Source organism: Chiloscyllium plagiosum, unplaced genomic scaffold (genome assembly GCF_037043375.1).
Source record: "Chiloscyllium plagiosum isolate Xiang-an unplaced genomic scaffold, Cpla_swu_hap1 HiC_scaffold_2, whole genome shotgun sequence".
Classification (NCBI taxonomy): Eukaryota; Metazoa; Chordata; class Chondrichthyes; order Orectolobiformes; family Hemiscylliidae; genus Chiloscyllium; species Chiloscyllium plagiosum.
Window position 1 is genome coordinate 124,225,875 of NW_028270140.1, and position 144,179 is coordinate 124,370,053.

At 40.7% G+C, this 144,179-nt stretch overlaps 1 protein-coding gene across 2 annotated transcripts; it reads right to left on the reverse strand.

Annotated features, from left to right (window-relative positions):
• Window positions 1-13,223: 13,223 nt before the first annotated feature.
• On the reverse strand, window positions 13,224-120,144 carry LOC122558360 (homer protein homolog 1-like). Of its 2 annotated transcripts, none has more exons than XM_043706841.2 (9): window positions 119,658-120,144; window positions 77,225-77,381; window positions 62,620-62,751; window positions 49,953-50,045; window positions 47,817-47,959; window positions 43,686-43,842; window positions 39,474-39,584; window positions 36,497-36,577; window positions 13,224-16,867 (listed from the first exon to the last, which is right to left on the reverse strand). In XM_043706841.2, exons 1-9 carry the CDS (start codon window positions 119,660-119,662, stop codon window positions 16,679-16,681), a joined length of 1,068 nt encoding a protein of 355 aa, XP_043562776.1. In that variant the 5' UTR covers window positions 119,663-120,144; the 3' UTR covers window positions 13,224-16,678. The 2 variants fall into 2 exon arrangements, with proteins under 2 accessions (XP_043562776.1, XP_043562783.2); XM_043706848.2 differs by lacking the exon at window positions 13,224-16,867 and adding an exon at window positions 32,752-33,064.
• Between the last annotated feature and the right edge of the window lie 24,035 nt (window positions 120,145-144,179).

Here is a 144,179-nt window from a genome sequence, read left to right on the forward strand (position 1 = left end):
CTCTCCCTCATAGTGCTGAGAAAGTTGTACAAAGGGCTGCCTCTCTCAGGTTCAACACTGCTCTACAGATGCTCAAACAATTCAGCAGTCTATGCACACTCAAACATGGAGAGTTTAACGGTGATGGAAGGGTCAACGGAGGTGTCTCAGAATTCTTCTCAAGCTGCCGTCCATTACGAGACACTTCACTGCACAATATCTAAATATCATGGTGTTGACTGAAGCCTTAAGAACTAATTAACCTTAGCATCATGTGCAGTTATTGGACCCTCTCACTGCCTGCTGCTTTTTCCCAAATGGTCAATAGATCCTGTAATATGCAGATACTTGAAAGTGAGATCACCCAAAGGTCTCAAGTGTGTAGTCAGATGGGTAAGAAAACATTTATTCAACAACAGAAAAGGTCAAATACTGCAAAAGTAGCCAGGTTCACATGCTCTTTAACTAAAGCAGAGGCTGCTTGCCAGAACACTAAAAGAAGGTGAGACAATTAAAGGAAGTTCAAATCCAGCTCATACAACCTGGGAGCACCTTTCAGTCTCTCCATCATGTTTCTATTCAGTCCTTTTGTATAACTAGTGAACAAGCTCAAGAGCTTTGGTTTTGCAAACCACCATGTTCTTGTTACCATACATTCTTTGCATTTAGAGGCCAGAGTGGGTATGAATTATGAAACACCACCCCCACCCCCCCACCCAACCCCTTGCCCCTCACCTCCACTTTACTCCAACACCCTCACTTCCAGAGCTCCTTGTCCATTCCTAGACCGTATGAGATCTCACCCTTCTATCTTGAATTGCCTTTTTCACTCTAATCATTCCCTCGATGGCCTGGTCCAGTGATGCCTATTCCCAGACTTGGAGGTTTCCACTTTTCCTGGCATACTTTAAACTGCCCACTGGCACCAATAATGCCTGAGCCTCCAGGACTGACTGTAGCCACATTGGCTCACAGCAAGTAATAAAGCTCTGAAGAGCATTTGCACTAAAATGCAATGCATGCCATAGAGGCTGGCAGCCTTCAAGTATGTGCAAAACGAGTGTCTTTTAAGAAATAATGAAAAGAGCCAAAAGATGCATCCTGTGAAGATGTATGAAATAGGTATGTATCCCTGTGCACAGAGCAACCTGGCAGAAGCATGCAAGTTGTAGGCTCTAAGCGAATTCCTGAGGGAATGAAGAGGTGTGTGAGCTAGTCCAAGACCAGGCGTGATGTTGTGATGGAGACAGAGTTGGATGAAAACCTGCAGAAGAAAGCTGTGAGCTTCTGCTGCCTAGCAACCACTCCAACTTTATTGTTGGATATTGGTACCGTCTAGTTTCTTTAAGGAGGAGAGTAGAATTGGAAGCAAACAAAGACAGTAGGTGCTAGAGAAACTCAGCAGGTGTGGAGAGAAAAACAGAGTTCACGTTTCAAGTCAGAAGGTTCTGATGAAGGGTACTGGCCTTGAAATATCCACTCTGTTTTTCTCTTCACCCCTGCTGAGTTTCTCTAGCACCTACTGTCTTTGTTTGCTTCCAATTCTACTCTCCTCCTTCACAGTTAACATTTCAAGTCAGAAGGTTCTGAGGAAGGGTAACTGGACTTGAAATATCCACACTGTTTTTCTCTCCAGCTACCATCAAACCTGCTGAGTTTCTCCAGCACTTTCAGTCTTTGTTTCAGATTGCCAGCATCTATGGTTCTTGGTTTTATTACAGGAATGTGGCACGTTGGACTAATAATGAGATAAAATGCATAGAAGTAAGGCTGCCACCTCTCATTAGTGAGATTCTAAATTTGCCATTCAAACCTTAAGGGGAAAATCAGAAATTATGTTCTCAACATCGAGGTTCTGAATTTTTGGCCATAATTTCTCACATTTCCAGGCCTTGTCCGAGACACTCAAGGGAGCGTAATATTCTGCCCAATAATGTGGGACAGTGTTAACAGTCACATGGTCAAATATGGATTAATTAAGAGGATATAGCTAAGGAAAAACTATATTTATTAACTTTCTGGAAGCTGTTGTAAGTGTAACAGAGAGAGAATAATGAGGGTAATGCGACTGATTTGGTGTACATGATTTCAAAAGACACTTGAGACAATGTCACAAAATAGATGTTTGAGCAAACAGAGTTCTTGGAATAAAAGAGACAGTACCTACAGGGATACAAAACTGGCCAATTGTTAGGAAGGGCATAAGCTTCCTGAAGAAGGGCTTATGCCTGAAATGACGATTCTCCTGTTCCCTGGATGCTGCCTGACCTGCTGCGCTTTTCCAGCAACACATTTTCAGCTCAGCAATTGTTAGGAAGCAAAGTAATGTTTAATAGGTCTTTTTGGGGTGTAGGAAGTTTTATAGTGGAGTTTCCCAAGACTTGGAATTGGGATATTTTGTTTTGTATAAAATGAATACATATCTAAAAGCAAACTGATGATCTAAATGAATTCAGGTCAGTGATCAGCATTTAATTAGTTGGACACATATCCACAAATATTGAGATGTGCAGGTGTAATGGTATTGTATTAATATAGTCTGCCAGTTCAAGAGGCACTTTCAATGTAAAGTCTAAAAATGCAAAAGCAAAAAAAACTGTGGATGCTGGAGATCCAAAATAAAAACTGTAATGCTGAAAATCAAGGTCAGACAGTAATTGTGGAAAGAAGGAGATATTTCAAAATAATGGTCTTTTGTCAGAGTAATTTTATGGCAAATCATTATGAATGAGATTAATGTAGAATTTGTAAATTCAGATTTATGTGAGGATAAATGTCAGCACTTTAAAATAAGAATTAAATAATATCAAGCTACAAAACACTGCTTACTATAGTTAACATGAAGTAATGGTTTTGTAGGAAGGGGCAAGGAAGAATAGGCAAGTACAGCTATTCAAAAGAATATGAAGAATTGAAAAACCTTAAACCAGAATGAGGTCATGACATCAACTTAAATTCTGGAGCATACAATTTTTAAAAATAATTTGGAGGAAACTTCAATTGAAATCCAAGCAGATAAAAACAATTTTTATAAATCATATTGTAAAAACTTACATATAACATATTTTAAGAACATAACAGACACTTCGGTGAATAGCACTGAATGACAACTTCACAAGTTCGACTAATGCCATAAACTTCTTACTGAAAACTATTGCTTATTACCAGCTGCAACTCTAGTCCATAAAAGTACTCAAACCTCAGTAACTGTGGTGAGAACCACTTCATTGGTCTTCATTACTTGGGATATGGGATGCAAAACATGGATCTTACACTGTACAGATGTCCATCTGTGTCCTGATAATTTTTGATGCTCACCCAAACAATGACACAGATCTGAACATCACTGTGCATTGTTGGGGGACAACTATTTGCATTAAAAGTAGTGGGCATAATTTTCCCAGTGTCTGAATGATATGGGCAATGGTGAGAATGTTCAGATATTATGTTGTAGACGATGAGAAAAGAAGATCTGACTTTCCTGTTAGCGCTTCAATGGCAAGATAAGATCTGTAGTAGTAAGCACTGAGGTCATACATACATTTCCATACATTCACATCTCATTATTAAGTATCCTCATCTCTGTTCTATGCAGGTTCCTATCTTCAGGAGGTACTAGTCAGAAACTAGACAGCACCAATTTCTGATTTGCAAATCCATAAAACTGTAAGCCCATAAATAGGAACAGGAGTAGGGCATTCAACCCCTCAAGCCTGCTCTGCCATTCAGTAGGATCATGGCTGATCCGATAATCTTCATTTCCACTTTCCTGCCCTTTCCACATAACTCTTGGTTCCCTTACCGATGAAGAATTTATCTTAGTCTTAAATATACCCAAAGACTCTGACCCAACAGCTCTCGGTGGTGAAGAGCTCCAAAGAATCTCAATCCTCATCTCAGTCTTAAATTGATGTCCCTATATTCTGAGACTATGTCTTCTGGACTTAGACTCTCCCATGAAGGGAAATATCCTCTAAGCAATTACCCTGTCAAGCCCTTTAAGAATCTGATATGTTTCAGTGAGATCACCTCTCAGTGCTGTGCAGCTCACCAGCATCTTCTCCAGGCTTCCATGTTAGCCATCATTCCCCAACAGCTCGGGCCATGCTCCATGGTCATCAATTGCCTCCATTCTTTGTCTCACCTCACAGAACAGTACAACACAGTTTCAGCCCACCATTTATGTGCTGACTATAATGCCATTCTAAACTAATCCCATCTGCCTGCATGTGGTCCAAATCCTTCTATACAGTGGTTGTTTATGTCTATCAAAATGTCTTAATGTTGCTATCATATCTGCTTCTATCACATCCCCTGACTGTGCGTACCACCTTCTGTCTAAAAAAAGCTTGCCTAATACATCTCTTTTAAACTTTCCTCCATCACCTTAGATCTATGCTCCTAGTAATGACATTTCCACTCTGGTAAGCAAACTCTGACTATCCACCCTGTCCATGCATCTCTATTTACATACTTCTTTCAATTGCCCTTCAGCCTCCAACGCTCCAGCAAAAACAATCCAAGTTTCTCCAAACTCTCCTTATAGCTAATACACTCTAACCCAAGCAACATCCTGGTAAACCTCTCTTGCACTCTCTCCGAGGCCTCTACATCCTTCCTATAGCGTGGTGACCAAAACTGCACACGATACTCCAAATGTGGCCCAACTAAAGGCTTATACAGTGACAACATGCCTTGACAACTTCTACACTGAATGCCCTGACTCATGAAGGCAAGCTTGCCAAATGCATCTTTACCACCTTTTCCAACTGTGTTGCCACTTTCAAGGAGCTATGGACTTGCACCCCAAAATCCCTCTGTATATCAATGCTCCTAAAAGTCCTATTTATTGTATACTTTCCATTCATTTTATCTCCCAAAATACATCACTTCATGTATGCACATCATGGCACAACTCATACTAACTTATAATATGGTTCAATACCTCCCTACTGCATTATGGAGCTCACTAATACCTTACACTATAATGCTATTGTTAGATGATCTTGCACACAGTGACATGCACCCATCTAATACATCTGAACAGTGTGCATTTCAGGACACTCTGCTCTCTTCCTTCACATACAATTACTTTGCACTTACTTTGATACTCACCGCATCTCTACCTTGCCATGCTGCTTCATCCAGAACTTAGGCTCACAATATTTTTGTCTTGCTTTGAATTTTAGCATGGACAGAAATCCAGGCAGCTTGTCACGGTCACCCGCATTGGACAGTCAAAGAATTGGAAGTGTTGGTGTACAGCATTTTGCTATAGCAATGTAACACCCACATCATGTACAGCAAACACGGAAGGTGCTTCAAACAAATGGCTATATCACAAAGTCAAAGGGGAATAGTGCTTAGTTGAGTCAAGGGTATCATGTCAGGGCGTCCCTCCACAGTCAGTCAAGAGCATAATCTCAGTCCCCTGGGCTGTCCACAGTCAATCAGTTACTTGGTGCAATCAGGATCCAGGAAACCATGTCAATCCAGTCTGGGAATTGTGCCACAGTCAGTCCTGCAGATCAATCCCAACCAGTCTGCAAAGCACAGTAAGTCAGTTGGAGGGCTGCACAGAAATCAGTCAGGATCTGGGCTGAGTGTCAGCAACCTAAACTGTTTACTCCTTGGCCAGCTGCAGAGATGTGACAATGATGTACTCACCAGAATGTACTCCTAAATCTAATCTAGAAAGTGAATACCCCAAGCTGAAAGTCACTGAGCTAATGGAGATTGCAGGAGAAAGCCTTGCTGTTACATCCTATGAGATATCTGTGGCTTTTTCCTGAGAGGTGGAGGAGATAATATCTGGAGGGGCTGGTCTCTGGTGGACAGAGGCTGTGTGGGTATAGCTGGCAACTGCAAAATCAAGACAGGGAATGAGTTGCACAATAGGAGTAGAAACAGGATCAGGTTAAGAATTTCATATTGGTTGTAATGGGGATCAGGGCAGCACATAACAATAAAGCTTACTTGGTTGTTGGGACATGGAAGCTTTGGAATCCATCTGAACAGTCATAGCTCTCTTTTGTGAAATCAAGAATTTTCCCTTCACAAGGAGTGAGAATTTGGCAACCCCATCACCAGTCTTGGCTCTTTCAGCCCTATTGAGCCATTTTCTTCTGCAATGAGACAAAGGGAGGAATCAAGTGTGATAGAAGAGGCTGAAAGAGGCATTAGTAGTGGTGTAGAAGCAGAAAAGATATTGAGGTGTCATGACTGAATGCAGAGGGGAGGAAGCGTTAATAGTTTTGGAGAATAGAGTGAACGAGAGCCATAGAAGGAAGATGCTGCACCCAATAGTGGGAATGGTATGAAGCTTGGTGGGAGGTGGTTTGCAGTGGCAGTATTAGAGTGTGTAGTAGCAGGAAAAAAAAGATAGTAGGACATACTCTTGGAGAATACAGAAAACCATTAACCTTCTTGCTGTGTGGCTGGGTGTTCCTCCAGACTGATAACACCATATTGACCCATAGTGCTTGGCACTACGGTCTTCTTTGTCAGTGCTAGGAAAGAGGATAATCCTTCAGTCAAGCACCCCTCCAACAGGACCTCCAGGTACCTGTGGGTGAAGCAGAGTGCCAATTGCGAAACTACCCACATTTGAAGTCATGCCCAGCTGCAATTTAAATAGAAATGTTCATGTCATGAACACTGGAAGATGCTAGCATCACCAATCACTTCCACCTCTGCTGATTACAAGACTTGAAGAGGTGCTGGTGTTGGACAGGGGTGGACCAAGTTAAAAATCAGAGTCGAGAGTGTGGTGTTGGAAAAGCACAGCCGGTCAGGCAGCATCTGGGAAGCAGGAGAGTTGACATATCGGGCAAAAACCCTTCATCAGGAATGAGGCTGTCAGCCTAGGGGGTGGTGAGATAAATGAGACGGGTGGTGGAGCAGAGGGGAAGGTAGCTGAGAGTACGTTAGGTAGGTGGAGGTGGGGGTAATAGTGATAGGTCGGAGAGGAGGGTGGAGTGGATAGGTTGGAAGGAAGATGGACAGGTCATGAGGGCAGTGCCGAGTTGGAAGGTTGTTGAGTTGGGGGGTGGGGGGGGGGGCGGTGGCGGTGGAGATGTGGGCGCAGGTTTTGCAATTCCTGCGATGGCAGGGGAAGGTGCTGGGAGGGGGGCATGGGCCCGACGAGGGAGTGTCAGAGGGAACATTCTTTTCAGAAAGTGGATAGGGGTGGGGAGGGAAATATATCTCTGGTGGTGGGGTCTGATTATAGGTGGCGGAAATGGCGGAGGATGGTGCGATGTATATGGAAGTTGGTGGAGTGGAACGTAAGGACCTGGAGGTTCTGGCATGGTTGCGGTTGGAGCGATGGGGTTCGAGGGCGGAGTGGATGAGATGTGCTGGAGGGCATCATCAACCACATGGGAGGGGAAATTCAGTATCTAAAGAAAGAGGCCATCTGGTGTGTTCAGAGGTGGAACTGGTCCTGGTAAATTATTCGCAATTCCCCTGCCTCCGCCGCATCTGCTCCGAGGACTAGTTCCACCACAGAACACACCAGATGGCCTCCTTCTTTAAATACTGCAATGTCCCCTCCAGCATCTCATCCACTTCCCACACCTCCACCCTCGAACTCCACCCCTCCGCCCTCGAACTCCACCCCTCCAATCGCAACAAGGACAGAACCCCCCGATTCTCACCTTCCACCCCACCAACGTCCGTATACATCGAATCATCCTCTGCCATTTCCACCACCTACTAATGGACCCCACCACCAGAGATGTATTTCCCTCCGCACCCTTATCCACTTTCCAAAAAGACCGTTCCCTCTGCGACTCCCTCGTCAGGTCCATGCCTCCCACCAACCCACCCTCCCCAGGAATTGCAAAACATGCGCCCACACCTGCCACCTCACCTCCGTCCAAGGCCTCAAAGAAGCCTTCCACATCCATCAAAGTTTCACCTGCACTTCCATACGTATCCGTTGCTCCCAATGCAGTCTCCTCTACGTTGGGGAGACAGGAGATCTACTCGCAGAGCGCTTCAGAGAACATCTCCAGGACACCCACACCAACCAACCTCATGGCATCGTGCTGAACACTTCAACTCCCCCTCCCACTCCGCAGAGGACATGCAGGTCCTGGGCCTCCTCTATCGCCTCACCCTCACCACCCGACGCTGGAGGAAGAACGCCTCATCTTCCGCCTCGGGACTCTTCAACCCCATGCCATCGTGGATTTCACCAGTTTCCTCATTTCCCCTCCCCCAATTGTATCCCAGATCCAACCTTTCAACTCAGCTCGACCCTCATGACCTGTACTACCTGTCTATCTTCCTTCCTACCTATCCCCTCTGACCTATCACCTCCATCTACCTATCACACTCTCAACTATCTTCCCCCCCTCCCCACCCCCCTCCAATTTACTGCACCACCCTTCGGCTCACAGCCTTATTCCTGAAGGGCTTTTGCCCAAAACGTCAACTCTCTGCTCCTCGGATGCTGCCTGACCTGCTGTGCTTTTCTAGCACCACACTCTCAACTCTAATCTCCAGCATCTGCAGTCCTCACTTTCGCAAAGTTAAAAATCACAACACCAGGTTATAGTCTAACAGGTTTATTTGGAAGTACTCATGGCATTGTGAGGTTTTTAACTTTGACAAGACAACAAGAGAGCAGCGCAGTGAAGGCTGGAAGCATTACTGTAGAAAATTGCATGTGAAAAGTCACCAGAGATCACAGACTGAAACATTCCATGAATCTCTGCAAAATTGACACTTGGCTAAAATATGGGAATATTTATCCTGATGCTTTTAAGTTCAAACAATATCCCATACCATGACACACAACCTTGAGGTAAAAATGGATGTTGGACTAAAGAAAATGCTATGCAGGGGCAGAATAAAACTTGGTTAAAGATTTTAGCGAAGGAGGAAAGACTGAAAAATTTAGAAAAAGAAACTCCAGACTGATAACGGTGGGATTGGGGTGGGAGCCTGAGGTCAGACGTCAAAAGAGTTTGTAGGAGAAATATTCAAGTGACAGATTGGCTGAACTATGGGTGAAAATGGATGAACGTACCAAAGCAGAGCATGTGATGGTGAGAATATGGGACAAGAGATCAGTCTGGGGTTGAACAGATTGCTGAAGAAAGAATCTGAGGCAATGGCCAGAGAGGTGGATACGGTCATTATTAGGCTACAGAGATTATCACAGAGACTAAACATGCAGCTTTATTCTTCCCAATGTTTACCCAGAAGAAGTTATGTCTCATCCAGAACCAGATGTCACATAGAGGCACTAAAGGAGCAGTGCAAGGTGGTGGACCTCAATGTCTGTACTTATATACAAATCAAATCAGATTTTACAGATTAGTTTCCCAAGAAAAGTAGGCTAAATTTTAGCATGAAAGAGCAGGTTTACTTATAAATGATGCATCAATTTCCAAAAGATAAAATTAGGTTTAACCCAACAAAGCCCAATGTTTAAACTTTTAGAAAGTGTGTGTTGGTATTTTAAATTGACATTATAAACCTTGTTATTTTGCAATCACAATCAGTTTGGCTCAGCCAATAGTCATTGAGATTCTGCATGTAGGATAATAAACCATCCTTTTGGTTTTACTGAATTACTCTAGTTTCAAAACAAAAGTCAAATTACTACCAACATAAGCCAATTTCTGTACTGCTTTATAAATTTCAAAAGACAGCATGTATGTCTTTTGGAAAAATATTCACCGTTAGGAGGAATATTCTCATACCTGGGGACAAAAAAAAACAGGAAATCCTAACCAGTAAAATAATATATATTAATTATGGTTAAGGAACATAATGGCAATACCACTTGATGTTATCAAATATCTTAGGTCATGTAGATTGTTTCAATTGGTAAACTGTGTATTTCTTGGTGTTTTGCTCTGACTCTGTTGGTCTAGCTATCAAATTTTTGGAGACAATGTTATTCACTTCACTGGAGCAATTGTATCTTGTACATTGCCAGCACAATAAAAAATATTGCATCATAGTTGAAAAATGATATTAAAAACATCAATTATGTTCTTCATACCATTACATAATATAGACTAATGCTATCATCAAACTCTTGTTATGCTTAGTGATGTTTTAATAAGCTCAATTTAAAAGTCAGATGTACAACCACAGTTTGCATTTATGGTGTACACATAGTCTCTCAAAATTAGCAACTTTGGAACTGGGTCTGTGCTAGATTCGAGATCTTGTCAGTTTTCAGGTTAGGAGGTATGAGCTGGGTTGGGTTGTGTCAAGGCTTGCTTAGACATGCAAATGCAATAATAAGCCACATGTCAACGCAATACCTCAGCAATCCAGCTGTCACTTTGCTAATCTAATAGTAATTAAAATACAGAGCAACTTTAAAAAACTGCCTAGTTTTCAAATGGCTGTATTTTAAACACTGTACCTTTAATGGAATAAAATGTCTCAAGGTGCTTCGTAAGGATATTAAAATACAATATTGAAACACTTAAGGAGTTTATAGGGCAAGTGACCCAAAACATTGGTCGAGGAGGTAGATTTTTATGAAGTATTTTAAATGCATGTTGAGGGATAGAATCCTGGAGCCAGTGTTTAAAGTCTCAGGTGTTCAACTGGGAGCCAATGTAGTCAAGGTGACGTAATTAGGATATGAGCAATGGAATTCTACATGAAATTTAAGTACTTAAATTTTTGAAGGGTGAAATCTACACTTAAAATCGATAAATCTACTCATAAATGTATACTGTGAATTTGTATGATCTCAATAAAATGTGAGAATTTTTTCTAATTGTCCAAAATATCTAAGTAATTCTAAAATGTCGTTAAAATAAATAAAATTTTGAGAATATTATCATTTACAGTGAACTGCATAGACACTGAACACATTACCTTGGTAGTTAAGATTAACTGGTATCATGTTCTAATCCTACACATTATTTTCAAATAATTAATCAGAGGGAATACCTTTAATTTGAGACTCAGTGTTTAATAATTTTACTGAATTTACATAATAACAAGTTTATCATTTTGTTGTAAGCCAAATCTATGTACTTACAGGTCGGGTGTCAGCCTTAGCTCAGTCATAACAGTTCTGAATCAGAAGTTCATATGTTAAGTCCACTCCATAGATTCAATAGTTCAATTGCATTTGAAAAAGGAAGAAATCCATGTCAATCAACAGTATGAGTTCATCTAGCTGATATACAGTTGCATGTGAACAAGCTGTGAGTATGCCATGCTTAGCATTACTTAGAAGGGCATTTCCATTAGTGATTTGTAATGAAGAAAGGTATATAAAACAAAATTATTTGCAATAGAAATTTGGGTTTCACCAGGATTACTCTCCCAAAATGTAAACTCAAACTGTTTTCTCAATTATATTTGTTTTTTGGAAGTACTTTGCTTTATTGCAAGCACTGAGTCGGCAAAGTGTTATTTAGGAACTTACCATAATTGATCTCAAGTAACCGTAGAAGCCAGCTAGTTAGTGCCTTCCCCAAACCAATAAAACCAGATAATTACAATATGTAGTGATCTCTCACTGTCCTATTTGTAGAACATTATCATGTGCAAACTACCTGTAGTGATATTGTCTACATTATCAATCTTATTACCAATAACATTTTATCACACAAAACTGTGTATATAAACTTGTCTCAAGGCAATTACATCTTTGCATTAATGGTGGCACTGCAGCACCTTCACTGTGGAAGGAAGAATGAAAACATAATTGGTTTACTTTGACAAAGGAGAAAGTGAGGTCTGCAGATGCTGGAGATCAGAGCTGAAAATGTGTTGCTGGAAAAGCGCAGCAGGTCAGGCAGCATCCAGGGAACAGGAGAATCGACGTTTCGGGCATAAGCCCTTCTTCAGGAATGAGGAAAGTTTGTCCAGCAGGCTAAGATAAAAGGTAGGGAGGAGGGACTTGGGGTAGGAGCGTCGGAAATGTGATAGGTGGAAAGAAGTCAAGGTGAGGGTGATAGGTCAGACTGGGGTGGGGGCGGAGAGGTCGGGAAGAAGATTGCAGGTTAGGAAGGCGGTGCTGAATTCGATGGATTTGACTGAGACAAGGTGGGGGGAGGGGAAATGAGGAAACTGGTGAAATCCGTTACTTGCGGAGCGTTTCAGAGAACACCTCTGGGACACCCGGACCAACCAACCCAACCACCCTGTGGCTCAACATTTCAATTCCCCCTCCCACTCCACCAAGGATATGCAGGTCTTTGGACTCCTCCATCGCCTGACCACAACAAAACGACGGATGGAGGAAGAGCACCTCATCTTCCGCCAAGGAACCCTCCAACCACAAGGGATGAACTCGGATTTCACCAGTTTCCTCATTTCCCCTCCCCCCACCTTGTCTCAGTCAAATCCATTGAATTCAGCACCGCCTTCCTAACCTGCAATCTTCTTCCTGACCTCTCCGCCTCCACCCCAGTCTGACCTATCACCCTCACCTTGACCTCTTTCCACCTATCACATTTCCGACGCCCCTCCCCCAAGTCCCTCCTCCCTACCTTTTATCTTAGCCTGCTGGACAAACTTTCCTCATTCCTGAAGAAGGGCTTACTTTGACAAAGCCAATTATGTATGCAGAGAAAAGGAAGTCAACTAAAGCACATGCAAATTTCTAATTAACTAATTATTATCGTATACTAATATTTTTTCACAAAGGCTGTGCTGTCAACTTGATGACTGGAGATGAAACTCAAAAGTTTCCAACTCTGAAATAACAACTCATTTGGATCAACATGAAAACTTTGAGCAGTGCTCTCGACATTCTATTTCTCAGGTTGGTAAGTGATTCGAGAAAAATGAATACTCAATTGAAATGGAAGGCCATTTTTGTATTATTAATGTTACTAATTGTAGACAAATAGAGACAAGAGCAGCAGTTCAAGAAAGCAGCTCACCAAAACAATTGGTTATGGACAATAAATGGTGGTTTAGGTGGCAGTGCCCACATCCCATGAATGATTTTTTTGAAAAAATATAAATTATATCAAATTTTACAAGCATTATTAGCATCAGACTCTGATGACTGTGCTTGTTAATTGAAAAAAAAGAATATTCAATTGAAATTGAAGTCTATTTTTGTATTATTAATGTTACTAATTGTAGACAAATAGAGACAAGAGCAGGTTACTTGAAATTTGAGTGTCTTCAGAAATGCTTAACCACACTGAGACTATTGTGTGCTTTGTGGAGACAGATTATTCATTCTTCATTTTAAACTGAAAAAAAAGCATGAATTAATATAAATTAACCAACAGCAATTGAAGTCTGCAATGTTGCAGTTTTTAATACAGTACAAACAGGTTCTTTTGGCACAAGGGCTTACATGGATTCTAAAATCATAAAATCCACCTTAAGACACACCATAAGAATATTACAGTATTGCAATAAATCAATGACTCCATATTTGGAAAGACATTCACATATAAAAAAGAATCACTGACAGTTTTTGTAAAAAGGACACTGGGTTTGTCAATTTTGGCACAGCTGTTGACCAGCCACATATTGAGAAATAATACAGTTACACCATAAATAGTGGCATAACAACAGAATTGCCTTGAGCGTTGACCCACCATACTGTACATGCTCAGATTAGGAGAGCTCTGTATTATACATTATTAGATTTGCACCTACTTATCAATTATAACATTCAAACACACCTGTTCCATGTCATAATGAAGGACCTGAAGCTGATTATGTCAATTGCCAAGTGCTTCAAAACCCTACCAACTTACTCTGGTTCAAAGTTAACACCATACAGAATTATCTAAGCATAACACCATTTAACTCAAAACTTCAACATGCAACTGTTGTCACATTTTGGTAACATGATTAAAAGAATGCTACCAACCTAAGACACAATCAAAGATTATTCATGTGTCTTAAAATACTTTAACTCACTGCCTTTCAAACAAATACGCCCACACTGCATCTCCAGGAAGTTGCGTTGGAAAGTACAAATTGATTTTTGTGGATCTATAAAAGCACAGGCGTGTCTGTAGTTTAAATCCACTGTTTTGATGAGTGTTCTCAAAACACATAAAAAAGAGAAAGGAAATACGTGAGCAATGTAATTTAGATTAGACAGGTTAGCAAAGTCAGATACAACCTTTAATTAAACATCAGTTTGAGATGCCACTGAGCATTCTTCTTCAGGATTCAACATATTGGAAAATAAATTAGACTTTGCAGTGTTAACAATATTTAATTATTTACATCTCAAAATACCAGAGAAACTCCAGTGGCACGATCTTCTGAAAACCAAGTGAAATAGTTCACTTATGCTCATTTATGCTCGTTCTGCAGAATGCCCTAACAAACTATAGAACAAAGTTGCAACTCCTTTTCCCTTTATCAAACCTCTTTGAACTTGCTACACAAAACTATTTAGTTCAGCCTTGCTGCACTAATAAATGTACTGTAATTATTGTAACTATAAACACAGAGTGGCCTCTGTTTCATTAGCATGCAGTATTGGGTCAAGGCTCTGTCATATTTCCTGATCCCAGTGTAACAATAAAGTTTAAAAACATGAAAAACAGATCTGACCCCCAAATTGAGTGAATGAGAGATGACACAAATATCCAAAAAGTCACTAGGGGGCAGATGAATATTTCATTATCCCATTTAAGGACAATCTTATTTTCTGAATAGTTGTAAAAAGCAATCATATTTTTGATAATTAGGGTTCATATTAGTAAACTGGCAACAAACTGGAACCATTCCAATTTACTTTGAGATGAGTGGGTTGTCCAGAAGGAGGACTTCATGAATCTTTTATGTAGGCTTTTTATATTCAAAACATTTTGCTGTTTATCTCACACAATCTTTACACTTCCTTTAGGAGATTCAACTGCAATGAAGTTAGTTTTCACCTCAAGTTAGTGATCATTCAGCAATAATCAAGCTCCAGAAAGTGCCAAATGTTCATTTCTGTCTGAATAAAGCTACTCCTTTACTGAGCTATATTAAATCACTAATGGGACTAAGAGGGGGAGAAAACGATTTTCAGAAATTACATTTTACATTGTTTTACTGCAATGTTAGGAAATCTGTTCTTCAAACATTTCTTAAATAAACATTCATAATTAAGTCATTTTTAAAATATATATATATATATTTTATATATATATATATCTCATCAGCAGGCTCAATCAAGTTCTATTCTAGACTACGATTCTAGCAGCACGTTCACATTTTGAAAGTTTTATTTTCGCTTCTGTTCACCAGCTTAGTTCTGTGGTTCCTCAACTCAATCATTATTTATCACCATCCTGGTTCTCTTTCTGTTACAGATCATTTGCAATGGAGACTTCTCTTAAATGATCCATGCCAGTGTAGTCTTAACTAATCTGTCAATTATTGCAACATTAGTCCATACTTTCAGTCGCTTATAGGTTAAGTATAACTTCTCAGAGAGCTTGATAAACATTTAAAAGTGTAACTCTCCAAGACTACCATATTATTGTAGATTCATAGGTACATTGTAAGCCACTGTTCACATCCCTTATAGCATGTATAGTAAATAGATTTCTCACTTATAATCTGTTCCTGCTGTGTTTTTCAGTCAACTATTTGTTGGAGCCTTCAGAGAATGAAAATTCACAGACCTAACAGCACCAACGCTGAAACAAGAGTTTCATTTTAAAAATGTAAATTATTCTCCAAGGTACAAGAAGCTTCATAAACCTTAACCAAAATGCACTTTTCAAATATGCTGTGAAAAATAACCAATTAATCATTACTTAGGTTTGCTTACAAACCTATAAATTACTTAAGAGCACAATAAAATAATACTCTGAATAAAACACATTTCAATAAATTATACATTTTTAAAATTATAGTAGCATTCTATTATTGCTGTATAGTACACACCTTAAAAACTAACATCTGCCCAATATTTCATTTTTGGATTTTCATAAGTTTACTTTGAGATGTCTGTATGGCGAGTGCAACAGCACTACTTTGGAAACCACAATATATATGTTTTGTAAATAACAAGGTAGCAGTTATATTAAACTGACACTTTTATTTAAAGAGACATCATCCCTTTTTTCGACCTGCACAGAGTATATCTCAGATTCAAACTGTACACCACACAAACATTTCTAATCCTTGTTAAAGAACTATTTAGTGTTCTTAATAAATTGAAAAATCATTCTTATAAAGAATTTCTTTGGAGCCCATAAATAAATACATCTTTCAGTGCATCATTTTTCACTGTTCTAATAATTTTACAGCAAAAATGAATGAAACTTGGTTAAGATGCAAACAGGGTGGGGATGTTACTATTAACAGCCTTTACATAACTGTATAAAGGGATACTGTCTCTTTTATTCAGTAAAATCCATTTGTTTGCAATTAAAAGGCTTCAATTGTCCTATCATTGATCTTTCCAAGTTGCCTACAATACATTTTGACGCAGATTCATGAAATAATGGGAGTTTCAAAACCTAAATTTACAAAATTGTTGACCATAGCAATCAAAGGGGAATTTTATGGGGAAATGTTCATTTGCAGTTAGCTTTTAGACGCTTGCTCCTCCTTAAGTAATGGATATAAAACACTAAATAAAGAGCGCAAAGCAAATCTTTTGCTGATACTGAATGCTAAAGGGAGCCAACAGTATTCCTTCCACTGTGAAGAAAGATAGATTTCAATCTGGCCTTTATATGTACTGTATTTGGATGACAAAGCTGATGCAGAGGTTCTCATTTTAGCTACCTTCGATTAACTTTGCCAAATTATCTCGTAATTCTGTTAGTTCAAAAATTTTCCCATCTAGAATTTCTAGAAGTGTTTTTAAGTTATTGCGGAAGACCCCTTGCTCATTCTGACTCTTCTCCAGACGTTGCTCAAAGTCTGCCAATTGCTCCACCAAGTCTCGATTGCGGGTTTCTACTTCCTATAGAAAGATAAAAATAAAGAATTAATTCATTCATTCCATGGTGTTTACATCCTGACTATTAATAACTAAATGAAAACAGACAACCAAAATTCAGCAAGTTTAAGAATGGGAATAGTGTGACAACAATCATACTTTTCTGTATTCTTTGGTGTCGTCAGTCCAGCATTTGTTGCCCATCCCTAACTGCCCTTAAATGGAGTGGCTTAGTTGACCATTTCAGAGGGCAATTAGGAGTCAACCAAAATGTGCAGAGTCACATGTAGTCCAGACTGTGGAAGGATAGCAGATATCCTCTCCTAAAGGACATCAGTGAACAACACTGATTGTTGAAAAATCTATGTTAGCTTTTGTGGTAACATTACGGTTTTTCTTCATTCTGGATTTACTACTCATTTCTAAAAATTCTACCTGCTGCCATGCAGGGACCAAATCCATGTCACCAAAGCCCTTACCCAGGGCCCAAGGATTACTAGTCCAGTGACATTATCACTATCTTCTCATAGTTTATATTTCTTTGGATGCTCAATCCAAATCAAGTCTACATTACATGCATTTTCTTTCCTAAATAAAGTGAAATGAAGGAAAATTGCTAGGTATCTAATTTAGATGGGCAAGATGTAAAGTCACATATAATTCATTCATAAATGAACTACATATATGTAAACATAGTGTGTTTTTTTTGGCATATCCTGATTAGAATATATTGACATCACCAGCTTCTTATTTCAGTTTTCATAGCCAGATTATACCTGCTGTCTGAAATGTTAACCTTTACATAGTAGAAAGTTTGTGAAGATCTCCTAATCCACCACTGTGGCACTGGAGGTGGAAGTGGGGCTCACAAATGCAACAGACCTACTTCAGTGGATATTAATCCAGACTGTAGAGTCACAGCTGTCTGCAGCAGGGCATGATTCTATCTATAGACTCAAAAGGGGGAAGATATACAACAGTAGCACAAGACTGGCTGGATTAACTATAATCTAAAAGGATTTTCCACATCAACATGAAAATATTCTTACAATTAATACAGTACAAAAACTTTTGTAAAGATAGTTACATGAGGAAAGATTAGACAGGCTAGGCTTGCACCTACTTGAGATTAGAAGAGTAAGTTGTGGCTTTACTGAAACTTATCAGGTGACAGAGTGACTCAGTGGTTAGCATTGCTGCCTCTCAGTGCCACAGACTTGGATTTGATTCCATTGTTGGTTGACTGTCTGTGTGGAGTTTGCGCATTCCACTCACGTTTGTGTGGATTTCTACTGGGTGGTCCAGTTGCTCTCCTACTGTCCAAAGATGTGGAGGTTAGGTGGAGTGGTTGTGCTAAATTGCTCTGTAGCGCCCAGTGATGTGCAGATTAGATGGGTTAGGTAAATGTTGTGTTAGGAGGATAGGGTGGGATGTTCTTTGGAGGGTCAGTGCACACTCAATGGACCAAATGAACTCTCTTCACACTGTAGGTATTCTGTGATTCTATAAAGATCCTGAGGGGTCTTGACATGGTGCATGTCGAATGAATGTCGGAGTTGACTGTGCCAGAGCAACTTGTTCTCCTTGGAATCTGGTGCCTCAATTGGTTGGATAGCAAGTGTGGATCAGATTTGTGCTAATACCATAGGGTCTAATCCCCAATACAACTGGGGTGGTCTTGTGACTTGCCTTCAGGCAGAGAACTCAAGAAGAAGAATTGTTCTACATTCCCGTTGCTCAAAAAGAATTTTTCCCTTTTCTAACAAAACTGAACCAAAAGGCTAGTAGTCTCCTACCTATATTTTTGATTGCTGTTAAAGATTCACCCAATTTTATGTATCTGTTGTTCTTTGCAAACAAATCAAAAATGAATTGCAAATTGTTAACTCTTCTATTCCCAATTAATTGGATTAAAACATATTTCAAGATGCTCAAGAAATGCATGGCAATCAAAAGTAGTTAAAATCAATATGTTGTTTTTCATATCTTACAGCATCCTGTTCACTTGTAAATATTCCAAAGAACATGAATGTTTCTGGCAGGCATACAGTAATAGATAGATCTTGGTGCCAGAAACCAATGGTTAATGCCAGCCCAATTTTTTCCAATTCTTTTTCAAGTAACCTTCATTAACTACAAGCCAAATAGCTATTGCATTACACTTTCACTTGAACTTAATTCCTCTGCCAAGTCACAGAGGCATTTGATGACTTCAGAAAAACACGACAGATGCACATAATTGTATTTTAATTTTTGTATTATAGTTTGCCTACCTTGTTCAAAGTTTCTGCCAGTGAGTCATGCCTACTTTTATTGTTCTATATAGGGCTTAAAGTTTTCATTCTTCACTCTATACCTATGCCCCCTGTAGGAATCTAGTTAGACATATGCACAATGTAGGCCTTCCAACAGCTGTTTTGGCTTTTTCCTTTGCAGTTATTAATATCTATCATCTTTCCTGACTGCTACAGCTAACTATTGCATTGACACTTAGTTAGTCATAATGCCAAGGATATGCTCAATAACCTTTCCATGCTGTACCATGTATTCCGAATTGTAACCTTTTTTCTCCTCTTTATTGATTTAAGATTTCAGTATATTTTTACGCTGTTTTAATTTTCATCTTATTTTTATTCATTTAGGGATATAGATACCACTGGCTAGGCCAGCATTCATTGCCCTTGAGAAAGTGGTGGTTAAGCATCTGCTATTTATTTTAAACGATTTTTCTCGAACTTAGGCTCAGGTATTCTGATGGCCAGAGAGTTGTGGTTAATACATTGGAGTAAAACATTGGGACCACAAAGCAGGATAGCAAAATAATAATACAGGAAATGAAGGTGAGAGAATGGCAAAAAGGTTGAGAGAGAATAGAATTAAGAATACATGAACAGTCAAAACTAGATGCTATAAAAGTAATAAAAGGGTAAAACTAAAGCCTCTGTACCTGGATACACACAGCTTTAATAACAAAGTGAACAAATATCAAGATGCCCTATGATCTGGTACTCATTATGAAACCATAACTGTATGATAGCAAGAATTGGGGCTTCAATAGGTGATAAATGACATTCAACAGGAAAAAAAAGTAGGTAAATGTGGAGGAGTACCATGTTGATTAAGGGTGGTATTGGTGCAATTTAGAGATTACCTTGACTCAGGAGATTAGGATGTAGAATCAGTTTGGGTGGAGTTAAGGAATAATAGTAGAAAGAACTAATGGGAGTGATCTACAGACCAATGTACGCTGAACATTGGTGGTCGTCTGCCAAAGTTCTGTACACTCTGGAGCAGTTCATATAGATTGGCAAATGCAATTCCACGATTTCAAATGGGAAAGAGAAAAAAAAGGGCACTATGGACCAATTAGCTTAACACAAATAGTGGGGAAAATGCTAGAGGGTGTGTAAAAATATTTGATCCAGAACATTTGGAAAACATCAATGGGATTGGACAAAGCCAATACATGATTATGAAAAATCCTGCTTAACAAATTGGAGGATGTAGCAAATAGAATAGACAAGGGAGAACCAGGGGATGAGGTGAATTTGGATTTGGAGAAGGCTTTTGATAAGGGTTCCTCATAAGAGTTTAATGAGGAAAGTTAAAGCTGTTGGGATATGGGTTAATATATTAGCATTATCATAAAGTCATATAGAAACTAGCCTGGGTTATGAGAGGAGTCAAGAAGGCTTCAAGGTGACTTAGACAAGTTGAGATCGTGCGCAAACACAGATGCGGTACAATGTAGCTAAATGTGAAGTTACACTTTTCTAATTTTCACACTATTATTTAGATGGTGATAAAATAGGAAGTGTGGATATGCAAACGGATCTGGGTGCCCTTGTACACCAATGAAAGTAGACAAAGGCGCAGCAAGCAATTAGGAATATAATTAGCATAACGGATGGCCTTCAATGCAAGAGGATTTGAATTCAGAAGTAAGGATGTCTTACTGCAGTTATACAGGCACTTTTGAGACCACACTCTGAATATTCTGTGCAGTTCAGTCCTAGCAGAAGTATAGTGAAGGTTCGCTAGGGCATGGTGGCTCAGTGGTAAACACTGCTGCCTCACAGCGCCATGGACCCTGGTTCGATTCAACTCGGGCGACTATCTGTGCGGAGTTTGCATATTCTCTCTCTGTGTCTGCATGGGTTCACTCCCACAGTCCAAAAGATGTGCAGATTAGATGAATTGACCAGGGATGTGTAGATTAGGTACATTAGGCAGGGGTAAACGTAGATGTAGTAGGGGAATGGATCTGGATGGGTTACTCTGCGGAGGGTCGGTGTGGACTTGTTGGGCTGAAGAGTTTGTTTCCACACTGTAGGGATTCTATGATAAACTAGATTGGATTGACCAGATCTGTATTCACCAGAGTTTAGTGATTATGAGTGGGGGAAATCGGTCTGAAATCTACAACATTCCTTCAAGCCTGGACAAACTAAATGCAGGAAGTTTTTCCTGATTAAGGATAATGGAACCAAAGGTCACAATCTCAGAAGACAAGGCAGACCATACAGGACTGAGATGAGGAAAAAAATTCTTTACTCAAAGGACAGTGAACCTGTAGAATTAACTGCCACAGAAGGCTGTGTGGGCCAATGAATTATATTCAAGGAGGGGATTTTTGAGATTTTAAAGACATCAAAGGAAATGGGGGGGGGGGGGGGGGGGGGGAGGTGAAACAGGAATATGGCATTGAGATGGATGATCAAAGAAGATCATATTGAATGGCAGAGCAGGCCTCAAAGAGCCAAATGGCCTCTTCCAGCACCAACATTCGATGTTACAAGATGGCTGTCTGGAACAAATGGTTATTTATAAGGGAAGGTTGGACATACTGGGCTTTTTCACTCATGTAGTGAGGAGTGAATTGACTGAAGCATAGAAGGTATAGCTCCTTGAAAGTGAAGTCGCAGGTAGATAGGATAGTGTTGAAGGAATTTGGTATGCTTTCCTTTATTGGTCAGAGTATTGATTACAGGAGTTGGGAGGTCATGTTGCAGCTGTACAGGACATTGGTTAGGCCATTGTTGAAAATTCTGGTCTCCTTCCTATCGGAAAGATGTTGTGAAACTTGAAAGAGTTCAGGAAAAGATTTACAAGGATGTTGACAGGGTTGGAGGAATTGAGCTATAGGGTGAGGCTGAACAGGCTGGGGCTGTTTTCCCTGGAGCATTCGGAGGCTGAGGGGTAACCTTTACAGAGGATTACAAAATTATGAGGGGCATGGATAGGGTAAATAGACAAAGTCTTTTCCCTGGGATCGGGGAGTCCAGAACTAGAGGGCATAGGTTTAGGGTGAGAGGGGAAAGATATCAAAGAGACCTAAGGGGCAACTTTTTCATGCAGAGGGTGGTACGTGTATGGAATGAGCTGCTAGAGGAAGTGGTGGAGGCTGGTACAATTGCAACATTTAAGAGGCATTTGGATGGGTATATGAATAGGAAGAGTTTGGAGGGATATGGGCCAGGTGCTGGGTTGGGTTGGGATATCTCGTCGGCATGGACGGGTTGGACCGAAGGGTGTTTCCATACTGTACATCTCTATGACCCTGAACAGTCTTGTAAAGTACATGTGGAAACAATATTTCCTCTTCTGCACGAGCCTGGAAATGGGGTGGGGTTACACTTTAGAGCAGAAATAGGTACATTATTTTTCTGTTCCCAGTTTGAGGGGCTTTGAGACACCTCAAAGCAGTGGAGGCAGGGGTCATGAAGTTATTCTTAAGTTGGAAGGAGATAGATTCTTGTCAGGCATGCCAAAAGATTATTGGGGAGGGATGGGAATGTGAAATTCAAAACACAACAGTGGGTGAAAAGTTATCGGGAGCATCAGTAATGTGGTTTTGATGTTACAATCAGCAATTTTTGTTTTACTTATTCACTTGTGGAATGTGGGAGTCACTGGCTGGCCAGCATTTATTGCCCATCCCCAACTGTCATTAAGGTGGTAGCAAGCTGCCTTTTTGAATCTATTGAATGGCAAAGCAGGCCCAAGCAACTGAATTTCTGACTGCTGATTCTAACTCATGTCGGGTTATATAGTCCCATAATCAATCGTTTTCAGTCTGTTCAGCTGCAAATAAGTCAAACTGGCAGTGATGCAATGGGAGCAGCACCTACTACACACTGAAATGTTACTACTTGTTACAGTAACACTAACAGCTCGGTTTTTGGATCAGAGTGGTGCTGGAAAAGCACAGGTCAGGCAGCATCCGAGGAGCAGGAAAAATCAACGCTTTGGGCAAAAGCCCTTCATCACATCCCTGATGAAGGGCTTTTGCCCGAAATGTCGATTTGCCTACTCCTTGGATGCTGCCTGACCTGCTGTGCTTTTCCAGCACCACTCTGATCTAAACTCTGGTTTCCAGCATCTGCAGTCCTCACTTTTGTCTAACAGCTAGGTCTGACGGCCCTAGCAGATGCTGAGATACTGTACTTCAAAGCGAGGCCTAAACATCCACAAAACATCAGAAAAATCCCAAGTCACTCCACCACAGATTCAAATTAAAGGAGTACTGGAATCATAAAACTTTATTTGAATATGTCCATGAAATGAGAAACAAACTTATTGACATGTTCAATATTAAACTAAATACTTTTAGTATATTTGACACTTTGGCCTATGTTGTGTTTTCAAGTAGCTAATTCAACTTCATTGTCAGTATAATACAGATAAAGAAATGACATGCATAATTTTAAAATCTTTAATGTGGCAGCTGTGGCTCAATTAGTACCACCGTTGACTCTGACCAACAAAAGCAGGCATGCCAAATACCTTCTTCACCATCATGTCTACCTGTGATGCCACTTTCAAGGAACTATGTACCTGAATCCTTAGGTCCATCTTTTTGACAACATTCCCCAGGGTCTTGCCCTCATTTGTCTTAACAAAGTGCAACAGCTCACATTTATCTAAATTAAACTCCATTTGTCACTCCTCAGACCACTGGCCTAGAGGCAGTAAATATATCACTGATTTATTGTTAAGTCAGGAAGTGGAACTTGCAAATAATGAACTTCCATAGGTCCTTTTAGATGGCAGTGGCTGAGAGCTATCTCGATGTTCAGGTGGGACCTTGCAGTATGCAGATTAGTTGCCACATTTCCAAGCAATATTTTATTGGCTAAATTGCACTTGGAGATATCCAGTCATTATATAAAGTGCCCCAGAAATTGATGGATTTCTTTCTTCACCTTAGTATTGAGGGGGGTAGAGGGGTCGAACAAGACTATTGAATGGTTGAGCTTTGTGCAAGTTCATAGATCACTGGAATCACTGATTCAGTTGACCTTTCATATACCTTCACAGAAGGGATTGAGGAAACTGTCTTTTGCCACTCTCTTATCAGGTGTGGAGGAGCCGGTGTTGGACAGGGGTGAACAAAGGTAAAAAAATCACAACACCAGGTTATAGTCCAACAGGTTTATTTAGAAGCACTACGTTTCGGAGCACTACTCTGAGACAGCTACCTGATAAAGGAGCAGTGCTCCGATAGCTAGTGCTTCCAAACAAACCTGTTTGACTATAACCTGCTGTTGTCAGATGGCATATGCTATAGCTTTATGTGCTCCAAACATAGCTTTGATAAATAGAGACGCCTATGAAAAACACAGCAAAAACTACAATGAGAGATATTCTTTATGGAGCATCTTGTAGAAAACTCCAATAGCTGTCAATTTTCCTGATCAATTGCTTCAAAATCCTATAATATGTAGAGAGGACTGGTAGTTACAATTCCTGATGAAGGGCCTTTGTCCAAAACATCGATTCTCCTGCTCCTTGGATGCTGCCTGACCAGCTGTGCTTTTCTAGCACTACACACTCGATTCTGATCTCCAGCATCTGCAGTCCTCACCTTCTCCTGATAATTGCAATTATATTAGTTGCTGCTCAGGAATTAAGCAACTGTGGAAGGATTTTGTGCAGAGGCTCCTCCAACAGCACTTTCCAAACTTGCAACTTCTAATACCTTGAATGGCAAGGTCAATAGATGCACGGGCACAATACCATTTGCACATTATCCTCCAAGCCACACTGACTGACTGAGAACTACACCACCTTTCTGCAGAGTTTCTGGGTCAAAAGCCTGGAATTCCTTTCATCCACATCCCAAAGACTTCAAGTTCAAGAGGGTAGCTCACCACCACCACCTTCTCCAGGATAATTCAGAATGGAAAATAAGTGCTGGACTGGCCCATGACCAAATAATAAAAATTGTGGCATGGGGTGAAACAGCAACTTTTCTGGATAAATGCTAAATTAACATTGCTCAATATTCCTAGATGTCTTGCACAAACTTGAGGATCCTGTTTGTGATCAGCCAGTGACCATAGTACTTTTGAGTCCTGCTCGTTGGTCAGTGCGACTCTGATGCTGATCTGACCATAGCTAATAATGCCTAGATAAGCTACTATTATCACCAATCTTTGCACTCTCATTCTGGCTATGAAGGTCAATAAGAATCATGATAGTTATAGAGTCATACAGATGTACAGCACAGAAACAGACCCTTCAGTCTAACACAACCATGCTGATCAGATATCCCAAATTTGAATAAAACACTAACGATATTCTTGAAAAGTTATGAACTACATAGATGACGATAGACCCTGTATTGGGGGGGGGGGGGGGAAGAGAGAAAGAGAGCACTGGTAAAGAAATTAACAGCTTTGAAGGTTGAAGAGATAACATTAAACTACACAGTCTAGCTAGAGAAGCACAAGCATCTGAGATACCTTTTACCTCTTTGTAGAGGATTAACTTTCAATCTTTATACACTACATTCTGAAAAATAACTCCTTAACCTACAGACCTCCTTAACCTTCAATGTCAGAATCACTGCATTGCAAATCCAAATGACTTCTAATTTAATAGTAGGTTTATCATTATGCAGGACTCTAATGATTGACTGGAAAACCTGTGATTCTCAAACTTAGTTCAGCAATCTTCCCATCCCAACCCCAAATAAACGTGGTCAGGGTGAGTATTTCTGAGATGAAGAGAAATTTCTTCAGCTAGGGTGGTGAGCCTGTGTAATTTTCTACCACAAAGCAAAGACAGCCAAATCATTGTATGCTTTCAAGGTGTCAGATCTAGGTTTTAGGACTAAAGTGATCAAAAGGAATGGAGAGAAAGGGGGAACAGGGTAGAGTTGGATGATCATATTGAATAGCAAAGGTTGCTCAATGGACCAAATGGCCTATGCCTATCCTGATTTTCCACATTAAGAGTGAAAGATAGTGATAGTGAAAAGATAGTATGAAATGGTGACCACAAAAACTTTAACTGAATTTAAACTGTACCAGCTGTCTTTGTGGGATGTAAGCCAAATAATGCAAGAGTATTAGCCTGGACCTCTGAATAAGCAGGCCATTGTCATTATTACTAAACCATCATTTACTACCTCCTTTGAGGTACTAGCTTATAAACCAGTGATACTTCATCTTGCTGAGCTTCATATTTAAAAAAAAATACTGCACTAAATAGTGACTTATCCTCTATTTGAGTAAGCATAATGTTATTCCAGAGTTTAGCCTGGATTTTCTTGAGCTGATCAAGACTGAAAGTGACTTGCATAAAAAGTGACTTACATAATTAACAAAAAACTTTGAAACAGGTTTTATCTTGAGGAACAGGTAATAATCTGGCAGAGTAGTTCATCTGCGCATAACTGAATCCATCTAATTTTCATTCAACTAAAATTGATGGAATGAATACCTAGAGTGAATGGGTGTTCTGGTGTCTGGATAACCTCCAATTAAAGACAAAAATACTTGAATGCAAACCTGACAAAATTAGTTCAAAATCTTTCAAAACATCTGAATTGGCCCTGAAAAGGCACTCGAAGATCTCATCGAAATTTCTTGAGTAAAAGTTGAGACAGAAGCCCCAGAATCCAGCAAGTGTTTTTTTTTAAAACTCAGTCATGAGACATGAGCATTGCTGGCTAATCCAACATTTATTTCTTGTGTGTAATTGCTTGGTAGAAGGTTGTGATATGCTGCCTTCTTGACCCACCAGTATAGATGTTCCATAGGCATAGTTCCAGAATGTTATCTCGTGTCCATGAAGGTATGACAACGCATTTCTTAGAATGGGGTTCAGGTGGCAGGGAATGAGAATGGCGTGGCTGCGGTCCTTAGCCTTCTGGGTATTGGGAGGTTGGAAGACACTGTCAAAAGGAGCTTAGAGAGTATGTATCAGTTATGGGAGGTGTGAATGTTAAGGGGTTAGATGGGTTGCCAACAAAATAAACTGCTTTATCCTGAATACCAGTTTAATGCTGAGAACATTCGTTTGAATCCCACTACGGCGGATAGGGAAACTTGAATTTAAAAAACCTGAACAGAAACAGGAGTCTAATATCTCTGCAACCAAGGTCAATTATTGTTTAAAAACCCACCTGCTTCACTTATGGTCTTTTAAGTAAGGAAATCGGACATGCTCAACTGGTCTAGCCTACAATATAACTAGACCCACAGAATTGTGGCGGACTCTTAGCTCTCCTCTGGGCAATTAGGGATGAGCAATAAACGCTAGCTAAGCCACTGATGCCCAAATCCCACGAACAAAAAAAACCCACTCCTGATATGTCTTATAGAGGGTGGACAGACTGTCAGTCGGATGGAGAGTTACTCCCCATAAACATTCCGCCTCTGACTTGCTGATGTAGTCACAGTAAGTATATGGCTGGTTTCTGTTCAGTTTCTGATTAGCAATCCAAAACTTGTTGATAGAAGGGGATTCAGTGGTGGTAACAGCATCACCTGTCAAAGGGTGATAGTTAGATTCTCTCCTGTTGGAAATGATCATCACTTAGCACTTGCAGCATGAATATTACTTACCACCTATTAGCCTAAACTGGAATGTTGTCCAGGCCTTTTTGTACATGGACCATGGATTTCAATGAGGAACAGTATTAAACCTGGGCTTCAACAAGTAACATCCATGCTTCTGACCTTTTGATTTCAGAAGGCTTGTTGGTGAAGCAGTTGGAGATGCTTTGGCCTACAACACTATCCTAAGGAACACCTGCAGTGATAGCTTGGAGGTGAGATGACTGGACTCTAATAACTACAACCATTCTCTTGTGTTAGGTATAACTCCAAATAGAGGAGCATTTTCCCTCAATTCCCATTGATTAGTGTTTCTAGGACTCCTTGATGCAGAATCAAATAATGCCATAATATACGGACAGTCAATCACAATTTTCCACGAGTTCAGCCCTTTTATCCACATTTGGACCAAAGCTGTGATACTGGCAATAACTGAACTGGTCTGGCAGAACCCAAATGGAGCAGGAGTTGACTATGCTAACAACTGGCAATTGCTAGTTAACAACAACCACTTTAAGAATGGGTGACAGCAGATTGACAAGGTTAGTATTGTAACTGCACTGGAACAGCTCAGCTTTGATGTAGCTAGCTCTGAAGCACAAGTCTTCAGTACTATTACCAGAATGTGGTCAGGGCCCATAGCCTGTGTACTGTCCAATATCTTCACCTGTTCCTTGATATCAGATGGAGGATTGAATTGAATTTGCTGAAGGCTGGTGTGAATGTTGGGAATCTCTGTTGGATGCCAATTCGTCTAGTTAAACATTTGCAAGTGCTACAGTCTTGTCTTTAGTATCAATATGTGAACTTCTCCAGTCATTGAGAATGGGGATATTTGGGAGGACGACTCCTCCACTGAGTCACTTAATTATCCAGTTGGGGATGGTGGTAGATATGGCGGGCCTGTAAAGCATAAATCTTGCCAGTGGTTGTGGGACTGTTGCTTACACTATCGTGCATGCAAATAGTCTCTGCAGTAGTAGCGAGGCACTAGGCTGACATCTCATTTTTAGGAATGCCTGATACTACTCTATTTATCATCAAGCCAGGTGATCAACCTTAATTCAGTGCAGAGTGGTAAATATGTTAGGTTGAGGTTACAGCCCTCAGCAGAGTTGCTCGATGTGTTCAAAATCTATCCCATACAGCATGGTAGTACCTCACCAGTCAGAGGGCATCTTCAACGCAAGGGTCAGATTTTACCTCAAGTGGTCTTTCCCATAACTATATTTCAAGTTAATTCAATGTCAAATATTAGAAAAGGTTCACATTGACATAACTAAAAATATGTAGCATCTTTAAGAGTAACCAGGTCAACTATCAATTTGCAACATGTGATTTAGTCCAATGACATTCTACTAAACACCTCCCTCCCCCACCAACCCTCCCTTTCTCTGCTTTAATGTGCCTCATTTAAATCTCCCTTCCTCTAAAGCAAATTTCTGTATTGGTTGGATCAAGAGGTCTGTAAACAAATTGTTAACTAACATCAATGAAGATCCTCCCAAAAGAGTTACATTGGAAGCTAATTCTCCTTTAAAGGACTCCAGTGTATTCAGTCCAAAAGTCCCTGAAGGTCAATTCAAATCAATCTGATAAATATGTTGATAAAAAAGGTTTAAAAAAAAAAATCAGCAACTGGGCAAAAATCCAATATCATTCAAGCATAAAACTACAAATGAACTGAACAAAATATGGCACTTGTTTAGATGATCAATTTATCTTAGAAAATAAGTGAGGAAATGCGAGAGAACTTAACTTTGGTGGAGATTGGTGCTAGATGAAGAAACACTTCAAAAAAAAAGATAAAAATGTTGTAGCTGTCAGCTCTTATGGAACCTCATTTCCCACTTACATTTTTAAACTCTGCTCAAGTAGAAATTGCAAATTTACAATGAGAAATTATTTCATTGCCACACCTTTAAAACAAAACATGAAGGAAGTGCACTCCACATTTCTGACTGCTGTTTCTGATCAGATCACCTTCGAAAAGGCAGGGCCATACTTCCATTGTGACAGTCTCTCAAAGGACAGGCAAATCATGCCCCCTTTGTACAAGAGTCAGCTGTTGTATTCTGAAATGTCTGTGCCTAGAATCACAGACAGTCACTTTGACAGCTACTGCCAAATGGTAAGAATGTATGGGTATTAACAAGTAGGGTAGTGGAATGGAGTATGAGGCAAGAGGGTGGCAAGGTAGGGTGTTCACTGGGTAGAAGTAGGGTGCTAAGCATTAATAAACCAAGTATGATGCAGAGGTGGGTAGGGGTTAGTATTGCAGTGTTTAGGACAGTGAGGAGGCTCCCAAGCACTGAGGATGTCACCTAGACAGGGGATGAAACGTCTGCAACACAAATTCCCAGCTCGGCCAACAGAACCACAACAGTGAGGAGACCATTGGGCCTAGAGCAGTGTCAGATGCAAAGAAATCTTGCATTAAGTTTCCACTCAGTCTTTAATACTGAAGCACCCCATCATTCTTCTTCATTCATGCCTTTTTTGAATGCAGTGTGTGTGGAGGTAAATTTTAAAATCTACCCATCTAATGTACAAGCCTTGATTTGCTTCACAGCTGCCCAGATATACAGAACAAATTCAACAACTAATCAAATCTTAACATTCTTCTGTCTTAAAAGCAATAAAATGAACACCACACTTGAAAAATACAGCTACTTATTACCATTAAAAGCAGAGATGACACATCAAGAGAAACCCGGTATATACAAAGTTGTGATTAATATTGTTAGAACAAGCATGAATTTAAAATGAATCCCAATTAACTGAAGATTTGAGGTGGAAATCCTTCCTTTTGCTCAATTTGGAATCAAATTGAACCAGCATCATCTAAATCTTCTTCAAATAAGTTTACTGCAGTTGCACAACTTTAACTTTCATTCAAATTAAGTCTCTGGTTTCCTCCCACAGTCCAAAGATATGCAGGTTAGCTGAACTGCTGTGCTAAATTGTCCATAGTACTCAGATGTGAAGGTTAGGTGCATTAGTTAGGGGTAAATAGAGGGTAGGGGGGAAATAGGTCTGGGTGGGTTACTCTTCAGAGGGTCAGTGGACTTGTTGCCCCAAAGGGCCCGTTTCCACTGTTGGGACTCTGATTCAACTTTACTCCATGCTGGAATGTACTTCCTACTCTTCAAATGAAGGCAGCAGCGAGTACTATGAAAAACACCATCGTAACACATTTAAAAGTTCACCGAAGGTGATTTTCAACAAGTTCCAGGCATACGACAAGAAATCACTAAGTTTTGTCTTCTGGAGCACTAACGTTAAATCTGCAATGGATTTAAGCTTTTCTAATAGTAAACATTTGGTCATCATTTCTCTGAAATGCTGCATCGTCCAACATTGAATGGATTTCAAAGGAATATAGATCTGCCATTGTTACAAAGAAAAAGAGATGCTCTGCAAAGGACCTAACCAAACCTAAGTTTTCCAGTGAATTAATGCTGCAGTTATACTGACACCAGTATTGTCAGCACTGTTATGACAGTATAGAGAATTTTCAACTGCTTGTTCTACGGAGGCTGGAAAATTGGACAAAAAAGAGCAATGGTTACCCATTCAATAAAATCTACTCAAGTAAATTTTCAGCAGCACCTCAAAATAGACAGCCAGTGCTCTAGCTTGAAGACTGGCAGGAGCCTCATTAAATATTTGAAAGTAGTTGGAGGACACAGCTACTTCACTTCAGCATCAATTTCTGAAGTGCCCAAGCACAGACCTTCTACAGTCTAATCCATGATCTTTAATAAAAAGACAGATGAAAAGCCAGATAAGAATTGATCAGAGAGTTGAGCCACCTTTGTACAACCAGTAGTCATAATCTTAGATCTTTTCATCCATGTAAAATGTTCAAGGTTGTTCAGTGCCCATGGGAACATCTGACCCAATCATTCAGACCTGAACTTTCAGTTCAATTTCATAGAATGGCCACTAGCTTCACTTTTACCCTCGTCTCCCTTCCTTTTACGTTCCTCCATCTCACCCCCTCCCTTCCCAACTTCTGAAACCATAGAGACAAATCACCTCCATATGCTTTGTGCTCAATGGTAGCTTGCCAACTTCATTAGAGGTCTAACCACAAAAATGATTTTTTTTGTTGCAGCCATTGGACAAGAACACATTCTATGAACCAATGGCCAAGCGGCTACTTCATCTTATCACTGCACAATTGCCTGCCACAGAGCTAGTCTCATTCCTTTTTGCCTTTGAAAACACCATTTCAAATACAGCTCCAGCACCACATCAAGCAATTTCTTTTTTTTTTTTAAAGTGTTTGGCAGGGCAGTCGATCCTCTTTCACGCTATATAAAGAGTAGCTATATAAAACAATTCTGATTGCTCACTGTAATAAGCTCAAGTATTTTGACAAAAATTCAGCTTCACACATGGGTATAACATTCACCAGTGGAAATGGATTTATAGCCAAATATATAGTTTAAAATTGTCTGTGCATATTGGGGATAAACAACATACTAGGCAAAAGTGAGGATTGCAGATGCTGGAGATTAGTGTCGGGAGTGTGGTGCCAGAAATGAAGGGCTTTTCCCGAAACGTTGATTCTCCTGCTCTTCTGATACTGCCTGAACTGCTGTGCTTTTCCAGCACCCCACACTCTATAAACAACATACTAAAGAGTGATTAGGAGGGAGGATCATAATTGATCAAGGTGGGAAGAAATATATAACAGTAAAGTATAATAGACAGGTTTAAGAGCACTGAAGTAGTTGATCAAAACAAAAAGAGTAAAAGAGCATGGTGTCACTAATGCAGGTGTCTACAGATTATGTTGTCCAGGAACAGCATAAATTCCAGTGGCTGCAAACATTAGCAAGAAACTGGATTATCTAAAGGGTTTTTTAAAAATCTATTTTCACTGTCTTCATTACCATAGTCTGGGGTACATTTTCTTGTTCCGTTGACAAGGTATACTGGATCACATGGTACAGGACAGCTAACATTTTCCTATTCTACAATAGGCAAATTACCTTTCCAGAATAAACAGTAAAATTACGGAAAACAAGAGAAAAACTTCAGACCACACTGCAGGTTTGTAAATTTTTTATTGAAACAATGCAGAAAGACAATCTTTTCAGAAATTAGTGAACATCTCATCTGTTGTTTTTCAAGACTTAACTAATTGAAGATCAAATTTCACATTCTAAAGCTCCCACCACTGAAGGAGACTTTTCTTCTGTATAAATTAAATCCAAATCCAAAGATCAGGTTAGTTCCTTGTTTGAGCTTTATGGTCTTCCTAAGAAAACATCTTCAAAGCTTTCTTTCAAAAATCAAGAATGTCATTATTAAAACCATATTTTACTTTTTCTTCAGGTCAGAAGCAGAGGTGAACGCTCAGCTGAAAAAGGTCAGACCAACTATAAACCTTGCAGAAAACTAATTGCCCACTTAAACTTTAAATCCTTCTCATTTCCCAAAAGAACATTTTAGAAAGCAAATTTAATTAAACATTAATTTTGCTCATAACATTTTGGCTGTTCATTGTGGACTAGATTACATACTTTCAACATACATTAAAGTATTTAACATCATAACTTGCAAAACTACTTGAAGGCTTCAACTTCACACTTCTATATCAAAGGCATCTCAAACACATTACACATGAAGTTCAATCTATCTTGGTTCCCAAATCAATTATTTTGGTTTTAATATATTGATTGCCCAGTGTTTAGTTTTAATGGTAACAGCAAAGATAGACATCATTGTTCACGAGCAAGCTTTGCAGAAAACTAGCCATAGTAGTCTACCAAGCAAACCAAAGCCCAGTGGAATGGTAGAATTATTTTGCCTGTATCCAGTAGACAGTTGTACAATTGACCAAATTAATTTTCTCCTTGTTTCAGACAAAGCGTTGACTTTGAATTTGTTCTGTCAGAGGAACACAAGGCTACCTTGTGTAATGTGCTAAACAAATGTGGTCATATTTCATGTAAAATTGAATGTGCTCTTGGTGAGTTGGTCATGTTGCTGGTATTCGACATCCATGTGAGTCTTGCATCAGAAAAGGTACGGTCACAGTTGTGTCACTGGCTTGGCACATGTTCAGCAATAATCACACGACAGTAGAAATTCTGTTCTTGTAACTATTTTTGTACAGCAGTTGCAAGCAAATCCTTTTGGAACTTCACTATGTGGCTGTTGTAGCAACTACGATGGAGCAAGGGCTTTGTGCACCCCATGTTTTTTTTTTTAAAAGCAGGAATATTTTAGTGAAGTTTATTAAACAAGTTCAGAAAAGGATGTACCAATTTCTTGTACACAATACAGTTATTGCTGAATACAATCTGAATTCAGATAATTTGTCACCCGCAACTGTTACCAACTTTGAACTCCAACAGTGCTGAAGTCTGTATTACCAGTTTCCATTCTCCATTTTGAGCACTTCTAATCTTAAGCAACTCAAGGCTGAATAATTAGCAAGAACGCCAGTGCAAGTAAATACAAACCCACTCTAGGTGAAGATACCATTTACTGTAAGCAAAATATCTTGTACAATTCAGAATGGGGAAACCTAAACCAGATACAAGAATTGCTTCAAACAGTAGACACTGTCAAATAAGTCTTAGAATATGGGGCTACAAATTATTGGAACCTACTTTGGTTTTAAATTTGTTAACAGTCTTGCACAAACTTAAATAATTTCACTTGTATAAATTTGCCAGACTTCAAATCAAACTTCAAGTCTGTTTCAACGTTTTCAAATAAATTTGCTATCCTCTCAAAAATATAAGATAGCTAACTTTTGGTGCAAGTGTAGAAGTTATCACAGCTTCCAGGATACATGCTCAATATAGACTTGGACCGATACCTCTTGAAGTTTGAGTTATTCAAGTATTAACAGCTTTAATAAGTTACAACGTAAATTAGATTAAGATTTTAAACTTAGAATAATATTAAAATTTTCATTTTTATGAAACTTACACCAATAGTTAACCATATGGCTCTATTTGTTCTACACTGGATCATTTGGAAAATGTATTTTGTATTTGCTGTGTTAGTCCATTTTGATCCAGGATAGAGTGCAAAGGCAGGAAATGGAACATACATAATTTCAGACAACATAAATCAGAATCTACCTTTAGAATTATTTATTGAAAGAAAAGACTTCAAATTAGCACCATCAGGGTTGGCAATGTATTGAGTGATGAGGGATGTTTGACAATCAAATTAGTGACCCTTCCAATGAAGGTTCTTAAATCTTAGTAGAAAAATCCCAATCATTTATTTTGATTATACTTTATAATTCTTCAAATAGTAGATTGGAGACTAGATGTTGTCCAAAGTGACATAAGAGGCTTGAGTTGACAGCCTTTCCCAAACTGTACAGATGGGTACTGAACAAGACTCACTCGCTTTTACATGACTGCTTTTTTTAAAAAAACTACAGGGATGCAAAGCATAGATGAACAAATGGAAGAACAAAGATCTAGAAAGCTTTTATTTAATTGGAATAAGGATTCTGTCCCATTTTAGAAACAAAAGCACCCTTAAAAAGGTCAAAAGCAAAAGTTGCTATAACCACACTCCCACAAGAGCATTGAAACACATCTTTATGGAGCTACATTTCAAGTAAACTATTGCTCGTTGGCACTGAGCAAAGGGGCAGAGAAAAATGGTTCAATTACAATAAACATCTACAATCTAAAAAAATTGGAGAAACTAATATTGCTCTTAAATAGAATGAAAGCATAAGGTCTCACAGTAAGTAAGAGTCAAGAGAAACTTAAAAGCTCTTGAATTTAAAACAAAATTCCTTAACTTTAAAGAGGGGCCTGAGTGCTCCTGAATTTTCATTGTAACACAGAATGCAAAACAATGTTTTACTGTCTTGAACTTATATGCTGTGCTCTCATTTAATAAAGTCCCATTACTGTCCAGGATGCAAAACACTTGTGAATTTTGGAATAGTTGCCAGAAACTGAAATTTCAAACTGTCAACCTTATTCACAGGAATTTCAAGCTGTATAAAATGCTCTGTCAAAAAAGAAATGACTCATGCTACAGTCACACACCGAGCGCACCTCCTGCAGTGCAGAAAATGTGATTGCCTATGTCCAAGTCTGACCAGAGATAGTACCAACTCATGAACAAGGACAAAATTGTGATAGTGTTCTAAAATAGTTCCATGAATGTTAAGAACACAGGAGGTGTAATACATCTATAATGAATATTCTTGCTCTTTTGGATCCAAAGTATTAAAAAATAGAAAATGGATCAAAAATCTACCAATAGTGGATTATAAAACAGGTGAATATGCCGAGCGTATACTAGTTGCTGATTCTGCCCACTGCCGCTCTTCTACTTCCGTCTGCTCATTCAGACCACTCAAAAAAATGCAGCAACTGGAAGTGCAAGTCTTGCCCCTTAGTTTTTTTTTAAAAATGCGCTAAGCAATGGGTATATAATGCGAGTACCAAAGTTAGTTCACTTTAGGTACCGCATTCAATGAATGGTGGTTTATTGAAGATTGCTGTTTGCCATTTAAATCAGAATAAACTTTCTATCGAAGTATCACCATTGGACATGGCACCAGAGTCTCTTTTGATCCTGAAAGCACCATCTTCTTAGAAGACTATTTTGTCATTAACAGAAGGCACTATTGTCTGTCTAGAAATTTATACTAAGTAATATAAAAATCTACATTCGGGATTGAGCGCACTTCTGACTATACAGTTGGAATATAATAGATGGTAGAAGTCAGGATCTACAGGGATGTAATACATGAGTGACCAAGAAATCTGAACGGTGGGGGATCAACCGAAACACTTACCTGTAATTGCTGTGACAGAGTGTCCCTCTGTGTTTCCAATTCCTTAGCTCCTTCAATATCCTTCTTCAGTCGCTCAATTTCCTAAAAAAAAAATCAACATTAGTGATATTGAAAGCTGTTACTCCAAGTGAACATGCTGCTACTTGCACCATAGTTTATTTTCCTTCCACATTGCTTACAGGAGCAAAAATACTCAAATTTTACTGCCAATGGGATAAATTAAATTGAACCAAAATTGAAGCAGCAAAACAGATTAGAAAATCATACTATCCTTTTGATAAAGTTAAAAATCACAACACCAGGTTATAGTCCAACAGGTTTAATTGGAAGCACACTAGCTTTCGGAGCGACGCTCCTTCATTAGGTGATGAAGGAGCACCTGATGAAGGAGCGTCGCTCTGAAAGCTAGTGTGTTTCCAATTAAACCTGATGGACTATAACCTGGTGTTGTGTGATTTTTAACTTTGTACACCCCAGTCCAACACCGGCATCTCAGAATCATGATCCTTTTGATAGTTTTCGACCATAAATCTGAATACTGCTACAAAATGAAAAATAAGCGAATACCATTTGTAATGATACTATTTTGCATTTCAATGCTGTTTCAATTCCACTCCTTGCCTTGGGTGCAATTTTGGGCTGCGCAATGGCACTGCATTTAGGAAGTGCTGCGATGCCATTCTTCACAGTAAACAGTATACATTTGTGCTTCAGTAGGTCAGTGGATATTTAAGATCTTATGTTCTTCTTCAGAGAAAGAAAGAATTCTTCCAGTGTCATGGTCCACATTTTCTCAGTAATGAACATTGGAATTGGAATCAACAAGGCCCAGCTGTTTGCAAAATGGCTGTGTTCACTTCTATAACAGTGAGCATATTTTAAATAAATGTCTGTAACATGTAGTACTCTAGGACTCAAAGATGCTTAATGGGTTATACAAATTTAGTCATTTGTTACTCCATGCAGCATATGCTTTATAACAATTGTAATTTTACATTTGTAGATCTAAATAGATGTTGCAAGAAATTAAGTTATTAGAACTGGTTTCACACCTAAGAGAAGCAAGTGTCTTGTCCCTCATCCTTATTTTTGAGAATTGGACCATGGAACTCCATTGGATTGGGCCATAGACTTTATTGGATTGCTCCACATTTATGGAAAAATGACTGCAGAGGTTTGCCACAGTCTTCTGCTGTATGGCTAACCAGCAGCCATTCACTAATATGTCTGGTGGCATGGTGGCTCAGTGGTTAGCACTGCTGCCTCTCAGCACCAGGCACCTGGGTTCAATTCCCAGCTCAGGTGACTGGCTGTGTGGAGTTTGCACATTCTCCCCATGTCTGCGTGGATTTCCTCAAAGTGCTCCAGTTTCCTCCCACAATCCAAAGATGTGGAGGTTAGATGAATTGAGCATGCAAAATTGCTCAAAGTGTTCAAGGGATGTGTAGGTTACATGCATTAGTCAGGGGCAAATATAGGGTAGGGGAATGGGTCTGGATGGGTTATTCTTCAGAGGGTCAGTGTGGACTTGTCAGGCTGAAGGGCTTATTTCACACTGTGGGGATTCTAAGATTAATCTGTTTGGACAAAATTTGCTAACAAGCCCTGGAATCGGACTCAAAACTCAGAACTTCTGGCACAGAGCTAAGGGCACTACTATGGTGTCACAAGATCTCTGGGACATGAAAGTAATGACTTTAGTTGTTCACATTTATTCTTAATTTTCTCAAATGAGCACTGAGGGAATCCAATTAGCACACAACCGTTGCATTTGTCAGTATAGAATAAGGTTCTAAAAATCTGAACAGGCTATTTATGGTTATGTGAAGAAATTAAAACTATATCAGAAAATCAGGTATTGACTGACAAGACAAATGTAAGTAAAAGAAAGAATTCCAAAACTATCAGAAAAGGATTATTAATATTACTAGAATTTTTAAAAGACAGGAATGAGACCTGTGACAAGAGAAACAAACACCATTTTGGATAGTATGATTCTGGGTCAGACATTTCCATCAACAGTTTATGGCAATGCTATCTACCGTCCTTCCCCAGTCAAAATCAATGGTGAACACAAATTTGCTAAATACATACTATTTTGATCACCACAGCTGCTTAAGACTTCGACAGAATGGTGTTGGTGAATTGCAGGATTATATTAAGGACTGAGCCCACATTTTTAAGTTATTCAGCAGTTTGCCACTATCAAATATAACAGTAACATACTGGTATCACCATGATTATAAATTTTGGCATGTAAAGACACCTCAGTTTTCTCATTAAACTTTAAGCTTCTTTAGCAAGTAATGTTAATTTGACTGTAGAATTGTAAAATAAAGGACAGAGCATTTTACAGATATGAAAATCCAGATACCTGTGCACAGGTAGCAGGAAAAAAATTAAAAATTTAGCAGAGATATGGGTGGATAAATGTGTTTAGGACTTGTTTTTGTGGCGTATACACACTGACATGGACTTGGTGGGATAAGCAGAAATTATAAATGGAAACAAAGAATGCCTTCAGGTAGGTCACAATCACACGATTGCAGGAGAACAGAAAATTTGCTACTCCAGATCTCACTGATACACATTAAGTGAAAACGTCAAATTTAAAAATACTTGTGCATACAATATTTATTAAATACTTTGAACTGTGTTAAAAGTTGTACTTTGAAGTTCAGTAACATGCAAATATGTAAGCAGATTTGGTTTCTATTTAATCAACATCACTTTTTAAATCCCATGAGATATGATCATGTACTTGTTTTGAACTTTTAGTGCTTGTAAAATACTTCAAATAAATAGTCATGACACTTACTAAACCATTAGTTCATCATGATATATGACTATACACTTAGCTGATCAAGGAATCCGAACTTCTTCTTTTAAATTTAAATGAAATCATAATCTTGAATTTGTGCCTGATGTTGCAATCTGTGTCAATACAGGAAAGGAGGAAGGTGTGTTAGACACTTACCTCCTCTTTGTCCTTCATTTGTGCCTCTAGTTCTTCTATTGTCCTATTCAACTCAGTTTTGTGTGTCTTAAGCACATTTGCCTGACCACTCAGGCATTCAAGTTCAGAAACCTGAAATGTAGAAAATCAAAAATCAGGAAGCATATTTTTGACTGACAGAAATTTGTTATTCCAAACATGTCTTTAAGATATGAAATTCCAGCAGCTTGGAAAAATCACTATTCCCATTCTATTATTCCAAAATTAAATGTTAAAATGCGCAGTGCTGTAGAAATGCTAAATCTTAGGTCATTCAATACTCAAATCATTACCAGTTAGTGAAAATAAAAAAATGAAATAAACATTTACAAATGTGCAAGCTCAACTCAATTTTCTTTATTATGCCTTACACAAGAATATAGATTAAATAAACTAGTTTATTATTTTACTTAACTATTATTCTCATTAGATATCAGTGTGCAACTATAAAAACAAAAAGTGGCTTAGTGATTTCTCATTCATTACTTTAGTAAAAACTTTAAGCACAAGAGGGCAGGCTAACCAAATTGGAAACTAGACCAATTCAAACTTTATTTCTTGATAGTTTGTTTCTTAGTCCAGAAAATATTCACTTCAGACCAAATTCCTCCAAATGACATTAATGATACAATGTAATACTTGTGCTAGCTACACACACTGGAATTAGCTGGTGCAAATTCACAATTCTTGCTCATATTTTGATGATTTGCTTAGCAAAGATGATCAGCCAGCTTAGTTTATGAAGTGATCACTCCACTTTTTAAAAGCTTTAGAAGGAATTAGACACGTTTTGTTCAATATAGATGACAATCAGACCCCTGACACAGGCTTACTACTCATATTACAAATGGTCAAAATATATTAAGGTCCTCATTCTTTCAGAACTTTGGACTTTGATCTGGCCAAAAATTTGGATAATTCTTATTTCCAGTATTATTAAAAGTTGTTCTGATCACATTTATTATAAATAATTGCTATTCTGAAATGAAACATTGCTATAAACTCTTCCTATGAATTAATATTGTAAACAAATATTGACAGGATGTGGGTATTAATAGCCAGGCCAGTTTTCAGTTTGGTTAGTCTGACCATCCCTAATTGCTCAGGACAGTTTAGTGTGGTGCGTCTGGAATTGCAAGTCAGCAAGTCTAAGTTTTAAGGATGGCAGCTTCCTGACCCAGAAAAGATAGTAAACCAGATCGGTTTTTTCCATTAACAACAGTTCCATGGTCATCTTTAACACCCTGGTTCCAGATTTTTGTTGAAATGAAATGGCAGGATTAGAACCTGAGTCCCCAAACCATTATCTGGATCTCTGAATTAACAGTCCTTACTTCCCTGTAGCAACATTATAACATTCCAGTCTACATGCAAGATCAATAATAATTCAGGTATTTCTACATACCTTCTGCTCAATTTTTAATAAGCTTACAGCTTATTTTTGGCTTGGTAAAAAAGAAATTAATTCAGCACAAGTACAAAACATTTTGTCCCCAGCTACACAATGCAGGGGGCAAATATTTCAGTTGGCAAGCAGAGTTATAATGAATACGAGTGCATATTTCACATTTGAGGTCCCAGTGGGCTGACTACCACCTGCACCACCTTGAAGTACAAAATGTAGTCAAATCAGCTTTTTTTTTTTTTAACATGATATGCATATTATTATAATGGTCTAAGAACAATAAAAACATCCTTCAACAAATCCTAGCTCAAGGATTTTCTGACCGAAAACTTGACAATATGGAACAGTGCTACTGTGGAATAGTAATTCTTTATTTATCCTGCAAATCAACTCTTACCTGTCATCTTTCTCATTAATGTTAAATTTTCACTTTTGGCAAGTGTTTACATAGAACTTCCATCAACTACTCCCACTTTCCTGGTTTAGAAAATTTATAATTATGTACTGTATTTTCCAACACATTGTTCTGTGCTCTTCCAAGGACTAGCTTGTCATTAGAGGCCATGTGTTAACAGTAATACAAGATATAACTTGCAACTCAGCCTACTGGAATTGTTCACTATAAACATTACTGGAACAAGACTGGATCTCAGCTGTCCTCCTACTTTTTGCATGAATGCATCTTGCCTCCTCATAACAGTATTGTGGACTGGTAACCTGGCATTACTGGAAGGAAAGCTAACACTATTTGTGTTTGCTCAACCAATGTACAATATGTAGCTGCTGCTTGAATACTAATTTTTTAAAAATCAAATGCACAGGCTTTTATATCTACATCAATATCAACAGAAAGATGTACAGAAGACATGATTTGCATGGCCCTCCCATATAACTGCAACAAATGATCAATTCTGTTTTTTTTAACAAATGTTCACAAGGCTTTAAGAAACAATTTCAAGTGATGTGAAATTGCCCAATAATGTCATCCTAATCTGAAATCTATTTAGCCATGACCAAAATACCAAGGTTTTCTCTAAAAGTAGTTAAGTTCAATGAGGATCTGCATTTGTTCTTTATGCTCTACAAAATATTACTGATTTAGATCCAAAAGATAAAATTTCAAGCAATTGAAGTTTACCATTTTAAAGACAACAGTCAACAGCTGAAATGTGATTACTGACAGATATAGCAACCACAGTTGTGGAAATACCAAAAAGGCACACTTAATTCACTTTATGCTGGTAAGAAACATTGGAGAAAGTGTGGACGAGGAAGAACAAAAAATGGACACCAACTGCCATGGCTGAAAATGCAACTACACTCTAGAGATTCAAGGGAGATGAGCTGCATATAAACCTTGGCAGCCAGACCAATATCCACAGATTTAAGGTAGTCAAAAAAAAAAAAGAGTGAATTGGCTGGTTCAGAACCCCAGCTGCATTCCTTGATTGACATTCACGATATTAAGAGCTCCCTCAGTTGTTGTTATTGGACAACTACGTAAGCTAACACAGAAATTCCTCTGATATGGAAATTCCCTGGCAGAGAGATTATAGATCACCCAGATAAAGTAATTGACCAACATCATCTTCAAAACAAATTACATCCTATGCAAAGGTTACCCAAGACAAAAGATCCTCCAGCAGACAAATGGTCCACAGATCTGAATAAGAGTCAACAACCCTCAAGGGCGAGGCCTAACATTCATAGAACACAGAACATACAAAAGTACTGCACAGAACAGGCCCTTCGGCGGACGATGTTGTGCCGAGACTTAATCCTAATGTAAAATATAGTAACTTAACTTACGCACCCCTCAACTCACTGTTATCCAAGTGCATGTCCAGCAGTCACTTAAACGTCCCAAAGACTTAGCTTCTACCACCTCAGCTGGCAACGCATTCCATGCATTCACAACTCTCTGCATAAAGAACCTACCTCTGATATCTACTCCATACCTTCCTCCTAATATCTTCAAATTCATCCAAATGTGAAAAGTATACATTTAAGCAAAACGTGAATTGTCCAGAATATCTGAGAGAAGTCATACTTTGGGGAGATGGGGTGGTTGTAAACATTGTATACCTTGTAATGCATTATGTATAATGGATTAACTATGGTGGGGGACACATACTAGATGCACCATATAAGAATGGCTTAATGCTCATGTTATAACAGCCCCACCCATTCTCCTGATGTCACAGTCTGTAGGCGATCTACTCTCTTCTTTGAAGGTAGCGATACCAATTCACCAAGATTCTAGCAATTATGCTTGATCAAACGCAGCTCACATGTAATAAATCTTATAAAAACAGTGCCACCTTCGTACAAGAGTGTATCCTTTACCATTATTCACTTGTTAGGTCAAAACAAAGGAGGATTTGATGGCAATGAAGTTATATCAATTTGAGAAATTATTAGTCTTGCTCAGTTATAGATTATGTGCTGAGAGTGTACAGCCAATCTTTAATCATCTTGGAAACCTAAAGTAGATCTCAAACCCTAACTCTATACGCAGCCTGTTGGAATAACACAAATTCACAAGAACACAAGGATAAATTTTCTTAAACGTGGAGACCTAAACGGCAGACAGCAAAACTGATCTCAAAACCACGTACAATTATATAAAAGTTACTGTACTCCAATCTCCTTGCAATGAATGAAATAATCTAGTTACATTTCTTGGTAATGAAATTAAGAATGCAGTGCGTTTAAAATTAGACTCATCATAGCTGTTAATGTAATCATATATACAGTAGACAAATCCTATGCAGTGCACCAATACATACTCGTTTGTGTAGTCGCTCTGCCTCATCCTGGTAAGCTGTAAGCTGCTGCTTCCACTGTTTAACATTGGCTGTAGATTCCAGTAGTGCTGCTGTAAGTTTAGCATTGTTGGTTTTTAACGTTGCCAATTCAGACTCCCAATGCTTTCCAATTGTAGTACTAAATAAAAGCACAATTCATTAAGCATTGCATAGATTTTCAGTTAAAAATATATCAATTTACAAAGATGTTATGACATTAAAAAAGTTCAGCAAAAACACAGATCTAATGTCAGAACATGTTCAGTTTTCTTCCTTCCAATTGCCCAACAACCTCCCACCCTTTCCTGATGCAACTATCCAATGCCAACTAATCAACATTTCTTCCTGGTTGCAATGCTACTGAACAATGCAAGTGGTTTATTTTATTCTTCCCAAAACTTCCTATCTTGAAAACTTTCAACAGACTTTGCAGCCTGTGAAAAGTAATGCTGTGCTGGCATCCTCATATACCTTTTAAACAAGCTTGAATGTTGGCTTCTGGCTGCAGTCATTATACGCAAACAGATCTTCACATTCAGGCCTTACATTCCTTCCCTCCACTTGATCCATCACTGGTAGCTGTGTTTCAGCTGTTTAACCTCATTTTTCTGCAATGCCTCCCTATGCCTTTCATACCTCTGAAGATATGAAATTGCTGTGTTTTAAGGATTAACTCTGCAGGTCATCATTTTGCCCTTACACGTTAGGATTTGAGCTGCATTGAAAGTAAGCTGTTGTAGACATTCTGAAGTGAAAAGTATTTGTGAATCTTCTGCAACTTCCCATATGCTCTACAGCTTATAGAAAGAAATACACAAAGTTTGTAACAATAATGACTAGCTTGCAAATACATCATGTTCATTGGCATTTCAATTAGGTCAGGTCAGAAAGAGTAACTCCTGCAATCTGCCCATCTGTGCCCTGAATTCAATATCGGTTTAAACTAAAATGATGCAAAACTAAAATAGGTCAGTTTAAAAAAGGCTACATGATTACTGAGCACAGATTATATATGACTGGAAGCTGTATATCAAATAAGCTTGAACACATTAAACAGATATCATTTCCAAGTATGAAATTTTCTTAAAAATTAAATATTTTAAATTGCTTTACAATCATCACCTATAGAAGTCAAACACACCCACTGGCTTATGCTTCGATCCTAAACAATTGCCATGGACACTGATAGGCAATCAGTACCTGGAATAGCTGATGTAGGGAACAAAGGAGGAAATGGGGAGTTCATCGCTTTGGAACAAGACAAGCAAGCAGTTAAATTCTGACTTTCAAGATGCAAAAAGTGGCAGTGGGTGGTCTCAAATTGACTCAAACACAGCTCTCCAAATGTCAATAATGGAGGTATTGTAAATCAAATCTACTGCTTTGATGTACAATACTCATCCTACGTTGGAATGCCTTAGCCATTGTTCAAGGAGATATTTTAGTTTACAAAGTTCATTTCAAACATGCTGCAATCCCATTCACAACTGGATAACTGTAGCATCTAAAACAAAATGTCAAGGAGCAAAATAATGTTTAGAAATTAGAATTGAATGATTGTGTAAGCATAGACATCAAAATAGTGATGCTGACAGAAAATAAAGTTAATAATCTATATCTAAGGGAAAAAATGCACTTCAATAGCATCAGAATTTCGTAAGAACGTGGTTTGACTTCCTGTTTGGAGTCCTTTATCAAATTGGCATTGGGTAACAACAGCCTACACTTAAAGTTATGGTTCAGAGTTCTCACAATGGCATTGGCACACATTGTCCATTACTGCTTTGTTAAGCAAAAAACATTCCAAAAAGCTCCATGTGCAGTAAACTAGGAAGTTTGAAATTCTACAAAAGGGATTTTAAGATTAGGAAGAAGCAGCATCAAATGGCTTTCCTCTTTCTTTTTGTTTACAATCATTTACTTGTATAAACATTTTTGAATGGAAACAAAATAGTTATAAGATTACAAGTATGGACTTGCCTTCCTTCTAGTGTTCAAAGTCTTCGAGAGCATTGATAGAGTAAATAGGCCAAATAGTTTTCAATGGTAAAGGTTCAATAACTAGAGGGCATTTAAAGGTAGTAAGCAAAAGTAGTAAAAGCAACAGATGTGTTTTTTCTTCAAGAAAAGACATCCTGACTTGGAATGCTGTCCTTGAGGGGTATATGGAATCAGCATCAAATACAGTTTGCAATAGGGAATTCTACAAGTATTAAAGAGCGTTGAGCTCTGGGAAAATAGCTACGTAGTGGGCCTAATTGGATAGTTGCTTGAAGACCAAATGCCAAATTGCCTCCTTCTGTGGTATATCACAATGCTTCTAAAAATATTCCCAGATGCACGTTTGTTCAGTTTTGCAGTAGCAACTTGTTCTGGATTGATCTGCTTTTCCTGAATGGACAAATGAACTATTGGAGCAAATGCACATTTTTGGCTGAACACTTATTGGTTATTTAAGCCAAACATATTTTCTGTGTGGCAGACATAATATTCACATCCACAGCAAAACGTAAATCCAACAGAACATGCTCAGAGAGAGAATGTTGAAACTAAGTTCTTCCTGGCTATTCAAAACAGATTAGTCTAATAAGATGCTTTATTTTCTCAAAATGGCAAAAAGTACCAGTTTTGCCACAGTTCACTAAGTCCTCAAACAAGCTTTTGTGGAAAATTAATCAAAGTTTACTCGAGGCAGTATGGAACAATTTTCAAAAAGATGAGCTACTTAACAGCCATAAAACTAAGTTTTAAATACACTATTGCTAAACTTGCAGAATTCAGGAAGCTTCTAGTGCCATTACAGAGTTTGATACAAGATTGAAAGTAATACTATATTGAGACAGTTCACATGTCAAAGATACGTATTCCTATTCCAGGAGTCTAAGCAACAAAGACCGATTGATTATTGGCTCTACCTGGCACTTGACTCATCTAGCGCTTGCTTCTCAAGCTTTATAAAATAAAGTTCAAAACTTTTGGTCAATCCAAGACTCAACACTTTCCATTTTTGAAAAGCTTCAAAATCTTTCATACTCCAGAACAGGGAAAATATAAATTCCAGCATATGGGCAGCACAATGGTTAGCACTACTGCCTCATGATGCCAGGGTCTTAGGTTTGATTCCACCCTTGGATGACTGTGTAGTTTGCAACTTCTGTCTGCGTGGGCTTCTTCCGGGTACTCCATTTCATCCCACAGTCTAAAGACATGCAGGTTAAGTGGACTGGCCATGCACAGTTACAGGGATAGGTAGTGGGGTAAGACTCTGGGTGGGATACTGTTCAGAGAGGTGGTATGGACTCTGCGTCAAATAGCCTGCTTTCACATTGTAGGGATTCCATGAAAAAGGCAGCTCAACTATACAAGTGCACAATTTTGCAAGTAGATTCAATTCTTGAGCTTTCCTCTTACTCATCCTATGTCTAAATACATTATCCTACCAGTTAAGATTTCCGACATTACACTAACTATAACATCTCGCATTCCTTAAATGTCCCTTTTCGCTTTATTTTTACTTGACTTTATTTTGATTAGACTTGAAAAGCACAAACTCAGCAAATTGATTTTTATTTTTATTTATTCAATTAAAAAACCATGCCTTAAACCTAGATTTAAGGCCTTGAATTATTGCCCTTGCTCTTCATTTTAAATGGAGAAACTAAAACATTGCCCTGGAACCCCAATAGAAAAGTTTTAAAATGTAGAAAACAAAAAAAGCTTAGTAAGCAGATTTTATTTATTGCTCTTAGATTAGATTACTTACAGTGTGGAAACAGGCCCTTCGGCCCAACAAGTCCACACCGACCCACCGAAGCGTAACCCACCCATTCCCGTACATTTACCCCTTTACCTAACACTACGGGCAATTTAGCATGGCCAACTCCCCTAACCTGCACATCTTTGGACTGTGGGAGGAAACCAGAGCACCCGGAGGAAACCCACGCAGACACAGGGAGAACGTGCAAACTCCACACAGTCAGTCGGCTGAGTCGGGAATTGAACCCGGGTCTCTGGCACTGTGAGGCAGCAGTGCTAACCACTGCCACCGTGCCGCCCAGAGTAGAATAGCAATTACCATGGGACAAACAAGATTTTCACATTTCATGTGCTTACCTGTGAGTGAAAGGCAGAGAACTCTGGTTAATTTCAGCTCGTGCATCAGAGTCTTGCGTTACATCCTGAATAGATCTTTCATCATCCGTCCCATTGATACTCTCAGGTGTCAAAGGTGATTGCAAGTCGCCTCCTGCAGATTCCTGTGAAGCAAGTACCTCAAATCAAAATCAAATCATTCTGAAGGAGTCATTGTTTGGCTAGAAATAAAACACCAGATGCAAAGCTTCCAAATTAATCCCAGTAAAGTCAGTAAATGAAATTATTGCTCCCATGTTGGGTCAGTCTTGCACCTTTGGAATGATTATACAGCCACCAGTTATCCTTGGTAGACAGGCAGGAGGCTGGAAGAACACAGCAAGACAGGCAGCATCAAGTGGTGGAGAAGTCAACTCTGAAGAAGGTCCTGAAGAAGGGTTTCCCCCAAAATGTTGACTTCACCTCCTGATGCTGCCTGGCTTGCTGTGTTCTTCCAGGCTCCTGCCTGTCTACTTTGGATTCCAGTATCTGCAGTTTTTTTGGTCTCTAACTAGCTACCCTTGACCAGCCTTTCCCTCAGCATCTCAAAAAAAAAATCAAGTTTTACTCTGAGAACTACTGAGTCTGACATAAGTTTGAAAGGTCAATATTTCTAGCCACAAGTCACAGTATCACATGACATCAAAAATAGTCCAGGCCTTGCAATTTGGGATAGGAAGAAGAACAATCTGGACTGTGAAGACAAAACCACTTTCTCATGACACAAGTAGTTTTCAAAATGCTAACAGCTTATTGGATTCATTAGTCCTCATATTTACAGTAATATGCTTAATTTTAGACATCTCAGTTACAACTTAAAAAATACAGCTTTCATCCCACTTGCAGACAGAATTTAGTTCCTCCTTGAAGTCAATTAATAAATTTTGAATCTGTAGAATCTTTGATATTCAGGCTGGATTTAACATCAAGCATCACATACTTTTGCATAGTTCTTGCATGAGGGAAAAAAACACTCCCTTCGATGTATTTAGATTGAGAAATCAGCTTCATCTTTTCATTTGTCAAAAGAAAGTAATCTGCAATTTATTTGGCTTTTTCTTGTTATTTTGATGAACAGTTATTCAATTTCTTCATGAAATGATACTGAATTAAGTTGCTCAACTATGCCTAATTTTCCAGACTCTTCAGGATTAGTTTTAACCAAACAAATCTGAGTTTCACACTGCAGGATACCAAGTACACATTTCTGCATTGCACTACATATTTGTGAAACATTAAAATAATAAACTAATCCAAATGTTACATTAGTTGGATAGTCATGACTACTTTTTGGTGTGTTAAATTTCTTAATATAAAAAGGTCAAAATCTCACCTACTTGTATTTTTAATAAATAATTTATGTATCAATTGCTCACTATTTAAGGGTTAATGGATTTACACATTTCCATCCCTTTGCTCCTTCTTTGCCTGGACTTATTTACCCAAATACCAAACTAAAGCATGGGAAAATGAGAAAGTCTGCAAGAGCTTTCTTTCTTTTCCTCATGTATTCAATGCCCTACTCTTCCCAGATTCGCCACTATCAGCCAATTACATGAACCCAGATTAGACAGAAGAATTCTTGCCACAACCACTGTTGACATTTTCACTCTCCCTCTACACCACAGGTCTCAATCTCAATGTTTGCTGCAGCACTTCAGAAAGTGCTTTGTGGTGTAATTAGGCATATTAAGTGCCAAAAGTTGACAAAAATCAAGAATGATATTTCCCCAAAACAAACTTGCAGGTCTGGTTCTTTTATCAGACGGACATTATTAATGGAACAGCATTCATTATGGCAGGATTGGGAGTTTTAGTTTAAGCTTCATGTCCTGAGGAAATTGAAGAAATACATGTTTTAAACACTTGTATATGTTAGGTAATTGAGTGCATAATAGGTCAATACTAATTTTCAACAAACACTTGAGTACAGCCTACAAGCACCACTGTGTGTTCAGAGACTGTTTGACCATGGATTTCCACCACAATTTTTAAAACGCTGTTAAAATAAACTACCATTGAACTGTTTCTTCTCTTGCATATTATTTATTCTAACAGCACAAACCAGTTTTTGATTTCTGAGGTTTTTATTCTCTCTCAACATGTAGTCATGCCCACCTGTGAAGGCGTACTGGTTAATTCCATTTTTTCCTGCATTTTCTCTTTTGCTATCCGTGCTGCATCTTTAAATTCTTGGAACTTTTCTGCAAACTAAATTGGGAAGAAGTTTTATTTTTAGAAAATGTAGCTTGTAAGACAAGAATATTTCAATATATCAATGTATAGCCATGCTTTTTTAATTGTCTTCTTGAACAACAGTTATTACTTTCATTTTTCAGCTGTAATATGAAGGAAGAGATGTCAGCAAGAGCAACTCCGTTAGTCCTTCTATTAATATATTCTTGCATTTTCTTACCAGGTAATCATCCAATTCCCTTGTGATATTTTGGATTGGATCTGATTCCACCATACTCTCAAGGCAATGCATTCAGATTTTAACTACTTGCTGCATATTAGCTCTGATAACTTTGGCTCATCAGTCTTCATCTTAAAATTAGTGTCTTCTGGTTCTCAATCCTTCCAACAATGAATAGACTTTCCCCATCTATTCTCAGCCAAACCCCTAATTTCTGGGATCACTCATGAATATGTTCTGTATTCATATCCATCATAAAGGAATTGACAAGTCTCCCATTGCAGTCTGGTTCAGAAGCTAAGAGCCCATGGGTTCCAGGCTAATTTGGATCCATTATTGGGCTTGCATGAGGAAAGTGAGGGTGTTGGTTGAAAGTTGTGTGAGATTAGAAGCCTGTGTCCAAGTGATGTAGTGTTTGGTGCTGGGCACCTTGTTGCTTGCTGTGTATATTAAGCGATCTAGACTTGAATGCAGGAGGTTTAACAGTTCGCAGAAAATTGGTGGGGGGGTAAGTATTGGAGAGGAAAGTCAACTAGAGGATATAGATGAGCTGAACAATAGCAAATGGATTTATTCCTAAAATGTGTGAGGTGATGTATGTTGGAAGGACAAACAAAGCAAGGTAGTTTCTGTTGAGTGGTAGGATCCTGGGATCGGAAGGACCTTTGTGTACATGTTCTTGGATCCTTGAAGGCAAGAGAGGTGGACAAGGTGGCTAACAAAACAATTGGGATTGGTCAAGGCACTAAATACAAGAACAAAGTAGTTATAATGGAGGATGTTAGGCCAGAGAACTACTGTGTGTAATTTTGGTTGCCACACAAGGATGCAATAGCACCAGGGAAGAGTACGGAAGAGATTCACCAGGAAGCTGCTTGAGCTGGAGCAATTCAGCTAAGACTGAGTCTTTCAGATGAGGTTGTTTGCCTTAAAGCAGAAGGAGTGGGATATAACTCCAGTGTACAAAGTTTGAGGGCCGTAGACAAGAAGAAACTACTTTTCAAGCACATGGCCCATAGCCTTGAATGTTATATCACTTCAAGTGCTCATCCAAGTACTTCAAAAGGTTGAGATCTCCCACCTGAACTACCCTGCCAAGAAATACTTTCCATATTCCCACCACCTTTTACATAAAAAGAATTTGAGTCAGAGGCACAGACAGACGTTTGAGGCTGACAGCAAGAAATCAATGGTGTTGCCTCCCTGGTGCCAGGATCAAGCATGTCTCAGAGTACAGATCATTCTCAAAGGGTAGAGGGACTAGCAGGTGGTGGTTTTCCACATTGGAACTAACAACATAGAATGGGAAAAGGGAAAAGGATGAAATTCTGAAAGAAGAATATAGGAAGTTAGGCAGGATTTTAAAAAGCAAGTCCACATGAGTAGTAATGTCAGATGCTACAAGCTAGTGAGGATAGGAATACAAGACAGCAGATGAATGCATGGCTGAGGAGCTGGAACAGGAAGAAGGGCTCATATTTTTAGACCATTGGAATCTCTTCTGGAGAACAAGTGACCTGTATAAGGACAATGGATTGCACCTGAATTGGAAGGGGACTAATATATTGGCGGGGAGATGTGCTGGAACTATTAGGGATGTTTTAAAGCAGTAAAGGTGATGGGGGTGGGACCCAGGGAGATAGGGAGGAAAGAAATCCATCAGAGACTGGTACAGTTGGGAAAAGGAGCAAGTCAAACAAAGCAAAGAACAGGGCAGGACTGATAAATTGCAGTTATTTCAAAGAAAGATACCGAAAAGGGGAGACAGATGAACTCAGGGCATGGTTAGGAACATGGGACTGGAATATCATAGCAATTACAGAGATGTGGCTCAGGAACGGACAGGACTGGCAGATTAATGTTCCAGGAGACAAATGCTATAAGGAGGACAGAAATGGGGGCAAGAGAGGAGGTGTGTGTTTTTTCTATAATGGATAACATTTCAGTTGTACCTCAAAAGGATATTCCTGGGAATTTAGGGTGTAGGTTTGCTCACTGAGCTGAAGGTTTGATATCCAGACGTTCCATTACCTGGCTAGATAACATCATCAGTGGCGACCTCCAAGTGAAGCAAAGCTGTTGTCTCCTGCTTTCTATTTATATCTTTCTCCTGGATGTGCTTCCTGGGGTTTGTGGTGATATCATTTCCTGTTCGTTTTCTGAGGGGTTGATCGATGCATCTAGATCTAAGTGTTTGTTTATGGTGTTGTGGTTGGAGTGCCAGACCTCTCGGAATTCTCTGGCATGCCTTTGCTTAGCCTTTCCCAGGATAGATGTGTTGTCCCAGTCGAAATGGCGGTTTTTTTTCATCCGTGTGTAGGGCTACGAGGGAGAGAGGGTCGTGTCTTTTTGTGGCTAGCTGGTGTTCATGTATCCTGGTGGCTAATTTTCTTCCTGTTTGTCCTACGTAGTGTTTGTGGCAGTCCTTGCATGGAATTTTATAGATGTTGGCTTTGTCCATGGGTTGTACTGGGGTCTTTTAAGTTTGTTAGCTTTTGTTTGAGTGTGTTGGTGGGTTTGTGCGCTACTAGGATTCCGAGGGGTCTCAGTAGTCTGGCTGTCATTTCTGAAACTTTTGATATATGATAAGGTGGTTAGGGTTTCTGGCTGTGTTTGGTCTGCTTGTTGTGGTTTGTTCGAGGAATCTGCGCACTGTTCTTCTTGAATACGTCGTATAGGTGGTTTTCCTGTTTTTCGAAGTTCGTCTATGCTGCAGTGTGTGGTGATCATTGGAATAGTGTTCTGATACAGCTTCGTTTGTGTGTGTTGGGATGGTTGCTGGTGTAGAGTATTTGGTCAGTGTTTGTCGGTTTTCTGTATACGCAGGTTTGTAATTCTCCCTTGTGCTTTCTTTCTACTGTGACGTCCAGAAATGCGAGTTTGTCGTCAGTTTCTTCCTCCTTGGTGAACTTTATGCCTGTGAGGGTGTTGTTGATGATGTTAAATGTCTCTTCTATCTTGTTTCGTTTTGTGATGACAGAGGTGTCATCTACGTAGCGAACCCAGAATTTTGGTTTGATGATTGGTAGGGCTGTTTGTTCTAGCCTTTGCATTACCGCTTTTGCTATGAATCCTGATAGCGGAGATCCCATGGGTGCGCTGTTGGTTTGTTTGTAGACTACACTGTTGAAAGTGAAGTGGGTGGTGAGGCACAGGTCCACTAGCTTCATGATGTTTTCGTTGGTAATGTGATTGATGGCGGTTGGTGTGTGTGATAGTCTGTTCTAAAAGTGTGGCGAGTGTTTCCTTTGCTAGGTTGATGTTGATGGAGGTGAACAGTGCTGTTACGTCGAATGAGATCATTGCTTCGTCTTCCTCTATTTTGGTGTCTTTTGATGATTTTTAGGAATTCCTGGGTGGAGTGGATGGAGTGCTGTGACTCTTCTACTAGGTAGTTCAGTCTTGCGTGTAGTTCTTTGGCCAGTCTGTAAGTTGGTGTTCCAGGTAGTGAGACTGGTACAATGCATCTATCCTGGGACAGGCTAAGCAAAGACATGCCAGAGAATTCCTAGAGGTCTGGCACTCCAACCACAACACCATAAACAAGCACAGATCTAGATGCCATCTATCAACCCCTCAGAAAATGAACAGGAAATGATATCACCACAAACCCCAGGAACCCCATCCAGGGGAAAGATAAAATAGAAAGCAGGAGACAACAGCTTTGCTTCACTTGGAGGTCACCACTGATGATGTTACCTAGCCAGGTAATGAAACGTCTGGATATCAAACCTACAGCTCAGCGAGCAAACCTACACCCTAAACCTCAACCTGAGCTACAAACCTTCACAAACCTTGCAAATTCCTGGGAATACATCCACAGAGGTTATTTGGGTGGAACTGAGAAATAAGAGAGATGTTCACCTTAGTTTTACTATAAAAGCCCCCCCAAGCAGGAAATTGATAAATTTATAGAGGAGATCTGTTATCTGCAAGAATAATAGGGTAGTTTAAATTGAGGTGTGATAGATAAGACAGATGTCAGAGGTAGGTTTTTCACTCAGTACGGAGGACTTGGAACGTCCTGCCTGCAACAGTAGTAGACTCTCCAACTTTAAGGACATTAAATTGGTCATTGGATAAACATATATGAATGATAATGGAGTTGTGGGTGAGATGGGCTTCAGATTGTTACAAACTGTGAAATATCAAGGACTGAAGGGCCTGCACTGCACTGTAATGTTCTATCTTTCATGGTAGTGGATTTTAACTTGGACTGCCATAGTGTTTCAAAAATTAAGTGTTAAGATGGACAGAAATTCGTTAAATTTGTACAAGAAAAATCTCTGATTCAGTATATGTATCTACCAGAGAAAGTAGAAAACTTGACCTACTCTTGGGAAATAAGACAGGGTAGGTGACAGAGGTGTCAGTGGGGGAGCACTTTGGGACCAGTGACCATAATTCTATTAGTTTTAGTTTTATAACAGTGATGGAAAAGGAGAGGCCAAATCCAGAAGTTAAAGTTCTAAATTGGAGGATGGCCAATTTTGACAGTATTAGACAAGAACTTTCAAAAGTTTGATTGGGGGGTCGATGTTTGCAGGTAAAGGGACGGCTGGAAAATGGGAAGCCTTCAAAAATGAGATAACGAAAGTCCAGAGACAGTATATCCCTGTTAGGGTGAAGGACAAGGCTGGTAGGTGTAGGGAATGCTGGATGACGGAATTGATTGAGTGAATCCTTAGAGTATAAAGGCAGTAGGAGTATACTTAAGAGGGAAATCAGGAGGGCAAAAAGGGGACATGAAATAGCTGTGGCAAATAGGATTAAGGAGAAGCCAAAGGATTTTTACAAATACGTAACAGACAAAAGGGTAACTAGGGAGAAAAGAGGGCTCCTCTAAGATCAGCAAACCTGCCTTTGTGTGGAGCTGGAAGATGGGGGAAGATACTAAACGAATATTTTGTATCAGTGTCTACTATGGAGAAGGACATGGAAGATACAGAATGTAGGGAAATAGATGCTGATATCTTGAAAAATGTCTATATTACAGATGCAGTGGTGGAGGTCTTAAAATGTATATGCTTGGATAAATCACCAGGACCTGTTCAGGTGTACCCTAGAACTCTGGAAAGTGATTGCTGGGACCTTTGCTGAGATATTTCTATCATCGATAGTCACAGGTGAGCTGCCAGAAGACTGGAGGTTGACAAATGTGGTGCCACTGTTTAAGAAAGGTGGTAAGGAAAAGCCAGGGAATTATAGACCAGTGAGCCTGACTTTACTAGCGGGCAAATTGTTGGAGGGAATCCTGAGGGAAAAGACATATTTATTTGGAAAGACAAGGATTGAAGAGGGATAGCCAACATGGCTGTGTGGGGAAAACCATGTCTCACTGACTTGGTTGAGTTTTCTGAAGTAACGAAGAGAATTGATGAGCACAGAGTGGAGGACGCGATCTATATGGACTTGGAAAAGGCGTACAATAAGGGTCCTCATGGTAGACAAGTTAGTAAGGTTAGATCACATGCAGGGAGAACGATCCATTTGGATACAGAACTGACTCAAAGTTGGAGGACAGAGAATGGTGGAGGAGGGTTGATTTTCAGACTGGAGGCCTGTGACCAGTGCTGGGTCCACTGCTTTTCATTATTTATATAAATCATTTGAATGTGAACATAGGAAGTAGAGTTAGCAAGTTTGCAGATGACACCAAAATTGGAGGTGTCCAATCTGACCAGGTGGGCCAACAGGCTAAAGGGTGGCAGATGGAGTTTAATTTAGATGAACATGAGTTGCTGCATTTTGGTAAGGCAAGTCAGGACAGGACTTACACAAGTAAGGTCCTGGGGAGTGTTGATGAACAAATGGACCTTGGAGTGCAGGTTCATAGTTTCTTGAAAATGGAGTCTCAGGTAGCCAAGATAGTGAAGGCGACATTTGGTACGCTTGCCTTTATTGGTCAGTGTGTAGAGTATAGGAGTTGGTAAATAATGCAGCTGTACAGGATATTGATTAGATCTCTTTTGGAATATTGTTTGCAATTCTGGCCTCCCTCTTATAAGGAGGATCTTGTGAAATTTGAAAGGGTTCAGAAAAGATTTACAAGGATGCTGCCAGGGTTGGAGGGTTTGAGCGAAAGGGAGAATCAGAATTGGTGGAGCTGTTTTCCCGAAGCAGTGACCTTATACAAGCTCACAAAAGGTTTATAAATTCATGAGGGGCATGGTTAGAATAAATTCCTGAGGTGGACGAGTCTAGAACTAGATGGCATAGATTTAGGGTGAGAGGAAATTTAAAAGGGACCTAAGGGGCAATGTTTTCACAGAGGGTGGTGCATCTATGGTATGAGCTGCCAGAGGTTGGTGCAATTACAACATTTAAAAAGCATCTCGGTGGGTATATGAACAGGAAGGGTTTACAGGGATATGGGCCAAGTGCTGGCAAGTGGGAATAGATTAATTTAGGATATCTGGTTGGTGTTGACAAGTTGGACCAGAGGGTCTGTTTCTGTTCTGTATGTCCCCATGACTAACTCTACAAACTTCCTGCCTTGCATGTTAAAATTACACCCCATTGTTACCGACCCTTCAATAAAGAGCAATAGCAATTTTCTATCCATCCGGTGATTAAAGTGGGGGATCATTTCGGGATGAGTGACTATAATTCTGTAAGTTTTAAGTTACTCATGGACTAAAATGAAAGTAGCCATTGGGTGAAAAGCATTAAACTGGAGGTTAACTAACACAACTTAGGCAGGAACTAGCATGTGGGAATCCTTTAGAGGCTAGTTGATTAGAGTTCTGGACCAGCATTTTCCTGTGAAAATAAAAGGATAAGGATGGCAAGATTGGGGAATCTTGGGTGACAAGAAATTGAGAGCTTAGTCAAAAATTAAAAAGGAGGTATATTTAAGGTTCAGGAAACTGAAAATAGAGAGCCCTTGAAGGACACAAAGATCACAAAAAAACTCAAACAAGAAATTAGAAGGACTAAAAGAGGCTGTGCAATGTCTTTGGCAAACAGGAGTAAAGTCTCAAGGTGCTTTAATCTGCTCTCATACAAAGAGCAAAAGGATCACAAGGGAAAGTGAGAATCACTTAAGGATAAAGGAGGGAATTTATCCATGAAGCTAGAGGAAGTGGGTGATGTCCTTAAATGAATATTTTACATTAGTGTTAACAAAGCAGAAGGATAAAATGGCTGGTGAGGGGGTATGTTGATATTTTGGGGCATGTCAATATAAAAAAGGTGGTGGTGTTGTGTGTTTTTTTTTAAAGAATGGGTAGACAAGCTTCCAGGACCTGATGGGAACCATCTTTGAAGGCTTGAGTGGGGAAGGGGCCTTGTACAAAATAGTTGTATCCTCTTTAGTCACAGGAGTGCTTCCAGACAGATGTTGGTGGTAGAGAGTTGCTTTTCAAACTGGAGGCCTGTGACCAATGGTAGGCTGCAAGCATTACTTCTGGGACTACTATGGCTTGTCATTTATATTAAAGATTTAAATGAGAATAAGAGGCACGGTTAATAAGTTTGTGGATGACACCAAAAACAATGGTCTAGTAGCCAGCGAAGGTGCTTATCCAAGAGTACAACAGGATCTTGACCCACTGGACAAGTGGACTGAGGAATTCTAAATGGAGTTTAAATTTAGATAAATGCGAAATATTGCTAAAATAGCTTGAGGCCTGTATCCCAACACCAAGTCACCCTTTATGTACACATGGGAGAGCCCTCAACACTGATTCAGATCTCCCAGAGCCAGCTCTCAATGAAAAGAATGTCGTATTTTTTTTTGAAAGGGTCACTGGATCAGAAACATCAACTCCACCTCCTCTCCACAGATGCTGCCAGACCTGCTTAGCCTTTCCAGCAATTTGCTTGTTTCTTCCAGACTGATCCTGTCTGAGGTCGTGATATTTTTATAGAAACCTACAAGCCAATTGTTTATGAAATCTTCCCCTCTCAAAACTCATCTTCATGGCAACCTGAGTTATATGGGTCTTGAGCCATACAGAAATTACCTATCCATTAGACTCCCAACTCCATTCTATCTTTGAAATATCTCCACAGAAGCTGGTATCCTGTCAACAAGTCACCCTCTTTTTACAAAGGGAGAGTCCTTCAACACTGATCACAAGATCTGACAGCTGAGCGAAAAGGATGTCTGACACTTGTTTTACCTGTCAACTCGGGCTCCCTAATCGGACCAGATTAAATACCCCCAGTCAAGGAACTCATTCTATAAAGATCCACCTGGCTGACCTTGTTACATTCACTAGTTGTATTCTGACAAAATCAGGGCAGGACTGATGCAATTAATAGTAGGGCCCTGGGAAATGCTGTCGAATAGAAAGAACTCGGGAAGCAATAAAGGGTTTCCTGATAATTCCCCTGCTCCTCGGATGCTGCCTGACCTGCTGTGCCTTTCAGCACCACACAACTCTGGTGTTTCTTAGTTAATCCTTTAATAATCACCCAGCTCTTGGTATTAAGTCTGCTCCTGTCCCTGCCCATTCCTGAAGAAGGGCTTATGCCCGAAACGTCGATTCTCCTGTTCCCTGGATGCTGCCTGACCTGTTGCGCTTTTCCAGCTACACATTTTCAGCTCTGATCTCCAGCATCTGCAGACCTCACTTTCTCCTGTCCCTGTTGGTCTATCAAAGTAACTTTGAAATAGCAGCAGAAAAAAACCTCCCTCCCTTACTTCACATAACTACCACAGTTACCACACTGCCACATGATTCTCTGCAGACTGGTCTCAGTGCTGATTGCAGAGGCCTCTTTATGCTCTGCCTCAGCTGTTATGGATTCAAAAGAGTCATACAGCACAGAAACAGATGCTTTGGTTCATCTCGTCTATGGCAACCAAGTTTCCCAAACGAAACGAGCCCCCGTTTAGTTGCGTTTGGTCCATATCAGTCTAAACCTTTCCCATTCATGTACCTGACCCAAATGCCTTTTCAATAATGTAACAGTACCTAATTACCACCATCTCTGGCAGTTCATTCCCAATATAAGTCACTATGAAATATTGCTACCCAGGTCCCTTTAAAATCTCTCCCCTCACGTTAAATATGCCCTCTAGTTTGAACTCCACCCCCGCCCCCAACTGAAAAAATCTTTAGCATTATCTAGGTCCCTCATGATTTTATACACCTCAAAGGTCACCTCTCAGCTTCTTATGCTTCAGGGAAAAAAAATCCCAACCTATCCCACTTCACCTTATAATTCAAACCCTTCAGTCTCAGTAACGCCCTTAAATCTTTTCTGCACCCTCTCCAATTTCATAATATCCTTCCTACAGCAGGGTGACCAGAACTGCACACAGTACTCAAGGTGGCCTCACCAGCTTCTTGTACAACCTAAACATGACATCTCCACTCCTACACTCATTACTCTTGACCAATGAAAGCAAGCACGCCAAAATGTTCATTACCTTGTTTACCTGTGATGCAACTTTCAATGAACGATGTACCTGAATTCCTAGGTCTTTGTATTCATCAACACTCCCTAGGGCTGAACCATTAGGCTGTATAATTTGTGCCCTTATTCATTTTACCAAAATGCAAGACTTTGCATTTCTCCAAATCAAATTTCAGTAACTGGTTTAAACCGGATTAAGTGTTAGCCCCAGTTAACTAACCAGCTACAGCAGCCTCAACAAGAGACTTTTTATTTTACTCTCCTCAGCATAGAGAGAGACTTAACCATCAAGCTATAAACTCTACTAATCAGTTGATGCTATCAAAGAATTGGCAATTAATACTAGATTCTAATGCAAGAGATTGACAAACTTCCACACTTACCAAACTGCTAAACTCCATTCTCAGCATATCTGGCAGCGTCTCTGCAGAGAAATCAGAGGTAACATTTTGGGTCGAGTGATCTTTCCTCAGGAGGAAATTTGAGGAAAGGTCACTTGAGTCAGAACAGTAACTCTGATTTCTCTCCACAGATGCTGCCAAACCAGCTGAACGTTTGTCTGGTTTACAGCATCCGCAGTTCTTTTAGTTTTTCCCCTCCTTCCTCAGTAGGTTGCACTGTGGTGCATGGATGTCGATGACCATCAGATTTTCTTCTCTCCCCATTCACTGGAATGCAGGCACCACTGGCTGGGACAGCATTTACGGTCTGTGCCTAGTTGCCCTTGCAAAGGTGGTAGCAAACTGCCTTCTTGAACCATTATAGACTATACTACAGGTAGAATCTCAATACTGTTCGGGCCAAGTGGTGGTGGTGGGTGTCAAATCTAAGATTTTGATTCAGTGATGTGGATGGAACAGCAATGTATTTCCCAGTCAGGATGGTGAGCGGCTTGGAGGGGAACTTGCATGCAGTGGTACTCTTATGCATCTGCTGCCTTTGTCCTTCTAGGTGAAGTTGTGATTTTGGAAGGTGCTTTGACGAATTTCCGTACAATGGACTAAAGTATCTCTTTCTTTGCCGTAAAAGCTTGAGACCAAGTGCCCAGAACATCACACAATACACTATAAATCACTAATTCAGTCTTTATAAAAGTTCACTATAACTTCCTTGCTCTTACACACCATGCCCCTATCAAGTTCAGAATTGTGCATACCTTATTAACCACATGTTCAACCTGTTCGGACATCAATTTGTGCACACATGCCCTCAGGTCTGTCCCTCCCCTAACCTGTTGAGGTATTTTTGTTTAAAATATGACACCTCCCTTCAGTCTTATGAAACTAAACTACCTGACACTCTTCTGCTTTATGCCTCATCTCCATAAGGTCATCCATTCCATCAGCCTTTGCCCTTTTTGAAGTTTATCACTATCCTCCACAGTTCACAATACTCCCAAGTTCCATGCTTATTCACAGATTTTGAAACTGCCATACTGAAGTTACATCACTGACATGTATAAAGAATAGCAGGGATCCAGTTGTGACCACAGAAAAACCCCATTGTATATGTACTCCAGTCAAAGAAACAAACACTGACAAGCACTGTTGTTTTCAGTTTAGCTAACTCCATACCCACTCTTTCACTGGCCACTGTACTACATGGGCTTTAACTTGGCTGACAAGCCTATTATCTGACACTTGAACAAGTGTCTTTTGAAGTCCATGTGCATCACAAAAACTAAATTCTAGCTGTGTAAAATTCATTAACTACACCATTCACACTTTGGCAGAACTGGTAATTCTTTATCTTGTCTCACTAGTGTAGTTCATTCTTATACAACTACTTTGGCAACATACTACACTGATATTAAAGAGTCAATTAGTGTGACAAATTTTGCAGCAATCAAATTAGCAAAACATGCAGTCTCTTGACACCAACCTAAAAATCAAACTTACTAACTTTCAAGACTGTAGTAAAGCTATTAATTTGTCAATATGATAAGAAATTTAATACATCTCAGCTGGGTCTGAGAAGTGTCAGGCTGAATATTCCCTTAATAGAAATGAATTTACTTAAATTTATGGCATATTTAATTGGCTGATTTAATAACTCAATTGTTTCCATTTAACTTTGTTTTTGATGAAGATCAGGATTCATAACTAGTGCAGTGGATTTGCATTAACCTCATTTTCCACCATATGTAATATGGGGGCACGTAACCAGACAATCATCATTTTGGAGCTGGCTCTCCTGCTCACTTGCCTCTGCGTCACTGCAACTCTATACTGTACTCTCTCCCTTGGGAAGATAGCTAAGGCAAGGAACCTTCAAAAAAAAAAAACAACTTGAATCTTTTGAAACTGCAAGCCCTCATTCGAGTCAATGGACCTAGTGTGGGAAAGTAGGTAGCAACATAGTTTGCATGGTACAGACTGGATGAGCTAAATGGCCTCTTCTGTACTCTATGATTCTCTTATGCCTCCTGCCATTTGTTCATCTCCTGAACCTTTGCTAATTATGAGTGTTCTGGGGTGAGAATTGGCTGACAGAAGAGCTGGGAGAATGACCTATGGTGATTTGAGTTGGGATGCAGGAAAGCAGGAGATGCTGTGGGCAGGGCTTGTGAAGTGGAAAGAAATTAGCGTTTTGTAAACTTACATTTAAAAATTTAATTTTGTTCACAATTATGATAATTTAAAAATAACTGCTATTTAAATTTAAAGGTTTCATTCTTTCTTTATGACATTAAAAGGTCCTGCAGAACCAAACTAAAGCCTTTATAATGCAAAGATCTGATTCACTTAACATTTTCATTTACAGTTGTAAGTTTTAATGCAAATACAATATTAAGCTGAAAATGATATTGGATCTCAAGTTATGTATTACTGGCCATCTAACACTTTAGTCATGCACTAGAAATTGGGCTTAAATTTGATAAAAACCAAATTGAATGCAAGTATACATGTGTTTGAGTACTTATTTGCCAAGATCTCTAGCAGTACAAGTTAAGAAATGTAACCATAAAAACAATTTACTATTCTATATGGTTATACTCACTTTAGTTAGATGATGCTCTGAGGAAAAACCGAGACCATAGACAGTATTTGCACGACTGTCTGGCCACTGACCAAACTTTTGAGATGTTTTTGTGAATGTCATGTTTGGAGTGATTGTGCTGTTGATTATTGCCTGAAAGAAAGAAAACACTATTGTAACATGAAATTGGATTTTACAAGCTGAAACCTTCAAACGAGATCAACGGCTCCTGCATTCCCAAATAATTTTAGACATGCCATTTAATTCAAACTAATACTTGAAAATAGGCATTGAAAGGTGTGTGGGTTAGTTGTTCCTTCATCATCCCACATAGAAGAGAATTGCATAAGATGGAAAATTATAGGCCAATCAGCTTAACCTCGGTTGTTGGTAAAATTCTAGAATCCATCATTAAGGACGAGGTTTCTAAATTCTTGGAAGAGCAGAGTCTGATTAGAACAAGTCAACATGGATTTAGTAAAGGGAGGTCATGCCTGACAAACCTGTTGGAATTTTTTGAAGAGGTAACAAGTAGGTTAGACCAGGGAAACCCAGTGGATGTGGTCTATCTAGACTTTCAAAAGGCCTTTGATAAGGTGCCACACGGGAGGCTGCTGAGCAAGGTGAGGGCCCATGGTGTTCGAGGTGAGCTGCTGGGATGGATTGAGGATTGGCTGTCTAACAGAAGGCAGAGAGTTGGGATAAAAGGTTCTTTTTCAGAATGGCAGCCGGTGACGAGCGGTGTCCCGCAGGGTTCGGTGCTGGGGCCACAGCTGTTCGCATTATATATTAACGATTTGGATGAGGGAACCGGGGGCATTCTCGCGAAGTTTGCCGATGATACGAAGTTAGGTGGACAGGCAGGTAGTACTGAGGAAGTGGGGAGGCTGCAGAAGGATCTTGACAGGTTGGGAGAGTGGTCCAGGAAATGGCTGATGGAATTTAACGTGAGCAAGTGCGAGGTCTTGCACTTTGGCAAAAAGAATAAAAGGATAGACTACTTTCTAAATGGTGAGAAAATTAATAAAGCCAAAGCACAAAGGGATCTGGGAGTGCTAGTCCAGGATTCTCTAAAGGTAAACATGCAGGTTGAGTCCGTGATTAAGAAAGCGAATGCAATGTTGTCTCTTATCTCAAGAGGGTTGGAATATAAAAGCAGAGATGTACTACTAAGACTTTATAAAGCTCTGGTTAGGCCCCATTTGGAGTACTGTGTCCAGTTTTGGTCCCCACACCTCAGGAAGGACATACTGGCACTGGAACGTGTCCAGCGGAGATTCACACGGATGATCCCTGGAATGACAGGTCTAACATATGAGGAACGGCTGAGGATACTGGGATTGTATTCGTTGGAGTTTAGAAGATTAAGGGGAGACTTAATAGAGACGTACAAAATAATACATGGCTTGGAAAAGGTGGATGCTAGGAAATTGTTTCAGTTAAACGAGGAGACTAGGACCCGTGGACACAGCCTTAGAATTAGAGGGGGTCATTTCAGAACAGAAATGCGGAGGCATTTCTTCAGCCAGAGAGTGGTGGGCCTGTGGAATTCATTGCCACGGAGTGCAGTGGAAGCCGGGACGCTAAATGTCTTCAAGGCCGAGATTGATAGATTCTTGTTGTCTCGAGGAATTAAGGGCTACGGGGAGAACGCTGGTAAGTGGAGCTGAAATGCGCATCAGCCATGATTGAATGGCGGAGTGGACTTGATGGGCCGAATGGCCTTACTTCCACTCCTATGTCTTATGGTCTTATGGTCTTAAACTCTCTGTTGGCTATTTGTTTCCCACATTGAAAGAGGAAAACCCCAAAATCTGTTCACTGAAGAACAATCCTGTTGATACAAGTAATCAACAAGGGGCAAAGTGGAAAGTTTACAAAAAAGTTCCAAAATGTTAGTATTTCAAACTAAAGGAATACAAATCAATATGAATCTCATGGGCTTTAATCTATAATGTCAATGCATGTTGATTGTGTCAGATGGTATAATTGTAAACTCAGACTAACACTCTTGGGATAGAAGTCAAATGTCTCCAAGGCAACTAGTAGAATTCAAATTAATTTAATATATCTGGAATGGAAAATTAGTCTCAGTAATGGTGGCTTTGTAACCGCGATAACCATTGTAACAAAAAAAAATGCGTCTATTCATTAATTCCCTTCAGGATAGGAAATCTACTATTCCTAACTGATCTGACTTAGATGCGACTTCAGAACCACAGCAGTGTGATCAACACAACTGCTCTCTGAAAGCCTCGTAAATATCCTTGAATTGAGTGACTTAAGAAAAAACCATTCAGGAATGTGGACTGGAGTAATAAATGCTGGCTAGAATGTCCTTGAGGTGATGGTGCAGGGCTGTCGTCTTAAATCACTGAAGTCCATTTAGTAGAGGTGCATCTACAATGCTGTTAGGGAGGAAGTTCCACGATTTTGACCCACTGACACTGAAGAAAGAATAAAATTTCAGAACAGTGTGTCACTTGACAAACTTGAAGATGGTGGTATTTTGATGTATCTGCTGCCTTTGTAGTTCTAGATCATAGTGGTCATGCAATTGAAAGGTGCTGTCTAAGGAACTGAGTGAACTTCACTGCATCTTCTAGATGGTACACTACTGCAACTGATCACTACTGGTCAAGGGTGCAAATATTTGCAGATGCAGTGCCAAAAGGGTTGCTTTGTTCTAGATGGCGTCAAGCTTCTTGATTATTGTTAGAGCTTCACGCATCCAGGTCAATGGAAAATATTCATTATGCTTAGAGATGGAGAAGCTTTGGGGAGTTAGGTGGAGAGTTACTTCCTACAGGATTCTGAGTCTCTGATCTGTTCTTGTAGACAGTTTCTGGTCAATAATAAACTCCAGGATGTTGAGTGGGAAATTCAGCCACGGTAATGCCAATGAATATCAAGAATTGATGGTTAAATTCTTTGTTGGTGATGGCTGTTGTCTGACACTTGTCAGTCTAAGCTTATATATTGTCCAGGTCTTGCTGAAAAGTTTCCCAATTAGGGATAAGCAACAAATGCTGGCTCAGCCAGTGACACCCACAGCCCACGAACAAATAGAGAATACAGTCACAAAAGACATACTCAAATATTAGCGATAAATAAAATGACCAATATGCACTGCATAACTGCTTCAAACTTTAACTATTTGCTCATATTCACAATGATCTGACTTTCTTAATGCTATCTTTATTCTTCTGAAATTCCAATGCACTATGACCTTTCCACATCTTAATTTGTATCCTTTTCAATGCTGCTAGTTAATTAATCGAACTTATTTCTCGTCCTCCAAATTTCTCTAAGTACCAAAGATTTGAAAGGGACAAATGTTTGATATATTGTTCTATCAGAAAGAGAGGCTGTCAATATAAAAAAATTCCAATTTATATAATACATTTCAGGAAATCCCAATGCATTTTGTAAGCAAATGAAGGACTTTTGAACTACAGTCATTATTAGGAAATAAAATCAAACTGAACAGAGATCCTCTGGGTTCTCTCAAATAGCAATGTGATAAGTGATCAAATATTGTTTGACATATTGATTGAAGTATAAATATAAAAGACTGAAATAACCTGTGCTCCTTTGAAATAATGCCATGGAATTTGGAACTCAAGCAGAGCAGATGAAGTCTCTACTTAATACTTTATCAGAGAGACACCACCTCGGTCAGCCTGGTTTTTCTATTCAATTACCTTGAACTCAACCTTATGGCCCAGATGAGTGTTATAAAATGAACCACAGTTGATATTAACTTCACGTAGTGTGCAAAGAACACAGCATGGCCCAGAATGTGACAAATGATACTGCCGCTCAACATCCAGGCAATTATAGTCTACAACATGGCAGTCTCACCATCTCCATTGGACATTCATCAGCATTACCATCAACATCATCCATGGTGGCAACATTCACCTGAAACTCAAATGGATCAGACAAATACATATTGTGGCAGGTCAGCAGCTTGGTTTTGTAGCTATTAACTCAGACCAGACTCCCAAAGTTTGTTCACCAACTACATGCATATGGTGAAGTATGATGGAATATGACCAACTTGCCAGGATCAGTGCACCAAGCAGCTTATCACGGAGAACAAAGCAGCCTCTTAAGTGGCAGTTCAACTCCTTTATTCCCTTCACCACCAGCCCAGTGGTACAATCACTATTATCTACAAGATGAACTCGAGCAACTCAAAGACTATCACCAGCACCTCAAACACATGCCTTTTAGTGCCAAGTAAGGTGATTTCAGTAGTTGTAATTTGTCTTTATCATCTCAAGTATATACTGGGTTGGCTCAGATTTATCATAAACACAGGTTGCAGAAAATCCCAAATGCATACATTTGTAGGTATAACGTAATAACCTAGTATTTCACACACCATTCTAACTTGAAAAACATTTCATTACTGTGGATAAAAACCTTCAAATTTACTACTTAATTGCACAATGGGCACACTTACACCACATGGACTCCATACGGCAGCTTAACAATTTCAAGGTTATTTAGGGATGGGCAATAAATGTTGGCCGTGCAAGTGATACTCAGCCCATCAAGAAATTAAAGAAAAAATCTGATGGAAATACTTAGTTTCTGAAGAGTCATCTAGACTCAAAACGTTAGCTTACACTCTCTCTCCATGCCCAAATAGCATTTATTATTTTCAGTACAATTTCTTACTTGTTCCTTGTATAGATCTTTTATTTTATTAAATGAATATGAATTATCATGAATGATGCAGTAGATTGGAATTGACAAGCAGTGCAAGATGGTATCTTACAGAATAAAGTCTAAGCACTTGCAGATATATCCTAGTACAAATATTGGGGACGAGCCCATCTCTGCTTAGCTGGCTCATCCTGCTTAAAAGTTTTGCTAACAGCTCCTTAATTTCCAAGTGGCACAATATGCATGCCTTTCCAGTAGGACATTCTGCTTTATAAAGCTGATCAATTGAGGCCAGTAGCTATGCACAATGGGAGGAGATGGAGGGAGTAACATTCAAGGATGGAGCTGGACAGTGAAATACATTCAGGACCTCATTAGGACCAGGCTGACAGGCTTCTTTGCAGTGTGTGGAGACAAGTGGACTTAGAAAACAAAAAGGTGATAAATAGTGCATTCAGCTGGTGAGGGTTTCAGTAAGAGGAACCCCCCACCCCTCAACTGGCCAGCAGCCTGCATGAGTGAGCAAGTTCAAATGCTAGCTCGGGAAATGAAGAAGCAATCAGCAGAATCAATTCAGGCAAGATAAAATGTTGGGGAGAACAAAAGAAATTCACCAAATGAATTCCTGGAGTCCAGAAACTATCCTACAAATGATGGAGTAAATTCTACTCCTGGGAGTTTAAAATAATAAATAGCAATCTCATTGGAACGTATAAAATGCTTGAGACCTGACTAGGTGTACACTGAGGGGATGTTTCCCCATGTTTGCGAGTTGAGAATAAGGGGTTCACAACCTGAAGAATTTAGAATCCGCCATTTAGCACTATTGAGATGGAATTTCTTCACTCAAGGGGTGCAGACATTTGGAATTCTTTTCCATAAGCAGCTGTGGATATTCAGGGCATTGAGCATATTCAAGGCAGAGATTAGGAGGTTTTTTTTGATAGAGGGAATGAAAGCATATAGGCTGAAAGGACTAGATGGCTTACTCCCATTTCTTCTGTTTCCCCAAGGATCTGTAACGTCTTTCTAAGGAATCAGTGAAATAATTTGAAATGCAAACCAAGTTATGATAGATGGACTATATAGCACAGATTGGGCTGGCCATTTCAACTAGTAGCAGACTATGCAAAGGTAGACAAATCATACAAGAAGCAGGCTCACTGATTGCATGTGTAAATACCAGTTTCTTAACAGCATTAAAAACTTTTCGTGCAGCACTTGGACATGAAAATTACGTAGTGTTTATAATTTGGATTGGGGCCCAAGATCATTAATCAACTGAGAGGGGAACTTCAAACAAAACAGTTCAATAAACACCTATCGACTGTAGCTGTTCAAAATAACTTCAGTGAGTGAGTTTAACAGCTCCTTGCAAGAGCACTGTATAAACTTCCAGTTTGGGGATGGAATTCACAACAAAGAACAGAGTCATAGATTAAACAGGCCACAGTGACATCAGTCAGAATCAAAACTGCAACAAGGGTTGCACATTTCAGCTATAAGATGGGGAAGAAATATGCAGAATAGTTGTGCTGATTTTTCTTCTCCCAAGAAAATCTCAACAGGAAATTGCAATAAACTCCTGTATTTCTGGGGAATACAAACTTCTTCAATATTAATAGAGTACCTCATGAATGCCATTCACTAGTTAAGCTGCTAACAGCATATATTAACTGCTTTGTATTCATTGTTGTGTACTTTGGTGTTAAGCTTCATATCAAACATTAGTATACAACCAACCTGCCCAAGATATTGAATGCCAAAGGAAGATCATTGATTCAAAAATATAGCTAATTCAAAAAAATTGTACATTTAACAATTCTTTATCGTACAGGCAAGAATCAAAGTAAGTAATTTTAATTAAAGGTTCACATACAGCATCAATCTTTTCTAAAGAAAGGCAAATTTTCAAACATGTGGTGCTGTGTCATCATAGCCAAAGTATTTTTGAAGTGTAGTCACAATTGTCATGCAGGAAACATGGCAACCAATTTGCACACTAAGTTTCAACAAACTGCAACATAATGGGTCCATCAGGCAATTTGTTTTAATCATACTGTTTGAAGGATAAACCTCAGCAAGGATTCTGTGAATAACTCCCTTGTTCTTCAAATGAGTGCTGTGGGATGTTTTTCAACCTTCTGCAAAGAGTAGACAAGACCTTGGTTTAATGTTGCATTCAATAGAGGGCATCTCAGTGCAGCACCGAAAGCTCAAGCTACATTTGGTGTTCAAATTTTAAGTTGTAATCACATCCATGCTACTGCGCAAAAGGTTTTTTTTTCTTTCGCCAGAAGAAAAACCAGATGCTCAGATAGATTAAGGACAAACTTCGAAACAGAGACAGAGTGTGATGTAAATGCAAAACTGAATGAATGAGGGGGGAGAATTGTTACTGCTGTTCACATAAGGTGGTGCAGTGGGTTTTAGTACAAAGCAGGTAAGCGGTAGAAAAAAAAGAATCTCACTTTTCGGATTTACTTGATTAGGGGTACGCAATGACCTAATAGTCACCCTGTCAATTCTGCAAAGTCCTCCTCACTAACACCTAGGGTCTAGTGCCAAAGTTAGGAGAGCTGTCTCAGACTAAAAAAAAAGCAACAGCTTGACAGTCTGTAGGGTATGATTCCACGAGAATGACTGTCCCAGACACCACTATCTCCATCCCTGGATATATCCTGTCTCACTAGCAGGACAGACCCAGCACAGGTGGCGGCACAGTTGTATATAGTCGGGAGGAAGTTGCTTTGGGAGTCCTCAACAGTGACTCCAGACCCCATAACGTCACGTGGCAAGGAAACCTCCTGATTACCACGTACCATCCTCCCTCAGCTGATGAATCAAACTAGTTGGGCTCCTAAAGGGCATAGCTGCTAGACTGGGTCTACAGCAGGTGGTGAGAGAACCAAGGGGGGATAAATATACTTGACCTCATTCTTACCAATCTACCAGCTGCAGATCTATCTGTCCACAACAGTATCAGATAGGGTGACCACCACATAGTCTTTCTGGAGACAAAGTCCTGCTTTCACATCGAGAATAATGTCCATGTTAAATGGGACAGACTTTAAACAGATCTAGCAACTCAAGAAGGGGCATCCACAAGGCACTGTGGGACATCAAGAGCAGCAAAATTGTACTCCAGCATAATTTGTAACCTCGGACCAGTACATCCCCTCAACTAATACAATGAAGCCAGTGGATCAACCCTGGTTCAATGGAGAGTGCAGGAGGGCATCCCAGAAGCAGCACCAGGCACACAAGATGAAATGCCAACCTAAGCAGCAAATGATAGATCAAACTCAATGATCTCTCAACCAAAGCAGATCTAAGCTCTGCAGTTCTGCCACATCCAGTCATGAATCGTGGTGAACGACCAACCCACTGGGGGAGAAGCTCCACAAATATCCCCATCCCAATGATAGAACAGCCTAGCACAAAAGCTGCAAAACAGTTCAAAAACATTTACAACAATCTTCAGCAATAATTGCCAAGTTGATGATGCATCTCTGCCTCCTCCAGGTGGTCTCAGCTTCACAGATGCCAATCTTCATCAAATTCGGTTTGGTTCATGAGATGTCAAGATACTGCAAAGGCTATGGGGCCCAAACAACCTTCCAGCAATAATACCGAAGGCTTGTGCTCCAGAACACGCCACTCAATTCTTACAATAGTTACAACAATGTGGAAAACTGCTATGTTCTGTATGTAAAAAGCTGGGCAAATTCAACCAACCCAATTACTGCCCTAGTGTACTCTCAAATCATCAGCAAAGTGATAGAAGATATCATCCAACAGTGCTAGTAAGCAGCACTTGCTCAGCAATAACCTGCTCAGTGAGGCCCAGTTTGGTTCTGCCAGGGCCACTGAGCTCCTGACTTCATTAAAGTTTTGGTCCAAACATGGACCAAAGAGCTTAATTCCAGAGATGAGGTGACAGTGACAACCCTTGCAAAACTGGAATCAATGGGTATCTGGGGACAAACTGTCTGCCGGTTGGAGTCATACGCAACACTTGGGTCATAGTTGTTAGGGGTCAGTTATCTCAGCTCCAGGAGATCTCTACAGGAGCTCCTCATGGTAGTGCCCTCAGCCCAACCATCTTCAGCTACTTCATCAATGCTCTTCCCTTCAACATAAAGTCAGAAGTGGGGATGTTCGGCATCATTCGTGATTCCCCAGATACTGAAATCATCCATGTTCAAATGCAACAAGATCGGGACAATATCCAGATTGGGGTAACAAGTGGCAAGTAGCATTCGTGCCAAACAAATGCTAAGCTATGACCATCATTAATAAGAGACAATCTACCCACCACCCTTGGCATTCAAAGTGTTACCATCGCTGAAACCCTACCACCAACAGCCTGGGGTTATCATGAATTCATCTAGATTCACCACGTAAACAGTAGCTACAAGAGCAGATAAACAGCGAGTAATACTGTAGCAAGAAACTCACCCGATTCCTCAAAGCCTATCCACCATCTACAAGGAACAAATCAGGAGTGTGATGGAATTTTCCCTACTTGCTGGTTGAGTCCAGCCCTAACACCACAAGCAGCTTGACAAAGCAGGCTGCTTGATTGGCACTACATCCATAAACATCCGCTCTCTCCAACACTGACACTCAGTAGCAGCAGTGTGTACTATCTACAAGATGCACTGCAGAAAGTCAAAGATCCGCAGACAGCACCAATTCCATGACCACTTCCATGTAGTGGGACAAGGGCAGCAAATATATGGGAACACTACCACCTTCAAGAATGCCTCCAAGCCACTCATTATCCCGATTTAAAAACATTGCCATTTCTTCACCGTCGCTGGGTCAAAATGCTGGAATTCCTCCCTCAAGGCCTTGTGGGTCAATTCACAGCAGTTCAAGGAGGCAGCGCACCATAGTCTTCTCAACAGCAAGTGGGGATGGACAATAAATGCTGGCCAGCTAGCGAAACCAACATCCCACAGGTGAATCAAAAAATTGAAGAGGTAAGGGGACTGCCAAGTACTAGTTCATAAGTTTTTATGAATAATATATACCAACACTTCTAAGGCAGAAATATATGAATGTGTAACATGGAAGATATTTAGTATGCCAATGGACATGACAAGATGTGACAATTGTGATATGCAGGCACAAAATGCATCTGAGCGAATTAGGACACCAAGGAGTAGTGGTCTCCAAATCATTAACTAGGGATATAATCAGAGGTAACATGAACCTATTTGAGTTTTGTTGATTAAATAACAGAGGAACGATGAAGGCAGGGTGGTGATACGTTGTCTATGTGATCAATGTGACAGCTAGGAAAAGGGATGACGACCTCAAAAGGGCGAGGCAGCGAGGGCGGGCGAGGCAGCGAGGGCGGGCGAGGCAGCGAGGGCGGGCGAGGCAGCGAGGGCGGGCGAGGCAGCGAGGGCGGGCGAGGCAGCGAGGGCGGGCGAGGCAGCGAGGGCGGGCGAGGCAGCGAGGGCGGGCGAGGCAGCGAGGGCGGGCGAGGCAGCGAGGGCGGGCGAGGCAGCGAGGGCGGGCGAGGCAGCGAGGGCGGGCGAGGCAGCGAGGGCGGGCGAGGCAGCGAGGGCGGGCGAGGCAGCGAGGGCGGGCGAGGCAGCGAGGGCGGGCGAGGCAGCGAGGGCGGGCGAGGCAGCGAGGGCGGGCGAGGCAGCGAGGGCGGGCGAGGCAGCGAGGGCGGGCGAGGCAGCGAGGGCGGGCGAGGCAGCGAGGGCGGGCGAGGCAGCGAGGGCGGGCGAGGCAGCGAGGGCGGGCGAGGCAGCGAGGGCGGGCGAGGCAGCGAGGGCGGGCGAGGCAGCGAGGGCGGGCGAGGCAGCGAGGGCGGGCGAGGCAGCGAGGGCGGGCGAGGCAGCGAGGGCGGGCGAGGCAGCGAGGGCGGGCGAGGCAGCGAGGGCGGGCGAGGCAGCGAGGGCGGGCGAGGCAGCGAGGGCGGGCGAGGCAGCGAGGGCGGGCGAGGCAGCGAGGGCGGGCGAGGCAGCGAGGGCGGGCGAGGCAGAACTGGGAAGGGGGAGTAGCATTATTAATTAGAGAGTGCATCAGAGCTGCAGAAAAGGAGATTGTTGAGGAGGGTTTGTATACTGAGGCAGTATGGGTGGAAGTCAGTAATAGGAAAGTAGCAATCACTTTCTTGGGAGTTTTCTATAGACACCCCAAGAGCAGTGGTGAGCTTGAAGAACAGATTAGACAGCAGATCTTGGAAAGGTGCATATGTAACATTTGTTATGGGTGACTTCAACTTCCCCAAAATCAATTGGAACCTTAGTGCAGATGGTTTGGATGGAGTCAATTTTGTCAGGTGTCCAGGAAGGATTCCTGACTCAATGCAGATTGGCCTTACCCCTAGTCGGCCTTATTGGATTTGGTGCTAGGCAATGAGCTAAGCCAGGTGTCAGATCTCAGTGGGAGAGCATTTTGGTGACAGTGACCACAACTGCGTCGCATCTTTATCATAGCCATGGAGAGGGATAGGAACAGATAGTATAGGAAAGTATTTAATTGGGGAAGGGGAGTAAAAATTAGGAACAATTTTTCTATGGGAAATGCACAACAGTAGTATGGAGGCTGTTAAGGAGCACTTGTTGCAAATGCTGAATAACTTTGTCCCATAGACAGCCAAGGAATGGTAAGGTGAAGGAACCTTGGATGACAAGTGAAGAGGAGCTTCTCGTCAAGAAGTAAGCTTACTTAAGGTTGAGGGAGCAAGGATCCAGCACAGCGTTACAGGATTACAGGAAAGTAGTCAAAAATGGACTGAGGAGAGCTTTGTGGGGGTTGGGAGCGAAAAAGCCTTGGCAGGAAGGATTAGGGAAAACGCGAAGGTGTTCTACACATACGTGAGGAATAAGAGAACAATCTGAGAGAGGGGAGGGCCAATCAGGGATAGTGGAGAGAAATTGTGCCTAGAATCTAAAGGAGATAGGGGAGGCCCTAAATAATATTTTTGCTTCAGTATTTGCTAGAGAGGGGAACCTTGTTCATAGTGAGAACACTGTGGACCAGGTTAATTGACTTGAGCAGATTGATATGAGGAAAGTGGATGTGCTAGAAATTCTGGGAAGCATCAAGATAGGCAAGTCCCCAGGGTCAGACCAGACCTATCCAAGGTTACTATGGGAAGTAGGGAATGAAATTGCTATGCCTCTGGCAATGATCTTTGCATCTTCACTCCCCAAAGTAGTACCAGATGATTAGACAGAGGTGAATGCGCCACAAGGATCAGTGCCACCACAAGGATAGTGGCGCGCCCACAGTTTTTTTGAAATATATATAATTGATTTGGATATGAGCATAAGAGGTTTAGTTACTAAGTTTGCAGATTACTTCAAAATTGGAGGAGTAATGGACAGCAAAGAAAGTTACCTCAGAGTACAATGGGACCTTGACCAGATGGGCCAATGGGCTGAGGAGTGGCAGATGGTGTTTATTTTAGATTAATGAGAGGTGCTACATTTGGATAGATGTGCATTTAATGGTAAGGACTTGGGGAGTGTTGGCGAACAAAGAGACCTTGGAGTGCAGGCTCATTCCTTGAAAAGAGTCGCAGGTAGATAGGGTATTAAAGGCAGCATTTGGTATGCTGGCCTTTATTAATCAGTGCATTAAGTATAGAAATTGGAGGTCATGTTGCAGCTGTACACGACAGTGGTTAGGTCACTCTTGGAATACTGCATTCAATCCCTGCTATAGGAAGGATGTTGTGAAACTTGAAAGGGTTCAAAAAGATCTAAAAGTATGTTGCCAGGGTTGGAAAGTTTGAGCTATAAAGGAGAGGCTAAGCAGGCTGTGCTATTTTCCCTGGATCATTAGAGGCTGAGGAGTGTCCTTACAGAGGTTTATAAAATCATGAGGGACTTGGATAGATGAATAGTCGAGGTCTTTTCCCCAGGGCATGGGAGACTAAAACTAGAGGCCGTAGGTTTAAGAGGAGGTGGGAAAGATTTAAAGGGGACCTGAAGAGCAACTTTTTAACACAGAGGATTGTGCATGCATGGAATGAGCTGCCATAGTAAATGGAGGAGACTGTTAGAATTACAACATTTAAAAGGCATCTGGATTGGTTTGTGAAGTTCCTTGAAAGTGAAGTCACAGGTAGATAGGATTGTGAAGGCAGTGTTTGGTATGTTTTCCTTTACTGGTCAGAGCATTGAGTATTGGGGTTGGGAGGTCACATTGCAGCTGTATGGGACATTGGTTAGGCCACTTTCGGAATAGCGTGCAGAGTTCGGATCTCCTCCAGTCGGAAGGATGTTGCGAAATTTGAAAGGGTTCAAAAAGATTTACAAGATTGGAGGGTTTGAATTATAGGGAGGGGCTGAATAGGCTAGGACTGTTTCCCTGGAGCGTCGGAGGCTGAGGGGTGACTTTATAGAGGTTTATAAAATCATGAGGGGCACGGATAGGATAAATAGACATGGTCTTTTTCCTGGGCTGGGGGAGACCAAAACTAGGTTTTGGCATAGGTTTAGGGGAGAGGGAAAGACTTAAAAGGGACCTAAAGGGCAACTTTTTCATGCAGAGGTTGGTGAGTGTATGGAATGAGCTGCCAGAGGAAGTGGTAGAGGCTAGTATAATTACAACATTTAAAAGACATCTACATGGGTAGATGAACAGGGAGGGTTGAGAGAGATTTGGGCCAAATGCTGGCAAATAGGACTAGATTAATTTAGGAAATCAGGTCAGCATGGACAAGTTGGATCAAAGGGGGTTTTCGTGTGCTGTACATCTCTATTCCCCAAATATCTGAAGTTCATCAAGAAAGCCTACTTGTTCGGTCTATGGATGGAAGATTTGGGTAAAGCCAGAATATTGTCAAATTTGGTAGCTTGCTCATATTCGGATAAAACAAAACAGAATTGAGGAATAAATACAAATGGCAACATAATGGTTACCCCTCAAATAAGTGGACAGTGAATTGCAATTCTGAACAAGTTCAATGAAACAATTATGTAGTTGTATTGTCACTGGACTAGCCATCCAGACATATAGGCTAATGCTTGTAACATGGGCTTGAATCACATGATAGCAGATAGTGAAATGTGAATTCAATTAACAAATCTGGAATTTTAAACAAGTACTCTTCAAATGGCAACCATGTAGCCATTGTTTATCAGTCATACTTGGCCAAAAGACAGTGCCAAAAACAGACTCTGCTGCTGAATATCTCTTCCTCCCTCCTAGAAGTAAAGTGAAAGCAAGGCAACAGTAAAGGAAAAAGCTCCATTACATGAACTATGTGGAATGCGAATGGTAGCTGGTCCTTTCATCCAGGACAGCAATTGAAGAATTCATTCTGGCACAGCTTTTCTGGAAGTGGAGTGGGAAGGAGGGTAGGAGAAGGGAGTGGTGAGGGGAAGAATCATCAGGATTCTGGTGATGCTAGAGATTGGTTTGGAATTGTTTGGAACACGGAAACATTTGTTGGATGCCCGACCTTACAATGCAGTTAAAAGGGGAGGACATGAACCTGTTGGAATCTGGCAGCGATTTTGGATGGCTTTCTTTCTGATAGTAGTCCAGCTTGCTCCCTACATAATTCCACACATTTATTTTGCAGTTATCAGTCATCTCAAAGCATTGATAGAGGATGGTCCTTCTCAAATCTGTATTATCCAGCTATTAAATAATGTTTAGTTAAATAAAGTTAGCCAAAAGCGCTGGAGAAACTCAAGTTTGACAGTCTATTGAGAGAAAAAAACAAAATTCACATTTCAAGTCATCTGTGATTCAGCCTCACTAGCATTCACAATGTTTTGCTTTTAATATTTAGCTTGTTACACTAAAATGTAAATTTGAAATCTTGTCTAATTCTTTTAGTGTGAATTCCCAGATACAACTTAAGTTGTCAGTCCCTTTAGGGATTGTGGGAAGAGTCAGTGACAGAAAAACAGATGTGTTAGAAAATCTATCTTTATACATTGTATTTCCACGTACTTCTCACCTTTGACCCATCAAGGCTGATTATCCTGTACACATTGCGTGTATTATCATAGAAGTAGGACACAGTTACCGCATGTTTGCTGGTGGGCACCCAGTTCTTCTTTGTGGTAGGATCAATCTGGAAGACATGGGCTCGCGTGCTGAAGATGGGCTGCTCCCTGGGGAGGAGGGGTACACAAAGTAGAAATTATCAGTTTGGTTGAATCAAAACTGCTCACAATCACACGGAGGTGGAGAAGTCAAATAGTACCAATCACATCAATTTTCAATAAAGTTGACAGATTGAAAGAAACTTCCATTAGAACATGGTTTTTCTAATTAGGAAATGGTAGCTGTGCAATTTGAAGGTTTGACTACTATATATACACATCCACAATAATCTCTCTTCTTCCCTTGCATTTGTACAGCAAATATTTCAACATAAATAAAAATATTTCCTTAAGAAGGACATTTTGGGAAAATAACGGAATGAAAAAAGGTAGAACCCAATTAAAGCACAGCTAAATATTGCAGAATATTTATGAATTTCTGCACAAGGGCAAAAAAACAGGCAACTGAGCAGCAGTTCAACCTTAGTTAGATGAAGTTTTCAATGTGGCGTTTTCAGGATTGATCTGCCAAATGAAAATTAAATCTAACAATTATTTATGATTAATTTGTTATAACAAATGCCAAAGCTTTAAATTTAAAGACCATATGCAACAAACTGCACAAACATGGTAAAATCATAACTGGAACCTGGAAATAAACACATACAAAGTAGTCAGTAAGCGTGTAACAATCTTGTTTAATAAATAAAGTTTAAGGTAAATGGTAATGATAGGTAAGTAGTGGAATTGTCATTGTATTAGTAATTCAGACACCCAGGATAATGCTCCGTGGTGTAAGTTTGCAACTCACCACAGCAGATAGTGAAATTTGAATTCAACTATTAAAGTGGGAATTGAAAGCTAGTCAGTAAATCACACCCAGATCATGGATATTCTTAAAAGGAAGGGAAATCTGCCATCCATACCTAGTCCAGCCTACATGTAACTCCAGACTTTCAATCTAGTCAACTCTTAAATGGCCTCTGAAAAAGCCAACAAAGGCTGATAAAGAAATGAAACCAAAAAGGGACCATCCAGCATCAACTAAGGTACACGAAACAACATTTGCACACAATCCGGTAGCTTCAAAGTGGTCCTTACTAAAATTGAGGGTGAGATGGCTAGTGTCAAAATTGGGAGAGCTGTCCAATTGGCTAATCAAGCAATAGCTTGACATGATTCTCGCAAAACGATATCTTTCAGACAACATCCCAGACACTTCACCTGTGTGAATGTCCTGCTCTACCAGCAAACCAAAGTTGACAGCGTAGTGGAAGTTCTCAATGTTGAGTGTGGTCACCATTAAGTCACATGACAGCAGGACAAGGAATCCTGCTGATCACATCATACTACTTCCCCTCCCAGACTAACCATGAGTTGACAAATCTATTTTCTACACTGATTATTTGGAAGATGCATTGAAGATGGAAAGGATACAATGTATTCTGGGTAGAGGATTTCAATGCTCAAGAGCAGCTTGATACTACCACTGACCAAACCGGCCAATCCTAAAGAGGGCACACCTGTTGATCAAAGCTTATGGCAGGAAACATCTTTGACTTCACTTTCATCAATCTAGACGTCGCAGATATAACTGTTCATGATAATATTGGTAGGTGCAATCACTGCACAGAGCTTGTAGAGATAAAGTTTGACTTCTTAGCAAGAATTCCCTTGTGTGAACTATTACCATGCTCAATGGGCTAAGTTTTGAACATACATAGCAACTCAAGACTAGGAATTTGAGGGGGTGTGCAACAGTAGCAGAATTCTATTCAACACCAATATGTAACCTAATTCCCTGGAATATCACCTACCTACTATCAACTGATCAATCCTGGTTCAGAGGTGCGCAGAAAGGCAAGCCGGGAGCAGTAAAGGGACACCTTAAAAAAGCATCAACCCGAGAAGCTACGTCACAAGACCACTTGCGTGCTACGCAGAATGAGTAGCATGCAATACAGAACTCAACATTTCCACAGTGAATATATCAAATCTAAGTCCTCCAGTCTTGCCACATCCATTTGTGAATAGTGGTAGACAATCAAACAGCTGGCTGAAGGAATGGACTCCACTAACACCCCTATTCTGAAATGGCTTGTGTATGTGCAATTAATTCTGCACATGCACAAAAGTCAAAATCATTTGCAGCTAAAATACATCAGTGACGACCCATCTTTGGTTGATGAAATCAAATCTAAAGGGAAATGGTTGTGGCTAATGGATGACAATCACCTCAATCCCAGAATCTACCCTGAGGAACGCCTGCAGACAGTGTCCTCAGCCCAATCATCTTCAGTTGCTTCAGTGACCTTCCCTCCACTGTAAGATTGTAAGTGGACATGTTCACTGATGATTGCCAATGTTTAGTACCATTCAGGAGTCCTCAAAGACTAAAGCAATCTATGTCCAAATGCACAAAGACCTGGACAACCTTCTGGCTTGGGCAATATTATCATTACAGTATTACTGGATAAATCAGATTCCAGACTGAAATCTGGCATGATGAATTATAATTTTGATTTAATTAGTCTTTTACTGAAACAAGCACACAATGCTTCAAAATTGGTTTTAACAATAAAACAGAAGTTAATCATATAAAAGTACAATATAAGCTAGGTGGATTTACATAAAAATTTGAAAATTAACAAAATTCAATATTCTAAATACCAAATATCAGAGTTCCCTTTCCTAACATATATACAGGTTTGATTAAACTGGTTTTGAATCCCAATTTGAGAGTTTGATGGCCTAGTCCATGAATATTCAGATGGATTAACAACTATTAGCTTCAAATAACCTCTTCCAGTTTCTAATTGGACATTGGAAAAATTCCAGATCACCAGAGTAGAACCTCTACATTCAGTAGTTCTAACTTTCTCCTACATCATTTTTGGTTGCCATGTTACCTGCTGTTACTGTTGTTCCATTTCCGTGGAAGTGAACTTCTGATGGTTGACAGGTGATCTATGGAGGTGGTATATTCACCTTTCCCCAACCAACTGCCTAGAGTACATGAATAGCTTCTCTAGTTGGACATAAGCACCTACAACTGCATGAGTGTCTGGCATTTACTTCCAGTGTGTATCATTAACACATGACAAGTCATCTACTACACAGGTTCCAAGTTGCCACTTGGGCTGACCTTTCTTCAGAGCAATGCAAGTTTTGTACTAGACTGGCTCTCCAGTACTCAAATCTGGTAATGGTTTACTAGATTTTGACTTTGTGCAGTTTCACCTTAAATTTTCTCTCATTTCTTCTGGTTTCAGCAGCTTTTTGCCAAAGGAACAGTTGTTTGGAAATTAGTCCTGTACTTGACTTCTCATGACAGTGGATGGGTTTCTCTACAAGTATTGCCTTGAATATATCTATGCAGAATTTGCTCTATACAATCATGGCTCCTGTGGCAATTTTGACTGCCACCTTTGATTCTTTTTTTTTTTACACTTGATCGCAGATAATGAAGACAGTGATGTAGAACTTTGTGAAGCAATTGAATTCTTAACTGGACGGTGACTGTCATGCATAATGTCAGAAGTATCATACAGCTGGTGTGGGCTTTTAGGCATTTGGCAATTTCAACTCTAGTTATTGCAGTCATCTGGTCCATCTCCCAGTCATCAAACATTATTCTAATGTGACAAGAAAATCAGTTCCTGCAAGTGTAAAAATATCTATTTCCAGCTCCATTGATGGTCTAGCTGGGACATGATGTTTCATCAGTGCCTCTCTAACTTGATTAGTTTGGTATATTACAAGCATATCACAACTGCTGTTGTGGTCTTCAATTTCACTACTCGTGCTTTCCTGGCAAATCAACTCTCTTGCCTTCCTCAAACTTGATTCAATTCCTTAGTGGCTCATATGGATGCACTTCTGCATCTCTTTTCTTAACTCCTTCATGACTATCTGAATTTCCTTTCCACAACATGCCAACTTGAGCTGCTAATTCATTTCCATGCCTAATGTTGTCAGGTTATCCCTTTTATCACCACTACTCTCAATGCTTGGACATTTGCATCTTGTTGGGTAGCTTGACTGATTTGAATACAACAGAGAAGTGGTTTGCTGACTGCCTCTGGGGTAAGGACTTCCAGAGCAGTAGGAGTTGATACTGCACGTCAAAAGCTCAGATTTACACTTTTCACCTGCCCTTCATGGAGAATTTTGTTAAGAAAAAGACTTTTGACCACAAGTCCATCAGGAAGTGATCAGCATGTAGCATCCCTGCTGGAAAAAGGAGAAGGTGAATCCTGTTGAGTTTTTAAACTGAACAAACTGTCAAAAGCCACTTAGCAGAATGACCCATCAGGAGAACTTTTCAACATTCCAACAAGCACCAAGACATTACTTGGGCTGGTGGTGAGAAGGGCACTGCCCATCAGATCCTTCTTGTAAATCTGGACTCTGCTACTGTATGCTGCCCTCTAGGCAGCTGCAGGTGGTGAGGTAGAGACTGTCACACATCTTCTGGAATAATGTCAGAAGTGTCATACAGCTGGTATGGGTTTTTAGACATTTGGCAATTTTAAGTCTAAAGAAAGATGCAGAGGTTTTTGACAAGGTTCACCTGAAGCAGCTCTGTGATGCAGGACTCTGTGCTCCAATGTCTATTCCCCTGGATGTACACCATGATAAAACAGACTGCATCTGAAGGACCATCAACTCCGAAAGACACTCTTTAGTTTGCCTGAAACATGGTCTTCCCAAGCAAGGAGTTGACCTTGACCAAGTGTTGCAGACTGGCACACATCAAGATCCAGGACTATGCACTGAGGCACACACTAAAGCTTGGGGCAGCTGCCACCAGGGTGCAGTGGGGACAGACCATCATCTAAAATCTTTCCTTTGAAGTAAAATGAGGGCTTCTTCAGTTAAAAGACACGTTCTGATGCCTCATATGTAAATAGTCTCCTGCACAAAAGAAGTGCCTTAGGTTTTTGTTTGTTTTCCATATACAAGCACTATGCAAAACTGAACTGCTTTAGTGACTTTGTTCCTAAACACTTTACATATAAAAAGTCAATTTTTGAAATAAAAATTTTACACACTTGCCATATCTTTCACTTTCTATTGACAGCAGCATCCCCAACGAAGAATGCCTACACAATTATGTTTACTTCCTTTGTGTAGATGGCACATCCAGATGACATCTCTAACTGGGGTAACATTCTTTGCAAATGCGTTGGAGCAGGTAGTAGTAGCTTGAGAAACTAATTTGCAGTGGCTTGGACATGGATGCAGTCACTATCTGTTCCACATAATTATTCTGGAAAATATTCGCAAGTCCACGGCCAGGCATAGTTGCAATCCAGATGCTGCGTGTGTTTCTATTAGCACCCTGCATGCAAAAGCAATCAGCTGTCCTTACTACAAGTATGTTGGCCACATCTGCAGTGGCATTGCAGTCAATAGTGGCTTTATTTTAATAAAATCTGCTTCTCATCGTTTCCCAATATATCACTGCATACTCTTGTCCAGAATCTGGCATTATGATTCATATTGAGTCAACAAATTGGACAAGAATTTGGCCTATAAACTTAACTTCAATGGTAGTTGTTCAGTCTTCAGTTTCAGGCTCACCTAGCCAGCAGCTCCACTGTTTTGATCCTGCTCAGCACTAGATTTTTCCATCGTATGCCCATATTCACAAGTAAGATCATCCACTTAGTTTCCAACCAAGGATACATTGATATACTTCGCGAGCGTGGAAATGCCAAATCACATGGTTGACGATATGCATCTTCCATAGGGTGCCCAAACGTGGTTAGAAAGCTGCTTTCATCCAACTTCACTAGTCAGAAAACCAACATTCACATCTAGAGTGGTGAGACCTCTTTAGGGTTATAATTAGATCTTTTGGTTCAATGTATACCCTCACAGCCTTTTAAATTTACTAAGGGGATGTGGGCATTACAGGATGGGCATTCATTGTCTATCCCTAATTATCCTTGAGGTGATGGTGAGCTGCCTTTTTGAACTGTTGCAGTCCATAACCTGCATATCAACTCAATGACGCTAGAGAGGGAATTTCAGGAGTTTGAGACCCCAGAGGAACATTGATATATTCCCAAATCAGGATGGTGAGTGTGGTTGAGATGGCAACTTTGAGGTGGTGGTAGTATTCTTATTTATCCTTGCCCTTCTAGATCTAAGTGGTCATGGGTTTGAAGGCACCATCGTGGGGCAACACGGTGGCACAGTGGTTAACACTGCTGCCTCAGCGCCAGAGACCTGGATTCAATTCCCGCCTCGGGCAACTGTCTGTGTGGAGTTTGCACATTCTCCTAGTGTCTGCGTGGGTTTCCTCCGGGTGCTCCGGTTTCCTCCCACAGTCCAAAGATGTGCAGGTTAGGTGAATTGGCCATGCTAAATTGCCCATAGTATTAGCTGAAGGGGTAAATGTAGGGGAATGGGTCTGGTGGGTTGCTCTTCGGAGGGTCAGTGTGGACTTGTTTGGCCGAAGGGCCTGTTTCCACACTAAGTAATCTAATCTTTGCAATGTGTTTGCAGGTAGTTTACACTACTGCTGAGTGGAGTGGTAACGTTTATGCATGAGATGCTTTGTCCTTGGTGTCAAGTTTCTTGAATGTTGTTGGAGCTGCACTTATCCAGGCCAGTGAGTATTCCATCACACTTCCGACTGAGCCCCTCAAATGGTGGACATGCTTTGGAAAATCAGGTGATGAGTTACTTGCAGCAGTATTCTTAGCCTCTGACCTGCATGCATTGCCACTGTGCTTTGTGACAAGTCCAACTGAGTTGATGGATGTTAGTGAGAAATTCTAATAACACTGCTAAATATCAAGGGGCACTGTTTAGATTGTCTTTTATTGTAGGTGGTCACTGTCTCATTTGCGTGGCACAAATGTTACTTGCCATTTTCAGCTCAAGCCTAGATATTGTTCTGGTCTTGTGCCTGAGCATGGACTACGTCAGTGTTTGAAGAGTAATGAACAGTGCTGAACATTGTGCTATCAACTAATATTCCCACTTATGATGGAGTGAAGATCATTGATTAAGCAGTGAAGGCAGTTGGGCTGAGACTACTTCCCTTAGGAACTCTTGCAGTAGTGCCCTGGAGGTGACTTCCAACTACAACTATCTTATATGCCTGGTGGGACTCCAATCAGGGTTTGCCCTTGATTACCAACTGATACCAGTTTTGCTCAGGTTCCTTGGTGCTACACTGTTGAGTAATGGCTTGCACTCATGTCACATCTTTCATCTATATTTGAATCAAGCATGAAATAAGATCACGAGCTGAATGGCTCTGGAGTCATCCAAACTGGGTGTCAGTGAGCAGATTACTGCAAAGCAGTCAATGCTTGATAGAAGGTGTCATGACACCTTCTATCACTTTACAGATGACTGGAGTAGACTGTTGGGAGAGCAGTTGGCTGCATTGGAATTGTCCCACTTTGTGTCTATCAGACAGCTATAAGTGGTTAACTTTCCATATGAATGAGAGAGTTGTAGCTGAAACAAAAGCAAACATTTCTGGAAAAACTCAACAGGTCTGGCAACATCTGTGGAGAGCAAGCAGAGTTAATGTTTTAAGTCCAGTGTCTCTTCATCAAAGCAGACAGTGTACTGAGACAGCTTGGATAGGGTTTTGGAAAGTTCAGTACTATTAGTGGATTGTTGTTAGGGCCCCATAGCCTTGGCAATATCCAAGCCTCCTACCATTTCTTGACATCACAGGGACTGAATCGAATTTGATGATTGGCATCTGTGAAGCTGAGACCATCTGGAGGGAGCAGAGATAGATCAACTTGGCAATTATTGTCCTCATTATTGAACCAGAGTTGATTCTTGACTTAATAGTAGTGAGAGATATGCTGAGCTAGGAGGTAGAGTCAGAAACTCTTAACATTTAAGCAGTTACTTGTTGCCAAAGTCTTCAAAGATATGTTTCAGAAGTCAGAAAATGGGATTGATGTAGTCAGACGTTTGCTAAGTGGCATAGATATGATGTACCAAACAGCCTCCTTCTGTGCTATAAAAGTCTCTATTATCCTTCAATTGTGCAAATTTATGGATTTCTACGATTGAGTTAAATGGTGTTAGGTACAAATTAATGGAGTTTTGTCATATTGGTGAAAACATTCCATCAGTATCATTGGTATTCAAAGTTCACTTGGGGACTCAAACCATACCTTTCAAACTTTCTGCCTTTTCTGGCTCCTCAGAAGCTCCAGGGAGAAATTGTTTATTTAATTCACTGAGGATATGGGTGCCACTGACTAGGCCAGCATTTATTGCCCACCCTAACTGCCCACATTGCTATGTTTCTGAAGTTACACGCCAGCCTGACCAGGTAAGGACAACAGATTCCCTTCCCTAAAGGGCATTAGTGAACCAATGGATTTTCATAGTTGATTGTGGTAATCAGACTAGGTTTTTAATTCCAGATTTCTATTGATTTCAAGTTATCATCTGCCATGGTGGAATTCAAACCCATCTAGTTAAACTGTTCAGTGACATTAACACTTCTGCGCTACTTTCTCAACTGTGATCGTGTACAGACTTGTTACTGTTCTGGTTTGCTCAACAAATCTGTTGCTACTCCATAATGTGATCCTCGTGCTTGGAAGAAATTTCACTTTACTTCATATCCTGTCTTTCAAGCAGGAGCTGCTATGGGGAAACTGTAGCCATTTTCCCAATCTGGCTGGTTTATTTTTATTTTGTTTCTTACAGTGTAGAAACAGGCCCTTCGGCCCAACAAGTCCACACCGACCCGCCAAAGCACAACCCACCCAGACCAGGTCCCCTACATTTACCCCTTCACCGAACACTACGGGCAATTTAGCATGGCCAATTAATCTAAACCTAACCTGCACATTTTTGGACTGTGGGAGGAAACCGGAGCACCCGGAGGAAACCCAAACAGACACGGGGAGAATGTGCAAACTCCACACAGGGTGTTAGTAGTTCACAGCTTTGCACATACCTGTCTCTAGTTGTGCTTTCTCACAGCTCTGCATTCAATGTATTACATATAACATTGTTTTGAATAGAATATAATCAATGGGGTCAAATGAGATAAAGTTAAACTATGTGCCTCATAATAGAAGTCACATGACTACAGGAGATGCACATTACATTTCAATCAAAATAAAAACAGACTTGGTACATTGTTGTAACCTACCATTAATGCTGAATGATCTGTGTGTAAAGTCTTATTCGTCAACGGAGTTTGAATGGAGTGGTTGTACACAGACTTCAAAATCCATTTTCAACTAAACTCTTACTGCTTTTGTCAGATTTTAAGGATATTAAAAGAAATGTAAAGCCTGAAGCTACTTGATCACAGCCTATTCCAAAAATATTCTACAACCTTTCTTTATTCATGGGTTTCTCTATAAACATTAGAGTTGACATGAAAATTGAGCAAAAATTTGAAAAATGTCAAGGCTTAACTTATTCTGGGCACAAAAATCACTGGTCAAAATTAGCTCTCAAAAACATACACTATGAAATACAGGAGCTAACAAATGACACTGAACAGTTAAACTAAAAACAGCATACACATTATTTCACTCAATTTACTGATGATCAAAGTGCCTAAAAGCACTCAGAAGCAAGCCCAATTCATTTTATGCATCTAATTCACTTAAAACACTTCGCAGAAAAACCAAAATGTACTTTTAAGTTCAACCTACATGGCATGTTGTGTTTTGGTTTGTTGTCACAGGTACCTAGGCACAGTTAAAAGTTGTTTTGTATGCAGTACAGACAGACCATATCATACAAAGTGCATTAAGGTAACAGAGTGAAGATCACAATGTCACAGCTGCAGACAAAGTGCACAAGAGATTGACAGAATTTAAAATTTTAGGTTCATTCAGAACTTCAAGTGTGGAAAAAGGTGTTCTTGAATCTGTTGACGTGTTTAAACTTCTGCCCAACACAAGAGGCTCAGAGATTCTAACCTGAGTGGGAGGGGTCTTTGATTATGTTGACTGCCTTCCAAAGGCATTGAGAAGTACAGATAGAGTCAGTCAACGGACAGAAGGCTGGTTTGTGAGATGGACTGGACTTGTTCAAAACTTCATCTCTTATGGTCCTGGACAGAATAGTTGCCACACCAAGCTACAATGCACCTGGATACAATGCTTTCTATGGTGCATCTATAAAAATTGTGAAAACTCTTTACGGACATGCCAAATTTCCTTAGCCCCAAGGAAGTAGGGGTGTAACTGTGCTTTGTCTGTGGCACCAGTGGTAGCTTAATGAAGTTGCATGAAGTTTCTCTTTTCTGCATATTACAATTCCACTTCTGCAAATAGGAGTACTAAAGATTTAGTCACAATACAGCTGAACTCACTTGGCAGTTAATATCTCTAACTCAAGGACTGTATTAAACACATTTCCATTTGAAAGAGCAACAAAGATTTTGAAGCTCTACAAATATTAAATTTAAAAGCCCTAACTACCAAGCAAACAAAAGATACAGATGATTTAGTGGATAGAGTAACAGAGGGGAAACACAGATGGAACAAAAGTGCAAACGAAGTTTTAAAATGCAGGATCATGGATTAAAGATCAGAATACTCAATATGTACTAGCTGATGCAATGACTGCACCTGCCCAATGGAATTTAAAAAAGGGAAAAAGATTACACTCATCCTTCACTGTTTGAGACCAGACTTGGACCCAGAGATCCAACAGACACTCTCCATTGCAGGATGGAGTGCAAGTTAAGTAGTTTCTAATATCCTGAACTCCAAGAAGCTTTATTACTAAGAGGACTCTGGATTCCAGCAATTTCACAGCTGACATTTCAATGTCACTCATGATAACACCCTCATTTGTCAAAAGACAAATAACTCGACAACATTTCATACAAATGCAAATAAACACTTAACTAGACTGCCTTTTCTATTTTGGGTACAGAATAAAAGTCATAATTTCGCTAAATCTTCCAGTGCAATGCACTGAACAGCAATGGTTATTTCATTTGCTAAATTAAGGCTACAAATCTTAGATCAAAAAATCATTTAATCAAACCTGAAAATATTTTGATAAGTTCATTCTAAAACCAAAACAAGATTGTTCAGTCAAATTAACCAAAGCAGCAGTTGAGAAAGCTGGCAACCTTACACATCTGCTAAGGAGATGTAGGAAAGCACTTGACCATGGGAGTGGGGGAGTTTGTTCAGAAGAATTAAGGACATCTGCTCTTAGTGTCAATGGATCGCTGTAAATAAGGTGATAACACTTGTTCTTGTAGAACATGTGGCAGTACTTCCTTCTCACCTTGGGGGCTGGAGGCATGCATATTTCACAGTTGGATGTCACATAACAAAATTTCTGGTTTATCTCAAAGACTCTTAAAACTCATACTCAATCGGAAAAGAAATTGTAATTTAATAAGCTGAGTGGAACATGCACGTGGAATAGAACAATCCTGATACATTTTCGTGTTTACCACACTGAGCAGATTTGAATTTATGAAGCTCAGCTCCGTAATCTGAACTGTTTTGAAAGGTGAATGTCTCATTACCCATACAAACTAGGAAAACATGACATGGTAAGAAAGTTGGAAGATGTTCATGAGAGAGAGAAAAAACATTCTGTAAATTACATTCACTGACTGAAGGGTTCAAGGGACATGGCGGGGGGGGGGGGCATAGGGGAAAGAGAGATGGAGACAGACAGTAGGACAGAAGCTGGTGGAAAGATTAACTCTGGTCTGATTTGAGTAAACACTGGCTTGTCATGAATTGAACTGGTGTGTTGTTCCCTAGAGCTTGAGATCCGGGAATGTTATCAATTTAATTTGCATTCTGGGAATCTAAGATAATTTTAAAAGAAATAGCCATTTTGCAGGACAATGATACTGGACATGTCAGCTGAGCGAGGTTACCTCATGACCTTTTCCACATAGTTTAGACTGGTCGCTTGTTATGATGTACTAGCCAAAGCAATTGACCATTTGGTCTGGCTTGATCAGGGTTTCCTACTTTTACGGGAATGTAGTTTAATTAGTCAAGCGTACTCAGACCTGCCAATGAGTTTTTCTTCCTCTGCAAACTTTTGCCGTTTTATTACTGCTTAGCTGATTAAGGACATGGGACAGTTTTGTAATTTAAATACCAATTTCTGTATGAGGACAGCTTGTTTGCAGCAACAAAGGGGAATAACCAGAGAGAGCTCTTAGGGGTAAGAGCGGGTACCCTCTAATCTGCCAATTTGTTTACAGCCTTAGTTCAAGCCTGGCTTGTAGGTATCTATGTCATAGTGCAACATTGATGCCACTGGTAAATAAAGATAATAATTTAAACTAAGCTGTCTGCACGAGTTTTATATTCTAGACTGCCACCAAGATAAGTAAGGAGTTAGAGTTTGGGTGAACCTAAGCTCTACTGTTTTGTGTAATCTTGCAAAGAATTGGCCAGTAAAATTAAATATGGCACTGGGTGTTGTCAAGTATACATTTGAAAGTTTACATACACTTGGTGACTGTAGTAAATGAATAACTAATAGGCAATAAAATTAAAATCACATCAAAGACCTATAGTGAAAGTTGCAACATGTCTGGCACTATTGGGAATTAATTGAAGCAGGGTGACAGGGTGGGACTGAGTGTCCAAAGAGGTAAGGTTTTTCCTCTCATATCTAATGATAGACAGCAACACCCAGGGAACAAAACTACTCAAACCTCATCCCTTTTTAAATTTACAGCCTTCATGTTTTTGATGTAGTCAAGTTGCATACTGCATTAGGATAAATAGTTCAAAATAAGGAAGTGCCACTTAGCTTATGGAGTCTGCTGCTTCCTCAGTCCAGGCAACACCATCTTAATTCAGATTTTCTCCCCCCCAAATCAACTAGCAAATGTAGACAAATCAAAAAAGCTACTACTAGTGAAAGTTAAAGTCAGTAGTCAATTATTAATCAAAGAATCAATTATAGACGTAATTCTCAAATTTGATCCTTTCATCATTGTAAGGCTTTAAGACTTAGAAGGCTTACAAGTTTGTTGTGCACTTGTCTCCCATAGTCAATATTTTACAAGGAAAAAATCTAATCCTCAAATACCAAGTGCTGGATTTCCTTCATTCCCTTCCTGCAGTAAAAAGGTACATTAACAATATTCCAACAATGACACTATGGGATATAATTAGGACAAAACCATCTTGAGAATTACCTTCTACATACATATGAAAATCAATGAAATGTTAAAGACTGCAAATTAATGGATTAAATCTTGCTGGGCTACAGCATATCACACCATGGATTCTGCTGCACATTCCAGCTTTTAAGTAATTTTATGCCATAACTTGCTGCAAGTATGAGCTGAAAATACCACGCAGAGATTAGGAGCAATGAAAAAAAGTACCAGTATGTCCTTGTAGGAGTGTTAAGAAAAGATAAAGTAGTAAAAATGGGAGAATTATGGTGACCTGCAACAAATTAAGTGCAGGTCGAGAAGTGGAGAAGGGAAGATTAAGACTAATAAACAGGTGCAGAAGTAGGCCATTCAGGTCTTCAAATCTGCTCCAATAAACGACTGATCTGATAACCCACAACCCCACAATTCCTGCCTTTTTCCGATAACCCTCAATTCCCTTACTAATTGAATATATTCAAGGCTCAGATTTTTAATGACTCCACCACAACAGTCCCCTCTGGCAAATAATTCCAGATTCACACAACCCTCAGTCAAGAAGTTCCTTCTCACATCTTAAATGAGTGTTCCTTTATTCTGATATTATGCCCCCTGGTCCTACAGGGAGAAAGTGAGGGCTGCAGATGCTAGAGATCAGAGCTGAAAATGTGTTGCTGGAAAAGTGCAGCAGGTCAGGCAGCATCCAAGGAACAGGAGAATCGACGTTTCGGGCATAAGCCCTTCTTCAGGAACTTCTTGACTGAGGGTTGTGAGAATCTGGAATTATTTGCCAGAGGGGACTGTTGTGGTGGAGTCATTCCTGAAGAAGGGCTTATGCCTGAAACATCGATTCTCCTGTTCCTTGGATGCTGCCTGACCTGCTGCGCTTTTCCAGCAACACATTTTTATCTCTGGTCCTACACCCAAAGTGGGACAACCTTTCAGCATCTACATTGTCAAGTCCCCCAAGAATGTTATATTTCCAAAGTACAAAGGGATCTGGGAGTGCTAGTTGAGGATTCTCTAAAGGTAAACATGCAGGTTGAATTCGTGATTAAGAAAGCAAACGCAATGTTGTCATTTATCTCAAGAGGGCTGGAATATAAAAGCAGCGATGTGCTACTGAGACTTTATAAAGCTCTGGTTATGTCCCATTTGGAGTACTGTGTCCAGTTTTGGGCCCCACACCTCAGGAGGGACAGACTGGCACTGGAGCATGTCCAGCAGAGATTCACATGGATGATCCCTGGAATGGCAGGTCTAACATACAAGGAACAGCTGAGGATCCTGGGATTGTATTCATTGGAGTTTAGAAGATTAAGGGGAGATCTAATAGAAACTTACAAGATAATACATGGCTTGGAAAGGGTGGACGCTAAGAAATTGTTTCCGTTAGGCGAGGAGACTAGGACCTGTGTGCACAGCCTTAGAATTAGAGGCGGTAAATTCAGAACAGAAATGCGGAGACACTTCTTCAGCCAGAGTGGTGGGCCTGAGGAATTCATTGCCGCAGAGTGCAGTGGAGGCCGGGACGCTAAATGGCTTCAAGGCAGAGATTGATAAATTCTTGATGTCACAAGGAATTAAGGGCTACAGGGAGAATGCTGGTAAGTGGAGTTGAAATGCCCATCAGCCATGATTAAATGGCGGAGTGGACTCGATGGGCCGAATGGCCTTACTTCCACTCCTATGTCTTATGGTCTTATTTCAGTAATATCATCTCTCATTCTAAATTCCAATGAGTACAGACCCAACTTAATTTCTCCTCAAGACAGTCCCTCCATACTCAGCACGTAGTGAACTTATTCTGGATCACCTTCAATGTCACAATGTCTTTCCTGAGAAAAGGGCCCAACTGGGTTCTCAAAATTCCAGCTGGGCCCACTAGTGCCTTGTATAGATTTATTTCCTCCCCACTTTTACATTCCATTCCTTTTGAAATATTCAATTTGCTTTCCCTATTACCCACTGAACTTGAATACAAACTTTGCAATACACAGATGAGGACTTAAAAATTGTTTTGTAATATTTCTCCATTTAAATAAGCAACTCTATTCTTTCTGCCCAAGTCCACGACCTCATATTTTCACACTTTGCGTTTCAGCTGCCAAGTTGTTGCACACTTGGTCTAACCTGCCCAAATCCCTCTGCAAAGTCTGTCATCCTCACTACTGGCATTCCCAGCTATGTTTATGTCATCCACAAACTTGGCTATAGCACATGCACTTTCCTCATCCAAGTCAAGTCATTAACATATATTGTGACTAACTGTGGCCCCAGCACTGATCCCTGTGGCACTCCACTAGTCAGCATGGACTCTTAAGTAGCGGTGTTTCCCTATTAAAAGCCTTTTGGAAAGCCAGACATGTTACATTCACTCGTTCTGAGTTGATAACAAGCAGGATAGATAAAGGAGAAGCAATTTTTTTCAGACATGACTTCCTCTTCATGAAGGCATGCTGACACTGCTTGATCATATATATTTATAAATGCTCTTTTACATCATTCCAACAGACTAACATCTTCCCAACAACTTCAAGCTAAATCCCTAGTTACTTCCTTTAATATTCCCAAGGCATCCCATCAGGACCAAGGGATTCATGGGTTTCTGGACCCCTTCATCTCCCAAATAGATTTTCTCTAGTGATAATTATTGTATTTATTTCCACTCCTCCGTTTGCCCACTATTTATTGATTTTGAAATGCTATTAGTGTCTCCTACAGGGAAGAATTATTCAAAGTAGTACATCAACACTGCCATTTTCCTAACCACTCCTCTAAGGCTTCTCTTCATTTTTATACTTTTAAAAGGAGACCCTGCAATACATCTTGATATTTTAAGTTTATCTTTAAAGTACATTTTTCCCTTTAAGTCATCTTTTGTTGGTTTTTAAAATTCTCAATTCTTGGGCTTGCCATTAGTCTTTACTACATCATACTTTCTTTCAATGTGACATTATCCTTGACTTCCTTGGTTAATTATGGTTTGCTCATTCCCTTCACAGAATCCTTCTTTCTCACTGGAATATATCATTGCTGTGAGCCAATGAACTGAAGATCTGCCATTGTTCTTCAACCAGTTCACTGTTAACTTCCTCTCCCAGTCAACTCAAGACAGTTCTGTCCTCATTCCTTTATAATTACCCTTTTTAAAGCTTAGCAAAGTTGCTTCCGACTCAAGTTCCTCTCTCTCAAACTGAATGCTAAATGCTATCATGTTACGGTCACTGTTTCCTGGGTTGGGGGATCTTTTATCCTGACATTTATGAAACCCATCTCCTTACAAATCATGAGATCCAAACAGCCTGATCATGGCTTGGATAAACATTAAATCTAGGAAACTGACCTGGACACTGAATTCTTCATGACTTCCTCTGCCAACCTGACTATCCCAATCTATTTGAAGCTTAAAAATCACATACAACTATCCTAATCCTATCCCTTTTTAAAAACATGCCCTCATGATTGTCTGATCTATTGTCCTACTGTATAGCTCCTGCTATAGGGTTTGTAGCATATTTCTACCAGTGACTTCTTTCTTTCCCTCATTTATCTCGACTAGATTGATTTTGGGTCACAACATGCAGAATCATCTTTCCATCATACTTACTCCATCCTGTTCCAACAATGCTACCTCAGCACCCTTTCCTTCCCGTCTGTTCAGAAAAGTCAAATGCCTTTGCATATTTAGTTCCCAGCATTGATCACCTTGCACTATTTTTGTCATAAATATGATGTGCATTCAAGAAGGATCGAAAGAAAAGACAGGAGAAAGAGTTAAAGCATCTTTCCTTAGCTTAAAAACATTTTTAAAAATTGAGAACTTAACAAATGCAAGAATAAAATGCTACTTTAAACAGGTTCCCTCTTTGGACATGGGTGATAGGTTGGCAGCGCAGTAACAACAGGTAATTTAAAAAAGGACTTCAACATTTACTTACGAGGCTCTACTTTCTGCAGAATTAGAAGCCAATTAATGTACAAGTCCAGCAAGTTCTTTTTAAAAATGTTATATAGTTACAGGAGTGATCTGTGCAAGTTAAATGGAGTGACAAGTTAGCCAGACAGTTCTAGGGATTCACAATATTTATCTTCACCTGGAGGTGCTGCAAATTTGCTCATTAATAATGACATTGTCCCTACCCTCTGCAATAGGCAGTTTCATAAAATGGAAGTTTCGTAAAGACTCAATAGTTAGATGAAAGGTTTGAAATTGAATGAATCACAAAATTGTTTTGAAATAATGTGGAATGCCATTCAGTCCATTGCGCCTCTGCCAGTTCTTTCACACAGTACCAGTTCCTTCCTTTGCCCCATATCTATGCAGACCATTTATATCCAAATAGTACTGGATGCTTCAATTGAATCTGCCTTCACACTTGCCTCAGTGCATTCCACACCCTAACTACTGCATACCATTTTAAATCTATGTTCTTGCTCTTTTTCCTTAAAGAAAAAAAAAAGTGTTTGAAAATATTAGTGAATTGCAGGTTGTATAATTCCATTAACAGTGTAAAAATATTTTAAGCAGTCCACAAAACAGGATACATTTTTCATTTTACAATAAACTAATATATTTCTGAAGAGGTTTTGTTTGCATTAAATTGGGTATACTCCATAAAATACAAATTTAGAGGTAACACTCACATTGTGCAAGTTTCAAAGATTGTTCAAAGAAACCAGATAGTGTTGAAGAAGTTTTGCTAACGAGACCCACCAGATTACTCTTTTCACTATTCACAGGGATTTAAGTTTATGTACCAGCTGTTGGATTTTGATATCAAACAGCAAGCTCCCTTCAAATGTTCATACCAAACAGCATATTCACTGTCCTCAACCAACTGTTGTTTGCAAAGCACGGCAGTTTTTAAAACAAATTTCCCTTTTTTGGAGGTGGAGGAGGAGGTGACAGTGAAAGAGATATCACTAGCTGGGTCAGTATTTGCTGTAGGGCCACCTTCTGAAACTAGCACAGTCCATTTTATGGGCAAAGTTGCTGTTCGATAGTCCCAGGATTTTGGATCTCGCAATACAGAAGGGCGGCAATACAATTCCAAACCAAAATGTGCAGCCTGGAGAACTTGAAGATGGGGTTCACACACATCTGCTAGCTTATACCTGGCAAAGGTCACAGGTTCGGACAGAGCAAGGTAAAAAAAAGTTTCAACTGTATTCTGCTCTGTACAACCAAGCGACTGAAAGTACATACTTAGGCTATAAATGGTTTTGTCATGTTATCAAGTCAGGAAAGCAGTCAATTAAAGGTGTCTTTATGATAAACTGCAGATCCAGAATATTTGATCAACCAGCACACACCTGCTCCCATAGGTATAGGTGGATAAGAAGCTTGCTGTACTTCAAATCACAATTTTGCTGACAAATAAGCTATAAAACCAACCCCTCTTTTTGGGAAGCCAGATGCACTGTTCAGTAGAAGATTACAGAAAATTGACAGGGCTGAGACTAGTCAAGAGACTAGTCCCTGCACTACACAAGTGTCAAAAAATTCAACATTTTAACAGAATGAGGAAGCTAGACGATTTATCAATTCAGAAATAATTACCCTTTGTCCTCCAAAAACCACCCTAGAAAATCCATATTTGTGAGATTAATTTGCAGGGTAAGAGGAAAGTCTGTGTGCACCCAATTTTTATGCATAAGCTAGAACTTCACCCAGAGCTAAAATTGAGAAAGTTATAATCATGAGTAAAATGAGTCAATTTTCTAATCTCTCATTAAATAAAATTGGTTTTCTAATACTAGAGTGAATTAGAAGTTATTAAATGTGAACATTTGTTGAAGAACTATTTCATAATCAGACTAAATAGGACTTGAAATTGTCATCTTACAGTTAACCGAGACTCAAACATTCAGGAAAGAATCTGAGAAATTTCATATTCAGCAGACAAAGATGAGGACAATAAAAAAAAACTAAATGGAACTCCCAAAGAGGGACTGACTGAGGAGCAAAGTTAAATTACTTATTTTTAAATACTTGCTAGTTATAACTTCCCATTGTAGGATTAAAAGTCAATATCACTAGGGACATGCAAGCTACAATATTCACATTTGATATTACTGAAAAAGATTAATTAAGTGAGGATCTTGCTACATCTCAAAATATGCACGAAAGCAATAAAAAAGTGTGCTCAAGGCTCTGTTTGACGTGAATCCAATCATTCTTTAAGTTGAAGTTTTTTATTACTTCTACTTTGTCTTAGTCTTTATTAAAGAAATCACAATAGATTTTGGACTTTTCCTACTTATGCCCATGCCTTTCTTGGTTTACGGGATTCAGGTCTGGGAGGGTGATGCTCTGTAGCTCTGAACTCACCTATCAGTTAAGGGTACATGAGCAACAAGACAAGTTAGTCCACTATCAGCCCTTCTCTCCACTCACTAGGCTGTACCGCACTTGTGATAAGAAATGCTTTATTTCACCAGAGCAAAATAATTTGACATATTTGCAAGCCACTAACTTTGTTGCCTGAAGTTTACTCCAGCTACATCACTGACTTAGAAAAATCTGCATGGTTCATGCATGAATCACTGGTAACTAAATGTTATAGTAGTAGAATAACGCCAGTTGCATTATGAAGTTTGCTTCGTTTTTCTCCAAAAACAATCCAGATATCCCATTACCCTGCTGTATTCTCCGTACCCTTTAATACTTCTAAACAGATTATCAGCAAACTATATAGTCATGCATGTATGACAACCACCAAACTCAATTTGATTTTCACTTAACATTCACATACAATACTTTCCAGCTGGAATTACTGACACCTCTTTTCCTAATCCAGAAAAAGGTTATTCATCATTTCCCTTCACCGTACTCAGGAGATCAGAAAACTTTGAATCAAAGTCATACAAGTATGTGTATAACGTCCAAACGCAAACAATTAAATCACTTCCAAAGAAAGCAAATCTCAAAAAGCATATAAATTATGATGGAATCACTGTGGTAAATCAGTTATTTCACTATTCCTTTTTACAAATTCAATTAAGAATCACTGAACAAAAATGCCATGAGAGCTGTCAACACAAAAAAGTCAAAGGGTCAGTTTTTCAATGTAAATCTAAGATGGTCAACATACAAGCTTGACAAAGTGTAATATTAGAGTTGGGAGGCAGGGGGCCCTGTATCATACCAATGCCAATATACCCATCACACCACCAAAACAGGTGCATAAATCTCACTTATTTAAGGTATCTTAACCAGTGAAAATTGACTGAGTTTGTATATACAATTGTTAAAATGTAGTGACTGCTGAATTGCTTTAGACACTAAAAATTAGAGAAATGCAAGTTTTTTTTTCTAATGCTATGGGAATGCATCCAAGTGTTATTGACTACTAGCTTAAGATTGTTGCTATTACTGAATACTGGACTCAATCAATAACCGGGCCAAAAGTAGTTTCATAATAGATTTCAACTGACACCGAGTTAAATTTACACAAGACTGTGGTTACACTAAAAATAGTTTTGTCAAAAACTTATCCATTAGCCAATTTTTGTTTTTAGTAAGCAGCACTTACCAACCACTCCCAGATGTCCTACTTCCAAGACTGCAATTTCCCCAACCCAGTTATCAACTATGCCCTCAATTGCATCTCCATTTCCCACACCTTTGCCCTTGAACCTCACCCCAACCAACCATAATTTTGGCTAGAATTGCCCAGGTCCTCACATTTCACCCTAATCTGCAAATCCAGCACAACATCCTCTGCCATTTTCACCACCTACAGTGGGACCCCCCCCCCCCATCCCACAAAAAACAGTTTTCCTCCCCATTCCTATCTGCATTCTGTAGGGACTGTTCCCTCAGTGACTCCCTTGTTAGGTCCATACTCTCCACCAACCCCCCACTCCATACCTACACCTTGCCCTGCTGTCATAATGAGAATGCGCATCAGGTACAAGCAGGTAGGGAAAGAGTTAAGTTCTGAGTTTTGTGAAACAAGAGGTTCAGCTGAGTATGACTCAGATCAGATAAGAACTTTCAGTTAACAATAGGGTGCTGGAGGCAAGGGCAATGGGTTAACAAAGTGGAAAAACATTCATTATGTAGAGCCATTTAACAATATTGGAAGCATTCAGTAAGTAAGGTCAATTTAACAAGGTGAAAAGTATTCATTAAGTGAAGCCAATTAGGTTAAGAACATTCATTGTTTAACAGCAGATGGCTTAATCTTTACTGTTGATGCTCGCTGATTGTAACGGTCACCCAATCAATATGTATGTTGCCTTATCTGGATGCTTCTCCCTGTAAATTGACTATATAATTCATTAAGAAACTGCTCTTTCAGAGAAGACTGAATTCATGTCTCTGTGCATGTGGGCGATCATTCTCTCTTCTCTCCAGGGCTCAGAATAAAGATGGAGGTAAAACTATACAGAGTCTGAGTATTTTGCTATTTTTGGGGTGGGGGGGGCATGGGAGAGAAGATGACACCTGCACCTTCGCTACTCTGACAACAACCTCCAATTTCTCTAATCTCTCAGCCTTCCAACCCATATATTGTTGATTCTAAACTTAGTGAACTACACACATTATCTAGTCTATAGTAGTTCACTACAAATCTCATTGAAGCCAGAAGTTTTCTGCCATAAATAACAGTAATCATGCAGTTTTGTTTAGGTTGAGAAATGCGTTTAACAGCTCACTGGAATATAACCAAAATGAAACTTCAATTTTTCACTGCTTTTGGATTCATATGCCATTGCTCTTTTCAAAGAATCAAAGCTTTTAGTACAGTATTTCATATTAAGCAACATGAAGTTTGAACTGCAGTTTATTCTAAATTACTTCATCTTAAATCGTTGAATTCCAAGTTGCAAAATCTTTGAAGGTGTTAATTACCTTGAAATATTAAACTTTCTTGATGTTTCAATAATTAACAGTTAAACTTATTTTGTAATTTACTATGCACTGGGCTATATTTTACCTTATGGTTTTCAAGTGACAGTGCACAATGGGTGTTGCATCTAAAATTTAAAAATGACAATGTAACAATTGGGAAACTTGGCTTGCAGCAGTAAAAAAAAATAAAATGGCAGTTGTTAGTACGTGTTTGCTGTCTGTACATAGCTTAAATCAGTTTATGGTGAATTCTAAACTCAGACCTCTAATTTAGTTTTTTGCAGGTGTAAGACTCTGGTATACAATGGACAATAATTTGCAACAAGATTGCTGGCTTGGAAGTGAAGATGCGTAGTAAAGACATTTCATTCATGGAATCATTGAATTACAGTGCAAAAGAAACCCTTTCGCACATCAAGCATGCACTGACACGAGAGAGACACCTGACCTTCAACATAATCCAGTTTACTAGCGCTCCCTTGGAGCTGATTTGGAAACACAGCAAATTTCAAAATAAATTTCAAAAGAATGTATGCAAGATCATTTTGTTGAATTAGATATAGCTTCTAGTCTTTAATGCAGGAAAAATTCAAATAAAAGTTTTACAAGTTTTAAAAGCAATACTGAAACCCAAAAAGCCTTTGCAACTTTTTATTTTTAAAAAAAAATCAATAAAACCAGTACTTCATTAAAATGTTAGCAGACATTCAATTTGAAAGGGATTTAAGGTGTTACATAATTGCAAGCCTACCATTTTGCTAAGAAATTTCCAAAATACAATGAATTGTCCTTGAATATCTTGATGACTATTATGTAGTCAAGAATGCAGCCAAATTAGGGCACAATAAGAATTCACAAACATTAGTTTTAATTTTCTTTTATTACAGCTGTTACACTGCAGAGTACTTTTTCTTGATTGTTGCTCTGAAATATCTGGTGGTCATGAAAAGTGTGACATAAGTACACATTCTTTTCCTTTAATGCATTTTTGTTTGAGAGAGCTGAGGAATTGATATTAGCCACATGCCAAAAGTCTTCTGGAGTTGGCACCATTTCATTATTAATAACCAAAGGAACTACCACACCAAATGGTCTGAATCTAAATACTGTACCTGTCCTAATACACCATTATTGGTCTGGCTTACCAGCCGAGATTATGTACAATAGTTGTAGATATGCAAACCTTCATGCACCTGCAGTAGTAAATATGCCACCGGCTGTACCAAACAAACACGTTTTGATAAACTCAATCAAATAAAAAGCCTAATGATGTACTTCATCTTTATAGGATTCTGAAATATCATTTGTTCAATGGGATATAATGTATCTACATTTTTAGACATTGTAAGAAATGGGGAAGCATAATTCAAAGGGAAGGTTTACAGTTGTTAGTGCATTATCTTATTACATTAGTTTACAGCTCGGCATGCAGTAAAGCACTATTTCAGATTGCTTGATGAGTTCTACTTCAATATTTCCAACGGGAATCATTTCTTTTATGGCAAATGTTAAATGATCTGCCCGATACATATATTGATTGTTCTATTAGTGATTAAATTTTGAAGTTTCCAAACTTATGTCTAGAATAGAACAGCACTTGAAAATGATCTAAAATAGTGTGAACAATTGCTGATAACAGTGTTTATTTTAATACTGCACTGTATGGTGCAGTTTCAACTATCATATTAAGCTCTAAGAAACTTGTGGAACTTTAGTATTTGTGACTAGCAGTGGCAACATTTTGAAGAGTAGTTCAGTAAAATATTTAGCCATAAACACAACATTCCAATATAAATTTTATTATCGAAAAATTGATACCCTGTGGACCACATGCTTTAGAAATTTTGATTTAGATTTGCTGCTAGAAGGTTGGTTCAGGCAATAAGCCTGCATCACAGGCTGAAGCCTTCAAGATCTGATCATTTTAATGGGAGTGTCAGAAATAAGACAGGAAAATCCAAGCCCATTGAAAGAAGCATGCAGTGATTTGAGTGCGCAGTGGAATTGTGGTTTATATGGTCGATTGATTTTGGAAAAATGTCCTGGTTGATGAGCAATTCTGTTCAGGCATTTACCTGTAGATTCAACCCTTCTGGTTTTGTAAACTGCTGTGTTTTCCAAAGGTCTGGAAAACCTGGCTGCCTGTAATTGACAATAAAGTGACTATCAAAATGAAGGCACACAGGCTCAGTTTAAGATAATATCTCTTTTCCCACAAAATACACAAGCAATAGAAGTGGCTTTCTGTAGCATGTGAAGCTTTGAAGCCCTGCTGAGTTGTACTGGTCATCAGTTGACTGAGATGCCAATACCTTCCATCCATCTAATAAGGGATGTTTCCAGCTGCCTAACTAGTCCCTGAGGAGGCTAGTAGCAGGTAAGTCTGTTGTAGGGCCAGAATGCCATTTAAGATCACCAATGTCAGATGATAAAAGTTCCATATTATCTCAAGTTGGGATTTTTAAAACTGACTCAAATTTTAATTGAAAAAAAGCTAAATGTCGAAAAGTATTTCTCCTGTCACAAATTGAATGAAGCTGCTCACAGTAAAATCAATTCATTTAGATAGACGTAAAGGACATTTTAAAGGTTGAACATTAACGATGCCTAATTTTTGTTTCGATATTATGTATTTCTGTATAGATTGAAGACATTTCATCCAGTTTAATAGGTACACATTTTTGGCACTTCCTGGGAATAGACAATGACTTGATTTTTTGGTTAAAATAAATGCTGGGATTGATAAAGTGTTGCGCTGGAAAAAGCATAGCAGATCAGTCAGCATTTGAGGAGCACGAGAGTCGCTGTTTTAGGCTTAACCCTTTATCAGGACTGGGGAAGGGGAAAGAGGGCTGAGAAATAAATGAGGGGGGGGCGTGAGACTAGGGGAAGGTAGTTGGGATGGCAATCGGTAGGCAACAGTGGGAGGTGGTTGCGATAGGTTGGTGGGAAGTGCGGAGCAAATAGCTGGGAAGGAAGATGGACAGGTAGATCAGGTTAAGAGGGCGAAGTCAAGTTGGAAGATTGGATCTGGATGGGGTGAGGGTAGCAGAGATTTGGAAACTGGTGAATTTAATGTTGAGGCCATGTGGTTGTAGACTCTTAAGGTGGAAAATCAGGTGTTCCTCCTCCAGTTTGTGGGTGACCTTGGTTAGGTGGTAGAGGTGGCCCAGAATGGACATGTCATAGGAGGGTGGGGTGGGGAGTTGAAGTGGATAGCGACAGGAAGATGAGGTTGGTTGGTGCATATGAAGCAGAGACGTTCTCTGAACCATTCTGTGCGTTTGCACTGTTTCCCCCACATTGAGGAGACCGCTTCGAGCAATGGATACAGTAAATGCGGTTCAAGGATGTGCAAGTCTTTATGTGGAATAATCCTTTGTACCCTCGGATGGCTAGGGAGACGTGTGGGCACAGGTTTTGCCTCTTTTACATCATCCGTTTCTCCCCCCTCAGTCGAAGCAAAACCCTCAGGAGGCACACACTTACCTCCTTTATTCCTGGCATTCGACGGAAGAGAGAACGATTGCCCACCTGCACAGAGACAGGAGCTCACAGTCTTCTTTGGAACAGCAGTTTCTTAATGAATTGTATAGTCACATTACAGGGACGAGGATCCAGATAAAGCATCATACACATTGATTGGGTGACTGTTACAATCAGCGAGTGTCAACAGTAAAGATTACTGTTACACAATGAATACTTTTCACCTTATTAAACTGACCCTACATACTAAATGCTTCCATTACTGTTAAATGGCTCTACATAATGAATGCTTTTCTACCTTGTTAACCCATTACTCTTGCCTCCAGCACCCTATTGTTAACTGCAAGTTCTTATCTGATGTGAGTCATGCTCAGCTGATCTTTGTTCCACAAAATTCAGAACTTAACTCTTTCCCTACCTGCTCGTAACTGATACACATTCTCATTCCCTCATTTCATGATAACCACTTTCAGCTTTCACAAGACTCTGACAGCCAGTATTTAAGCAAATTATTGACACAGCGTACATGATTATAACAATCAAAATTACTAGTCCATTACAGTAAGTAGAGTTTGAAGAATCCTCCCATGTGGAAAACATTCACCAGTAAAAGTTCTAAAATCCACAGTCCTTAGTGACCAGTCCATCCCCATCCAAGTCGAGTGGAACCAAGCCAGTTCTCCAAAAGTCTCATTCAGTAAAGTCCAACCTGAAAAAAAATCCAGTCTCTCCTTGCACACCACTCGAGAAATTTGAATTCTTGGATAAGAGCAGTTAAAATGCTTCATAAAACTGACAAGACTTCCCTCCTTCCAGAGATGCTTCAGACGGAGGCCGCAGCAGCAGGCTAGGTGAACGCGGCATTCTTTGCTGCATCTGCTCCCGCTCTGCTGTTAAATGTAACAAAGACAACTGGCTGTTGTGATGTTAGCTTGATCAGTGAACCTTCATATCTCAAATGTTTGAGAGGTAAGATAAAGCTCCCGTGGTTTAATGTCCATGGGAAGGTCACTGATAAACAGTGTACTGATCTCCTGTTCACTGTTCATTTCTTCACTTTCCTTGCTCATGACTGGGGAGCTGATTCAATCTGATTGATCAGGTTGTGGAGGGGGTGGGCCGTAGTCTGAAAGCGTGCTTTCTTGTGAATGGAGAAACTCGAGAGAAGAAGGTGTTACCTGCCGAAAGTATCTTTGCATTTCCTCTCTCATTCCTTCCTTGGCAAGGTGATTATCAGTATGAAGACAGTCACACAATTAACTACACGAAAGTATCTGCCTATTTCAACATTCTTTGAGTTCTTGAAGTCTGTTACTCTGTTCACTATTTATGACATCAAGTTTTATACAATTCAAAGTTCTAAATTGTACTGCCTAAACAATTCAATTATAAACAATCAATGGTCCTAAAATCAAACCCTCAGGGGACCCCATTCAGGTTATTCAAAAATTATTTTCCTTTAAAAAATTTGATACTTGGCTCACATGAAACCTATAGGGAAAAAAAATTTCAAAAATGTGGAATGGCAAGAAAACAAAATGTTTCCTGTGCTTTAGCAACTGAAGAGGTAGTTTCAGTTCAGATTTAAATTTCAAATATCCATGTAAAACAAATACATATTAAAATATTTTCTCCAAATGAAACTTCCCAAATAAAAATCAAAATTACAGGGGCAACTTTTGTAGAGATCAACATTCTTTGAATTTGCAATACGAAAGGGGCCAATGAAATCTTTAATTATAACAGAACTGAAACAACTCAGCCTCAAGTTCTAATATGCTCTAAAATCTTAAAACAAACTCAAAATGCACTCTTTGTGAAGGCTTTGCATTAAAAGCACAGCAGCAAAATACTTTCATCTGGCTAAAGCATAACCACCGACCCAACTATTTTTTTTAAAAAAACAGGCATTGTAGAATTTCAATCAAATCAGGGGCTGAAGGTACTAAGTTTTAAGGTTACAAGTTTGATCATTTTAAAAAAGGACAATGTTGTACAAGTTCAATCGTACAATTTCAACTGCCCCACCACACAGCCCACAAAACACATTGAAGTGAGACCCTGATTCAAACAAGACAAAACAGTTACTTAAAAGGATTTCCCAAACCAGTATCTTAAAACAAAATTTTTAAACCATCAAACACACAGCATTGACATTGAAACTTTGCTTTTTCAACCCAAATATTAGTACAGCCTTAATTTCAGCATTTTTTTGCATCCTCTCACTCGAATCACACTTTAAGAGAGAAAGCCTTCGCAGCGGACCACAAGGTGCCGCAATCCAAGCCACTCTCTTCCACCAGAGCAGAGACTCAAATTTCATCACTAGGGGACTTTAATTCCTTTCTCACTTTACTCCTCACAGGGGCTCAAACCTCAATCAAACATTGTGGCGCCTCAGACCTCAGCACAACGCGGAGGAATTGAACCTCAGTTACACCTCCTCTACCCCCCTAATACAGTGCAGAGGACTCAAACTTCTGCCTGCCAGCATGCTTGCAAAACAGTCTCTTGACTGAACTATTTACCTTTTGAGGAATCCTTAGAATAGAGAGCAATCAAACAAGGGGACCATCTCCGACACACCAGAATTTCAAGGGGGACCAAGGTTTAAAATATTACCTTGTGGGCGTATCTGTCTCGAGATATCTATGCTGTGGGCGGCTGCCGATACTGTCCGATCATAACTATTCATTTGGATCCTGCCAATTAAACCAATATTGTTGTTCCATTCCTGCCCCCCACTCAATCGAAGCAAAACGCTCAGAGACACCATATACTTTTCCTCCATCTTTATTCTGGGGCCTGTAGGGAAGAGAGAACGATCACCCATGTGCACAGAGACACGAGTTTACTGTCTTCTCTGGAAGAGCAGTTCTTACTGAATTATATAGTCATTTTACAGGGAGGCGCATCCAGATAAGGCATATACATATTGATTGGGTAGCCATTACAATCAGCGAGCAACAACAGTAAAGATTAAGCCATCTGCTGTTAAACAATGAATGTTCTTAACCTTAACTGGCTTCACTAAATGAATACTTTTCACCTTGTTAAACTGACCGAACTTACTGAATGCTTCCAATGGCTCTCTATAATGAATTTTTCCACCTTTTCCATTACCCTTGTCTCCAGCACCCTATTGTTAACTGCAAGTTCTTACCTGATCTGAATCATGCTCAGCTGAACCTTTTGTTTCACAAAACTCAGAACTTAATTCTTTCCCTACCTGCTCACACCCGATACACATTCTCACAGGGAGAAAGAAATTTGAGAGGTCTTCCGAATTAAGACTTTTGATAGTGAATTATGGGGAATGTTTTTGGATATCCTGATTTCTAACATCTGCCAAAGTTAACTTTTATTTTTTAAACCTTGTGCACTGAAATGGTTCAATAAGTGATTAACACTGATTAGCTCATACTGAATAACATAACCATGATCACAAAACCTAACTTGTGCCAATGTCTGAACAGTGGTTCAAAGCAAATCAGAGCAGATCAAGTAGCATCCAGGAAGCAGGAGCGTCAATGTTTCGGGCATAAGCCCTTCATCAGGAATGAGGCTCTGATTTGAAGTGTTTATGCCCGAAACATCGATTCGCCTGCTCCTGGGATGCTGCCTGAACTGCTGTGCTTTGCGAGCACCACACACACTATTGATCTCCAGCATCTGCAGTCCTCGCTTTCGCCTTTTCAGAGCAAATCAACATTGTGCCCAAGAGTCCAAGTTATGATTCCCACAATTATTCTGATCACACCTCAGACACTGATACACCAGTTATGCTAACAAAAAACAGTAATTCTGCCGCTAAACCTTGTGGTCTTACAGACACAGAAAATAGCAGGACTACTGACAGCAAAGTCAGGAAGTGGGACAAATGGCGCTTTCTCTTTTAAAGAGCATGCACAGGCATATTGGGCACAATGGCATATTTCTATACTATAAAGTTTATGATGAACTACAATTCTGAGATTTTGATAGACAAAGCACCTGGAAAACAACAAAGGTCCTCGACCAGACTGCTCTACCAACCACTAGGATCCATGAGGAGTCCACTGGACAATGTGGATCATTTTCCCATACTTTGGAGGCCTCCACACTATAATTAAAAACAGAATATAACAAAGAACTGAAGATACTGGAGATCTGAAACAAAAAGAAATGCTGAAGGACATTAACCAGCCTGACAGCATCTGTGAAGAGAAAACAAAGTTTAAAGTCCAGTGTGGACATTTATGTTATTCTTATTGTTTGTTATTTTATAATTCAACATTGCCTTCAGTGTGCCAGCACAGCTTTCAGCCATCTGATGAAGTGTTTTTGATCACAATGATCATAAGCCCAGCATGAAGGCCTTCACAGCAGTAGTGTTTAGAGCCCTCCTGTATGCATGGGAGACATGGAGTATCGACAACAGATGCCTCAAATTCCTTGTGATATATCACCAATGATGCCTCTGCAAAATCCTGCAAATCTTCCCTCAGGCCAGTTTCCCCATGGCACTAGTTATTGTCAGATTCCAATCTGATTGTGGGCCACATCAGCCATAAGATGGACAGGATTTCCAAAAGGAAAAACAAAAAGCTCTCAATTCAACATTGATAAGCAGATAGCAGAATAGCAGACAAAACACTCCCAAGGACATCCTAAAAATCTCCTTGAAAATAGTCCAATGTGGAAATCTATAACCAAGGCTACCAAAACTGGAGAAGCATCATCTGCAAGGTGCCAACCATTTTGAATTTCTCCAACAGGGCCAGATGGTATCAAGCATAAACAGGAGGAGGGTGCGAAAACTTGAGCATCCCACTCATCACTTCACACACCAGCAGCAGGGTGTAGCCATCCAACATTGTACTATTTAGTCAGCACAGGATCCATAATACTAGAATGGAACAGTCTCCACAACCCCAAGGGACTGTCTATAATGTGACAACACCAAATAATACTAGTGCAAATCAACTGTTACTATAGAATTTTGGTATTTAGTGAATTGGTGAAAACCATCAGTTTAGATATAAGACTAGGTTGATGACAGATATTGGGCTTAAATCCAAATAAAGTAAATAGGAATAAGCAAAAAAGCTGAACAAACTCAGCAGATTTGATAGTGTCTGAAATAGGTTTTAGGTTAATGACCTTTCGTAAAAAATATGTCTGATAGGTCATCAAACTGGAATAAACTCTCTCCACAGATGCTGAATGACCTGATGAGTTTGGTCAGCACCTTATTTCAGATTTCCAGCATCTGAATTTTTTGCTTTTGCATTACACAAACACAGTACATCAGTTTGTCTGCAGTGTAAATCACAGATGCTATACATTAGATAAACAGCCAAGAAACTCTCCATAACCGAACACTGATCTATTCTGATCTTGTTACGGCACTGCACTAGAAGCATCTCCTGTAACTCGTGCCCTCCATACCCACTTCTCCTAAATCACTCAAAACAATTTTCTTTATCTTGTTTTGCTGTTTAATGCCACACCAATACCTCAAACTGTACTCAATGTGCAAAACGTACAGAGATATTCAGAAATAACCATTAGGTTGAAGAACTAACTTAATCAACCATCAAGATGTCAACTTTTGAAATCACTAATTTTCCCTCTTCCACACTGAGAACATCTCAAAAGTAAGCACTCATCATCAACATGGAGAAGTTTTCATTTAGTTTAAATTGTTTCTAACAAATTTTATACAGGAGTCAAATGAGACTTTCGGAGGTCACATTGTGTCCAGGTTTTTAAATAAATTTGTTTCATGTAAGTTTGTTCTACACATTACCATACATTGATAATTTCAATTCTAGTACATGCACACAATCTTCAACATAGCAAACTGTTCTTGGCTCAGTCTGACATTTAGTCAGAAGACAAAGTTCAGACTGCACTTGATAGCCTTGTGCACACAATCAATCCAATCTGATGCTTAACAGTCTAATCCTAAGGAAATGTTGCACTGGGAGGTGTGGTCTGTTCAACATGATGCCAAACTAAGATATGGTCAGGCATGTCAGGTAGGTGGAAGAGATCACTTTCCACAATTTGAAGAGAAGGTGTGGAGTTCTGTCAGGGTTCTGACTAATATTTTCTTACATCATTGCTTCTTGCTATAGACATGGCAGATGTGTTTCCTTACATTGCAACCATAACAGTACTTTGAAATTATTAACAGGTTGTAACAGGAGTGGGAGCAGCGGCCGAGTAAAGGCGAACCCGGGAGACTACAGCTAAGGTAAAACAGTTTGTTTCAAAATTACTTACCTGTAGCGGGCAGCGGTGTTTTTTATTCTCTCTTCACAAAAAGAGCGGGAGCAGCTGAGGAAGTGACGGCAAACAGAGGGGCAGCCGGGAAGGAGAACTGAGTATAAATACTCACCCTTTAATCACCAACGGTCATTTGAGTGGGAGCAGCGGAAGTGAGGTTGGAGCGCATAGCTGGGCGGGAAGGTAAGCGATTAGTATTTGAGTGGGTGTGTTCTAGACCCCAGGTCCTACTTCCGTAGGGCTTCCCTCCCACCCTCCTCCTCTAACCTAACTTTAAAGTCCGCAGGTAAGTGACTCAGTGTTATTGACTCAGTGTTCTTGTTTTTGGAGAAAGTGTACAGTCATGGCAGCGCAGGCGGTGAAATGTTCCTCCTGCAGGATGTTTGAGGTAGGGGTGACCACCGATACTCCTGCCGACTTCGTCTGCAGGAAATGCAGTCAGATCCTGATCCTCACCGAACGAGTTAGGGAACTGGAACTGGAGTTGGATGAACTGAGGATTATTCGAGAGGCTGAGAGGGTGATTGATAGAAGCTACAGGGACATAGTTACGCCGGAGAACAGAGGTAGCTGGGTAACAGTTAGAGGTGGGAAGGGGAAGAAGCAGGCAGTGCAGGGTTCCCCTGTGGTCGTTCCCCTAAAAAATAAATATACAGCTTTGGAAACTGTTGGGGGGGACAGCGTTGCAGGTGTAAGCTGCAGTGAAGGGGTCTGTAGCTCTGAGACTCAGAAGGGAAAGGGGGAGAGGAGGAGAGCGCTAGTTATAGGGGACTCTCTAGTTAGAGGGACGGACAGGCGGTTCTGTGGACATGGGCGAGACTCACGGATGGTTTGTTGCCTCCCGGGTGCTAGGGTCCGAGACGTCTCAGACCGTGTCTTCAGAATCCTTAAGGGGGAGGGTGTGCAGCCAGAAGTCGTGGTGCACATTGGCACCAACGACATAGGTAGGAAGAGGGGTGGGGAGGTCATTCAAGAGCTCAGGGAGTTAGGCTGGAAGTTAAAAGCTAGGACAGACAGAGTCGTCATCTCTGGGTTGTTGCCGGTGCCACGTGACAGTGAGGCAAAGAATAGGGAGAGAGTGCAGTTGAACACGTGGCTGCAAGGCTGGTGTAGGAGGGAGGGCTTCAGATATTTGGACAATTGGACTGCATTCTGGGGAAGGTGGGACCTGTACAAACAGGACGGGTTGCACCTGAACCAGAAGGGCACCAATATCCTGGGGGGTAGGTTTGCTAGCACTCTTCGGGGGGGTTTAAACTAATTTGGCAGGGGGATGGGATCCGGACTTGTAGTCCAGCAAGTAGGTTAGCTGTTTGTCAGGATGCCCAAGACTGTAGGGAGGCTGTGGAGAAGGTAGCACTGACAGGGACTACTTGCGGACACAGAGATGGGCTCAAGTGCGTATACTTCAACGCAAGGAGTATCAGAAATAAGGTGGGTGAACTTAAGGCGTGGATCGGTACCTGGGACTACGATGTTGTGGCCATCACGGAAACGTGGATAGATGTGGGACAGGAATGGCTGTTGGAGGTTCCTGGTTACAGGTGTTTCAGTAAGATTAGGGAGGGTGGGAAAAAAGGAGGGGGGGTGGCATTGCTAATTAGAAATGGTATAACGGCTGCAGAAAGGAAGTTTGAGGGGGATCTGCCTCTGGAGGTAGTATGGGCTGAAGTCAGAAATAGGAAAGGTGCAGTCACCTTGTTGGGTGTTTACTATAGGCCCCCCAATTGCAGCAGAGATGTGGAGAAACAGATTGGGAAACAGATTTTGGAAAGGTGCAGAAGCCACAGGGTCGTAGTCATGAGCGACTTCAACTTCCCAAATATTGATTGGAAGCTCTTTAGATCAAGTAGATTGGATGGGGCGGTGTTTGTGCAGTGTGTCCAGGAAGCTTTTCTAACGCAGTATGTAGATTGTCCAACCAGAGGGGAGGCCATATTGGATTTGGTACTCGGTAATGAACCGGGACAAGTGGTGGGCTTGTTAGTGGGTGAACATTTTGGTGATGGTGACCACAATTCTGTGACTTTCACCTTGGTTATGGAGAGAGATAGGTGCGCACAACAAGGTAGATTTTATAATTGGGGGAAGGGAAATTACGATGCTGTAAGGCAGGATTTGAGGAGCATACGTTGGGAGCATAGGCTGTCAGGGAAGGATGTGGTGGAAATGTGGAACTTTTTCAAAGAGCAGATACGACGTGTCCATGATATGTATGTACCTATCAGGCAGGAAAGAAATGGTCGTGTGAGGGAGCCTTGGTTGACGAGAGAGGTTGAATGTCTGGTAAAGAGGAAGAAGGAGGCTTACATAAGGTTGAGGAAACAGGATTCAGACAGAGCAGTGGAGGGATACAGGATAGCCAGAAGGGACCTGAAGAAAGGGATTAGGAGAGCTAAGAGAGGGCATGAAAAATCGTTGGCGGATAGGATCAAGGATAACCCCAAGGCATTTTATGCGTATGTGAGAAACCTGAGAATGACGAGAACGAGGGTAGGTCCGATCAAGGACAGTAGTGGGAGACTGTGTATTGAGTCGGAAGAGATAGGAGAGGTCTTGAACAAGTACTTCTCTTCAGTATTTACGAACGAGAGGGACCGTATTGTAGAAGAGGAGAGTGTGAAATGGACTGGTAAGCTAGAAGAGATACCTGTTAGGAAGGAAGATGTGTTGGACATTTTGAACAACTTGAGGATAGACAAGTCCCCCGGGCCTGACGGGATATATCCTAGGATTATGTGGGAAGCAAGAGAGGAAATTGCAGTACCGTTGGCAATGATCTTCTCGTCTTCACTGGCAACGGTGGTGGTACCAGGGGACTGGAGAGTAGCGAATGTTGTGCCCCTGTTCAAAAAAGGGAATAGGGATAACCCCGGGAATTACAGGCCTGTTAGTCTTACTTCTGTGGTAGGCAAAGTAATGGAAAGGGTACTGAGGGATAGGATTTATGAGTATCTGGAAAGACACTGCTTGATTAGGGACAGCCAGCACGGATTTGTGAAGGGTAGGTCTTGCCTTACAAGTCTTATTGAATTCTTCGAGGAGGTGACCAAGCATGTGGATGAGGGAAGAGCAGTGGATGTAGTGTACATGGATTTTAGTAAGGCATTTGATAAGGTTCCCCATGGTAGGCTTATGCGGAAAGTCAGGAGGCATGGGATAGAGGGAAATTTGGCCAATTGGATAGAAAACTGGCTAACCGGTCGAAGGCAGAGAGTGGTGGTAGATGGTAAATATTCAGCCTGGAGCCCAGTTACAAGTGGAGTTCCGCAGGGATCAGTTCTGGGTCCTCTGCTGTTTGTAATTTTTATTAATGACTTAGATGAGGGAGTCGAAGGGTGGGTCAGTAAATTTGCAGATGATACGAAGATAGGTGGAGTTGTGGACAGTGAGGAGGGCTGTTGTCGGCTGCAGAGGGACTTAGATATGATGCAGAGCTGGGCTGAGGAGTGGCAGATGGAGTTCAACCCTGCCAAGTGTGAGGTTGTCCATTTTGGAAGAACAAATAAGAATGCGGAATACAGGGTTAATGGTAGGGTTCTTAGTCAGGTGGAGGAACAGAGGGATCTTGGGGTCTATGTACATAGATCTTTGAAGGTTGCCACTCAGGTGGATAGAGTTTGTAAGAAGGCCTATGGAGTATTATCGTTCATTAGCAGAGGGATTGAATTCAAGAGTCGTGAAGTGATGTTGCAGCTGTACAGGACTTTGGTTAGGCCACAGTTGGAGTACTGTGTGCAGTTCTGGTCGCCTCAGTTTAGGAAAGATGTGGAAGCTTTGGAGAGGGTGCAGAGAAGATTTACCAGGATGTTGCCTGGAATGGAGAGGAAGTCGTACGAGGATAGGTTGAGAGTTCTCGGCCTTTTCTCGTTGGAACGGCGAAGGATGAGGGGTGACTTGATAGAGGTTTATAAGATGATCAGAGGAATAGATAGAGTAGACAGACAGAAACTTTTTCCCCGGGTACAACAGAGTGTTACAAGGGGACATAAATTTAAGGTGAAGGGTGGAAGGTATAGGGGAGATGTCAGGGGTGGGTTCTTTACCCAGAGAGTGGTGGGGGCATGGAATGCGCTGCCCGTGGGAGTGGTAGAGTCGGAATCATTGGCGACCTTTAAGCGGCATTTGGATAGGTACATGGATGGGTACTTAATCTAGGTTAGAAGTTCGGCACAACATCGTGGGCCGAAGGGCCTGTTCTGTGCTGTATTGTTCTATGTTCTAATTCTCAGATGATCAGACATTATAAAAGTGAGTAGAGAAATCCAAGTTATTCCAATCATCAGGTGGTGAATAACTGTTAAGATCAGATAAGTGTCCCATACTATTTTTGTAACCAGTCAACTTGCTTCTAAAATTAAAATTTGATCAAGTTCTGTTACATTCTGCACTCAAGACACCTATCATGCAATTAGACATCAAGCAGTGATGTAAGAATTTACATGTAAGAAAATCAAAACAATGGCATTTAGGTTCTCAACAATGAACTAACTTGCCTGGAGAGTCATATTGAACATGAATGAAAATGCTTGGAACTTTGCATTAACTTTTCAAGAAAATGCATAATTGAGTCTCAAGATTTTCTTGCATTGACTAGCAACAATACTGATGCAACAGCTAGAAAGGAATGTACACATCAGTATTGATGTCACTAACTTATATAGGCAAACTCACTCACTTTTGTAGACACTATAAAGAATATGCCAGTCCAGAGTACAAAAACAAATACCTTACACCAATGTTAATATGCAGATGTGCTTTTACACAATGTAATTACTCAAACTGTAAAGTACATGAGTAAAGAAATTCTTTGTACTCAAGATGACATTATGCTGTCAAGATGGTGTGCGTTGTTTCCAGTTGGTCAGAGACATCACCAATTGCATGAACGAGTGAGTTAAATGGGACAGACAAGTCATTCGTTAATTTATTGGGATAATTATGAACTGTATTTGCGTGGCTAAATATTCACAAATAAAGAACATTATAGGACAGAATTTCCTCTTAAATCCCGCTGCCTCTCCCAATAATATTTTATGCATCCTGATATTTCTATGTCTCACAAGAGCTGAGTAATTGCCAGTAAAATGTCTCAAAGCAATTGACAAATTCCATATGGTGAACAAACAACCCAATATGTAAATTGTGTCTACAGTCAAAGATCTGTCGCACAACAAATTGCAAACCAAAAAGAAATAGAACAAAATTAAATGAAATGAAGTCAGTGTTTTTGAGGGGTAAGACAAAAAGTGGAGAAGGTAGAGGAATTAGTTAAACTATTTTGCGTTTCAGCATTCCAAAGCACTACAACGTACTTATTTTATTGAGTGTACTGAATGAGTGGGTCCAATTTCAGTTACAAGGCAGCAATTAAAGTGGATACTATGTTGATAAGTTTAAACATCTTCGCATTTTCCTATAGATGACAGAAATAGTGACAAGCAGTATACTGTGTTATTATGCCATTAAAAAAAGTAAGGAAACATAGCAGGTAATGGAGTCCGGTAGATAGAATGAAGGCAGCATTTGGCATGCTTTCCATTATTGGTCAGAGCATCGAGTTGGGAGGTAATGCTGCAGCAAACAGGACATTGGTTAGGCCATTTTGGAATATTATGCACAATTGAGGTCTCTTTGTGAAACTTGAAAGGGCTCAGAAAAGATTTACAAGGATGTTGCCCAGGTTGGTGGGTTTGAGCTATAGGAAGAGACTGAATAGGCTGGGACTGTTCTCCCTGGAGGTTTGGAGATTGGGGGGTGACCTTAGTTTTACAAAATCATGAGGTGCATGGATATGCTCAGTAGACAAGGTCTTTCCCCTGTGTGGGAGACTTCAGAACTAGAAGGCATAGTTTTAGGATGAGGGGGGAATATTTAAAAGGGACCCAGGAGGGAACCTTTTCACACAGAGGGTGGTATGTGTATGGAATGAGCTGCCAAAGGAAGTGGTGGAGGCTGGTACAATTGCAACATTTAAAAGGCATTTGAATGGGTATATCAATAGGAGGTGGTTAGAGGGATAAGGGCTAAAGTGACCCAACCATTATATTTTGCACTGTGCAGAGCTGACTGTCAATTACATTTAAGAAAGTGATTTAAAGGCAATAGGTTTGACAACTGAGCATCCATGTCCTTCCAGGGTAGTATTCCTTAAGCAGTAAAAGAATTTCTCTTACCCTCAGTCCTAAATAGCCAAGCCCTAATTCTGAGACTGTGACTTCAAGCTCCAGATTCCCTAACCAAGGAAAAGATATATTTTAAAATCAACCTGTTCAGAGATGTTATTGCACACTTTGGGACTTGACCCTGTTCCCAGTGGCTCAGAGGTATGGACATGACCATTGTGCCACAAGTCTTTCCAGCCAAGGCACATATCCTCCCATCATCTTTACTGTCAAGTATTTTGTGTTACCATGAGATCATCTTCATCCTTCTAAATTCTAGGAAATATAGTCAAATGCTTTAAGTCAATTCTATTAAGTCTTTCTTCAATGCACACTCTTCTCATCAAGACAGGCAGTCAAGGACTGTAACACGAAAACATTTTTTTTGCACTCTTTCCAGTTTCCATTACTTATGCAAGACAAGCGTACATAATACTCCACATATCCTCCCATCAATGGCCTTCCTGCACAATTGCTGTTAAGAATTTTTCACCCATCTTTATCACAAAAAACCTGATCACATAGACCATTTGCTTTCTAAGTGCTGAGTGTTGACTTCATCTACTGACGCTGCCTGGCTTGTTGTGCTCTTCCAGCCTCCTGCTTGTCTTAAGTACTTGCCTTATCTCCATGACAACTTTGTGGTTCATGTATAAGAGTACCCAGATGTCTTTGAACACCAACTCTTCCCAGCTTCCCACCATTCACAACGCAGCTTTTTTTCCTTCTAGAGTGGAAAATATCTCTCACCCACATTATATTCCATTTGCAACTCACTCAGCTAGCCTAAGCCCTTCAAACATTTTTACAAACTCCTCTTCACTAGTTATTAAATAAGACACCAAAACAAGACATTAAATAAGGAAACAAAATGGGGGTAAAGATATAGCCTGAAATTGTTGTACTCGACATTGAGTCTGGTAGCTTGCAAAGGACTCAAGTCATTACTTACATCAAACTTGAATGGAGCTTTATTGGACCAAGGGGACAAGAAAGACCAAGGTAGACAATTAAAACAACAGATTTTCTGGAAGCACCACATAAAAGCCAAGGAGTAAACTGAGGTTTTCTGCAAACTAGCCATCAATACACCCCACATCTCAATCTGTCAGACATAGTCAGAGATATACAGCATGGAAACAGACCCTTCAGTCCAACCCGTCCATGCCAACCAGATAAGCATTTTATAGAACGTAGAACGTTATAGCGCAGTACAGGCCCTTCGGCCCTCAATGTTGCACAGACCTGTGAAAATAACCTGATGCCCATCTAACCTACACCGTTCTATTAGATTAGATTCCCTACAATGTGGAAACAGGCCCTTTGGCCCAACAGCTCCACACACCGACCCTCCGAAGAGAAACCCACCCAAACCCATTGTCCTCTGACTAAAGCACCTAACACTATGGGCAATTTAGAATAGCCAATTCACCTGACCTGCACATCTTTGGACTGAGGTGGGAAACCGGAGCACCTGGAGGAAACCCACACAGACATGGGGGAGAATGTGCAAACTCCACAGAGTCACCCAAGGCTGGAATCAAACCTGGGACCCTGGTGCTGTGACGCAACAGTGCTAACCACTGAGCCACTGTGTTGTCCTTATTATCCATATGTATGGCCAATGCTCATTTAAATGCACTTTACGTCAGCGAGTCTACTACTGCTGCAGACAGACCATTCCATGCCCCTACTACTGAGTGAAGTCACTACCCCTATTATCTGTCCTAATTTTGTGTTTTATTTCAAATTGCCAGCAATGGCAAAGCTTTGCTATTGCGCTGCTTTGCTCCTCATCGAGCCTTGGATATGGACTGTTAATAGTCAGACTCAAAATCTAATCTCTCTGATACACAGTTATAAAGTGGAACATTTACGTTTTGACCATCTATATTTTGTCAATTTTCCAAAACTTAATCCATGATAATTGACCCCCAATCTGTAAAGTCTGTTTTGTGTAATAATCTCTTGGTACAGTATGTTATAGAATGCTTTTGCAAATCCAAATACATCACTTTCAGATTCCTCTATCTAGCCTGCAACTTAGTGTAATAAAAAGTAAAAATAACTGATTTTAACAATCAAATCCAAATAATAATTCTAAAGAACTTCAAGTTTCAACTGAATTTGTAAAACTAAACAAGAGATTACACATTTTAGCTCACATAATAAAGGTAAACCTGATGTACCTAACTTTCTCCTTTAGCTCAAAGATCTGCCATGCATTTCCAATGTTTTTGTTTACATTTCAGTCTCACATTTGCAATATTTCTCAAAAGAAGAGCCCAGCTGTTCAATGATTTTCCTCAGCAAGTAGACAATGACAGCTTGATAGACACCGGTGTCCAAAAGGACAACATAGATCACAAACTGAATACACATCAACCTAAATGAAGACATGACACAGCTGTGGGATGCACTGCAGAACTGGAGAGAACTAACAATAGCCTCCCTGCTTGAAGCATAACTTGAAGGGACTATAAACATGGAATGACTGTCTTTTCCTCTACCACCTTGTTACATCTCAAGTAAAGCCATTACATACAACCAGTTAGTAAATCCACAAATGTGCTGGCTAAGATTTGGGAGGAGAAAACTCATCTAACCTGTAGTGCCACAAGTCTTAGCATAATGTCTGTTGGATTAATTCGGAGATAAAAGTAGATAATTTACAACAAAATGCATTCCTTCACTGTATAAATTATATTTCTGTAGCTCTACAGAAAACATTCAAAAGGTTTTCCATTCTTATAAAATAGTAAAGGAAAATAAATTGGATTACAAAAAAATTCTGAATAGACTTCAAACCAATTTGGAAGAACTGCTCATTTTCATGAGGAACTCAAATGTTGGATGCTCACTGACAAAGGTTAACTTCAAGCACCAATTCTCCTGAAGATAAAAAGTCAAGTCAGTACTTTTAAATTAACTATAGAAAGTTAGCACAAATAATTTGGACTGACCACTTAATGACAAAATAGACAGATTTCATAAAAGTCACAATTTAATTCACATTTACTTCAGTAAATACACTAATTATTGCGCAAGTTAAGCAAAAAAACTTCAAACAGTAGTCACCATGTGTTATCAAGGACAAATAGCAATTATTACCTGGTCAAGTGACACCGTGGAATGACAAATTTTAAGTGCAATGGATACTTCATCCACAATACAAATGGGTACAACTGATTTCACATTTCATGCAGCTTGCCTTTAAGGTTTCCTCTACTGTAATGTGCAAGTTTCAGAATTTAGCCATAAAACCCAGAGCTACCAACAAACAAGTGATGATTTGGTGATGTTGGTGTTGGACTCGGGGGTACAAAGTTAAAAATCACACACCAGGTTGTAGTCCCAACAGGTTTATTTGGAAGCACTAGCTTTGGGAGCGCTGCTCCTTCACATAAACAATGAATGTAGAATGGTGTTTTAACCATACAAGTGAGCTTTGCATTTTAATTAAATATGACAAGAAACCATTCAACTAACCAAATTGGAAAATAGATGCTGTGACAATTGTTTTCAAGTTTTACTAATGTAGTGAATTATACTAAATAGTTTCAGCCTTCACTGAAAACTTATGTCAAAGCAGTTTTCGGAGAATGTTTCCTTTTGAAAGATGTGAGAATTACACTGAAATAAAAGCGAATAGATCCCATTCATAAATCTGCTAAAGTGTAACGGTATAATGAAGACAGAATTCTTGCTTCTTCGGATACTAACAGCTCAGGAAAGATCCTTCAAGAAAGAGGATTTGAGATTTCCTCAATTCAAAATATTTTAAATATTTCGTTTTTGTTTAAACAATAATCTAACTTTAGGCCCTTATCGTAGATTAATTATATCACCATTCTTTGAGATAAACTGAGTACTCGATATACAGAGTCTAGCCTTCATTCAGGGCGGTGAACACTTAGAACAGAAGTTTTAAAAGAGCTCCGTGCAACCACATCACGCAGAGGTGCTGGATATGGTCACAATTTGAGGCAATAAAGCGCTATCAAATTACGGGAATGATGCTCAGGTCAAACCCAAGCCAACGTTCAAACTTCAAATTATTATACCGGGACATTCTAAAAGATGCATTGAAACTTCGCAGGATTGACGCGACTAAAATATGCCCCGGTGAGTCCCGACTCTGTAGCAAGGCTGCGAGAGCGTTATGTGTCTAAAACTGTGCTAATATAAACCATGGGGACGTAGCTATGAGTTTGAGTGGGTGCTGTAACTGATCCGCGTCCATGGACACTCACTAATGTCAAGCGCCCGAAGCACCAGCGTCAGCGACCTGGCATTAACCTGAAAGCAGCTGTATATGTTGAAACTTAACGAGGGGCGAGAACCCAGACTGACTCAACCCAGCACGGGGGCAAAAGTGTCTATTTTATTTTCCTCCCTCAATATCGCAAACAGCAGCAAGGAACGGAATGTCTCACCCCATTTTTTTCCTCTCTCCTCCTGATGAAGACACGCCGATTCTCCGCCCGCGGGGGACGCTTCTCGCTGTATGGCGTTAATGATGGGAGATGGTGCCGAGACTTAGGCGCTCTCAGCCCAGCTCAGAGATACGTCGGAGCGGATCATTTCATCCCCGAACGTACAGGGAGAGAGGGGCGCGGAGACCCGTCCACAGACAGCGGCTACTCACGGATAACTCCCGTTGGTGCTCCAAGCGACGCCTCCCCCCACTTTTTCAGTCCGGATGCCTTAGAGGTGAAATGAGAGAGATGGGGGGGGGGGGGGGAAAGAGAGAGAAGGTTGGGGGCGGTCGCCAACCGCGGCCCCAAACGGCTGCAAAATCAGAGTGAGCGAACCGGCGCGAGGCGACTGCAACAGCCGGGTCAAGATTCCAATCACGCGGCGCTCCAACCGTCACCATCCATCCCTGCCTTTGTCGGAGGCGGGCAGCGCTGCTCCTGCTCCTGCTCCTGCTCCTGCTCCTGCTCCACTCACTCCCGCAGACTCCACCACTTCTGTCCGGCCATACCAATTCCCCGCACCCCTCCCCCTCCGCGTGCGCCCGACCTTTAAATAAACGTCAGCGCGTCACGGCGTAGCGCCGTCACCCACCTCTGACTCGCCGGCCTCGTTCCGGCTCGGCCCTGACGTCAGAGCACAGCAATTACCGGATGACGTCAGCACGGCTCCCCACACTTTCTGCTAATTATACACACAGCATCCTGTCATTTCACATGCCCTAGTTTGGTTGGAGAGCCACCCACCATCTGTATCCTCAGTGGTTCAGAACGCGCGACAGGAAGTTTAGCATGTTGCCAAGGATAATGGAGCTTCAAATGCAAGCCAAGTGGTTTTTATCTTGCATCTGTTCATGAACCTTTGCTTTTGCAATTTATGAGCCTAGTATATTAGAATGTGAAATGATGGCTTAATTATGTTGTCTGTTTCTAGATGTCATATACATCTTTAATTCCCCAAAACAGTTAGAAAATATTGCGTTAATGCATATGTCTCCAGTCACAAAAGTAATCTTACAGTTGTCATTAAAAAGTTACAAACTAATTTAAAACTCTAGTTATATATTGTGGATCAATGTTCTTTCATTCTTAGTGTCTTCTCTTTATGTGTTCTTGGCTCCATATATATAGATGAGATAATTAAGTATTATATCTAGCAATTTTATCACATCGCCCCTGCCACATTTTTCTCTGACTGGCACCTGATTTATCAATGTCAACTTTTCCAGATGTGAACAAGCACAGCAACTTGTAACTTCCAAATAATTAAACACGGAGAGTATAATTTTTAAAAGTTACCATGCAGCTAATTAGAAAGGCAAACTGATAAGGTACTGCATTTTGGGCAGTTCACCAGTGCCACTCAGCTCCAAACCTTAATACAGTTAAAATGAAGACGAGGAGGGACCTATTCTCTCAAAGGTTCATTAGTTTTTGAAATTATCTTCCAAAGAGAGTTGTTGAAAATTGGAGCCTCCTTTAACAGAAAGGAGCCTCCTTTAACAGAAAACAGAAATTCTTTCAGTCTTTCATATTTAGTATTTTATGTGTAGCCTGAGTGTTTCAGCAGTAACTAGCTTTCTGCAAATATAAACAGATCTCCAGTATATGAATACATGAGTTCATGACTCGCCAAAAAAAACATATGCTATATTACCCTATTATTAATGCAGTGTTTCAAAAAATAAGTAGTTTTTCTTCTTAGAAGGAATTAAAAATAACCTTTAAATGGAGGTGGAGAAGGGGGCAACAGTCACCCTGGCATCATGAGTAGTTGCCCATGGTCATTGGTCAAAAGTTTCAGATAATTGATTGACACAGCCTAGGTGGCCATGCCCAAAATAATGGGCTAGGTAGGAAAAGCAGAGTATGAAAGGAATCAGGGGGACAAGCCATGATCTCCTTCTGGGAAGATGTTCCTCTACACCAGTCCAAGGGAAGACCAAACACTGTTGCTACCAAACACTACTAAAGACTGCAAGACATTTGGAAGGTGGATGTGCGCTGCCTCTACTCCTCCATTTTACAGAATAGCCGAATTAACTAATGTACTATACCTAAACTGCTGCTTCTCCATAAAGGTAAATCTGGAATCTCACTGGGGCCAGGTTAGCGGGTCCTGGTGAGGGATCATGGTAGAGACAGTAGCAGGGAATGGATTAGAGAAACACAGGGAAACCCTTCAACAACCACTTAAGGGCCTCAAATGGTTCAGGTACTAGCAGACTGGCCAATGTCTGCCTCACCTAGTAGAATGGGAGGTAGGTTGACAACAATCAGGATGTCATTGTTATTTGCCTAATTTTAGTCCTCACCTTATCCTAGAGCTGTAAAACTTAGTGCTTCATTTAAGCTTTCATTATAATTCTACTGATGACAGAAACTTCCTGTAAACCAATTTAAATCACTGCAAATTAAGGAATTTGATTTCCCAAACATCATGAAGTAGATTTTCAAATTGCTACTATATTATGTGGTACAGACACCAGTTCTAACAAATTCCTGGTTTTGGTCACCATTGACTTCAATCAAAATAAATACCAATCAGCTGCTCCAGAATACCATTGATGACAGCTTGAAAATTCACCTTGATTCCTTAAGAAATTTGTAACTTTCCAAGACTTCTTTCCAGAAGATGTGGAGATGCAGTGTATTTTTGGTATGGAGTTTCTAAGATCTGTGGAAAATTACATGCCTCATTTTTCTGACAGGTTTGTCAGCTTTAGTGCCAAACATATACGTCTCCACCTTAAATGTGTTACTTTCATTAACATTTTTAACCCAACACATATTTCTTGCATTGCAAATAACTTACATATGATTTTCTTTTTCTAAAGGTCAGAAAGTTAGAGATTTTCATTATTCTTCAGAGTATCTTATTAGTTGTTGTAATTCTAGGCTGCATTATATAATTGAAAGCTAACATTTCTGGATTCTAAACTGGAGTCATAGGTCTGCTATAGTTACAATCCAGACAGTGAATCCAGAGTCTCAGTGGGACCATGTTCCCAGATCATCATGAGAGTTTGAGGGATCATGGTGGACAGCCGGAGATGGGGAAGGAAAAGGTGGGGGGATTTCTTGGCGGGAGTGGCACTTAGGGACTCAATTAGCGTTCACCTTAAGCCTTTCTTACTCCAAGGTGGGGGCTTGTGGATGATGGCACAGTGCCAATGATATGGCATTCAAAATTATGCTCAACTCCTGTAAAATTCAGCCCATCATTTTGAAATATATTAACTTTGATGCCTAATTCTACCTATGACGGGCTTATGTGAAAGAGTCAGGCAAATCTTGTCCAATAATGAAATGAATAAATATCACAGTCATTCAGCCCCTGAGAAAATGTTCAACTATTAATTTACTTGTATTAGATCTGTAAATCAACTGCATTTAAACCTGCCTTAGTCTTAGCATTCTTCCCAAAAATGATACAAATAACATCCCAAAATGCAATCCCAAAAACAATCCACAAAGTGGGCAGAGGGGGCAGGGTTGCCTTGTTAGTTAAGAATGAAATTAAATCTTTGGCCCTGAATGACATAGGGTCAGATGATGTGGAGTCTGTGTGGGTGGAGTTGAGGAACTACAAAGGTAAAAATAACATAAAGGGAGTTATGTACAGGCCTCCCAGCAGTGGTCAGGACCAGGAGCGCAAGATGTACCAGGAAATAGATAGGGCATGTCAGAAAGGCAAGGTTACGGTGATCATAGGGGTCTTCAATGCAAATGGACTGGGTGAATAATGTTGCCAGTGGAGCCAAAGAAAGAGAATTAATGAAATGCTTACAGGATGGCTTTTTGGAACAGCTTGCAATGGAGCCCAGAAGGGAGCAGCCTATTCTAGACTTAGTTCTATGTAATAAGCCATAGATCTTAAAAGATCTTAAAATAAGGGAACACTTAGGAGGCAGCAATCATAATATGGTAGAGCTCAGTCTGCAGTTTGAAAGAGAAAAGACAAAATCGGATATAGTGGGGTTACAGTTAAAGAAACATAATTATAGGGGCATGAGAGAGGAACTGATGAAAATGGACTGGAAGCAGAGCAGGTGGGGAAAACAGTAGAGCAACAATGGCAAGTGTTTCTGTGTGTAATTGAGGACACAATACAGTGGTCCATCTCAAAGAAAAGAAAGATTATCGGGGCGGGGAGGATTAGACAACCATGGCTTACAAAGGAAGACAGAAAATGTATCAAAGAAATAGAGAGACCCTATAAAGTGGCCAAGAGCATTGGGAAATCAGAAAATTGGGAAGACTACAAAAACAAACAGGGGATAACAAAGAGAGAAATAAGGAAAGAGAGGATCAAATCTGAAGGTAGGCTAGCCAGTAATATTAGAAATGATAGTAAAAGTTTCTTTCAATTCACAAGAAACAAATGAGAAGCAAAAGTAGACATTGGGCCGCTCCAAATTGATGCTGGAAGGCTAGTGATGTTAGATAAGGAAATAGCTGAAAAACTTTATAAGTACTTTGCATCAGTCATCACAGTGGAAGACATGAGTAATATCCCAACAATTAAGGAGAGTCAGGGGACAGAGTTGGTAGGCATTACAAAAGAGAAAGTACTAGAAAGCTAAAAGGTATAAAAATTGATAAATCTCCTGGTCCCGATGAGCTACATCCTAGAGTTCTGAGGGAGGTGGTTGAGGAAATAATGGAGGCATTGGTTGTGATCTTTCAAAAATCGCTGGAGTCAGGAAAAGTCCCAGATGTTTGGAAAATTGCTGTTGTAACCCCCTTGTTCAAGAAAGGATCAAGACAAATGATGGAAAATTATAGGCCAATTAGCCTAATCTTGGTTGTTGGTAAAATTCTAGAATCCATCATTAAGGATGAGATTTCTAAATTCTTGGAAGTGCAGGATTGGATTAGAACAAGTCAGCTTGAATTTAGTAAGGGGAGGTCGTGCCTGACAAACCTGTTAGAATTCTTTGAAGAGGTAACAAATAGGTTAGACCAGGAAACCCAGCGGATGTTATCTACCTAGACTTCCATAAGGCCTTTGATAAGGTGCCTCATAGGAGGCTGCCAAGTAAGGCAAGGGCCCATGGTGTTCGAGGTGAGCTACTGGCATGGATTGAGGTTTGGCTGTCTGATAGAAGGCAGAGAGTTGGGATAAAAGGTTCTTTTTCAGAATGGCAGCCGGGTGACAAGTGGTGTCCCGCAGGGTTCAGTGTTGGGGCTGCAGCTGTTCACTTTATATATAAATGATCTGGATGAAGGGACTGGGGGTATTCTGGTGAAGTTTGCTAATGATATGAAGTTAGGTGGACAGGCAGGTAGTACTGAGGAGGTGGGGATGCTGCAGAAAGATTTAGACAGTTTAGGAGAGTGGTCCAAGAAATGGCTGATGAAATTCAACGTGAGCAGATGCGAGATCTTGCACTTTGGAAAAAAGAATACAGGCAGGGATTATTTTCTAAACGGTATAAAGCTGAAGTACAAAGGGATCTGGGAGTGCTAGTCCAGGATTCTGTAAAGGTTAACTTATAGGTTGAGTCCGTGATTAAGAAAGCGAATGTAATGTTGTCATTTATATCAAGAGAGTTGGAATATAGCCCCACACCTCAGGAAGGACATACTGGCACTGGATTGTGTCCAGCAGCGATTCACAAAGATGATCCCTGGAATGGTAAGTCTAACATACAATGAACAGCTGAGGATCCTGGGATTGTATTCATTAGAGTTTAGAAGGTTATGGGGAGATCTAATAGAAAATTACAAGATAATGATGGCTTAGAAAGGGTAGACACTGGGAAGTTGTTTCCGTTAGGCAAGGAGACTAGGACCTGTGGGCACAGCCTTAAAAATTAGAGGGGGTCAATTTAGAACGAAAATGAGGAGACATTTCTTCAGCCAGAGAGTGGTGGGCTTGTGGAATTCATTGCCACAGAGCACAGTGGATGCAGGGACATTAAACGTCTTCAAGGCAGAGATTGATGAATTCTTAATCTCGCAAGGAATTAAGGACTACAGGGAGAGTGTGGATAAATGGAGTTGAAATGTCCATCAGCCATGAATGAATGGCAGAGTGGACTCGATGGGCCGTATGGCCTTACTTCCATTCCTATGTCTTATGGTCTTATGGTCTTAAAAATACTGGGCATGCAGGTTCTAGTGAGAGTGGAATAGAAGAAAATCAGTATTAGTAGGGAAGTATGAGTCAGGAAATTGATGGGATTGAAGGAAGAGAAATCCTCAAGACCTGATAATCTTTATCCCAGTGTCCTTAAAGAAATGACTCCCACTGCTATGAGCTAGTGAGGGTAGGAATAGGAGGATAGAGCAGATGAATGCGTGGCTGAGGAGCTGGTGCTTGGGAGAAGGGTTCATATTTTTGGATCATTGGAATCTTTTCTGGAGTAGAGGTGACCTGTACAAGAAGGATAGATTACACCTGAATTGGAAAGGGACTAATATATTGGCAGGGAGATTTGCTAGAGCTGCTCAGGAGGATTTAAACTAATAAGATGGGGGTGTGGAACCCAGGAAAACAGTATGGACAGAGATCAATAGGAGACTGGAACAGTTGGGAAAGGGAGCGAATCAAGCAGTCAGAGCAGGAAGGAACAAAGCAGAGAACAAAGCAGGACTGATAAATTAAACTGCATTTACTTCAATGCAAAAGGCTGAACAGGGAAGGCAGTTGAACTCAGGGCATGGTTAGGAAAACAGGACATCATAGCATTGATAGAAATGTGGCTCAGGGATGGACAGGACTGGCAGCTTAATTTTCCAGGATACAAATGCTATAGGAAGGATAGAAAGGTGGGGGGCAAGAGACAAGAGGGAGTGGCGTTTTTGATCAGGGAAAGCATTACTGCAGTTAAATGCAGGGAGGATTTTCCTGGGAATACATTCAGAGAAGTTATTTGCGTGGAACTGAGAAATAATAAAGGGATGATCACTTTATTGGATCACCTATTAGACTCCCTAATAGTCAGCGGGAAATTGAAAAATAAATTTGTAAGGAGATTTCAGTTATTTGTAAGAATAATAGGGTGGTTATGGGACTGGGACTGTTAAGGGTTTAGATGGAGAGGACTTTGTTAAGTGTGTACAAGAAAATTTTCTGATTCAGTATATGGATGTTCCTACTAGGCAAGGTACTAAACTTGACCTACTCTTGGGAAATAAGGCAGGGCAGGTGACTGAGGTGTCAATGGGGGAGGACTTTGGGGACAGCGACCATAATTCTATTAGTTTTAAAATAGTGATGGAAAATGGTAGACCAGATCTAAAAGTTGAAGTTCTAAATTGGAGGAAGGTCAATTTTGACGGCATTAGGCAAGAACTTTCAAAAGCTGATTGGGGGGAGATGTTTGCAGGTAAAAGGATGGCTGGAAAATGGGAAGCCTGCAGAAATGAGGTAACAAGAATCCAGAGAAAATATATTCCTATTAAGGTGAAAGGAAAGACTGAGGAGCTGGTGCTTGGGAATGCTGGATGACTAAAGAAATTGAGGTTTTGGTTAAGAAAAAGAACGAAGCATATGTCAGGTATAGACTGGAGAGTTCGATTGAATCCTTAGAACAGTATAAAGGCAGTAGGAGTATACTTAAGATGGAAATCAGGAGGGCAAAAAGGGGACATGAGATAGCTTTGGCAAATAGAGTTAAGGAGAATCCAAAGGGTTTTTATAAATACATTAAGGACAAAGGGTAACTAGGGAGAGAATAGGGCTCCTCAAAGATCAGCAAGGCAGCCTACATGTAGAGCTGTAGGAGATGGGGGAGATACTAAATGAATATTTTGCAACAGTGTTTACTGTGGAGAAGGACATGGAACACATAGAATGTCGGGACATAGATGGTGACATCTAGAAAAATGTTCGTATTACACAGCAGGAGGTGCTGGATGTCTTGAAATGCAAAAAAGTAGATAAATCCCCTGGACCTGATCAGGTGTACCCTAAAACTCTGGAGGAAGCTAGGGAAGTGATTGCTGGGCCCCTTGCTGAGATATTTGCATCACTGACAGTCACAGGTGAGGTGCCAGAAGACTGGAGGTTAGCTAACGTGGTGCCACTATTTGGGAAAGGTGGTAAGGAAAAGCCAGGGAACTATAGACCAGTGAACCTGATATTGGTGGTGGGCAAGTTATTCAGGGAATCCTGAGGGACAGGATATACATGTATTTGGAAAGGCAAGGACTGATTAGGGAGAGTCAGCATGGCTTTGTGCATGGAAAGTCATGTCTCACGAACTTGGCTGAGTTTATAAAAGAAGTAACAAAGAGGATTGATGAGGGCAGAGCGGTAGATGTGATCTAGGTGACTTCAGTAAGGCATTCGACAAGGTTCCTCATAGGAGACTGGTTAGCAAGGTTAGATCTCATGGAATACAGGGAGAACTAGTCATGTGGATACAGAACTAGCTTGAAGTAGAGGACAGAGGGTTGTGGTGGAGAGTTGCTTTTCAGACTGGAGGCCTGTGACCAGTGGTGTGCCACAAGGATTGGTGCTGGATCCACTGCTTTTCATCATTCATATAAGTGATTTGGATGTGACCATAGGAGGCATAGTTAGTTAGTTTGCAGACTGGAGGTGTAGTGGACAGTGAAGGAGGTTACCTCAGAGTACAATGGGATCTTGACCAGATGGGCCAATGAGCTGAGGAGTGGCAGATGGAGTTTAACTTAGATAAACACAAGGTGCAGCATTTTGGAAAAGCAAATCAGAGCTGGGTTTATACACTTAATGGGAAAGTCCTAGGGAGTGTTGCTGAACAAAGAGACCTTGGAGTGCAGGTTCATAGTTCTTTGGAAGTAGAGTCGCAGGTGGATAGGACAGTGAAGAAGGCGTTTGGTATACTTTCCCTTATTGGTCAGAGTATTGAGTATAGGAGTTAGAAGGTCATGTTGTGGCTGTATAGGACATTGGTTAGGCTGCTTTTGCAATATTGCGTGCAATTCTGGTCTCCTTCCTATTGGAAGAATGATGTGAAACTTGAAAGGGTTCAGAAAAGATTTACAAGAATGCTGCCAGGGTTGGAGGATTTGAGCTATAGGAAAAGGCTAATTAGGCGGGGGCTGTTTTCCCTGGAGTGTCGGAGGCTGAGGGTGACCTTATAGACATTTATAAAATCATGAGGGACATGGATAGCATAAATAGACAAGGTCTGTCCCCTTGGTGGGTGAGTCCAGAACTAGTGAGTATGAGGGGAAAGGTATAAAAGGAACCTAAGGGATAACCTTTTCATGCAGAGGGTGGTGCATATATGGAATGAGCAGCCAGAGGAAGTGGTGGAATCTGGTACAATTACAGCATTTAAAAGGCATCTGGATGGGTATATGAATAGGAAGGGTTTAGAGGGATATGGACCAAATGCTGGCAAATGGGACTAGATTAGGTTAGGATATCTGGTCGACATGGACGAGTTGGACCGAAGGATCTGTTTCCATGCTGTACATCTCTACGACTCTATGACTCTATGAAGTGACCCTAGAAACAATGGATGCATTGACAGTCGTCTTTCACAACCTGGTTCTATTTTGTTAGTTCATATGTACATTATTTCCCATTCATAACAAATTTTACATTGAATAAGGACTTGTATATTTCTGTGAATATATACTCTTAGAATTAATATACAGTTTGTTCGTGGGATTTTTCAAAATTCTGGTCTAGATTAACTTCAAGGTCAGAAACATCAGCGCTGTTGCTCTTAATCATAATTAAGACAATTGTTTCATCTAAGCTTTGTTATGTGCTTGCATATTTTTGCTTCAAGAATTCGCAATGGGTGCCCAGAATAATACTTTTAAAAAGTGTAGTTTTTATATGGCAATATTCCAGAATGTTTCTTCATGTTTTGATAACATAATAGTTACTGCAGTCATACTGTTGAATTGTAAATCACATTATGTAACTCTATTTCGATGAGAAATATATAGGAATAATAATCTTCTTCATCCATATCACTTCATGGTAAGGTTACTACGTAGATTTCTAATTGGATCTATCATAATGGAAGCCAATTTATTATTTATGTCTGTGCTTCTTGCTGCTTCCAATCTGGCACAACCTATTGACTTCTTAAAATTAGTTTATGGGATGTGTGCATTGCCGGCAAGGCCAGCATTTCTTGTCTGACCCCAATTACTTCTGATAATGTCGTGGTGAGCCACCTTTTTGAACTTGTGCTGCAGTCTGTGAGCTGGACGGACATTCAGTGTTAATGAGGGAACTTCAGGATTTCAACTCACTAACAATGAAGGATCAGGATGGTGTGAGATTTGAAGATTGATATTTCCTATACTTGCTGCGCCTGTTCTTCGAGGTGACAGAGATGTCAGTTTTGTAAGTTTTGTAACACGACTGAGCTAAGTGATTGCATTCACTACAGATTGATCTTCAAAAATCTGGTCTGGATAATAATTGATTTCTCTATACCTTCAGTGTATTTGAGTAACTGTGTTTATTTCAGAATTGTTTGATCCTGTGGCACCTAACTTGCTAGGTATGTCCTCCAGAGGTAACCTTCCAAAGTACTGTTCTGAGATTTCCAGCAGACAGTTTATATTCTACTAACAGCTGCATCTGTATCAACATTTCCTTCAAACCACATACTTAATCATCTTATTGCATCAACAAGTAATCCAAAGTCACTGATTCGGAGAGTTTTTTCACTTCCACCACAAATTGAGAAAGATATTCATACTTCCTTTTTCTCTTACGGTTAACTTGAAACTGCTCTGCAGTAATGCTTTCAGTTTAGATGTTTGCTGACCTGTTCTTGATTTTTCTGGCCTCAAACATTCATATATCAAACTCCATCTGCCAGGTTTTGCCCACCTCATTCAACTATCTACAGATAGATAAGGAGATTCCTTACGTCCTCATCACTTATTTTTGGATCACTGGAAAGTTTGAATACATTATACTCTGCCCCCTGCTCCAAATCAATAATTCTGCCCCATACTCAAATTCAGATATAAAATATTAGAGATTCTGGAACTGAACATTGTGATACTCAACTCATTACATCATTTGAACCTGAAAGAGACCCATTAATCCTGACTGTCTTCCATGTTAACCAATCTTTCATCCATTCTAATATGCTACCCCTAAGTGCTGTGAGCACTATCTTGAGAAATATTCTTGTATGTGGCACCTTATCATGTGTTTTCTGGAAATCTAATACATTCTATCCACAGGATCTGTCTTTATGAAGTCTAATTATTATATCCTCAAAGAATACAAGTGAAATTTGTTAAGGACGACATCTTTTTCACAAAACTATCTTGACTATTAGATTACATTAAGCTTTTCTAAATGTCCTCCGATATCTTCCTCAGTGACAGAAATTAGGCTAACTGACCTATGTGACAATACTATGGCTTTAAGAGGTGTATTTTGTCCTTTTTTTTCTTGTGAAGAGAGACTGAGACAGAGGTAACCAATGGTCTGTCCAAAACAATAACGTAAACAGCTTGTGAGGTGTTGTTTTTATTTCAGTTGGAACATTAGAAGCAGCATGAATGGGTGAGGTCAAGCTCCCAGAGAATCAGGACTTTTAGTTTTAGCTTTCGGCAGTTGCAGGGGTCTTGAAGCTGGATATGGAAGCTTTTATTTCTCTCTCTGTTACAGCTAAAAGCTTGGGGTCTCTTCCTGCTGCTAGACTTGCATGTGAGACAATCCATTTTACTGAATTTGCCTTTCCCAAGGGTTTGCTTGTGGGATGTTATTATATTGCAACAGCTGTTGATAGAAGTGAAATAATCTATTGTTCTGTTAAGTTATTCCAATTCTTCTTTCTTTTGTGTGTATTTTAACTATAGTGTGAAAATGAAGTGTGTTTTGCTTCAAGCCTGGTAGTTTGACCAATCAAATTGCATCTGGAACACAATATCTTACACTTGCCTTTGGGTAGGCTATCTTCTTAATATACTTTGAGGGCATTTAGTCTGGTCCATAACAAATTGGGACCTCTTGTTGAGATCAAAATCTCTAATTCCACGTTGGATTAAGGATTATTAGACTCAAAGACTGGATGGTGATGCTTTTTTTTGGGTGTTACATTCAGTTGGTTTAAATAGGGTGTAACTTCTGTAGTAGTAGGTATTTCAGTCTCAAGGGTTTCCTGGAGGTGGAAGACATCACTTTGGGAGTTTTACAGAAAGTGAGCAAGACAAAGCTTTTGGAATTGGCAGACAAGCTGGAGTTGGGGTTGCCTTTGTCCATGCGAAAAGGGGAGATAATTGCAGCAATTGCTCAACATCTATGATTTCCAGAAATGGACTTGGAAACTTTGGAAATGGCTAAACTTCATTTGCAAATGAAGCAGCTTGAATAAGAGGCAATGGCAAAGGAAAAAGAAAAATAAAGAATACACTAGCAAAACAAAAAGAAGGAGAAAAGGCAATTAAATAGTTTGAACCACAATCAAAAGCAGAAGAAAGGGAGAAATGAGAGTTTTTGAACTTCAGAGATTGGAACTAAAAATTCAAAGTCAATTTAAAATGGGGGAGATAGAGATGAAAGTTAGGCGCAATGATGAAGACAGTGATGGAGAACAATCCCATCATAGCTGTAAGTCTGGTGGGGATCTATTTAAATATGTCCAAGCATTGCCCAAGTTTGACAAGGAGGATGTAGAAGCCTTTTTCATTCCATTTGCGAAGGTTGCTAAACAAATGAAATGGCTGGTGAACATGTAGGTATTGTTGATCCAAACAAAGTTGGTACGTAGAGCTAGTGAGGTATTTACATCACTATTAGAGGAGGCATCTGGGGAGTATGAGGAGGTGCAGTTTAAGTGTATATGAATCAGTGCCAGAAGCCTACAGTCAATGTTTTAGGAATCGAAGAAAGGAACCTGGTCAAATATACATAGAGTTTGAAAGGATCAAACAAAGTAACTTTGATAAAGGCAATGAAAATAGATCAAACACATGACGTTCTTAAAAATACAATTATTTTGGAGGAGTTCACGAATTCACTTCCTGAAGTAGTGAGGACTCATGTGAAAGAGCAGAGAATTAAGATTACAAGTTTAGCAGTTGAAATGGCAGATGGTTATGAGTTGGTTCGTAAATCAAAGTTTGGTCTCCAACATCAATTTCAAACTGTGAGGGATAGAAATTGGAGCAAACAGAAATCCTCAGGTGGAAAGAGAAAAGGAGATCTCATTGAAGATAGTAAAGATAGTTTACCAGATGTTATAAAGGAGACTCATGAGGTAGAAAGAGAAGTATAAAAACTCAGGTGTTTTCAGTGTACTAAAATAGACCACATGGAGTCACTGTGTTGATTGTTTAGAAAAAGCACTGGGAAGATGGATATGGGAAATTGCTTAAGCCAGTGAGTTTTGTTAAAGTGATAAACAAAAGTACAGAGGAAGCTAAGAAGTTGTAAGAAAATATACATCCCATTTAGGGGTTGGTCAATAAGAAAGTACCAGATCTCTTTAAAGAATTTACTTGTGTGGTTAAGGTTAATTCATGTATGCCAGAAGGAGCAGGTAAAGAAACTAAAATTTTAAGCCATACAGCAGCAAGTCAATCTTGGATGATGGGAAATGAGGAGATCTGTAACTCAGAAGGAGTATTGCCAGAAAAAGTGGTAATATGTGGAATTCATGGTGAGAACAGCAGTGTTAAAGTAAGGTTCGAGAGTACAGTGAAAAGTGGTGAAGTACTGGTCAGAGTAATAGAAAAATTCTTAGTTCTAGATATATTTTGGTAATGATATAGCTGGATTACAGGTGGGAGTGATGCTTACTGTGATTGAAAAGTCATAGGAAAATCAACTGAAATGCTCAAGGAAGTACCTAGTAGGATTTTTCCTGACTGTGTGATAACAAGGTCACAAAGCCACAGATTGAGGTAATAGGAGGAATCATGGAATAACTGTAAGGAAGTTTAAGTTCAATTATCACAAACTATGTTTGATCAAATAGTTGGGAAAAAAAACAAGAACAGGTGGAGGACAAAGTGATACTTTTATTTCAGAGAAGCTCACTGACTTAAAACAGAAAGGTCAAAAACTAAAGCAGTTGTATCAAACAACATTCACAGAAGAAAAATTTGAGTGTATCCCAGAAGGTTACTACCTTCAAAATTAAGTTTTGATGAGGAAATGGAGGTCATCACATATTCAGGTGGATGAGAAATGGGCGGAGGTCCACTAAGTTGTATTGCTGATGGGTTATAGAAATGATTTGGAGACGTCGGTTTTGGACTGGGGGGTGTACAAGAAGAGTTGTGGGTAGTACATGAATTATCAATAGGAGGTCATTTGGGAATAAAGAAAACGCAAGCCAGAATGCAACAAGATTTTTATTATCGTGGACTGCAAAAGTTGAATTTTATATGTATCATATATATCAGGCAATTGCAATACCTCAGGCAGTGATAAAACCAGTACCGTTCATATGCTTTCCCACTTTTAAGGAAACTTTTACAAGGGTCTTAATTGTTTGCGTAGGGCCCCTACCTAAAAGAAAAAGTGGAAATCAACATTTGTTGACCATAATGGGCATGCGTCCACTAGATTTCTAAAGACCATTCCATGATGCAGTATCATGGCTAAAAGGATTATAGAAGAGTTACATAAAGTTTTTACTGGATATGAATGATCCACAGCAATACAGTTGGCTCAAGGGTCAAATTTTACATTAAGGTTATCCAAGAAAGGTATGGATAGTTTAGTAATAAGACAATTCAAATCGGCTGCCTACAATCCAGAATAGCAGGGAACTTCAGATTAGATTCCCTACAGTGTGGAAACAGGCCATTTGGCCCAACAAGTTCACACCAACCCTCTGAAGAGTAACCCACCTAAACCTCTACATTTTTCCCCAGACTAATAGACCTAACATTAAGGGCAATTTAGCATGGTCAATTTACCTGATCTGCACATCTTTGGACTGTGGGAGGAAACCAGAGCACCCAGAGGAAACCCACAGAGACATGGGGAGAATGTGCAAAGTCCACACAGACAGTGGCCCGAGGTGGGAATCAAACCCAGATCCCTGGCACTGTGAGGCAGCAGTGCTAACCACTGAGCCACCATACCACCCTAGAATGGTGGCATCAAACTTTAAATGCCATGTTGAAGGCTTATAGTCAAGGCGTTCCAGAGGATTTGATCAAGGAATTCCGTTTGTGATTTTTGTAGTTAAGGATGCACTTAATGAATCAACTAAATTCAGTCTATTTGACTTGTTTTTGGGCATGAAGTGAAAGGACCACTGCAATTAATTAATTAAGGAGAAATTGGTGAGTCAGTGTTCAGACACTATATATTTGGATTATGTGTCAAATTTTAGAGAGAGATTAAATAGAGTGGGTGAGTTGGCTAGACAGTATTTAAAAGTAGCACAACATGTGATGAAACACGAAGCAGACATAAGATTAAAAATTTTTCAATTTTTGCTATCGGAAATAAAGTGTTAGTGTTACTCCGAGTGGTTGGTGAACCTTTAAAAGTCAGATTTAACGGGCCTTATCAAATCGATAAGAAAATGAGTGAGATGAATTATTTAATAAGAATGCCAGAAAGAAAGAAATCTCACACTGTGTGTCATGTGAGTATGCTCCACAGGTATTTTGACAGGGAAGAAAAGCAAAAGAAGAATGTGTTACTGGTTACAACACAGAGTTAGAGTTGCAGTGCAGAACCAAGTTCAGATGATTCTGAACAAGGAACTTCTCAGAAATTGGGATAAATTATTGAGTTACTTCCAGAGGAAAATTAAACTTACATGAAAGAGTTATTACAGTCACGTGGCATGATTTGTGGGAATAACCTGCAAAGTACTAATCCGATTATGCATGATGTAGATATAGGAAATGCTGTTGCAATGTAGATATAGGAAATGCTGTTGCAATGAAGCAATATCCTTATACACTTAACCCTGTAAAGTTGGCACAGGTTCAAAAATAGATTAAAGGCATGGTCAGAGATGACATAATTCAAGTGAGTTGTTACGAATAGGGCTCACCCATTGTAATGGCGCCAAAACCAAATTGCACCCAATGAATATGTGTGGACTACTTACCCAACGAATATGAGTGGACTGACTTATAGTCACTTCAGTTACAAAATCTGACTCATATCCTATTCCACATTTGGAAGACTGTGTTGAGAAGGTGGGACAAGCAACTCAGAGGATACTGGCAGGTCCTTTATCTGAAAGAGTGAAGAAAAGTTTGTCTTTCGTGACACTGAATGGGCTGTACCTGCCTGAAGTCAGACCATTTGGAATGAAAAATGTGTAAGGCACATTTCAGAAACTAACCACTAAAATCATTTTGAGATTACCCAACTGTGTGGTATACATAGACGATTTGGTGATTTTTAATCACACATGGAAGGAACATTTGGATCATCTGTCAGAATTGACCAATCAACTTTGGGGGTTGGCTTGGTAATAAACCTGATTAAGAGTGAACTTGCAAAAGCCCAAGTCACGTTTCTGGGCCATGTTATTACGTATAGATAAATGGCTCCACAGGATGTAAAAACAAACGTTATTGGGGAGTTTCCTAAACCATCGAAGAGGGAAGTGCATGATTTCTGGGACTGAGTGGATTTTATCAAAAATTCATTCTAATCTTAGCAGTGTGGTTGCTCCACTGACTGACCTGTTGAAGAAGTGCGGAACACTTCAATGCATGGAAGATTGTCAGAATGCATTTGACATCCTGAAAGCTGTGTTAACCGCAGCCCTAGTGTCAGCCATATCTAACTACACAAAGCCATTCAAGGTGGCTATCCATGCGAGTGTTGTGGGTGTTGGTGTTGTAGTCTTATAAGACGATGACAAGAAGATAGAAAGACCCATTGCATATTTTTCCAAATAACTAAATATTCATCAATAGAAATACTCCACAATTGAGAAGGAGACATTGAGTTTGGTGTTGGTGTTGCAACATTTCAACATTTACCTTAAAAATCACACAACACCAAGTTAGAGTCCAACAGGTTTATTTGGAAACACTGCTCCTTCATTAGGTGGTTGTGGAGTATAAGATCACAAGACAGAGAATTTATAGCAAAATATTACAGTGCCATGCAACTGAAATGATATATTGAACAAACCTGGATTGTTAAGTCTTTCATCTTTTACAATGGTTGCAGGTTTTGTTTCATTAATACATAAGTCTCAGAACTTCTTTTAAGTCACCTTCTCAAGATAACTTAAAGTTTTGTAACAAAAGGTGATATCTCAGCTCAGACAATGCATTAAAGGTGTGAGGTCAGAGGCTGTCTGTATCCCAATCTTGAGTCAGACTGGTTCTATTTCCAAAGTGGAATTTAAAAAATATTACATGTATTGACTGCCTGCAGATTGTGCATTTTTTGAGCAAAATAGAATATATCTGCAAATATACTTCTGGAAATACATATTCACCCCATAGACTTATATGTGTGTGTGCGTGCATGAGTGGGGGGAGAGACAGAGAGAGAGTGTATGCATGTGAGTGCGTGCGTATGAGTGTGAGTGCATGTGAGAGATTGTGTGTTTGCATGTGTGAAAGCTTGGTAAAATGTGTGTGTGGGTGTGAGCCTGAGGTGTATTTATGTGTGTATATGAGAAAGAGCATGTGTTTAAGAGAAGGTTGCGTGAGTGTGTGAGTATGTAACAGTGTGTGTGTATGTGTACTTATATAGTGTAGTGGGGTCACCTCTAGTGTGACATGAACCCAAGATCCCGGTTGAGGCCAACCTCATGGGCACCAAACTTGACTATCAGCCTCTGCTCGGTCACTCTGCATTGTTGCCTATCCTGAAGTCTGCCTTGGAGGATGATCACCCGAAGATCCGAGGCCAAATGTCCCTGACCGCTGAAGTGCTCCCCAACTGGGAGGGAACATCTCTTTCTGTTGATTGTTGTGCGACGTCCATTCATCTGTTGTCATAGCATCTGCTTGGTCTCACCAAAATACTCTACCTCAGAACATCCTTGCCTGTAGCATATGAAATGGACAGCATTGGACAAGTCACATGAGTACCTATTGCGTACACGGTGAGTGGTATCCCCACAGGTAATGGTAGCATCCATGTTGATACTCTGATACATCTTGCATTGGTTGACATGACAGGGTTGTACGGTGTTGTGGTCGATGTTGTCCTGAAGGCTGGGCAGTTTGCTGCAAACAATCATCTGTTTAATGTTTGGCGGTTGTTTGACGATGAGAAGTGGAGGCATAGAGAAGGTCTTGGCAAGATGCTCATCCTCGTTGATAATGTGTTGCAGGCTGCAAAGAACATGGCATACTTTTTCGGCTCCCAGGAAGTACTGGACAACGAAGGGTCTCTATCGGCGGCAACCTATGTCTGTCTCCTGAGGAGGTCATTATGGTTTCTCACTGTGGCATGTCGGAAGTGGTGATTGATGAGTTAGTATTGTACCCTGTTCTTATGAGGGTACCCTTGAGCACCTTCAAGTGTCCGTCACGTTCCTTCTCATCTGAACAGATCCTGTGGATGCGTAGGGTTTGTCTGTAGGGGATGGCTGTTTTAATATATTTAGGGCGGAAGTTAGAGAAGTGTAGCATTGTGAGGCTTTCTGTGGGTTTGTGGTAGAGTGAGGTACTGAGGTGTCTATCCTTGATGGAGATGCATGTGTTCAAGAATGAGGTAGGTACTAAAGAGTAGTCCATAGTAAATCTGATGGTGGGATGAAACTTGTTGATATCACTGCATAGTTGTTTCAGTGACTCCTTGCCATGAGTCCAGAGGAAGCAAATGTCATCAATATATCTGGAGTGCTGGTTGGAGGTCCTGTGCAGCAAATAAGTCTTGGTTGAACTTGTGCACGAACTTGTGGCTGTTCTGTGTGGCTGAAGAACTGGATGTCAAAGGTGAAGACGTTGTGGTCGAGGATGAAGCAGATAAGTTGTAGGATGGTGCTTGGAGATTGACAATTGTTGGTATTGAGAACTCACGCTGTTGCAGCGATGCCGTCATTGTAGGGGATGCTGGTGTAGAGTGCTGAAACATTCATTATAGTGAAGAATGTTCCCATTTTGACTAGTCTGTGAGTACTGAGTTTCTGTAAGAAATCTGTAGTGTCTCAACAGAAACTAGCAATCCCGTGTACAATGGGTTTCAAGATGCCTTCGATATAACCAGCGAGGTTTCCATTGCCTGATACAATGGGACGCCCGGATGTGTTGGCTTTGTGTATCTTCAGTGGGCAGTAGAAGTCCCCTACATAAGAAGAACATGGGATGAGAGCACATAGGAAACCCTGGAGGACTGGATCAAAAGTCTTGATCAATGTGTTTACTTGGGTGTATTCTTTGGTCGGATCGGCCGGTGGTTGCCTGTAGTGTTCCTGGTTGTTCAGTTGTCACTACACTTCCTTGCAGTAGTCTGTTCTATTCCGAATGACAATGGCTCCTCCTTGATCTGCTGGTTTAATGACAATGTTGTGATTGGTTTTGAGAGCATGGATGGTGTTGCATTATGATCGGGTGATGTTTTGCTCTACCTTTGGGTGCGGCTGATGAACCTGGCATTCACACATTTTCTGATGGTTTGATCATATATGTCAAGCCCAGGGCAGTGACCCTCTGGAGGTGTCTAAATTGACTCCTTCCTTGATCGCTCATCTACAGATCTCTCTGATAACTGTTCTAGTTCATCAGTTGACTCATTGGAATCAACTAGGTGAAAGTGAGGCCTGCAGATACTGGAGATTAGAGTCAAGATTAGAGTGGTGTTGGAAAGGCACAGCAGGTCAATCAGCTTCCAAGGTGCAGAAAAATCAGCATTTCGGGCAGGAGCCCTTCATCAGGAATAAGTCTGGAAGACTCGGGGATGCAGAGAGAAAAGGGGAGGGGGTGGGGCTGGGGAGAAGGTAGTAGAGACCTCTCCCCTCACCTCCCCCCTCACCTCCATCCAAGGCCCCAAAGGATCCTTCACATGCATCAAATTTTCACCTGCACTTCCACAAATGTCATTTATTGCATCCATTGTTCCGGATGCGGTTTCCTTTAGATTAGGGAGGCTGGATGTCTTCTCGCAGAGCGCTTCAGGGAACATCTCCGGGACACCAACAACAATCAACCCCACTGCCCCGTGGCCAAACATTTCAACTCCCCCTCCACTCTGCAGGTCCTGGGCCTCCTCCACTGCCATCCCTCACCACCCAACGCCTGGAGGAAGAAGGCCTTATCTTCCGCCTCGGAACCCTTTCACCCCAGGGCATCAATGTGGACTTCACCAGTTTCCTCATTTCCCCTCCCCCATCTTACCCCAGTTCTAAACTTCCAGCTCAGCACTGTCCTCATGACTTGTGCCACCTGTCAATCTTCCTTCCCACCTATCCACTCCATCCTCCTCTCCAACCTATCACCTTTACCCTTTCCTCTATCCACCGATTGCACCCTCCACTACTTTCTCCAGCCACACCCTCTCCCATTTATCTTTCCACCCCTGACGTTTCCAGCCTCATTCCTGATGAAGGGCTCCTGCCCGAAATGTCGATTTTCCTGCTCCTCAGATGGTGCCTGACCTGCCGTGCTTTTCCAGCACCACTCTAATCTTGATTCTAATCTCCAGTATCTGCAGTCCTCACTTTTGCCTAGCTGATTTTAACCTCACTCCAAATCCTCTTGCAAAGATGCCTACCTTGAAGAAGTTCTCCTCCTCTCTCTACAAAGATCTCAGTGAGTCTCTCTCCCTCTCTCACTGCAATCCCCAGGTTATCTCCTCTGTCCTGAAGCTCTTCAACCATGTCTTGAAACTGATTCACTACCACAGCCACGTCTGCTTCCTCAGCGCCTGCCTACGGAATCAACTGATCCCAAATGGACTTCGGACTACATTCAGACCAGCACAGTTTGGATCTGAACAGGACAACCAGTACGGACTACAAATTCAAAACCACCAGCAACGGTTCTCTTTCAGGATCCTGCACTCCATACTCACAGCCATGCGCTGCCACCTAACCTCTCTACAGTCAGCTATGCCTCAACTGAGGGCCACACCCTCTCAAAACTGTAAAGGACCCCTTCTGTACTATATCCTAAGAAGAATTCATACTCTCAACAAACAGTATTTCTACACTTATTCAAACATCAAAAACTGTAAGTACAACAAACTTCTATATACCCACTTCAATAACCAGCGCTCCTTGGACATTCCAGAAGCTTCCCCTGGCTTCCGGAACTGCTCAGCCATCATCAGCCATGAGGCCAGGACAGCCACCATCACCACAGAGATTGATGTCTTCACTTCCGCCCCCATCGACCGGCAGCTTGCAACCACGGCTTCTCATGCCAGCCAGACAACAGCCACCGAAATTGCTGGGCAACCAACCACCGCTTCACTCACCACGAGATCCGCCACCGCCAAGATCAACGCAAGGCCTAACCGAGAATACACTTCCACCCCTCCTGTTGCCGCCGCTGCAACCACTTCCGCCCCCTGTGACATCAGCTACACCACGCTTCCCACAACTTCTGCTCCCTTTGCAACCACTACTGCAGCCACTTCCGCCTCCTTCGACGTCACCCACTCCACGCGTTTCATTGCTTCTGTCACCACCGCCACTACGCATTCCGTGCCTTCCATCCCCATTATGGCCGCTTCCGCAGTGACTTCCGCCCCTGAAGACCTCACCCACACCATGCGTCTCGTCACTTCTACCCCCTACGTCATCACTGGCGTCACTAGTTCCGCGACTTCGCCCCCCTCCCCACCAACTGCCGCCGTCGCCACTTCCGCCCCCACCAATGACACTCACTTTCACACTGCCAGCATGCCCTCCAATGGATCCCACTGTAACCATCCCTGCCCTCCCAGAACCCCAAGGAAAACATCAACCCTGCTCATGACTCCACCCCCATTCTCCCCACCACCCCGTCCACTCCAGTTACAGGCTCCGCCCCCACTCCCAGCTCCGCACCCACACCAGGTCCTAGCTCCTAGCTCCCAGCCCTGCTGAGTTTTCACCATACCCCCAGACCTCCCCCTCACTGAGTCCTCAGCAACGGCCTTACCTTCATCCCCCTCAGTCCACACATCAACAAATTCAATCCGCATTGTGACGTTGAACACTTCTTCTGCCACCTCCGCCTCCGAGCTAACTTTTTCAATCAGGACTCCTGCCCACCTTCCAAGGATCCCTTCACATACCTCCAACACACTCCATCCACCTGGACACCCCATACCAGTCTATTGCCCACCCTCGATCTCTTCATTTCCAACTGCCACCGGGACATTAACCGCCTCAACCTGTCTACCCTCCTCCCCCACTCCAACGACTCATCGTCACAATGCGAGCCCTTCACTCCCTCTGCTCCAATCCCAACCTCACCATCAAATCAGCTGACAAAGGGGTGGCTGTGGTAGTTTGGCGCACCGATCTCTACACTGCTGAAGCCAGAAGCCAACTGAAAGACACCTCCTCCTACCACCTGCCCCCTCGACCATGACCTCACTCCCCATCACCAAACCATCATCCCCCAGACCATACACAACCTCATCACCTCAGGAGATCTCCCACCCACAGCTTCCAACCTCATAGTTCGAGAACCCCGCACCGCCCGATTCTACCTCCTTCCCAAGATCCACAAGTCTACCTACCCCGGCCGACCCATTGTCTCAGTCTGCTCCTGCCCCACTGAACTCATCTCTATATACCTTGATATTGTCCTATTCCCCTCTAGTCCAGGAACTCCCCACATACGTTCGGGACACCACCCATGCCCTCCACCTCCTCCAAGATATCCATTTCTCCAGCCCCCAACGCTTCATCTTCACCATGGACATCCAATCCCTATACACCTCCATCTGCCATGACCAGGCCCTCCAAGCCCTCCGTTTCTTCCTATTCCGATATCCCCAACAGTACCCTTCCACTGACACTCTCATTCGTTTGGCTGAACTGGTCTTCACCCTCAACAATTTCTCTTTCAAATCCTCCCACTTCCTCCAGATGAAAGGGGTAGCCACGGGCACCCGAATAGGCCCCAGCTACGCCTATCTCTTTGTTGGCTACATAGAACAGTCCATCTTCCATAGTTACAACAACAGCACTTCCCGTTCTCCGCTACATTGATGACTGCATCGGCGCCACCTTTTGCTCCCATGAGGAGTTGAGCAGTTCATCAATTTCACCAACACATTCCACCCTGACCTTAAATTTACCTGGGCCATCTCTGGCACCTCCTTCCTCTTCCTGGACTTCTCCATCTCCATCAATGATAACCGACTTAACACCAACATTTTTAACAAGCCCACTGACTCCCACAACTACCTGGATTACACCACCTCCCACCCTACCTCCTGCAAAAATACTATCCGTATTCCCAATTCCTCCGCCTCTGCCATATCTGCTCCCAGGAAGACCAGTTCCACCACAGATCACACCAGATGACTTCCTTCTTTAAAGACTGTAACTTCCCCTCCCATGTAGTTGAAGATACCTTCCAATGCACCCTCAGAGCACCCCTCCAACCATAACAAGGACAGAACACCCCTGGTCCTCACCTCCCACTCCACCAACCTACAAATAACTTGCATCATCCGCTGACATTTCCACCCCTACGAACAGACCCCACCACCAAGTATGTATTTCCTTCCCAACCCCTATCCGTTTTCTGCAAAGAACATTCCCTCTGTGACTACCTAGTGAGGTCCACATGCCCCAACAACCCACCCTCCCGTCCTGACATCTTCCATTGCCACTGCAGGATTAACAAATCCTGCGCCCACATCTCCCCACTCACCTCCATCCAAGACCCCAAAGGAGACTTCTACATCCACCAAAGTTTCACCTGCACTTCCACAAATGTCATTTATTGCATCCATTGCTCCCGATGCGTCTCCTTCACATTGGGGAGACTGGATGCCTTCTTGCAGAGTGCTTCGGGGAACATCTCTGGGACACCCACACCAATCAACCCCACTGCACCATGGCCAAACATTTCAACTCCCCTTCCCACTCTGTCGAGGACATGCAGGTCCTGGGCCTCCACCACCACTCCCTCACCACCCTACGCCTGGAAGAAGAACGCCTTACCGTCCGTTTCGGAACCCTTCAACCCCAGGACATCAATGTGGACTTCACCAGTTTACTCATTTCCCCTCCACCGCCTTACCCTACTTCTAAACTTCCAGCTCAGCACCATCCTCATGACCTGTCCCACTTGTCAATTTTCCTTCCCACCTCTCCGCTCCACCTTCCTCTCTGACCTCTTCCTCCATCCACCTATTGTACTCTCTACTACCTTCTCCCCAGCCCCAACCCTTCCCATTTATCTCTCCACATCTGAGGCTTCCAGCCTCATTCCTGATGAAGGATTCCGGCCCGAAATGTCGATTTTCCTGTTCCTCGGATGCTGCCTGACCTGCTGTGCTTTTGCAGATTCCAATGAGTCTAATCTTGACTCATTGGAATCAACTGCTGACGTCTTGGAAGAATTCTCGGAATCTCATTCATTTGATGAATTCCTCTATGTCTGCCACAAGGCCAATGGGGTCCATTTTGCGGTGGGCAAGAAATTGAGCCC

Coding starts and splice junctions, on each gene's coding strand:
- LOC122558360 (XM_043706841.2), bottom strand. Junction 39,585..43,685: donor CAGAGCGACTACACAAACGA/GTATGTATTGGT, acceptor TCTACATTTCAG/GTTTCTGAACTTGAATGCCT. Junction 16,868..36,496: donor CTCTGTCACAGCAATTACAG/GTAAGTGTTTCG, acceptor ATCTTTCTATAG/GAAGTAGAAACCCGCAATCG.